This window comes from Trichosurus vulpecula, chromosome 7 (assembly GCF_011100635.1).
Source record: "Trichosurus vulpecula isolate mTriVul1 chromosome 7, mTriVul1.pri, whole genome shotgun sequence".
Lineage (NCBI taxonomy): Eukaryota > Metazoa > Chordata > Mammalia > Diprotodontia > Phalangeridae > Trichosurus > Trichosurus vulpecula.
Window position 1 is genome coordinate 261,590,078 of NC_050579.1, and position 111,257 is coordinate 261,701,334.

The 111,257-nt window shown below is 44.2% G+C and overlaps 7 protein-coding genes across 10 annotated transcripts; 4 read left to right on the forward strand and 3 right to left on the reverse strand.

Moving 5' to 3' along the window:
* Nucleotides 1-2,919: 2,919 nt before the first annotated feature.
* PELP1 (proline, glutamate and leucine rich protein 1) lies at nt 2,920-33,206 on the reverse strand. The gene is made up of 17 exons (XM_036769154.1): nt 32,929-33,206; nt 30,494-30,558; nt 29,914-30,019; nt 28,265-28,414; nt 28,023-28,094; nt 8,120-8,179; nt 7,526-7,676; nt 6,891-7,020; nt 6,527-6,614; nt 6,188-6,276; nt 5,989-6,105; nt 5,685-5,832; nt 5,361-5,520; nt 5,211-5,266; nt 4,811-5,017; nt 3,208-4,512; nt 2,920-3,078 (listed from the first exon to the last, which is right to left on the reverse strand). Exons 1-17 carry the CDS (start codon nt 33,166-33,168, stop codon nt 2,983-2,985), a joined length of 3,240 nt encoding a protein of 1,079 aa, XP_036625049.1. The 5' UTR covers nt 33,169-33,206; the 3' UTR covers nt 2,920-2,982.
* Nucleotides 33,207-35,177: 1,971 nt separating this feature from the next.
* Nucleotides 35,178-45,250, forward strand: ARRB2 (arrestin beta 2). The gene is made up of 15 exons (XM_036768952.1): nt 35,178-35,288; nt 38,623-38,653; nt 39,179-39,239; nt 39,417-39,461; nt 39,922-40,118; nt 40,824-40,883; nt 41,256-41,323; nt 41,718-41,853; nt 42,268-42,352; nt 42,748-42,820; nt 43,209-43,346; nt 43,982-44,065; nt 44,150-44,229; nt 44,363-44,417; nt 44,757-45,250. Exons 1-15 carry the CDS (start codon nt 35,266-35,268, stop codon nt 44,830-44,832), a joined length of 1,212 nt encoding a protein of 403 aa, XP_036624847.1. The 5' UTR covers nt 35,178-35,265; the 3' UTR covers nt 44,833-45,250.
* A 1,773-nt stretch (nt 45,251-47,023) lies between these two features.
* Nucleotides 47,024-49,605, forward strand: MED11 (mediator complex subunit 11). The gene is made up of 3 exons (XM_036766087.1): nt 47,024-47,257; nt 47,477-47,607; nt 48,462-49,605. The coding sequence occupies exons 1-3, from the start codon at nt 47,173-47,175 to the stop codon at nt 48,597-48,599; spliced, it is 354 nt and encodes a 117-aa protein (XP_036621982.1). The 5' UTR covers nt 47,024-47,172; the 3' UTR covers nt 48,600-49,605.
* On the reverse strand, nt 49,215-54,063 carry CXCL16 (C-X-C motif chemokine ligand 16). Its single transcript, XM_036766086.1, has 5 exons — nt 53,921-54,063; nt 53,275-53,407; nt 52,619-52,701; nt 50,488-50,874; nt 49,215-49,394 (listed from the first exon to the last, which is right to left on the reverse strand). Exons 1-5 carry the CDS (start codon nt 54,012-54,014, stop codon nt 49,342-49,344), a joined length of 750 nt encoding a protein of 249 aa, XP_036621981.1. The 5' UTR covers nt 54,015-54,063; the 3' UTR covers nt 49,215-49,341.
* Nucleotides 54,064-56,191: 2,128 nt separating this feature from the next.
* ZMYND15 (zinc finger MYND-type containing 15) lies at nt 56,192-63,738 on the forward strand. 3 transcript variants are annotated; one of them, XM_036766083.1, is made up of 13 exons: nt 56,192-56,765; nt 57,726-57,960; nt 58,196-58,351; nt 58,467-58,627; nt 58,921-59,073; nt 59,799-59,879; nt 60,088-60,204; nt 60,397-60,485; nt 60,841-60,939; nt 61,143-61,300; nt 62,547-62,625; nt 62,948-63,108; nt 63,442-63,738. In XM_036766083.1, exons 1-13 carry the CDS (start codon nt 56,192-56,194, stop codon nt 63,611-63,613), a joined length of 2,235 nt encoding a protein of 744 aa, XP_036621978.1. In that variant the 3' UTR covers nt 63,614-63,738. The 3 variants fall into 3 exon arrangements, with proteins under 3 accessions (XP_036621978.1, XP_036621979.1, XP_036621980.1); XM_036766084.1 differs by having other exon boundaries at nt 61,143-61,296; nt 62,567-62,625; XM_036766085.1 differs by lacking the exon at nt 60,088-60,204 and having other exon boundaries at nt 61,143-61,296; nt 62,567-62,625.
* A 15,784-nt stretch (nt 63,739-79,522) lies between these two features.
* On the forward strand, nt 79,523-88,717 carry TM4SF5 (transmembrane 4 L six family member 5). Of its 2 annotated transcripts, XM_036766089.1 has the most exons (6): nt 79,523-79,587; nt 79,671-79,864; nt 81,403-81,483; nt 87,912-88,054; nt 88,315-88,499; nt 88,586-88,717. In XM_036766089.1, the coding sequence occupies exons 2-6, from the start codon at nt 79,694-79,696 to the stop codon at nt 88,591-88,593; spliced, it is 588 nt and encodes a 195-aa protein (XP_036621984.1). In that variant the 5' UTR covers nt 79,523-79,587; nt 79,671-79,693; the 3' UTR covers nt 88,594-88,717. The 2 variants fall into 2 exon arrangements, with proteins under 2 accessions (XP_036621984.1, XP_036621983.1); XM_036766088.1 differs by having other exon boundaries at nt 79,541-79,864.
* An 899-nt stretch (nt 88,718-89,616) lies between these two features.
* VMO1 (vitelline membrane outer layer 1 homolog) lies at nt 89,617-91,098 on the reverse strand. The gene is made up of 3 exons (XM_036766093.1): nt 90,883-91,098; nt 90,588-90,703; nt 89,617-89,914 (listed from the first exon to the last, which is right to left on the reverse strand). The coding sequence occupies exons 1-3, from the start codon at nt 91,096-91,098 to the stop codon at nt 89,617-89,619; spliced, it is 630 nt and encodes a 209-aa protein (XP_036621988.1).
* Nucleotides 91,099-111,257: the final 20,159 nt, after the last annotated feature.

Genomic DNA, 111,257 nt, shown 5'->3' on the forward strand with positions numbered 1-111,257 from the left:
GGGACAAAGAAGGAACTGTTGCCTGGACTAACCTTTCTTCATTGCCACATTCATTAATTCAACCTCATCTCAGGTCATTTACTTCTGCCCCATCCCTCTCTTCTCTCCTCTCATGCTTCCAGTTGGCATGCTCATTCATTTTATGCCCCTATCTCAACTCCCTTGTCTGTTGACCTTCATCTGGGTTTGTGGAAGTCTCTTTCTCAAGGCCACTGGAATGCAAAAACAAACAATTGTCCAGTAGTTTTATAGAGGAGGCAAGATGGTAGAGAAGGAAAAAGCACCAGATTCTAGCCAAGAAACAGCTTTGTTCTGGGCAAAGAACTTCACTTTTCTGGGCCTTAATTTTCTCTTCCATAAAATATCGAGGCTGAACTAGATGGTCTATTTCTGAAGTCCCTTCCAACTCCACTCAGGGACTCAATGACATGAAAAGATAAGACACTGGGCCTATGCTGTAAGTGCCAACTCAAGGAACACAAGCAGGAAGTACCATAAGACCCAAGAAAAATGGATTGCTATGGACTGGAAGGAATAAGTGAGGTTACATGATACATGTGTGAACTGAGGTGGGTCTTGAGAGACACAGGATTGTGTAAGCAGAAGGGAGGGCATTCCCGGTGGAGTGAGCGCTAGGTTTGGAATCCGGTATGTTTGGGGGGCACCCACCCAAGTTCGGCTAAAGTCCACTAAGCAATCTCATCCTACCCAGCTGGGCAACATAGATACAAGGGCTGAATGACAGTCCAGACTCAGAGTAGTTATTTAATCTGTAAAATCTCTAGCAGAGTGTGCAAGGATCTAGTCTTCCTGTTTTGTTCAACATTTTTACACAAATGAAGAGATACATGGCTACTAATCAGATTTGTAGATGATGAAAGCTGGGAGGCATACTTAGCACATTAGATAAAGTAAAGTCAGGATTTTAAAAACTTGATCTAGCCAGAACAATGGAGCCAAATACAGTAAGATGAAATTTAATAGGGATAAATATAAAATTCTCCACTCAGGTCTGGAAAAGAAAACCATCAACTGCACCAAGACAACATAGAGGAAGTGTGGATGTAAGGGTTCACGTGAAAGACCTTTTCAGCAAATTCATGAGTCAACAGTGTGGCAAAATAAGTACACACAGACACACAACCATTACACAATCCAATACACAAGAGGTCCTGGCACTCTCTTACTTGGCCCAGGTGAAAGCACATACCCAGAGGATTTAGGTTCTTTTCTAGGCATCATATTTTATGGATGGATACTAACAAAATAAGAGTCAGTGACACTTGAGAATCAGTTGAAACAGAATATTTAGTCTAGAAATGGGAAGATTTAGGCAAGGACTGATAGGATCAGATTTCCTGTTTTACTATAGGACTGGAATGTTGCATTCAACCCAACAGAAGGAAATTTGAAATGAGTGATCCCAGGATTCCGGATCTGGAGCTAGAAGCCCTTCCCTCCACCCATCTCTGCACTCCCACCTTGGTCATTTAGTCTAGCTTTCTCATTTCACATATTAGTAAACTGAGGCCCAGGGAAATAAATTGATTTTGCCATGTACACAGTAATAGTTTTTGAAGCTAACTAGGATCTGACCTCGGTTTCTTCTTTGCAACACACCAAACTTCTTCTGAACAACTTGGGCAACCCACCTGACACCTAATTTCTATAGAACCAGAGATACAGACACATGAACACAAAGGGACAGACCCCAGAAGGTCTGGAAGAAGAGCAGATTTACTGCCGGGGCAAAGCTAGGAAGTGGGTGGGGAAGATCACTGAGTCACAGTTTATTAAATCCAAGTTAGGAGAGTTTGGAAATAATCTAGTCTAAGACTCTCACAAAGATGATGAGAACTAAAGTGCCTCACCCAAGGTTGTACAACTAGTGGAAGGAAGGGCTGGGACTAGAACCCAGGTCTCCAAATTCCTGGGCCACTGCTAGACTTTGCACCTGGAGAGGAAACCCAAAGTATCAAGAACTATCAGCAGCCTTGAGAAAATGAACAGCATTTGTCCAGCTGCAGAATAGCTGGAGCTGAGGTTACACCCATTCTTCAGAATACTTTCAAAGACTCCAAAATTCCATCATCTCTATCTCACTCATTCCTTTCATGCTTTAAAAACATCTATGGTCACTCCCTTTCAGCCTTACTTGCTCCAAATGAAGAGTCCTTACTTTAAGTCTATACTCTAAATGGAAATCCAGTTGGGGACATAATAACATATTGCCTGAAAAGAGTACTGGATTGAGAGTTGAGCACCTGGGTTCAAATCTTGGCTCTGCCACTTATTTGTGTAACTTTGGCTGAATCACCTTACTTCTCTTGAGCCTGCTTCCTAATAACCCTAGAGGACTGGACCACATCATGCCCAGGGGCTCCAACAACTATTACCAACAATTTTAGGTGAAATGTCACCTCCCCTAGCAGACCACACTAAGTGTAGAAGACTTGTCCTCTGGGGGTCTGCACCCTGACCCATCATCCCTCTTCACAACCAGGCACAGGTTTGTGGACCCTGGTATATGGTACATCCCTAGTTTTTCTGTGGGACCTTCTCTTCTGGGTCTCAGTTTTCATTCCTGTAAGATGGGAACAACGGTACTTGCCGCCTGGTTCCCCGAGGCAATCCTGTGGTCCTGTTATTATTGTTATGGGCGTTAAAATGATGATGCTATAAAAATACTAAGATGGTCAGTCAGAGCCCAGGACACCTACTGATGGGAAAGAAGAGATGAGGCTGCTGAGCTTTGGTCTCCACAGAGAAGGCTAGTGGGAGGAGAGAAGAGGGAGAGAGGTGGAAGGAGAGGTGAGTGCAGAGGGAAACAGAAGGCCAGTATCTCCTCCCACCAGGTCTGAGATGTCTTCTAAGAGAAAATGGGGCACAGCAGGCAAAAGTAGAAGCAGAGGCTTTGGCTGATATACAGATAATGACTTTATTTAAGTTGAAGACCTGGGAGGTGTAAGTGTGGAGGGGGTGCTAAGAGTCAGGCTCAGGTGGAGGTGTTGGCTTCTCTTCATCAGGGGGGCAGTCAATGAAATCGGCCAGCATAGCGGCTGTGTCATCCTGTTCCTTCTGGAGAGGTAGAAAGCCACAGACAAAAGGGAAGTATAGATAAGGTTGGAAGCTATAATTGGCCTAGGAAGCAGCCTCTTCCTCCTCCACCCACCACCAGCACCCCCCTCCTGTCCACATCCCTCTTACCTCCCCCATGGGTGCTGTTTCGGTCTCTGTTGCTGTCGCCTCAGCAGCCTTGGCTGGCGGAGGCTCTTGACTGCCCCTCCCATCAGTCCCCTCCCCACTTAAGGCAGGGGGCTCATTTCCGGCTGGCTCTTCGGCAGGAGGTGCTTCTGGTACAACTGTTCTAACTTCCTCCTCCCTGTCTCCTTGAGGGGATGAAGCCTCAAGGGCCAGAGGAGGGGCACCGCCACTCTCCTTTTCATCCTCAGCACTGGGTTCTTCTACTTCCATCAGGAGGCCAGGCTCTGGCTCTTCCTTGGGAGGCTCAGAGGGAGCGGGAGGGGGGGAAGAATCTGGCGGAGGGGCTCCCCTATCCTCTACCTCACCCTCTGCTGGTTCAAATTCTACCTCCTCTAGCTCTTCCTCTTCTTCCTCTTCCTCCTCCTCCTCTTCCTCTTCCTCAAGCTCTCCTTCCTCTTCTTCCTCAAACTCCTCTTCAAATTCTTCCTCCTCTTCTTCCTCTTCTTCAAAATATTCTTCCTCCTCATCCTCCTCATCCTCATCCTCTGGGAAGTCCTCTTCCTCTTCCTCCTCCTCCTCTTCCTCCTCCTCCTCTTCCTCATCGCTGCTGTTGATGTTGATAACTGTTAGGTCTTCTTCCAGTGGAGGGGGTCCCCCACCAGGTGTCCCTTCAGCCACCAGCTGGGGTGGTGGGAGGGCTCCAGGCCCTGGTGGAGGTGGGAGGGGTCCAGGGGCAGGGGGCAGCTCCTCAGGCTCTTCTTTGGGTGGCAGGGGTGGGGAGGCAGCAGTAGCAACAACAGGTGGTGCTGGAGGTGGTGTGCCACCCTGGGGTGGTGCAGGGGGCAGGGGCAGTAACCCCTCTGGCACAATCACCACACTGTCATCTGAGTCACTCTCCAGAGAGATCTCCACATCTGACGTCTCCTCCTTCTCATAATGAACAAATGCTGGTCGGGGAGGCCTCCCTCCAAAGGCCTCATCTGGGGGCTGGGAGGGTGGGGACGTCCCAGCAGGGGCTGGGGCAGAATCCTCACTAAGGGCTGCCCGATGGTTTTCAGGGCCAGGGAGAAGTCGAGGGGGCACAGACACCAAGCCTGGGACAGGGAGGCCCAAGTGGTTAGCTGTGGCAGAGATCGGGGGCCGAGGACCAGGGGGATGGAAAGGTGGGGCCCGGAAGGGGGAAGGGGGCTCAGGCTGAGTTGAGGGAGCAGTTGGGGGACTGGAGGGACCTGGGGACTGGAGAGGAGGGACTCGAGGGTGGGCCAAGGCAGCACAGGTCACTAGTGCCTCAGAGCAGAAGGAAGAGACCTGGAGGAGGGAGAAGAGAGAAAATTGGGACTATTAGCACCATGGGAGAGAAGAGAAGGGCAGGGAAGAATCTAAGAGGAGCCAAGTCAGACAAGGGATCAGAAAAGCCAGAAAAGGAGAAAAATAGAAGCTGAGCTCCAGGGCAAGGGAAGACCTGAGATGTGACACAGTAAAAAGGAAAAGAGCAAGGAGCATTCATAGATAGGCTGTTTCCCAAAGATGGGCAGAAAACCTGGGTCAAAGGCTAGAAGAGGAGGGAGTACCTCCCAGAGAAGTGAGGGCATTCAGAGGTAGGTACCTCAAGGTTCTCCTCACGCTGGCCAAGGGAGAAAGCTTGCAGGGCACAGGTGAGGGGGGGAGGGCATTGTGGTGCTGGTGCCAGCAACAGAGCAAGTAGCAGGCGGTAGAGCTCTCGGCGACATCGGGCACTGGTATAGGGAGAACCTCCAGGAATCTCACCCTGTTGGGTGCCCATCACCATGGGCAATGTCAACTCATGGAGTCGCTGAGGGAGTCAAAAAGAGAGGTCACACACTAAGCGACAGCCCCCCGCCCCCTCTCCTCCCTCAATTCTGCCACCAAACACTTATCGTAGGGGGAAAAGGAGAGAAAAGGCCAGTCACTCTCATCACCAACATGCCAGGCTTCACCCCTTCACCCTCCACCCCAAATCCAAGATCCCGATGCAGGAGACCAACTCTGTGAGTCTCTTCCTTGATGAGGGGCCCGCACATGAGGATGGTCCGGCTCAAACCTGGGAGGATGGGAAGGGGTTCATGTGAGTGAGGGAAACCGGGATGACTCCCCCAAATTAGAGAACATTTCTCAGTGCTGTCAAGGAGCCTCACCTCTCAGGGCAGTGGTACAGACATCGCTGTTGGCATTGCTATCTCCCTTCCTGTGCATGGGTGGGACCACAGCTTCCCCTGAGTCCAACTTTAGTTTCTTGGGGGCGCTAGGCTTCCCAGACTGCAATCCTCCATCTTGGGTGACCCGGGGACCCCGAAGCTTGGGGACGGAGGTGGGGGTTGGGGAGGGGGCAGGAAGAGTATTATTACTGGGTAAGTTAGAATGTACGATAAATGAAAAAGGAGAAAGGAAAGGAATAAAGGAGGTAGAGACAGGTTGGAAGAATGTTTGGGAGAAACTGAGATTGAAGACTCAGGCCTCACCTTGAGGGCTTCGGCAGGTGGGAAGATGTCACTAAGCAGGTGGGTGAGCAGAGCCTCAGACTGAGCTCCCCCCTGGAGTACCCCAGCCCCAGCCCCACAGGTCTGTACCCATAGTTCCAGCACTGAGTACACCTTCGCCCGAACTGCACTGGGAGACAAAGGGAGAGAGTTATGGGTGTGAAGGGGTCTTTTCTCTCCACTCCTCTCTTAGAACCCACCTCTCACACAATCCTCTCAGTTGACTTCTTCCTATACCCCATCTACTCTCCCCAACACTACTACAACACTCCTAAAGCTTCATTACCTATAAGGTCTCTCCTGGCCTGGGGGAAGGGGGTCTCGCCCAGCACTCCAGGTGTTAAGGACCTGGGGAAGCAGGCGGCAGATAAGTCCCCCAAATCGAACAAGTCGACTCCCACACCTGGAAGAGTGAGGGGAGAATGTGAACACTGAGATCACTTCCCAACTCCCTCAACAACTCCCCCCTCCCCAATCACACTCACGAAAGGATAAGGGCAGAGAGCAGATCCAGGGCCTCCAGGTGGAGAGAGGGCAACAGCAGTAGCCTTAAAGGACCATCCCCCAGCCAGCTCTGGTCAAGAGAAAAATTAGTATGTTCATGGTGAAAGGGCAGGCCGGGAGTAGGGTAGAGGGGTGGGAGGAAAGGAGGGTAAGGAAGCAATGAAGAAAGAAGATAAGGAAAAGTGAAAAGGTATAGGCATTTTTGGAGAGGGAGTCAGAGAGTATAAGGAACCCTGATTCTTAGGGAGTCAAGGGATCCTGGGGCAGATAAGGATAGCACAGGTGATCTATGGAGATACGATGAGTAGTTCCTCACTTACAATGTTCTTGCCACTAACACTGAGGGTCCGGCAGATAATGTCCAGTATGTCCTGCACTGGCACAGACACTGGTGCCCCAAATTCTGAGCTGCAAGTGGAGGCAGGGACAAGATGCTCTCAGGCCTGGGCCCTCCAAGTGACCAGCCCTTTTACTCTGGTCGTTTCATTGCTTCCCTGGGGCCCTGCCCAGTATCATTTCTTGCCCTCCTCACCCCTGAGAGCACCCCAGCCAGAGGTGAATCCTAATCCCTCCTGACTCCCATCTCTCACTCAGCCTCTTTCCAGGCCCTCCCCTCTTCAACCTTTATCATTCTTCCACCCCCCACCCCCACCTCCCCATACCATGTCATTCCCTTTCCCACACCTGAGCATGAGCCCCAGACATCGGGCCAGCCCTGAAAACCTTTGTCGAAGCTGGAGAAGACCATGAACATCATTATCTGCAGGGGGTGGCAGCAGCAGCTCCACTCCAGGACCTTCATATTGTATTGGGGCTGGATACATACATATACATATACATATACATACACATACACACACACACACACACACACACACACACACACACAGTGACAGCCAATAAACTCCCTACCTTTAGTCATCCCTTTGCCCAAAATTCAAATCCACGATATCTTCCCAGATTAACTCTACCCTGCTCAGGTTAAGTATCCTTACACTCATGCCTAAAACAGGCATGCTGTTCATCTCCACATGCCCTGTTCTGTTTCAACAAAATGAGAGCTTCTCAAGTTTTCCCAGATCCCACCTCTATACCTCTATCTTTGCCTTATTTAGCATAAGGGGTGTTTTTCCCACAGGAGGCAAGAGATAATCAATGAATGAATGACCCCTTGACAGTCATCCCCCAACCCACAACCATGCCATTCTGACAACAATCTCCCCTCCCACCCTTCTCATCATCACCTTCCCAAGGACTACAACAATCAAACCCTACCAACCCCACCATTCTCCCAGCCACTAATCCTGACCCAACCATACCAGTCTCTGCGCCCTCGTAGAGGGCCCCCAAAAGGCCATGTAGTGAGGCCAGTAGACAATGTAACTCCTGTTCCCAGCTCTCTGTGTGCTTCAGGCCCTGGGAGAAGCCAGCCCCCAGGGCAGGCAACCTCGCGTAACACTCACACGCCAACTATAGTTAGGAAGGAGAGTCAGGAACTGGGTCACCCAAGGGAATCACTCTGTGATCCTCCCCAAGTACTAGTGAGAAACATGGAATGGGGTTGGGGGATGGTGGTGGAAAAAAAGATTCTAAACCTGAGGGAAACAAAGGAAGAAAGGAAGACCAAGACACAATGAGCTCAGAAGAAGACAGACATAAACAGGTGAAGAGACAAGGAAGTAGGTAGAGGTGTCTATGTGGGTTGGGTAGGAGGGAAAGACAAATCTTAGACTAGAATATGCCAGAGGCGAGAGAAAAATTTAAGGGGGAGAACTGCATGGGCAAAGGTACAGAATCATCCCAATATGACTGACATAAAGTTAAAAGTAGGGATATCTAGCCTTTTCTGTATTCTTCCCCACCCTACCCTTTCCAGCCTCCATTATTATGTCCCCCCCACAACCCTTTTTTACCTGCTGGAGTTGAGGGCTCAAGGCTTCAACTCTGGATAGGAAAAAGGAGGCCAGTTTGCCCTGGAGGGAAAGGGAATTATTGAGAAAGATAAAGGAACTCCTTCCCCCACTCCCCCCAACAATACTTATAATCTTAATTAGCATTTACCAAAGACAGGAACTGAGGAACATTCAGAGGATCTCATACTGCCTGATGGCAACAAATGAACCCCTGACTTATATGCTGTGGATCACCAGGACAGCAGGCGCTTGTGAAAGTGGGAAATGCACAGGAAGCACCATTTCTATTCTTTCTCGAAAGCCAAATTTGCCTCCACTCATCCTCCTCTTCCCTCTCCTGACATTTTTCTAGACACAAGCCAGTCCCTTAACTAGGTTTTGAAGGATGGGTAGAATTTAGAATTTAGATGATATGGGTTGCGGAAGCAAAGATGGAAGCTCACACAAGGGACCAGCAAGTGGGAGGGCCAGTTGCTGTAACAATAATAGATGAGGGATGTTTTAGAAACTGTCTGGGCACCGGGAAAGACAATGAGAAAGGCAATGAATGCCCTGAGTATAGACTGTATTCTGGAAAATGCCCCAAACAAGACTATCTTCCTTCCTGAACCTGTCCCTGCCTCCAGAATTTCCTTATTTCTGTGAAGGGCATAGCCAGCCATGTTCAAAACAAACAATCCCTAGGCTTGGATGACCCAATTCTGCTTCGCTCTCCACCTGCATGGCTACCACTCTATCACCTCCTGCCCGAACTTAGGATAAATTTTTATCTCTCTTCTCTCCACACACCTGCAAAAAGAATTTTCTTAAGGCATAGATCTGAACATATCTCTCAGAGGCAGCTAGTAGGCCAGCGGATAGACTGCTGGGCCTGGAGTCCAGAAGACCCAAAGTCAAACAGACAATCACTAGCTTTATGACCCTGGGCAAGTTGCTTAAAGCCTGTTTACCTCAGTTTCCTCAACTGTAAAATGAGATAAGAACACCCACCTTGCATAACCTTTGTGAGGACCAAACGATATATTTGTAAAAAGCACCTTGCACAGTGCCTAGTACATAATAAGTGCTATATCCATGCTTATTCCCCCATTCTCTTTCCCCATTATCAAAACCCTTCCATGGCTCCCCACTGCCTCTAGGATACACTATAAACTTCTCAGTCTGGAAGCCTTTCTACGACCTGGCTCATCATTTGATTCCTCCCTTTTATGCATTCTGGGTTCTAGCCAAACTGGACTAAACGCCTCCAAACTCCACATCCCACCTCCTACTTCTGGGCACTTGTACAATCTCCCATGCCTACAACGTGCCCCTATCTTTAGGCCTCAGAATCCCCAACTCTCTTCAAGAGTCAGCTTAAGGTACAATTTCCTCCATGAAGCCATGCTGATCCTCCAGGGTTCTGATGCTCCCTCCCTCTTCAAATTACTTGAAGACTAATTACCTGTGTACATTTTGGACAGACCAGTCACCAGAATCCCCAAAACTGAAAGAACCTCAAATGACATTTATTCCAACCTAAGCCTGACCAGAAATCTCTTCTCCAACATCCCTGACAAGCTTCCACTCAAAGACTTCCAAATGAAGGGGTCTCTTGAACTCCCATTACAATTCTAGACAGTTACTTTTAGAAAACTTTTCCTAATGATAGTGTTCATATTTATTCTATGACAAAGAATGAACAATCTTAACATCTTTATTATCTAGACTGAAAAAGAACAGATAAGAAATAGAAAATAGATAGAAAACCCAGAAATCATTTTAGTTTTGATTCCAAAAGCATTTCTATGCTTCACATAGATGTCACTCAGGATTCATACCCAATAACAAATTAAAACTCTAGTTTTCCCAACAGTATCATTTTTCAGATAGCTGCTAAGGCCTGCACTAATCAACAAAGCTGGATTCCTGTGGCAAAGTTATGGTTTATCCAAATAGAGGAAGCAAGTAAGAGAAAGTAATTTGAGGAGCCTAGACCAAAAGCCAAAATAGCCTCCTCCCTATTTCTAAGGAACTGTTTTAACGTTTTAGCAAGAAAGAATGGGTGGGGTAAATAAACCAGAGGGATAGAATACACCCTACAAGGTTGGATAATCTTTCCTTCAGGGGAATCACTAGGGGCTGAAGTCTGCATGGCCCTGAGGTTTCTTTGGCCAATCATAGAGGAAAAGAGAGCTCTCATCTTTCATAGAAGCTCTCATGTTTCACAAAAAGTCCAAATACGCAAAAATTCTGAGAAATTCAAGCCCTTGGGGAAATTTCAAAAACAAACCCTCATCTTGGGTGTTGGCAATCAAGGGGCCAACTAGACACAGCAAGGAACAACCTAAAAACTCAGCTATTAGGAACTAGGAAGTTCCTCAAAACAATTAGCATTTTGTTGGAAAAAGAAGGCCATGACTTCCTTGAGTTAAGTGGTACAGATTGGCAAGTGAAGTGCCCCCCACTCCTCATCAGCACATTTCGTTAAAAGCTGACTTGTACAAAGCTCGTTAATCCAGATCACACGTGTAATCCCGTTCACAGTCTGCTTCAAAAAATAAAAAAGCAGGCTCACAGAATGTTAGACTAAAAGGGACCTTAAACATCAATCTCCCTCATTCAGAGATGAAGAAACTGCAATCCAAAAACAGGAAGATGATCTGAGCTGGTGACAGAGCTAAGCCAAGGGTCTAGACTCCAAGCCCACAGCACTTCGCTGCATCTTAATGGAAGACTTAGGGGTCAGGACATACCTAAATGGCAAATAAGCCAAAAGACTTTGACTCCTATGGATGCTAAGAGGAAAGTTTAGAAGCCTGAGGAAAAAAACTGTATTGCTCCAGCATGAAGCATATAAATTCAGTAAAGTCTGGCTGCTTTTCTTGACTTTGTTCCTCCACTCTAAGAGATCCAGGACAAGGACTATCCAGTCCAAGTGTGCCGGTTTACACTCCTAGGTCTCCCATTAAAGGGGCAGTACATAGTAGACTTGTAGATATGTGTGGTGGCTCCATAGTCCTAGACACAGAAAACAACTGGTTAAAACGGTTTTTGCAAATCTTTTTAGTTTCCTTCTGTGTGTAGTCCTCATTCCATTATGAATGCTCTTTGCTGTTCTTCAGTCATTTCACAGTTGAGTCTGACTCTTCCTAACCCCATTTGGGGTTTTCTTGGCAAAAATTTTAGAATGGTTTTCTATTTCCTTCTTTAGCTCATTTTACAGATGAAGCAAATGGGTAAGTGACTTGGCAGGATCATACAGCTAGTAAATATCTGAGACTGGATTTGAACTCGGGAAGAGGAATCTTTCTGACTCTATCTACTCTCTCTTAATGCTCTTAGGATGACTTTATGCTTGATTTTACCTTCCACTGCTTCTTTTTGCTTTATGAAATGATACTGATCATGAAGGAGTTTATAGACATCTTCTGACTAAGATGCTGAGTTTTTCTGGTCTCCTTATTGTGCCAATTAATTTACATTGGTTAAATTCCTGGATATAATTATTATAATCAGTGTTAATGTCATTTCTGATGTCCATTTCCAGCATTTTCAATCACTTAATAGTTCTGGGTTAAATTATTTAAACTATTTCTCATTCTTCTTAAAAAAAAACTGATTCTAGAATGCATAATAGCAACAGATTTGGGTGCCAAAGGCAACAACACCAAGTTAAATATAAGCTGATCTGTAAAATCTTATGAAGGATGATGAACAAGAGGAAGTAACCGAGGCAAAACCTGTTTAAAAAAAAACTTAGATAGATAGAACTTAGAGATAGAACTAAACAAAAAGCATTCCTAAGGAAAAAAATATCCTGAATTACATTTTATTTTTCAAGGAAAGGTATCATTTTAGTCTGAAATACCTGCTGTTGGAAGTGTTGCCTAGAGAAGTTCTGTCTTCTTTGCCTAATGAATATTTAAGACTCATTTGCCATTTGTTCTCTCCCCCAAAAAAGTTCATGGTGAAAACATCTCATTTCTTAAAATTTCCTTAAAGACCAAAACAGCTAATTTTTGTAACTTTTGCCGTAAGTTTAAAAGCTAACATTCTTAGGGAAGAAATGTTCTCAACCAAGTAAGTTATAACATTTACCAAATTAATTTGCCAAGAGATCTTTTCATCACTGTACCAATGGAAGCTTCAACCTACTCCTTGAGAAACAATTATCGGTAAATAAGCATTTATTAAGCATTTACTATATGCCAGGGAAGCACCCAAGGATACAAAGAATGGTCAAAAAAAAAAAACAACAAAAAAACCCCTACCAGCTTTCACAGAGCTCATATTCTAATGGAAGAGATACATGCATCATGCATTTAACTATAACACCGCCCCCCCCCCCCCCAGCCTGGTTACGAAGGGCCTTAAATGTCAAGTGTTTTTGTTTAGTCATGTCTGACTTTTCCTGACTCTGTGGACCATAGCACACCAATGCTGCCCATGGGATTTTCTTGGAATGGGTGGTTATTTCTTTCTCCAGTGGATGAAGGCAAACAGAAGTTAAGTGTTTTGCCCAGAATCACACAGGTAATAAGTGTCTGAGGCTAGATTTGAACTCGGATCTTCCTAAGTCTAGGCCCCTGAACCACCTAACCTCCTCCAAATGCCAAATAAAAAATTTTATTTTTGATCCTGGAGCTAACAAAGAGCCACTGAAGTTTACTGACATGGGGTGCAGGGAGGGTACAGGACAGCAGGAAGGACATGGTGTAGTTTCCTGCGTAATTGGATCACAATGTATGTTCTAGGATACATAGCTGATTAGATTATGTATCCTATAACACATGGGCAGAACTGTGCTTTAGGAAAATCACTTTGGTAGCTGAGTGAAAGTTATAGCAGAGTGGTGGAAGAGACCTGAATTGAACTGATCAATGGGTCACTATTACAGAAGGACAGAGAAGAAGTGATGAAAGCCTGTATTATGGTAATGGTTTTGAGTGAAGAAAAAAGGATGTATATACAAGATGCTGTGGAGATGAAAACAGCAAGATTTGACAAGAGACTGGATATGTGGGGTAAATGAGTATGATGATGAAACTGAGGTTTCAAGGCTGGGTGACTGGGAGGATGGCAGTAATAAGAAAGTTAGGAGCGGAGGATTTGGGGGGAAATACAATGAAGTATATGTTTTCGTCCAAAAAGCAGTTGATGATTCCCCCAGTTCTCCCCTCCTAACTAGAGGGAGTTAAGAAGTGAATGAAAAAGAGATGTGGAGGCATCTGATATCTCAGGAGGTTTAAACTGAGAAAGGAAGAAGAGATAAAAATCTGTATCTCTTCTAGCTTGCAGGGATGGTTAAATCAGGTGAGGTTAAGAATACATGGGTGAATAAAGAGAAGATGAAGACTAAAGGGGTGGGGGGGTGGGGAAATGATAACAGGGATGGATCTCCTGGAGGACGGAACTTTAAGAGTGCCTTTGCAAGGAGAAGGGTATGAAGGAGGAAATAGCAGGGGAAGAGGAACAATGGAAAGCCTTTGAATTAGGAGGGAGGCAGTGGAACGTTATGGAAAGAATACTGGATTTTGAATTATAGTACCTAGGTTCAAATCTAAGTTCTCAATCAAGTAATTAATAATGTTTACCAAAGTAATCTTCTAATCAGGTCTTACCGTATACTTTAACCTAGTCCCCAGAGGGCAGAGTGGTATAAACCACAGTAAGTCAACAAGCACTGGATATGTGCCAGGCAAGTGATTTACCCTTGAACAAGTCTCTTGAATTTTCTGGTTCTCAGTTTCCTCATTTGCTGTAAAATGAGGAATTGAGGATCTTAAGATCCTTCAAGCCTAATCATAAATCTATAATGATATGACATTTTTTTTAAATGGGGGGAGGGCACAGCAGCAGTGTTTTAGAACTCTCCCTAAAACTAGCTATAGGACCTTAGGCAAAGTAACTTCACTTTCTCTGGGTCTCAGTTTCCATTATCTATGAAAATATTCTGAAACAGGTAAGACCAGTCAATCAACACTTATTAAGCACCTACTATATGCCAGGTGCTACTTGCTGGAGATTTAAAAAAGAGGTACAAAGGCATTTCCTGTCCTCAAGAAGCTTATGATCTAGTGGGAGAGCTAACATGCAAACAAATATATACAAAGCAAGCTACAGGATAATTAGGAAATAATTAATAGAGGAAGGCACTGGAATTAAGAGAGGGTGGGGAAAGTCTTCCGATAGAAGTTAGGATTTTAGTTGGGACATAATGGAAGCCACGGACTAAGCTGACAGAATCATACCTTCCTCCTCTCAGTAAAGAGAGAGGTTAAGAATGTTACAGAAAAAAAGGGAAAAAAAGAATGTTCTAGAAGACTTATTACGAATTTTGGCTACTTTTGTTTTTCTGTTGTTGGGAAGAGTACGATGGAATGGGGAGGAAATCACTGTGGTAGAAAACTGACGACTTCCTCCAAATCCACTCTTACACCATTTACCCAGCCCAGCTCTGCCCCCTGGAGGTACAGAGTTTAACAACAACTAGCTCAGAGGTTTTCAAAGCACTTCACATATACCTGGTCCTGGACTCTGGGGGTAGACACTATTGTTATTCCCATCTTATGATGAGGAACCCGAGGCTAACAACATGAAGTAACTTGTCCAGGGTTTCCCGGCTAGTTCAGCGTCTGAGAAAGGAGCCCGGGCTGCCTCCCCCCCTCACCTCGTTTAGTTCCTTCAGCCAGCTCCCCAAACATCTGAACCCCATTTATACATCTCCTCCTTCCCAGACTGACAGTCCCATGGGCTCCTACATCATTTCTAACATGGCAGGGTTTTCAGACACTCCCAGACTACTCGCTCCTCTGGTTGTGCTTCCCTCTGTCAACAACCTTCCAACACAAGCAGTGTCCCAAACTGAACACAACAGAATCTGACCACAGCAGAATGCAATTTGTTATCCCTGAGTGAAGGCAGGTGCTTAACAAATGTTTACTAGACAGGAAAAACAAATCAACGGAACAGGCAAAACTAACCTAATTAGGTGGCCCAGTGGATAGAGCGCTAGGCTTGGAAACAGAAAGACTCATCCTGCTTGAGTTCAAATCCACCATCAGAAACACATCAGTGTGTGACCTTGAGCAAATTTCTTAATCTTGTTTTGCCTCAGTTCCTCAAATGTAAAAATGAGGTGGAAAAGGAATGGCAAACCAATGCAGTATCTCTGCCAAGAAAACCTTGAATAGGCTCTTAAAGAGCCGGATTTAACTGAACAACAACAAACCTAATTTCTGACAGAGGAATGTCATAAATATATCTGCATTTTTCCAAGTGACTTGGCAAAGTTTCAAAATATCCTTGCGGACCCAATCAAGTCCATGAATTAGGTCCATGAAATAGGTTAAAGTTGGTTAAGTGACTAGGCCTCCTCGGATTTCTATATGGTCTCTATGAATAAGTGGGAGAAATGAAGTTACAGATAGGAAGCTAACAAAAATGACAGCTAACATAAAACTAGGAGTGACAGCTAATATACCCAGACAACAGAAATGGGATCCAAGAATATCAATAGATGAGAAAAATAATAGGAAACACTATTCAAGTTATAAATCTGGATTTTAAAAAAAATCAACTACATAATGAAAGAGAGGGAGCACAGACAGACAAAAGTTTAACTGAAAAAAGTTGGGGAGTTCTAATGGGCTCCATGTGAGCATAATAACACCTGTACTAACTACCTGACAGATTATTGTGATGAAAGTGCTTTATAAACACAAAAAACATTATTTAAAGCACAAGTTATTATTATTACAACCAGTGCATTTAACACTCAAATTATTCACAGGCCCTTTGTCAGCCCTCACTGACACTGCATATAAATTCATACACTAGTTATAAATGGCGCATTAGTTATTCAAGAAATTTTGGCAGATTTGTCTCCATTTGTCCACAATTTGATAGCCATTTGTTTTGTTCTTCTACATCTGCTTGAAAATAACAGGATGGTCTTTTCTTTCATTAAGACAGGACTCCTTTTTCCTCATTGAACTAGTGAGGTACTGGGTTTTCTTCAAAGCAAGCAAGCTGATGAAGAGTTGTTTTAACAAAGGCCATTTTGCTTGCCGACACACTCCACCCCTTGTGTTCTAGGATACAAGAGTACAAGTACATGGAGGTAGGAAGTGTAAGGTGGTAAGTGGAAACCAAAAAATGGTGAGAACTTGTGATAAAAAGGGAGCACGAAACAAAGAGAAGAAAAATTATAAGAGAATAGGATAAATGGAAATGATCATAAACGTGACTAAGATAAGCTTACCTATAAAATGGAAGAGGATAGCAGAATGGATTAGAAAGAAGAATCCAAAGATACATTGTTTACAAGAAACATATTTAAAACTCACACAGAGTTAAGATGAGGAATTGGAACAATATCTATTATGGTTCAGCTGAACTCAAAAAAGTAGGGATAGTGACCATGATCTCAGGCAAAGCAACAGCAAAAACTCATTTGATTAAAAAAGATAAACAAGGAAAAATATTTTGCTGAAGAGTATGAGATAAACTAAATGAGTTATAGGAAGAAATAGATGGTAAACTAGTGGAGGACCTCAATGTACCACTCTCAGAGCTAGACAAACTTAACCAAAAAATAAACAAGAAGACATAAAGGAACTAAATAAAATTTTAGAAAACTTAGATATGAAAGAGCTTTGGTAATTACCGAAGAGGAGGAGTACATACATTTCTCAGCTGTGCATAGCATATCTACAAAAATCAGTCATGTAAACATCACAAATACAGAAAAGCAAAAATATTAGCCACATTCTTTACTAACCATGATGCAATAAAAGTTATATTAAATGAGGGACCACTGAAGAATGATTATAAATTAACTGTAAGGCAAACTACAGACCAACATCATTAATGAACACTGATTCAAAAATTTTAAGCACAATATTGTAAAATACATACAACAGCAATTCATCCAAGAAATCATCATGACCCAAGCTGAATTTATACAGGAATTCAAGTATGGTTCAACATTAGATAAACAATCCACACAATCAGCTAGGGAGCTAGGTAGTGCAGTGGATAGACTGGAGAGTCAAAATCAGAAAGACCTGAGTTCAAATCCAGCCTCAGACACAAGCTGTGTGATCCTTAGCAAGTCACTCTACCTCCCTTTGCCTCAGTTTTCTTATCTGTAAATTGGAAATAATAATAGCACCTACCTCCCAGGATTGTTGTGAGGATAAAAATGAGGTAATATTTGTAAAACACTTTGCAAATCTTAAATCACTATATAAATGTGAGCAATTATTATGTTTCTGAAAAATCAAGTGGAGACTAAATTCAATCCTAAAAAACTGGTGGGTCACAAAACAAATCATTAAAAAGTTAAGATCATTTCATTAAAGATAATGATAACAATGAGAAGCACTTGAAAAAATTTCTGGATGCAGTCAAAATAGGTCTTGGGGAAAATTTTCTATCTCTAAACACTTTCATCAACAAAAGAAAGATCAATTAATTGGGCATGCAACTAAAATAACTAGAAAACCAACAAATTAAGAAATACCAATCAAACACCAAAATAGAAATCATAGAAGAGTTTAACAAAATTGAAAACAAAAATTTTAAAAATCCACACTGAATTGATAAATAAAAGGAGCTGAGTCTTTGTTGGTTGTTTTTTTTTTTGGGGGGGGGCAGGAGAATAGATTAAACCATTACCTAAATTAATTAAAAAGAAAAACCAGTTTACCAGTATCAAAAACAAAAAGGGAAAATTCACAACAGAAGAAAGAATATTACTAGAAATCTTTACTCAATTAAATGCCAATAAAACTGACAACTTACAAAGAAAATGAGCAAGTATCTACAAAAAAAATGTGACATATCCAGACTAACAGAACAAAAATTAGAGAATTTAAACAAGTCAATCTCAGAAAAAGAATTTGAACAAGCCATCAATGAACTCCTAAAGTAAAAACCTCAGGACCAGATGAATATACAAATAAACTCTACCAAACATCGAAAGCACAATTAATTCCAGTATTACACCAACTATTTGCAAAAATAGCAAAATAAGGCATCCCACCAAATTCCTTTTATGATACAAATATGGTCTTAATCCTTAAACCACGGCAGGTCAAAACAATGAAGAAAACTACAGACCAACATCCCTAATGAATATCAATGCAAAAAAAAGTATGTATCTATGCACACATGCAGGGGCTCTCAAGTGCAGTTCTCACATGTTAGTGGATCATTCTGCAGATCTCTACGTAAAAGCCATTTTTACTTAACCTGAAGAAGTGGGGAAGGGAGGGAGGAAGGCTGGAAGGGGGCCTGTGGAGGGAAGGTGCCTGCCACATGGTTCAAGGACACATGAGGACCAGGACAAAGAAGACATGTGGGGGCTGGACAATGACACAGATAGAGGACGAGTGACAAGGGGTAAGGGGGGTGGGTGGGGGGCAGTGGGTCAGGTGTGTGTGCTTCCCCGACAGGGATGAACACTAGGGAGAAAGCTAAGGCAAAACAGACAAACCAGCAGACAGGGGCCGGTGGGTGGAGCAGGGCAAAGGTCTCTCTCAGTGCTGGAGGTCTCAAGCCAAGCACCCATTCTGGTGGTGGTAGTCTCTCCACATGCCCATTCTTCTGCTTTCACTTGGGAGGGCTTTTTAAAAAAAGTTTTTTTGGGGGGAAAGGGGTTGGGAGGCTGAGAACAGGAGCAGAATGAGAGCACAGTATTGTACAGTAAAGTTAACATTATTTTTTTAAATGCAGATTTATTTCATAACTATATAAAGTCAAATTTGCATACTGCAAATTTACATAAACTAAGAACTGACTATACATTGCATATGTAATATACGTGTATGTGTACGTGTACGTGTGTGTGTGTGTGTGTGTGTGTGTGTGCGCGCGTGTGTGTGTAAAACTGAATCTGATTTATGCCAGAAATGAAGGGTTGGAAAAATCAGGAAAATCTAGAAACATAATCGACCACATTAATAATAAGAACCCCCAAAAAATCATTATAGCAATATAGGTAAAAGTTTTGAAAGAAGAAAACAACTATTTCTGTCAAAAATGCTAGAAAGCAAACAAACGGGCCGTCCCCTATCATGATACATAGTACCTGAACAGCATCTCAAATAAAGAACCAGCATTATATGTAATGAGGATAAACTAAAATCCTTTTCAAAAAGATCAGAGTAAAGCAAGGATATCCTTTATCAGCCCTAATATTTATTTGATAATGTTAGAAATACTAGTCTAAAAATAGACCAAGAAGAAACAAAATTATCCCTTTTTTTGCAGAAAGTATGATGTGTACTTAGAAAAACCCAGAAGCAACTAAAAAATTAACATCAGTAAACAGTAACATCAGCAAAGTTGCAGGATATAAAATAAATCCACAAAAATTATAACCACTTTTGTACATTACCAACAAAGCCCAGACAGATGGGATAGAGAAATTCCATTTAAAATAACTAGAGAATGTATAAAATACTTAGGAGTCTATCTACTAACATATACACAAGATCTATATGACTATAACTACAAAACACTGTTTAAAGAAATAAAGGTAGGACCAAATAACTGCAGATACATAAATTGCTCATGGGCAAGCCAATATAATAAAAACTTCAATACGAACTAAAGTAATTCACTTATTCAGTGCCACCTCAATAAAAATAACAATGTAACACTTTAATAAATGAGAAAAATAAAGAAATTAAATGGTCAAAAATCCCAAGAGTAATAAATGAAAAAAAAAAAAAAAGGAAGTATCAGTACCAGATCTTGTACTGTACTACAAAGTAATCTTTAAAATGATTTAGTACTGGTAAAAAGAAAGGACAATCAACGGAACCAATTAGGTATATTATACACAGAAATAAAGAGTAGTGCAGTGCTGATAAATCTAAAGATCCCAGTTATTGGGGAAGGACTCACAATTTGACAAAAACTTGGAAAAACTTAATAGCAGTCTGGAAGAAATTAAGATTTAGATTAACACCTCACACCATATATATTGAGATAACAAATTACAGTAAAGAAGAAATTACCTCTCAGATCCATGGAAGGCAGCTTTCATGACTATATAAGCAACAGAAAGATTAACACAAGATAATATGGTCTATTTTGATAATATGAAATTAAAAAGGGGTCGCACAAGCAAATCTAATAGTTAAAGTTGGAAGGGAAACAGGCAAACGGGAAAAAAAACTCTCTGCAAGTTTTTCTGATAAAAATTTCCTATCCATGACAGATAAGGAATTCATTCAGTATTATTAAACTAAAAACCATTCTAATAGATATGTAGTCCAAGGATATGAACAGGCAGTTTTCAAAGAAAAAAGTAGAAGCTATCAATAATCATATGGGAAAAATATTTGAAATCACTAATAAAATTAAAGGCATTTTAAAGTTCTACCTCAAAACAATCAAACTGGCAAAAATGATATGTTGGAGGACTGCAGAAAGTCAGGTCACTGATGTACATTTTCTGGCACTGTGAAGTGGATCAATCATTCCTTTTTTTAAATTTTAAGACTCAAGCACCACCAGTCATTCTTAAAAGCAAATGTGTCCAAAAAGTTATTAAACTGTGCTTGCCCATTAACCCAGCGATGCTGGCCTATACCACAAAGAAATCAAAGAAAAAGGAAAAATATTTATAGAAGCTCTTTCTGTGGTGTCAAAAGAGCCAAAAAGGATGAGCATCCATTAATTGGGGAATTGCAGAAGAAATTTTCATGTATGAATATAACAGAACTCTACTATGCTATAAGAAATGAAGAAAGATACCATTTCAGGGAAACCTGGAGACTTGTGCAGTGTGATATCAAATGAAGTGAACAGAACTAGAAGAACAATTTATACAATAAGATTATCTAGATAATCAACTCTGAAAGATTTAAGAGCTCTGATCAACCTTGATTCCAGAGGACCAACATTTCCAGGAAGAGAAAAGTGATAGATTCAATGTGCAAATTGGGACCCAGATTTTTAAGACATAAAAATGTGGGAATCAGTTTTGACTATGCATATTTATTAAACTTTTTTTCCTACCCAATGTGTAGGGTGGTGGAAAGAGGGAAGAGAGAACTGAAGGAGTACCCATCAATTAGGGAATGGATAAACAAATTATGAATGTCATGGACTACTACTGTGCTGTAAGAAATGAAGATATAGTTTTAGAGAAACCTAGGAAAACTTGCATGCACTGATGCAGAGAAAAGTCAGGAAAATAACGTGTAACTTATGAGTTCTACAGCCACTTTTTCAGTCCCACAAGTTTGCCACCTCTGAAATATAACATCAACACTGCAAAAACAAACAATTTTGACAGACTTAAAGAAACTTGATCAACCATGATTCCAGTGGACTGATGAAGACTTCTACCCCTTTCCTGACAATGATATTCTGTATGTAAAATACGTAGAAACATTTTTGGATATGGCCAATACGGGAATTTGTTTTGCTTGCCTGCTTATTTGTTACAAGGGTTTTATCTTTCTTTCTTTCTTTTTTTCTTCCTAGTGGAAGTGTGAGGAAGGTAGGAGTGAAAAAATAAATGCTTGATAATTGAAAAAATTAAATTAAAAAAAATATTAACATGGGGAAGGCGAATGTTAGTAGGGGTTAGGTTAAAGTGCTTTTTGGAGGAAGAGAAGGTATTAATGGGAAGTGAAATATCCTACAAAGTTTCCTCAAAAAAAAGGAGATTATAGGAGTTCTGAGAACAAAGGGGGAGAGGAAAAGGGGAGGAAGGGAAAGAGCAGAAGAAGAGAACAGAACAAGTATACCTGAAAGTGGGAAGCAAAAAAAAAAAAAAAAAAAAGACAGAATTAGAGGCCTGGACATTAAAGGACCAAACCCCAAGCAGATAATTCTACATCCTTCAACCATGACTAACAAAATAGTACCTCCTTTTCTCCGCATCCATTGTATAGCTCCTACTATGTGACAGGCACTGTGTTAAGTGCTTTACAAATATCTCACTTAATCCTTACAACAATCCGGGAAGGTATACGCTATCGCTATTTCCATTTTGCAGATGAGAAAACTGAGGCAAACAGGTTCAGTGATTTCCCCAAGGCCTCACAGTTAGTGAGTGTCTGAGGGAGGATTTGAACCCAAGTCTTATCATCTTCAGGCCTAGCATTCTATCCATTGAACCACTTAGCTTCCTCTAATAGAGCATCAGGTTGTCCAGCTGAAAACTCTTCCAATGCTACCATTCCTACTATCCCGTCCCCCTCCAAATAAATCCCTCTCTATTTATATCAAACAAAGACTTGACATCTAAGACATACAGACAACTAACAAAATTATAAGAGGCCTATCTGGCCTCCAAGAAGACACCCCCCCCCCCCCACTGCTCTGCAGAGGTGGGGGATGATGGAACACTAGCAATGAGAGTTTTTCACAGGCTACAGTGAGTTGTGCTGAACTTTTTTTTCTTTTTTGGTTCTGGGAGTGGTAAAGTGGGTAGAGCAACAAGTAAACGAGGAAAATGGGAGTGATTTAAAAAGAAGATTCCCTATCACATTCCTCCCATTTACTTCACTTACTACAGTGTGTCTCCTCTTTACTCTGCTTCCTCCGTCTAGCCCAGCACCCGCCATGCCCCCCAGTACGTTACAGCAGGGAGGACAGGGCACCCTTCTTGGCCGCCACCACCGATTCTAGATTCTTCCTTTGTCCCCGGGGTCTGTATTATATGCATATTACTGATACCAATTCTGGATGAAGTGATAAGCCCCCCAGCTCATTCTCTCTATTTTCTCCAGGAGTTCAGCACCTGGCTCGGTCTTTCTCTACCCAAGTTCATGCTCTTATACAGAGAATCACAGATTTGGAGCTGGAAAGGACCTTTCAAGCCACCTAACCCTTACTTTACAGAAGAGGAAACTGAGACGCAGAGATTGTATTTTGCCCAAGGCCACATGGCTAACAAGTTCCTGCAGCAGGATGTAAAGCTAGGTGTTGCTGATGCCTAGTCCAGCACTCTGTCTACTAAAACATGTGGCCTGATAGAAGAGGTTCCAATATATATATTGCTATCCCTTCAAGTGGCCTAGACAGACACACAGACATAGACACACACAGCCAGCACCTCCACTTTCTTTCTTCTCATTCTTTTTTTTACCTCCTCCCTTAGGCCTCATTATTCCACTGAAACCACTCCTGCCAAAGCTACCAACATCTCTTGTCATTCCAATGGTCTTTTCGATCCTCATCCTTCTTGACCTCTCTACAGACTTTGACATCGTCCATCACTCTCTGATACCTGAATGATGGAGTCTTCTCAGTCTTCTTGGCGGGTTCTTGAAGCATGTTACAACTACTAACCTCTCTCTCTAGAAAAAGGTCCACCTCCTGTCATGCCTCACAATGTCCAGTATATTATACCAGGCAAGGAACAGACATCCTTCTTGCCTCTTACTGTCAACCCCAGAACCCCTTGGGTGTCCCCCAAGGTTCTGTCCTGGGCCCTATTCTTTTCTCCTTTGATAGTACTTTGCTCGATGATCTCATCAGATCCCAGATTCAATTATCTCCATGCGGATTTCCAAATCTGTTTGTCCATCTTTTCCTTTTTATACTAGCCTTTCTCCTGACCTTCAGTCGCCCATCTCCAGCTGCCTACTGGACATTGTGAACAATGTCCCACAGACATCTTAAATTTAGAATGACAAAAAGGCTTACATTCTATATAAGACAATGCATCCCTTCCTTCTTTCCTTCTATCCCTTGCTGGATTACTTCTCATGTCTCAGTCCCAAACCTTGGGTGTCCCTCAAGGCTCTATCCACAGACCCTTGACCCCACATTAAGAACTCTTGTTCTAAGTTCTTTTTACATATGTGACATCCTATGATTCTACACTTGGTTACATAAAAACAGTAACATCATGTATTGCCCAATTAGCAATAAAGTGAAATAAACAAAACATTCCAATTCCCTGAGCCTTCATTAGTCCAGCTCTCCTGTAGTGAACAATTTAAAGACAGAAGGGTCTTAGAAATAAAGCCTTGCCTTTTTGTATTAGAGATGAAGAATCTGAGGCTTAAGGAGTTAAATGGCTTGGCTAAGATCACTTAGTACAGAGGTGTCAAATTGATACCAATACTCCTTAGTTTGAATAGATCCAAATTAAAATGTAAACAGGAAATGTTTCACAAAATAAAAATGTAATATAAAATATTTAGTAAATAATATTAATTTCAATAAGTTAACAGAATTATTTCTAATTTATTAATATGTTGCGCATAGAGATTCATTTCTATTTCAATTTGACACCACTGTCTTTTAGTGCTTTAACACAGTAACCCAGGGCTCCTGACTATTCATCCATTCCTTAAACCCAAATCACTCTGGCACTACAGCTCTCACTGACTGGGCAACAATAGGTCCCAGGCCAAGTCCCACCTGGTGGTCACTGTTTGGGCTCTGATGGCTCAGAGTGAGTGTAAATAGCCAATTGTTTCTGTTTTGGCCAGAAACCCTGAAGGTCTTCCCTTCCCAGACTGACAGGTAGAAGGGGCCATTCTGTGCCTCATTTCTTTCCAAATGAGTGTTGCCTCAGTGAAACCGAGAACTGGGAAAGACATTAGCTTAAAAAGGCCAAGGTTCCCCACTGCACCCAAGGCCATCTCCAGTCATCCTGATCTACACCTTACCACTGGACCCGGATGGGTCAGGAAGAGAGTAAGGCTGGTGACTTTGTACAGCCCTCCCCTACTTAAATCCAATTCACTTGCAAGTCATGGCAACACATTCTTGATGTCATGGTCCTCTTTGAGAATGAAGGACAAACTACAGCATCCCAAACTACCTTTTCTCTAAACACCCACCCTCAATGTTCCCATAGGATCGATTATCCTATAGAGTTCAATGCCACTCCATAGACCTGTTCAATAAGTTCCAATGGCTTACTCCCTCTAGGATCAAATACAAACTCTATTCTGCATTTAAAAGCACTTCCAGCATGGCTCCAGCCTGCCGTTTTTTGGATTTTTACAAGATACTCTAATTCGCCTACTCTACAATCCAGACAAACTGGCCTTTTTTTGTTTTCTTTCAGAAACATTCCATTTCCTGTCTCTGTGATTGGCTGCTGCCTCATGCCTGTAAAGCATTCCTTCCTCACTACCTCTTAAATCCCTATTTTCCTTCAAAGTTTAACTCAAGCAATACCTCCCACATGAGGCCTTTCTCAACACCCCCAGCTGCTACTGCCTTCTGTTTCTCTAATTACCTTGTATTTTCTTTACATATATTTTCTACATTTGTATATATGCCCAGTTTCCCTCCAATATAATGTAAGCTCCTTAAAGCCAGGGACTATTTCAATTTTTGTTTTTTCATCCCGAGTGTGACAAAGTACTTAGCACCTAATAAAATGCTTAATAAGTTCTGTTAATGTGTTGATCTCTATGCAAATGATTCCAGATCTATACATCTAACTCTAATCTCTCTCTTGTGCTGTAATCCCTCACCACTAATTGTCTATTGGACAGACTGAATTTCCCAGATGGAGGTCCCACAGGTATCTACCTCAATCTTAACATGTCCAAAACAGAACTCAGTCTCTTTCCCTCAGACCTAGCCCTCTATCCTTACTGCCCTGTCTAATTAGAGCTGAAAGTACCAACATCCTTCTAGACACTCAGGGTCCCAACCTCAGCATCATTCTCAACTAGTCCCAAGCTCTCCCAAATCCAATTAATTTGTAAGAGTGAGTTGTGAACTGATCCAACCATTCTGGAGAGCAATTTGGAACTATTCCAGCAATACCACTACTAGGTCTACATCCCAAAGAGATCACAAAAGGAAAAGGACCCACATGTACAAAAATATTTATAGCAGCTCTTTTTGTGGTAGCCAAGAATTGGAAATTGAAGGGATGTCCATCTATTTGGCAATGGCTGAACAAGTTGTAGTATATAAATGTGATGGAATACTACCATGCTGTAATAAATGATGGGCAGACAGATTTCAGAAAAACCTGGAAAGACTTACATGAACTGATGATGAGTGAAGTGAAAAGAACCAGGAGAACATTGTACACAACAACAGTAACACTGTATAATGATTGACTATGACCGACTTAGCTATTCTCAGCCATACAATGATCCAAGATAACTCTGAAGGATTTATGATGAAAAATCTGAATACAGATTGAAGCAAACTTTTTTTACTTTTTTTTTGTCTACTTTTTTTTTTACAACAGGATCATTGTGAAAATGTTTTGCACGACTACACATATATAACGTATCTTGCATTGCTTGCCTTCTCAATGAGGCAGCTGGGGAGGGATGAAGGGAGAGAATGTGGAACTCAATGTTTTATTTTTTTTTCCTATTTTTTTCTTTAATTTAATATTTTTAGTTTTCAGCACTGATTTTCACAAGAGTTTGAATTACAAATTTTCTCCCCATTTCTACCCTCTCCCCCACTCCAAAACGGCATACATTCTGGTTGCCTGTCCCCCAGTCAGCCCTCCTTTCTATCACCCCACTCCCCTCCCCATCCCCCCGTCCCTTACTTTCTTGTAGGGCAAGATAAATTTCTATGCCCCATTGCCTGTATATCTTATTTCCTAGTTGCATGCAAAAACTTTTTTTTTTGAAGATGTTCTTAAAACTTTAGTTCAAAATTCTCTCCCCACTCACCCTCCCTAAGAAGGCAAGCAATTCAATATAGGCCACGTGCATATCATTATGTAAAACCCTTCCACAATACTCATGCTGTGAAAGACTTAACTATATTTTGCTCCTTCCTAACCTATCCCCCTTTACTGAATTTTCTCCCTTGACCCTGTCCCTTTTCGAAGGAACTCAATGTTTTATAAACAAATGTTAAAAACTGTTTTTATATGTAACTGGGGAAAAATAAAATACTAATTTCTTTAAAAAGAAAAAAAAGAAGATACTACTAAAAATAAATAAAATTAATTTTTAAAAAGTGATGTCTGGTCAAGTCTACCTCCATAACACCTCTACCATCCACCTTGACTATTGTATCAACCTCTTAACTGGTTACCCTGCTTTCAGCCTCTGCCCTCTCTAATCCACCTTCCACAGAACTGCCAAAATAAATAATCGTCCTAAAACAAATCTGACATCAGCTCCCATTCTCAGGGACCTCAAGTAACTCTCTATGGCTTCCAGGATAAAATACAAATTCTTTATTTTGTCATTTAAAACCCTTCATGGTCTGGCTCTAGCCTGTCTTTCCAAACTTACTCATATTACTCCCCCTCACATAGTCTAGGTTCCATTTAGACTGGCCTAATTGCTGTTTATAGTACTTTGTACTTATTAAGTACTTAATAAATGACTTTTTCATTCATTCGGAATCAAATAATCTTTCTCCAGACTCCTTCTTTCTGTATAGACTGTCCTCCATTCCTAGAATATACCTCTTTCTCATTTCTGACTCAGAATTCCTGGTTTTCTTCAAGGTTCAACTCATTGGCCTCCTCTGATAGGAAGTTCTTCCTGATCTGTGTAGTAGTTAGTGCTTTCTCCATCTTTAAATAATATTTTGGTTACATGCTGAATCTCTCCACCTCCTTCAGCAAGGAGATGTAAGCTAAATGAGAAAGGGATCATTCTCTGTTTTGTCATTGTATCCCCAGAGCCTACCCTGGTACCTTGGCTAAGTGTCAATGGGTTTGGTATAGAGAGATAATAAGAGCCACTGGCAAGTTTTGCAGAAGGGGATGACTGTAGCCATTGGTAACAAAGACCACTCTAGAGATCAACCGAGAGAAACTGAGGTTCTGGTCAAGAGAACTGGAGTCCAGAGAGTGGTGCTGAAATTCTCACGTACAACATCCTTGGGGAATCAGTGGATTACTTATGAAATTTACAGCATGAGAGGATAGAATCACAGAACTAGCATAACTGACTGGAGTGGTGGCAGAGTGGCCACAGTCACTTACTCTGAGGGAGCCACAGGCCCGGGGGAAGTAGGTCATGCAGGCCTTCATTCCCTCCAATGCTGACAGCTCACACTATGAGAAAATAAGAAGAAAAGTGAGGAAGAGCCTCTCCCACACCCTAGTGCTTTCAAATCCCCACCTGAACCCCAGTACCCTCTAAGTCTTCATCCCCATTCCCTGCTTCATCCATTCATCCTCCCCATTTCACCTGTGAGGCCTTACCCCGAGGGCATAAACCCTACCTCAGGTTTGAGGCCCAGCAAAGATGTCAGCAGGCCAGGCAAATGGTTTGTGGAGATGTCTCGAGAGAGCTCAGGGAGCTGGGCTGAGTATCGGAGCAGATCTCTCAGAATGGCCACAGCCAACTCCATAGTAGGGGCTGGGTCCTGGGACTGAAAAGCAAGAGATGGAAAAGAAAGATGAGGCCAGGGAAAACCCATGTTCTTACTTCCTAAAGGGAAAGGACAGCACAAGAGGTTTTAGGAAGAATACCAGGGTCAATCAGAAGAGGCAACAAAGTATAGTTAGAAAAGTTCAGAATTTAGAGATGGTTAGTCAGTCAACTATCACTTTATTAAGCATTTACCATGTGCCAAGTGATATCAATACAAATACAAACAGAAAGACAATCAGGACAGTCCCTGACCTCAAGGGGCTTACTTCTACTGGGAGAAGACAACATATTGAAAAAAGAGAAAGACTGAAAAGGAGAGCCAGGAGAGACAAAGGCATACATGGAATAGTAGAAAAGAATCAAACGTTTGTAAACTTTCATATCCTTTCCCAACACTGACAGAGCACTTTCTGGCTGCATCTGGGTTGGAGAAGCTGCAGGCTGCCTAGTTTCCCCTTCCCCAACCACATCTCAACTCTTTCTAGCAAGTTATTGCCTTCTGAAAATGACCAGCAACATCTCCCAGACTGAAGTCTGAGTCTTTGCATCTCTGTAGTGATATAAAGTTTGAAAAGGGCTTTTGTTGTTATTGTTCAGCCATGTCTGATTCTTCATGACCTCATTAGGGTTTTCTTGGCAAAGATACTAGAGGGGTTTTCTTCAGCTCATTTTACAGAGGAGGAAACTGAGACAATCAGGGTTAAGTGACTTGCCCAGGAGAACATAGCTAGTAAGAGTCCAAAATCAAATTCGAACTCAGGAAGTTAAGTCTTTCTGACTCTAGGCCCGGACTCTATCCACTTTGCCACCTAGCAGCCCATGTGATCCTCACAACAATTCTGGTGATGTATACTATTACCACCCCCACCACCCCTTCACAAATGAAAAAAACTGAGGTTGAGATTGACCCATCTAAGGTCATATAGCTTACAAGTGTCTGTGGCAGAATTTGAACTCCAGCCTTCCTAACTTCATGTTAACTACTCCTTTCACCATTCCACATTGCCTACAGACATAAAGCATCAGCTTCAACAGGACTCTTCTCCTTATTGCTAAGCTTGCTAGGTCACACCCTTCCTAAGACCAGGAAGGAAAAGAAGAGTTTAGATTTCAAAGTAAGTGGACATCTTAACTGTGGAAGAACAAAACTCAACCCTTTTCTCCATCAGGCTCCTACCAGTCTATAGGAGGATTAAAAAGTCAGCAGAGATAAGAATGTTAATAAAGGAAGCAAGCCAAGATGGAGATTAAAATGGGATGTGTTTTAAGGGAGTTCATTTTATATAGCCAGTAATAAAGGTCAAAGAAGTTAAGTAAATGCAATGGCTAAGTATGACAGCAAAGAGCTGAAAACAGCAATCTTGTCCCATGATCGCTTCCTGTCTACAATGGAATGGGTCTTATTCCTTTACCAGATTCTCTTCCCATAAGGAATCCACCATACCCAGGAAATAAGCGGGGTAGGGGGTGGGAAAGAGGGAAGGAGGACAAGCTTACCTGAAGGACATGCTGAATACTACGGAGCCAGGAAACACTGTGCTGCTGGAACGTCTCAGTGGGACTCTCCGCCACCAGCAGGGAAAGCAAACACAATCCCTCAAACCTGGCAAGAGGATGAGGAGGGGCAATGTCTGAGAGGATGGGCTAGATTCCAGAAAGTGATACTTCCCTCTCTTTATCTATCTCCTGGGACTTAAGTCCTAACTCCTAAAGGATGTGAGAATGGGGTTGGCAGAAATTGAGAAAGAGCTCCAGCCTGAGAAGCAAAAGTTAAAGAGATACTCCTGCTTCTTTTAAGAAGGCCCGAGTATTAATGTACAACTGGAAATGGGTAAGAAGGTAATATAATTAGATGCAAAATTTAACTTCCAGTCAAGGAAGTTGTAAAAACCAGGAAGGCGGCTTCCAGAAGAAGCCACTACATCCAAGATATGGAAGCAGGGAGATGGACAAAGTGATCTCATGAGGAATTAGGAGGTTCCTTCTTGAGCTCCAATGAAAATGAGAAGGATGGGGATGGATATGTGGTTGAGTTGCTGGACTTGAGGTGAAGGATAAAACTTGGTAAAGGACTCACCGAGTCTTGATGGAGCCAAGTCGGGCATTACTGAGACCCACTAGTGCTCCCACAGCTGAGAGGTTCTATGGAGAAAAAGAGAAATCAAGATTAAGCAGAGGAAAGGAAGTAGGAGAACCCACGTGGTATTACTTCTCTATCATATGAAAAGTCCCAACTATTCCAAAACTCAATATCCTAGCTCTCACCTATAAACCCAACTCAATTCTCCCAGAAGCCATCATATGAAGACTTCTATCCATTGATGTAGACAGGCCTTGGCCTCTTGCCTCAAACTGATAAAACTCTTTAGCTTCATGCCTCATTCAATTCAATATGTATTTACTAAGTGCCTACCATGCTTAGTGTCATGGGTTATATGAAAGAAGCATGCCACAGCCATGTTTTTCAAGGAGCTTGCCATATTGTTTGGAAGTGCAGTAGGGGGCCTTCAAGATAATTATATGAAAAACAATTTTTGAAAAAGACTCAAGAGCATATAACTAAGAATCCCCAAAGAATAGTAAAAGAATCTCTGAGAGATCAGAGGTCAGGTCACCTAATCATCATGGTAGGCTTTATCTAAGTTAGGCAGAAGGTTGAGGATTTACATAAATAATGTGGGGAAAAGGGGAAGTATTCCTGGTGAGGAGAAACAAAAGAAGCAGATGGAAGAATAAATTTGGTGTCCAGGCAGGTAGTGAGATTGGTTGGTGGTTGAAAAATGGAAACAAAGTGGAAGATAAACAAAGAGGGGACAAATTGCAAATGGTTCGGGATGCCAGGCAAAGGAGACTGTGCTATAAACATAACACTGTAACAGGGAGCTGTCAGAGGTTCTTGAAAAGGGGAAAGAAATGATGAAAATGGTATAAAAATGGTCTCTGGTCGTGGTGTAGTAGGTGATTCAAAGTGGACAGGATATAAGAGAGATGATGAGTTAATCAATGAATCAGTGAATACTTACTATTTGCTAGACAACACTGAACTAGACAGTATAGAAATACAAAAAAACAAGGCAAAAATCTCTGCCTTCAAGGAACACAAAATCTTAGCACAGGAAAAAACACATAAATATGAAGATTACCAATAACAATAAAACACAGTATATAATCAAGCGACAAATGAATTGTAAAACAAATGCCATAAGAATTTGCAGGAGGAAGAGAACAATGATAGTTGCTGCAGTCAAGTAAAAGGTAAGGTGAGCCACAGAGGTAGAATCTGAAGGGAGAGGTGAGGAGAAGGAGCAGAAAACAGCATTCCAGCCTAGGGGAACAATCAAGTGCAAAAACTCAGAGGTTTATATAAACTCTGAGTAACGCAACAACAGTGACTAGACGTGAACCACTTAAAAGCTGAAATTGAGAAATATAAGACAAAAAAAGGACACTGGCGCCAGGCTGGGAAAAATAATTCATTAAGGCCAATTTGGGCTTTGAGCAATGGACACTGAGTAACAGCTTATGAGCACTTAAGTGACAATAATGAATGCAATATTAAAAAAAGACATTAGATGGATTCTATAGATGTAGAGAAACTGGTGACAGTATGACAAGTTACAAGATTCTTGTATCACTTCAGATATAAGGTAACATGGGCCTAGCCCATGAGAGTGGGAATGCAAAGAAAATGGTGGCGATACAAAGAAAAAAGTAAATTCAAGAGCAAATAGTCTTCTAACTTGTCCTACTGCCTCTAGTTTCTCCCTCCTTCTGATCCACCCAGATTCATCTTCTTTAACACAAGACTTTGTGATAAATGGGATACGGATAACAATGGAGAAAAGAATCATACTTCCAAAATGACCGAGTAAGAGTCAAAGATGCTTCTAAAACATAGAGCCAGGGTAACTGAGAGTACAGTGGTATCAGAGAATCGGTGACTTTAGAGGGATTCACAGTAAGACAAGTAGCACTGAAAGGAAGGGGCCACTCATTTTATGAGGAAAACTAAGGCTAAGATATATAAAGAGGCTAGACACTATGGGGAGGTAGCAGAACTGTGTCCTGGGCTGTACCATGTTGGTTGAAAAGGAAGATACTAATTACAAGTCCTTTCAGTGTGAGATGATACTGAAAGATACTGTTGGAAAATATGGGAATGGAAGTCTGGGGAGGAACGGTCCCTATAGATGATAATCTGAGAATCAGTACAGAAAAGAGAAAAACCAATCAAGACTAGCTTTCCTCCCAGCTTCCGCAGGACAGGGTTCATCTCCCTATTCCTTACAACGAACCTATTATCTAGTAGGGATCCTCCCTACTTCTCTCTTTTACCTGGGCATCCTCCCGCCAGATTTCGCCCCCAAAGTCCCCCTCGGAAGCTCACTTGGGGGCTGACCCCACCTCTAGGGCTACCTCAACCCAGCACCACTCTCGAAAGCTCACCCTGCAGGGACCCCCTCCCCACACTTCCCCCCGAACCAGGACCCGCCCACCGGCGCTCGACTTCACCTGGGCCCCGCCCATCATCCCGTGCAGCCTCAGCAGACGCACGAGCCCCGGCACCAGCGGGGCTGTGGGGGGCGAGGGAGGGGCGGCAGGCCCGGCCCGAGGCTGCAACAACCCAGATACGCTCTCCAACAGCAGCATGCGGAGACGTGACCCAGGACCTGCGGCCGGGAGACCGCCTGCCCCGCCCGGACCCCCAGCCCCAGAACCTGTGGGGCTCCCGCTCAGCACGGCTGCCGCCATCTTCGCCTGCACTCTTGGCCGCTGCGCACTGTGATGATGTCAACACGCTGCGACTGTGCGGCGGGAGGAAGGGGGAGGAGGGGACTAAGGCATGCGTACTGAGGAGCAGAGGGGGGCCTGGCGCCACCGAGAAAGGAAGAGGCTGCGCGTGCGCGTTGAGGCTGGTGTGGGACAGAGCAAGGATGGAATGCGTGATTTAATTAATATTGATGAGTATTTTCTCGGAGGGAGGCGAAGGGAAACCGTGCGGGGGGGGGGGCTGAGGGGGGGGAGCCCTCCTTTCCCCCTCAGCATAGGATAAGTTTTGAGTGGGCCCATTCCTTAGCCCAACACCACCAGCTTTGTAGCCCTCTAAGCGTGCTGGCTTGGGATCAGGGTGGAGCCTGGAATTTAGCTGGAGGAATAAAATAATAAATTGTTTTATAATTTACAATTATAATATATTATATTTATATATAATTATAAGATAATAAATTATTTATTATAAAATAATTTAGAGTCTAAATCATCCTTCCTAAAGGAAATCAACAAAGTTGATACACAAAGTTCCCTTGCTTTACTATCTTTATACTCCCCCTAAGTCTATTAGACCGAAGGCTCCTCAAGAGTATTATGAATTTGCCTGGGTGTGTGTTCCTCCATAGTAGTCAAAGTACAACCTGAATTCAGAAGACAATCTTAGGAATGTATCAGGGAATTCGGGAGTAGAGGATCCTGAAGCAGAGCCTTGGAAAACAGGGTAGGCAGTGGGAGACACAAAGGATGTGATGTAGAAGAATCATAGACTGTTAGGCATCATAGAATTGCAAGCCATCTTAGAGGTAATTGCTTCCATTTGTAGCACAAAGGTTTGCAAAGTGCCTTATGTATGGTCTCATTTTTTCCTAATAGCAGCCCTTCAGGTAAAAACTGCCTACATTATCTCCACGTGGAAAACAAGGCACAGGTTTGAGAGAGTTTGAGACTTGTACTTGGTCATGGTGTTAGAGGCTGGTTTGGAATCCAGGTCTCCTCTGACCCAAAATGAAGCGCTGTTCCCACCATACTTTGCTGCCTTTCTAGGAAGAGACGTAGCATGGAGATCATTTGTAATTAAGTGCTAGATTGTGATAGTTGCAATTGCTGGAGTAATTCAGAAAAAACCCAGCCATTTTGTATAGTAATTCGGATTCGTATAGTGATTTAAGGTTTACAAAGCATTTTCTTATCGTGAATGAGGCAATGCAAATGTTAATTAGCTCTGTTTTATAGATGAGGTCATATGATCAGAAAGGTTAAGGATTTCCTTAACATAGAGATAATAAACGAATTGCAAACCGAAGGCTCCCGATTCTGGATTAAGAGGTCTTTCGCTGTCTGAAAGCTGGCTTTCCACCAGTTTGTTAAACAAATTTTCTATGATTCAATTAATGAATGAAGATGTGGTGGGGTGGATGAGTATGGAGGAGGCAGGTGGGAAGAGATATTGAGCCAAGGGGGGGAGGGGCAGAAAGTACCGAGACATTATATGGTAGGGTATGGTGAAGGCCCTCGGGGAAGATACTCGTTTTCAGCGGCTCGAATGCATGAGTGTTGAATGTACACCATATGTACATCCCTGGTCCTGCGATCACTCATATCCTGGGAACCAAAGAAGGGTTAGAGAAGGGAAGAATATCCATTCCACCAATGGGCGCGTGAGCCTGAACACGAAGAGCCAATCCCCGGGCTTGTGTGGCCGAGGCGGGGATGGGGAACGGGGCGATGCCTCCCTTTCAAATGGGGAACCACATAGCTGTCTGGAATTGCGGAGAGGCTGGGAGAGGGGAGGGGCACAGGGGCAGAGAGCGCTCCGGAGCAGTTGCTGAGGAAGCACCAATCAGCGCTTGGCAGGGAGGTGGGCTGCGCTTCACCGTCTAGTCACCTTGGAGAATTGGCGATTCGGCCGGGAGAGGGAGGGGCAGAATCCCCCGGCTGACGCGTCGGACCCGGGTTCTCTGGGATGGGGAGGGGAGAGAGGTGGTGAGGCGCTTGCGCAGTGCTGGCGGGGAGGAGCTGGGCCAAGCAGCGGGCGAGGAAAGCTGTGAGCTACTAGCCGGGAGGACTGCTGTGCGCACCATGGGGGAGAAAGCAGGGACCAGGTAAGTGGGATGAGGTCTGCAAAAGAGGTGCATTGCTCAGAGCCAGGGTTTGCAGAATGAGTGGCTGCGGGCTCCCTGGATGGAGAGCATGGGGAGGAGAGCGGGGACCGGGCGCCTGGGGAATAAGGATGGGAGTGGGGGCAGGGGCGCTGGAAGGACTGGGCTTGTGGGTCCATGGGGGATGTGAGGTGGACGGGAGCAGCATGCATGGCACACTAAAACGAGTGAGGACTCGGGGCCTGGAGTCTGCATTCCAAAGGGACGGGGGGGAGGGGGGGGCAGTAGACGCCTGAGCCGTCTGGTGGTGGCTGAGATGCTGGGACACCAAGAGGAGCAGCAGGTGGCCTGTTACCCCCGGGGATAGTGCATGGAGAGGGAAGCCTGAACCCGCTGGGGAGAGACAGCCCCCCTCCCTCCGTCTCGTACCAAACAAACAGGAAGTCGCCTGTACAGTAGTCCCCCGCCCTGGAAGAGTGCCCTCTACCTGCATCCTAGCCTGTGATACCCACATATTTTGTCTTCACCCCCCAAGGATTGCTAGAGGCAGCAGCTTTATGGAGGAGAAGAGTATATATGAGAGACTGAAAGCCGATGTTGCTGGCATCCCACCCTAACCTGCTTCTGTGTCTCTGGTCCCCAGCACCATTTGACTTTAGCATACCCTCTTCCTACATAATTTTAAGTCAAGGCCCCTTGCACCCTCTGTACCCCAACTTCTGTTTTTTGGACTCCAGTAGAATCCACTTCCTGTTGTGACCCAATACCCACTAGAGACCTAGAGCTGTTGGGGGTGGATGACTGTTTCTGGTAGGAAGGGGAAAAAAAGGTCCAAAAAAAAAAAAAACCCTAGAAGAGCTGAGAGTATATCCTAGCAGGCTGATCTGTCATATCTCTTGCAAATTGATAGAAAATGGGAGTCTACGTTCCTGACTCCAAAGCTGAATGTTTGGGTTAAGGGGAGGAACAGTTCACAAGGGCAGGCCATGGGATGTGGGTGTGTTAGAATCCCAAGAAAAAAAAAAGGGAAGTGGTTGATTTGAGACTATCCCCCTTTTTTGTTCTGTGGCGTGGGTTTTTTGGGGGGAGTGCACTAAGGAGGGGACTGCTGCTGACATGGCACAATTTATCACACATACCACCACTACCCCTTCTTTGAGCCACAGGAAATGGACAGAATAGCAGGAAATGGAGGGGGGGGGCACCTGCTTCTGCTGGCCCTCCCCTCTAGGCAACTCCCTTGATCTCCCCCAGTCATCTTCACCACTCTCCATACACGTGAACTCCTCCCAAGATTGGGGCAATTAACGACATTCAACAGCTCAACTGAACAAATGTTTATTAAGCTCCTATGTGCCATAAAACACTCGGCTCAGTCTTGATGGATAGGAAATCACAAATGAAAAATAAATAGTGCCTGCTCTCAAGGATGGATTGGAATCCTCTCTTGGGCAATGGCTTTTGCCCCAATAACCAGCATCCAGGTAAATACCATCCTGAGGCCTCTAAGATGACAGGCTCATAGAATTTAGAGCTGCAAGACTTAAGAGATAATCTAGACTCCCTCCCTTTGCAGAAAAGGAAACAAACACAGCAACTTACCCCAAATCCATATGCATATTAAGTAGCAGACCTAGGATTTAAAAACTAGTCCTTCGACACCAAATAAAATGTGCTTTTTAAAAACATGCCATGCTGCCCCTCCCTTGATTTAATTTGGAGGGGGGGGGCAGGGAGAGGGGCAGGCAAACAAAAAGTACAAAAGCATAGATACCCCTTGGGTCTTTGGGGGAACATCAGAACAGGGTTCTTTCCATGACAACCAGGGGAAAACAAAGGGTGGCTAGCATTTGTTCAGTTATATCCAACTCTTTGTGACCCCACTTGAGGTTTTCTTAGCAAAGATACTGGAGTGGTTTACCATTTCCCTTTTCCAGCAGCTCATTTTACAAATGGGGAGACTGAGGCAAACAGGTTCAAGTGACTTGCCCAGGGTCACACAACTAGTAAGTGTCTGAGGCTGGATTTGAACTCAGGTCTTCCTGACTCCAGGCCTGGCCCTCTATTCACTGTGCCACCTAATTGCTGGCTAGCATGTTGAAGTGTCATTCGACTTTTCTGGAGGGGCCAGTGTGGGAGAATGGGAGAAGGGTTGGTTCTCAAAGTTTTCACTTAATGGACTAAGGAAATCTGACCTTCGGGAAGTTGAGAAAGGAAATGGGGAAAAGCTTGAAGTGGTTATAATTCAACGTTGGCCATTTTAGGTTTATCCGAGAAGCATTTATGAGAAACAAGAGTGTCTGAGGGGTAGGTAGGAAGGTGTCTCATCCAGAGAAGAGGCAGACCCCCTTGGCAGTTGCTATGAAAAATAAATTCTAAACAATGCCATGTTGGGGCCCCAAAGACTTCCTATCCTTAATCCCAGGGTGAAGTCATAGCCTAAAAGACTGCCTTGGAAAACTGTTAGTGGAACAGGACCATACCTAGGTAGTTGGGTTCACATGGTGAAAACCTGTAGTAGTTAAAATGATGGACTTGGGAGTCAGAAAAACCTGGATTTGAATGCAGCTTTCAATACTGACTATACATCTGACTGTGGGAAAAATTACATCCCCCTCACTTTCAGCTTCCTGCTCTTTAAGCTGGGGACACCACCTCCCATGGTACCTACCTCATAGGGTTGTCACAGCAGTCTGATTTCAGCAACTGCTGTAGCAGACTACATCAAGGGGGAAAGCAGAGGAAAATGGCTGGGCAATAAATTGAAATGCCAGGTGGTCACTATTACAGCCCCTTATCGGTACCCTTGAGGGTGAGTCAGCCTCTAAAAAGAGGAGAGCGAATGTGGTTTGGATTTGGGGGGTGGTGGTTAGACCTAGATAATGATTTATGAAACCGATAGCTCTGCGCTTGGTGGAGTCTTCCCTCTCCTGCTCGGGCTGGTGAAGAACAAATGAAGGTAGGGTTGGGTAGGGAGAGGTGGCAGGGGCCTATCCAACTGCTCTGACAGTTATTTATAGCTGTCACATTAAAAGAACCCCCACCACCACCCTGCTGCCCAACTCCCATTCCTTCTCACTTAGGAAAGGACTCATGAGGAACAACTAAGTTAGAAAGGGACAAGGTGGGTCTGGATGGTGCCATAGTGATGACCTTCCAAATCCCATTAACTTCTGGTCCAAGGTTGGGGCCCCCTTGGGGAATCTGGGTTTCTTGGAGAGGTGAAGAGGACAAAGAATGAGGTATGGGTTTGGAATAAGGGGCAGTCTCCCAGGGTAAGGTAAGGGAGTCCTTTGGCTCTCCAAACATGATTGTGTTCTCCCCTTTGTTTTGGTAGGGTCTTCAAGAAGTCAAGTCCTAACTGCAAGGTGAGGCCCCTTGAGCCACAGCTCAAAGCTTCTTGCTCTTTCCCAATCTCCTTTCGATAGTCTCATCTTCCCACAAAGGTTCCCCAACCCCTCCCCCTACTCCCCACTTCCTGTCATATCTGAAAGCTGACTTCCCCTTCCTTCTTGCCACTATGACAACATGCATGCCTGTGTATGTCCTAGGGAAGCTGAGAGTAGGTGTTAGTAGGGGCAGGTGCCTTAGGCTCTGGGTCAAAGGGGAGAAGAGGAAAGCCTAGGCATCCAGGCTATGATCTGTGTACCCCATTCCAGGATCCCTAGTGGAGAGTGAGGACAGGCCTGGAGGTAGCATGTCCCTAAGGTCTTCTTTCCTGGGAAGGGTCTTGTTGGAGTCAGGGGTACTAGGCAACTGTAGGGGAACAGGGAGGGGATTTGAGGGCATCCATAAGAAATAGGGATTCAGGGAAGGTTGAAGACGGGAGGGGATTCCTTCTTGGTACCACTTGATTTTGATACCTTGCCTTACCCCCTTTGCTTTCCTGCCAGCTGACAGTGTACCTGGGCAAGAGGGACTTTGTGGATCACCTGGATCGAGTAGATCCTGTGGGTGAGTGGAAGAGCAAAAGCTCTGACTGGGCCTGGACACAGAGAAGAGGAAAGCTCCTGGGGCAGGGCTTGAGTCTACGTATTACGTTCCCTCTCACATCTTTAAGTGCCCAGATAAGGTACAAATTAAAGGGAGGGACCAGGCAAGGTCAGAGTAACCTGTGGGTCTCCTTTACAGATGGAGTGGTGCTAGTGGACCCAGAGTACCTGAAGGACCGAAAAGGTGAGAAACCTCAGGAACTGGAGGCTTTAACTAGATCAGGGGGGAGGGGATGGGGGTGGGGAACTGTGGCCCACCAGGTCCTTGAGTGTGGCCCTTTGACTGAATCCAAACTTCATAGAACAAATCTCCTTAATAAACAGATTTGTTCTGTAAAACTTGGACTCGGTCAGAAGGCCTAACCCAAGGACCTAGAAGGCCTGGAGGCCTGGGTTTCCCACTGCTGAATGCAGGAGGGAGTGGAAGGAGTGGGAACTCCTTAATAGAATTAGTAATGGAACAGACAGGGCAGGTGTATGACGTTTTTTAAGACTGTGTAACAGAATTTAAAAACGAACCTAGAAAGACAATGGCAGAGGGTCTTGCTAACTAAGAGAATCCAAAATGGGCTCTTTACAGGGAAGGGAAGATTTCTTTCTGACATCTTTTTCTCCTTCTCCTACTCCTCCCTACCCACCCATAGTATATGTGACATTGACTTGTGCCTTCCGATATGGTCGTGAGGATCTGGACGTTTTGGGCCTGTCATTCCGAAAGGACCTGTTTGCCGCCACATACCAAGCTTTTCCCCCTGTCCCTGACCCACCCCAACCCACCACTCGCCTTCAGGAACGACTGCTGAGGAAGCTGGGCCAGCATGCTCACCCCTTCTCCTTCACAGTGAGGATTTTTTTTCACCTCTAGCCCTTCAACACCTTCTTGCCTATCAGGATCAACCTGATTCCCTCTCTACAGCAAATCCCTTAGAACCCCTTCCTCAGGGTGGCATGGAGCCTGCCAGTATGTGTTTGGGAAGACTAGAATACCTCATTGTTAGCAGCCTTGGGATATAGACATAATAGGGATATCTGAGGTTATCTAGGGATAATAGAAGAACAGGTGCCCAAATATTGTCCAAGCCAACACTCTCCCTGCCAGCGTTCAGAGAGCCCTTCAATGGCTTTCCTCCTTACTTAATTACTCCAACGGGAAAGGCAGCTTGATATAGTACATAGAGGGCTGGCCTTGGAGGTAGGAAGACCTGGATTCAAGTCCTGCGCCTGAGGCAAACTGGTTTTCTGATGCCAGACAAGTCACTCTCTGTGCCTCAGGCAACTCTCTGAATGTAAGATGCAGAGCAGATGTTGGCTTGCATTAATAGAGTTGGTTTCCTTCCCAGGAATTCCCTACATTCATGAAGTCAAAAGTCCAGTCCAAATTCCCCCATCCAGATGGGGTTCTCCCAGCCCTTCCTCTTATCATTATCATAGTTTTTGTGTTTTTTCCAGAGAAGGAGTTATAGTCTCAGACACTTGGGGAAGGATTTTTTTCCTTGGGGGAGGGGAGGGTCAGGGGAAACTTGCCACCTTCCTCCCACTCTCCCAGATTCCACAGAACCTGCCCTGTTCTGTCACACTGCAACCTGGACCTGAGGACACAGGGAAGGTAATGGGAGCAAGTTGAAGGGTGGGGGTAGGGGTGGGTAGAAGGGCACTGACCGAGACCTGAAAGGCAGCATTAGGAAACAGACCATAAAATGAAGCAGGAAATGTTTTTTAAAGGGTATGGAATGGGAAAAAGGATAGTTAGGCCTGTTGACTAATGATCTGAGAGGGGGGTATGGGGTGGGGGGGTTAAGGGTAGCAAAGAAGCTAAATTACGATTGGAAGGTCTGGTAGGGAAGATACGGATAGAAGAATGGTAAGATGCTGACAGGTAACATCCCTCAACACAGACTTAGGAGGCAGGTGGGGGGAGGGCCAGTGATTGAGGTGCTGTGCAGAGAACTGACTCTAGCTTCTGCCTCTTCCCATTGAGGCCTGCGGTGTAGACTTTGAGATTCGAGCCTTCTGTGCCAAAACACTGGAAGAGAAAATCCACAAGAGGTGAGGGGATCGATACCACCCGCCTCCTGTCATTTCCCCGTCACTGTTACTGTTCCTTGTGAGGTGGGAGTCAGCATGGAGATATCGTGGATCTGTTGAATGCTTTCCCTCTGTTGGTTATTGCCAGTTTATCCTGTATATGGCTTGTTTGTACCTAGTTGTTTGCTTGTGGTCTCCTCAGACTGTGAGCTCCTTGAGAGCAGGGATGGTCATTTACTTTTCTTTCTATTCCCCAGCACTTGTAGCATAGCATCTGGCACATAGTAAGTGCTTAATAAATGTCTGTTGACTGACTTAGTGATCAGGTTGGGGAGAGATGGCATCTTGGAAAGTCAGGGGAATTCACTGACTACCAACACTACCACCTATCCCACCCCCTGATTTCCTGGCCTAGGAATTCTGTGCGGCTGGTGATCAGGAAGGTACAGTTTGCCCCAGAGACACCAGGACCCCAGCCCACTGCTGAAACTGCTCGAAACTTCCTCATGTCTGACCGATCCCTGCACCTTGAGGCCTCACTGGACAAAGAGGTGAGGAGAAGAGGAGAGATCGTAATCATAACGAAGGGACCTAACACTCCCAACAGGGAACTTTGTGGGATGGGGGACAGATGACAGGAAGGAAAAGAAGAAAATATTTCTAAAGCAATTAGCATAGTGCCTGGCACATAGTAGGCACTATATAGATGCTAGCTATTATAATAATATTTCAAGGACAAGGCCTGGATTGAAGGCCTGCCACAAATGGAGCTAGACTAATGGGGGAACATAGTATGATGTACATAGACTGAGAAAATATGGTGAAGGTCTTTTTCTATACCTTTGAAGAAGGGAGTTATCCATTTTTGATAAAATAGATCCCATCAAGGATAGTGCAGAGCATCTCTAGAGTTTGACAGATGATGAGATAAACTAACAGATTCCTCTCCTTGTCCTCTCTCCTAGCTGTATTACCATGGGGAACCACTTAGTGTTAACGTCCACGTCACCAACAACTCCACTAAGACCGTGAAGAAGATCAAAGTTTCTGGTATGAAGTGAAGAATGAAGGCCTATTGAATAGGAATTGAGGGAGGCTGGAACTGTAGAAGAGATATTTGGAAGGGGCCCTAACAAAGAATGTGAGGAAGACCCTGCCTGAGACAAACCAGGCAATGTTGAGACGAGAAGGGGATTTTGTGGGAGAACTTTAACAAAGGGCAGACCGGGCTGGGGACCCCCTTTATGAGGGTGGTGGATCAGAGAGGCAAGAAATTGGGGAGACGTGGCTAAAGTACAGATCCGGAATGGAGAGGGGTAGAGGGAGGGATTACGAGCTGTCTCCCCATCTTTTGGGGGTGCTGTGACCCAATTTCTTTTCCTGTTCCTCATTCTCATTCTTTTCCTGGTGCTTTCTGCTGGTGATTCACCTTTTCTCCACCACAGTGAGACAATATGCTGATATCTGCCTCTTCAGCACTGCTCAATATAAATGTCCAGTGGCTCTGATAGAACAAGAGTAAGTGATAGGGCCCTCCCCAGTGGCCCATTTCTTGGGGGAAAGGAGAGATGGCAAGACCAAGGATTCTCCAGGCTGGGTGGGAAAGGGAGGGACTAGTTTGTACCTAGAAAGGGGCAAGGAATAATAGAATCTTGAGTCATCCATCCAGCCTGTGCTTTGAATACTTTGAATGATGGGGAGCTCACAGGGTAATTGCTCTAATTTCTACAAAGTTCTTAGAATAAATACCTTCTTCCGTTGTAAGTACTACCCATTAAAGAGTGGTGACTAGTGTCAAATGAGTAAATTTTAGTGGCTGTTTGGAGCTCTGAGAGCTGGAATTGAGTTGTGCTCTCCTCTCCAGGCCCAACATTCCTTACTAAACAACCACTCTTTCTCTTTTCAGTGACCAGGTGGCTCCCAGTTCCACATTCTGTAAGGTGTATAATATAACCCCACTGCTCAGTGAAAATAGGGAGAAACGAGGACTTGCCTTGGATGGGAAGCTCAAACATGAAGATACCAATCTGGCCTCCAGTACTATGCAAGTGGGCAGGGGGAATCCTGTTTGTGTTATGCCTGTTCTATATTCTTAGCTAGTTCGTATTTTGTTTCTTCCTCCTCCTTATTTCCTTCCTCTTTCTCATTTTTCTTGCCTTCAGCCTGCTTGGGAACAGAGCTGAGGCTACATTTCCTATTAGCCTCTTGGTAGAAGCTGCTGCAATTCAGTGAAAAGTTTTTTAGAGTGAGAATTTGGACACCTGAGTTCTAATCCAAGCTTTGTCAATCTGGGGAAGTAATTTCATAAGTCAGAATTTATGGCTGGAAGGGACCTTAGAAATTTCAGCCCCTAGGAAGTGAAGCCAAGTGCCCAAGGTTGTAGATGAGTAAATTGAAGAACATAACTGACCTGTTGGCTCCCCATTTTCTCAGCCTTCATGCTCTGCCCTGTCACAGTAGATGGTTGAACTAGCTGGAAGATCCTTCCAGCTCCAGGTACTATGTGTGGTTAACTCAAGCCCCCAAATCCACTGGAAGCTTTCCTTGTAGTCTACATTAGGCCCTCCTGAGGCGTAGAGGACAGTTAGGGGTGTGAGAGGGGCAGGGGCAGGGGCCACTCCACCAAGTTGGTGTTCATCCATGTTCTTAGACCTAGACTAAACATCTTTCCCCTCGCAGAGTGAAGGAAGGCGCGAACAAGGAGGTGCTGGGCATCCTGGTGTCCTATAGGGTCAAAGTGAAGCTGGTTGTGTCTCGGGGAGGGTGAGTACTGCTCTTCTACTTTATTTCTTTTCCCTGGTGTCTGTAGCTACCTGTCTTTTTCCCTCATACTGTTTCTTTCTCTAGGGATGTTTCAGTGGAGCTCCCCTTTGTCCTAATGCACCCCAAGCCTCATGACCATCCCACCCACTCCAAACCTCAATCAGGTAAGATTCCTCCACCAGCTCAAGCCATTTCCAGGAAGTTGTTAAAGGAATAGAGTAGGAAAGGGCTATAAAGAGGAATTTATTCTTCTCTTGACCCACCAACTAACTGTTCATCCCCTTCTATTCCATTTAGCTGCCCCTGAGATAAATGACCCAGTGGACACCAATCTCATCGAATTTGAGACCAAGTAAGGAAGACCTCTGCCTTTACCCCTCCTCCCCCTACCTCCATGGAAAAGGAAGAGGACTCCTTTTTGCTTTAAGTCTACTTTCCTCTACCCTGCTACAGCATCAATTCCCTGCCCTCTCTAATAATGGGTGGGGGTAAAGGGAGAAGAAGATTCGGAGGGATGAGGCCTCAACAATACCTGGCTTAGTGAAGAGGCTGCCCAGCAGCTCAACCCTGTCACTGCTAAATCTCCGTGTCATCTGTAGCACCAGCACTCTCGCTTCTTTCTCTTTTGGTTGGGGTGGTGGGGAAATCTGGAGCCTCTCTATCTCATGCCCTCCCTCGCTTCCTTTCCCAGCTATGGCACAGATGATGACATTGTGTTTGAGGACTTCGCCAGGCTTCGGCTCAAAGGGATGAAGGATGAAGATTAAGATAACCAATTCTGCTAGGGAGGGAGAGTGGAAGAGGAGAAATGAGATGCTGGGGGGAATAAGAGCAAGACCATGCTTCCTATTCTAATTAGGGTTCCATATGTCCCCCCAGCATAAAAGCACTGTACACAATTTTTGGTTGAGGCTGGGCATTAATTTTAAGCTGCAGTGGCCCCCTATAGCAGCAGGCTGTGTTTGTATCTCTATTTGGGGTGGTTTTTTTGGGGGGGGGAGTGAGGAATAATTGAGAAGAGAGAGAACCCTCACCTTCCACACGTATACCTGTCACTGCCTCTATTGAACCCCTTCTGGATTGTAGGACCCCTTTATTGGTAGGGGGAGGAAAATGGTCCCCTTGGGAGGCAGGGGAATTGCTATGGATCTAAGCATAAAGGAGAATAATTTTTTAAACCTGAAAGTGTATGTATTTTCTTTGACCTGGAGGCTAGTAAAAAATTATGGGGGTGGGGAAGAGGTGGCAGTAATACTATTTTACTTTTGTCCTTGAGAAGACCACATGATCAGAATTTGAAAGCACAACAGCCCTGTGACGTAGGGAGAAGAGAAGAGGTGCACGGTTGAAGCCCCAAGGGTCACACAGGCAAACGAGTAGCAGACTCAATTCTTCTGAATCTGAGGGCAGTCCCAACATAGGGTGTGCTCATACCTTAGGATTGGGCATTCCGCTCACCAAGTTCAGAAACTCAATTTCATCACTTCCTCGGAAGGATATCCTTTATATAGCTAGAATATATTTGTCCTTTTCATCTCTGACGTTCCTATGGGCTCCCTGGCCCGTACTGGACTATCCCTGTTCTCTTTGTGTGCTAGTGACAAACCAACAAAGCTCTAATTTTACTTTTTCTAGTTTTCGTGCTGGGAAGAAAATGAATGTCTTACCACCGACTTCCAGGTGGGCAAAAAGACAATCTGTGTCCAGTGCCAGACCTGTGATACTCAGTGACGATGAGGGTTTTGAAAAGGGGAAATGTAGAACTATGTATGCAAGCTACCTTAACCAAAAAAGCCACACGCATCCTGAGAACCTACAGCTTGTTTTAAAGAGGTCTCAGTCAGTCCTAGAGCCCAGAGTTCATCCACTGTGAAACCAGGCTATCCTAGACTGTCCCCGACCTGCCTTGGGGAGGCACAGATCACAGGATGCTGGTTCGAAGGATCTAACCCCCTCATTTCTGAGATGAAGAGGTGACAGAGAGGGAAGTTCTCTTGCTTAATGTCACGGAGGTAGTGAGTGGCTGGGCAAGATTCCAGTCCAGGCATTAATAACAGCAAACATTCGTACGTGCAGCTAGGTCGCACAATGACTAGAGCGTCGGAAGACTCTTCTTGAATTTAAATTTGGCCTCAGATATTCACTAGCTGTGTGCCCCTGGGCAAGTCGCTTCGCCCTGTTTGCCTCAGTTTCCTCATCTGTCAAATATGCTGGAGAAGGAAATGGCAAATCACTTTGGCGTCTTTGCCCAGAAAATCCCAAATGGGGTCAGGAAGAGCGGGAGGCGACGGAACCACGACAAATATCCACATATGGCTTACTACGTGCTAAGCGCTTTACAATTTATTATCTCACGTTGGTCCTCACGACTCTGGGAGATAGGGGCTATGACTCCCGTCTGACACATGAGAAATCTGACTCATACAGCATTTAGGTGACTGGCCCAGAGTGACGCGGCTACAAATTGTCTGAGGCCGCATTTGAAGTCGGGTCTCCCGAACTCCGGGTCCAGCGGTCTATTCACTGCACCTAGCTGCTACCCAAGATCTAACCCCGGCTCGTTGCTCCCCGGGGACGCTAGAGGCTCAAGATCTCTCCAAACCACCCCCTCCTCTCGGCCATTCCAAAGCAAACAGACACCCGGCAAGCAATTACCGTGACGTCGAACCGGTCAGAAGCCTGGGGACTATGGAAGGGTTCCTAGGGAAGACGGGTTGGATTAACCCTACAGAATCCATAATTGGCCCCCCCCACCTTACCCAAATACTGCACTTCCGGTCTCGTGCAGCCCTAAGTAACTCGGGAGATGTAGTCCACCAGAGGCAGAGAAGCGTCAGCCTGCGCGGGGCTTCTTGGGAGCTGTAGTCTACCAAGAAGCAAGTTTGGGCCGGCCGGCCTCGGGGTGGAGGGGCGTGTCAGGCTGCGCGGTGTTTCCTGGGAGTGGTAGTCTACTGGGAGACATCCGGCCGCGCGCAGCTTCCTGGGAGTTGGAGTGCATCTACTGCCGGTAGGTCGGCTTCTGCCCGGCCGACGTGAGACAGGGTTGCGGGTTTCTCAAACCGGAGGTCTGCTGGGAAACAGTCGCGGCAAGGATTCCCGTTACACTCATGGCGACTTATAGCTTGGCAAACGAGCGGCTGAGGGCCTTGGAAGATATCGAACGGGAGATAGGGACCATCCTGCAGAGCGCCGGTGAGAGCCGAGTTTAAGCGCGAGGAGGCCTGGCTTGCCGCACATGCGCAGAACCACTTGGCAGCTTGTCCTTCCCTCATTCCCGGGTGGGGCGGGGTGGGGCGGAGACTCCTAGCCTAGGCGAGTAGTCGGAGGGCGGAGCTCCTAGCTCGGTGAGGGGGCGGGGTCATGTTGGGAGCTCCGCCCCACTGAGCGAAACTTGGGCTCTCTGCGGGGTAGGAAACGTGATCCTGGAGCTGTCCAAGGAGAAGGCAAACGAGCGGCTGCTGGACCGGCAGGCGGCAGCCTTCACCTCCTCTGTGCAGCACGTGGAGGCCGAATTGTCAGCCCAAATCCGATACCTGACCCAGGTAGGTCCCCCGGGAGAAGTCTGTGCTTGGGGAAGGGGGTGGGGGCGAGGCCTGGGAGTTAAAATCTGGGGCATGGATTTGGGTAGTTGGTCGGGGCGAGAGTAGGCGGTGTTTAAAACTTCAGCAGCCCAGGTGTTCCCTTCTTCGTCCTCATCATTTAGCATAGGAGAGACAGTCCTCTGTGCTGGGCGTTTCCCTCAAATAATCCAAAGCCCAACGGATGCCAAGAAACTGCCGGCTACATCCCAGAAACACGTGCACGTTCAAATTCCTTGATTTCAGCCCTAGGACTTTGTCTACTCCGAAGTCCAAAGTAGCTGGCCATTATGTGACAGTATGGACAGGGGGAAGTGCAGAATTAGGTAGCACGCTGAAAGTGGGAGGCGGGAAGACTTGTTGTCAAACACTGCCTCAAAGTTACTATTTGTGTAATTGGTCTGTACTTAATTTTCCTTAATTGTAAAATTAGGGGATTGGACTCAACAGCCTTCTAGCTGTTGACCCTTCTAGCTCTAAATCTATGATCCCAAGACCTCTGACCTCCTTCCCATCTCAAAATCAATAACCTTAAAACAAGCTGGGAAGCAACTGGAAAGAAAGATTTATTAAATCATAAGTTTAATAAAGATAGTGACTTATTTATTTTTGTATCACTCCCAGTATCTTGAACAGAGCGCTAAGCATCTGCTTAATAATTTTCTTTAATAAATTAGTGAAAGCAGCTGGATACCTGGGTCCTGAAGAATTATATTAGTGGGATTTGGATGGATGTCTGGATCCCTCAGGGGAATGAGGTGGTGGGTTGTGGAATGCAGTGAAGATAAGAACCAGCTCATGTGTGTGTTCATTCTTAGGTAGCAACTGGCCAGCCTCATGAGGGTTCCAGCTACTCATCAAGAAAGGACTGCCAGATGGCACTGAAACGAGTAGATTATGCTCGATTGAAACTTAGTGAGCTGGCACGGACCTGTGAACAGGTGCTGGAGACCTAAAGCAGGGCAGAGGCCCTTCTTTTCCCCTCTTCCATACCTCTGTTGTCTTGGACAAAGTAAGAGAAGTAATTCAGGCCATGATACTAAGTACGGAGAAGAGTGAAGAGAAGTAGGTGGTGTCCCACCAGACTTCACCACTAAGAAAATCCATGGGAAAGAGAAAAGATAACGACTTGCTTCACTCAAGAAATCTCCACAAATTACCTCTTAAGCCAGAAGTTGAAGATCCTAATATACAACTTCTTTCTTCCACCCTACATTTCCATTATCCCGTAATACTTTTGGGTTCTTCTTGCCACCTCCGTCTAGCTCAGACACACAAAATGGGCAAGAAGATCTGACTATTTTTAATAAGCCTATATTTTCCATGCATTATAAGATAAGAGAGGATAAGGGCATCTAATTAGAGTTCAAGGTCATATGAGGGGTGGAAAGCAGGGCAGTAGCTTGATACTGAGGTGGGAAGCAAGAAGAGTAAATTAGTTGACTTTGGTTAGGTACATTCTAGAGAGTAGAACAGTATAGGGGGAGATATTGATGGGATGTACTTGGGGGAAGACAAAATTGTCAAGCAGAAGAGGATTTCTGGGAGACATTGCAGAATAGACTTAGAAATTAGAAAACAATCACCTTTAATGAAACTAATGCCAAATCTTTACATTCAATGGGAGAAGCAAATATTATTGTAGAATAGTTGCCTTGGGAGAAAAGCCTTGCTGTTTCCGGATGGCTGAAGCATGACTTATATCAAGGAGTTGGGTTGATCTGTCTCACAAGGGATTATCAGCTGAAAACCTAAAAAGATGAGACAAAAGGGAGGCTAGACCCCTGAAGAGAACGGGAGCTGTGGGCAATGTGTAGTGAGAGTTATTCCTATAAGGGCTGTGGAAGTAGGCAACAAAACCATATACAATCTGGGCTCTGCCTCTCTCCAACTTTATTTCCTCTGCTTTAGCAAAACAGGCCTATTAATGGATCTTAGAATATATTTCTGTCTTTGTTCAAATAAGTCATCCAGCCTGGAATGTTTCTATGCCCACTCTCTGTTTATCCAAGTCCTGTGCCCTCTCAGAAGCCCTTCTCAGGTCATGTATGAAGCTGTTCACAACTGGCCCCATCTGTGTTACACTGACTATCTTTACCTCTTGGTACTTGGTTAATATGGTGTTGTTAAGTATCTTTTTTAGGGATATCTCCTCTTTGCTCAGTCAAGTAGTAAGCCTCTCAAAATCAAAGACTGTCTTATGGCTTCTTGGAATGCTCAGAGGCTCAAATAGTGCTCTGCATACAGTAGGCACTCAGCATGTGGTGATTGTAGTGCCACTCAAGATAAAGCCATAAATTCAAAGTCAGAAGACCACAGTCACAGACCTAACTCTGCCACTAACTAGCTTAGGTGCTCCTTAACTAGTAAAGATGATCTCAGTTGAGTCTTAGGAGCTCTGTTTCCTCTTCTGTAAAGTGATTGGATAGGAGGTGATGGTATAATGGACAGAGCACTGTAATCTGAGTCAGAAAACCTGGCTTCAGCTCCTGGTTCTGCCACTTACAGTATTTTAATTTGCAAGAGTCTTTAAATCCCTTGCTGTACAGATGAGAATGAAGCCCAGAAAGGGGAAATTATTTCATAGCGTTACATGAGCTAGAAAGGACCTTAAAGGTCATTCTAGTCCAAGGCCCTCATTTTATAGATGTCATATAATAGCAGAGCCAGAATTTGAACCCAGGTCCTCCAACTCTAAATTCAATGCTTTTTATGGTGTACTAGGTAGCCTCTGAGACAAAGGAGCAGGGGCTGGAAAGGGAGCTGAGTCTAAAAGGGCAGATTGCCTAGGTCCTTTATACAACCGGGATTTATGGGACCAGAACACCTGGATCCCATGTTTACCTTTGGAGCGCTGCTTTGGAGATTCTACAGCCACTCGCTTCCGACACAAGACATAAGCAAGAGCTCCAGTAAGCACAAAGACAATCCCAAGTAGGCACAGAATGGGTATGGTGGCAGAGGTGCCCAGCTGGTTCATTTGTCCCTTCTCGGCTTCCCGCTTCAGGTTTTCGATGCTGCTGTTCTCCAGAGGGGCACTGGTGATATCATTGAGGTACCTATTCCTCATTCTGCTGGACGGGGTTCTTGTTGACTGGTTGGTCTGGGAGAATGGATCAGTGGTGGTGAATGGGGATGATCGGTTTAGTCCTGGGCTCTGGATGGTGGTAGTGGGGTAATCATCCTGGGTGCCCTGATGTGCAGATTGGTATGTCCGGGCGAATCCACATTCTGGGAAGACAAGATGAGAGAAGTCTGGGGAACTGGAGAGAAACGTGAAGAAATAGGGAATCAAAGTGAATGATCTAGTAGAGATGGGGGGGAAGGTAAGAGAATTAAGTAGAAGATTTAAAAGAGGGGATAGATGTAAAGAATAGAACTTCTTAATCCAATCTTGTCAACAATCTCCTTTTCCTCCCCAATCAGCAAGCATTTATTAAGAATTTATTATGTAAGGGAACTGTACAAAGCTTGGAGATAGAAAAAAAAAAGCAAAAACTGTACCTGCCCTAAAGAAACTGACATTTCCCCCCCCCCTTTTTTTTAAGTAAATGTCATTCTTTTGTTTTTTACATTCTCAGAATTTCTCCCAGTATTTCCCCCCTCCCTCCCAGAGAGCCATTCCACATAAGAAAAAGGATAAAAAGAAAAAAAAATCAGCAAACCAAACAAGGCTAAAAAATAGATAAAATATTTTACATCTGCAAAGGAATAGGAGTGTGTCGTATCTTTTCTTTGGGGCCTGTTCTCTGTAATTTTCCAACACTCCTTTTTGATTTTTTGGTGGTTCTTTTCATTTGCATTGTCTTAATCGTTATGTATATTGCTTTTTGACTTTACTTCACTCTTCATCAAATCATGTAAGTCTTTCCATGTTGCCCACAATCTTTTAACTGCTAAATCCAAGGGCCTTTTTTTCAGTCCTTCTACTACCTGATCTATTCAACATTTGGCAGTGTTGCAATCACTGATAGGTACTCTCTCCTCCCTGGGTTTTTATGCTTTCCTGGTTCTCCTGTGACCAGGTGATTGTTCCTCATTTTCCTTTGCTGGATCATTATCTATGTCCCTTCTCCTTTGGCTAGATGTACACCTATGGCTCTGTCCTGTTCCCTCTTCTTTTCCTCTATTCCCCTTACTTAAACCTCAACAGCTACCATAGGTTCATCTATTATCTTTATCCAGATGATTTCCAAGTCTGTGAAGCCAGCCCTCACCTCTTTCCTGAACTCCAAACCTTTATTTCAGTCCTCAGTCAGTAGTTTTTTCAGTTGTGCCCAATTTTTCATGATCCCATTTGGGGTCTTCTTGGCACAAATACTGGAGTGGTTTGCTATTGCCATCTCCAGCTCCAGATGAAAAAAACTGAGGCAATCAGGGTGAAGTGACTTGCCCAGGGTCACACAACTAGTAAGTGTCTTGAGGTTGGATTTGAACTCAGGAAGAGGAGTCTTCCTGACTTCAGGCCTGGCACTCTACCTTCTGTGCCTCCTAGCTGCCTATATCTCAGCCTAACTTCCTTCAAAGCCCAGCTCAGTTGCCCCCTTTCCTGATCAGCCCAGTTGTTAGTGCCTTCTCCCCTAAAATTTCTTTGTATATTGAATGTTGTTTCCACCGTTTCATTTTTTGTCTCTGCAGCTTCACTCAATATCTAGCATAGTGCCTGGCACATGGTAGGATTTCAGTAAATGCTTGTTGAATTGCTTAGTATAAAATGTTTATTAAATTTAATTGAGGAGAGAATTGGAAGGAAAACAATAGCTTGGGAGGAGGCAGAAAGGAAGACACAGTTGACCTGGAAGCCAAAAGAAAGGCGAAGGTGAGGGAACAGAATTAACTGATGGGAAGAAGAGAAGGACCTGAGATCAAGGGATGATAGAACTCTGAAAACTGAATAAAGAGAAAGCTGAAGAGAAATAATGTTAATAATGGGGAAGGGTGGGAAGAAGTTGTTTAGAGCTATCTGGACTCTCACCGTGGTTGTCAAAGCAAGTCCTTAGCTTCTGGACCCAGCTGTTTTTGGAGCTTGAACACAGAGTTATTCTGGGCAGGCGGAACCTGGTTAGGAATTGGGGAAGGTGTACTGCCTCAGTTCCCTGTTCTGAAGTTTCACTTTTCCCCCCCTTTTACACAGCTAGAAGTCTAGCTCAGTTGGCCCTTCCTCATTCCTTTATTTTTTTTTTTAAGAAGACATTTTTATTTCCTGAAGTTACTGTGGAAACTTACAGTTTCGCCATGCTGCTAGTTTCAATAGAAATGAAAGCACAGGGGAAGAAATATCAACATGGCCCCAACCTGATTATTTTCTCATATCTTAAAAGTTGAACCGTATATACAATATGGCTCAATTTTTCCAAATCTGAAAAAATTGGTCTTTATTGTTTTCGTTTTTACATTCATTTTTTCACTTTCAGTTCCAAATTCCCTTCCTCATTCCTAAGCAATGAAACAGCTTGGGATTCCCCGGCTACTGGTCAAGGTAGAGTTTACCTGGAGCGGGGCAGGGCCGAGTCTAAGAGAGCCTGGGCCCTGGGTACTATGGATTCCTGGAGAAAACAGCCTGGAAAGATCTGGTGGAAGCAAGTGAGCAGTTGGGGGCGGGGAGGAAAAGGGGGATTGGGTGGGTACTACCTTATGTAGTTGTGGCAACTTTCATATCCCTGTAGATTAGTAATGAGTAATCGCCACTGTGCAGGATTCGGGGAATCGGACAGCTTCAAGTCACAAGGACAGCTTCCTACAATGCTGCCCTGGTTTCCAATGACTGAGGGAGAGAGGACATAGTAACGACCCAGGTGTGCCACAGTCACCTGCCCAATTCCTTCCCCGCAACTACATCCCAGCTTATCCAGCCGCAAGATTCAGGTGGTTTAACCAGTACTTCCTCTCCGGCCAATCAACACCATCAACCTGGAAGAAAACCTAAGCCGAGCATCTCCCCCCTCTCCGCGCCCTACCCTCCCAACACACACATTCACCCCAGCCCCCCATCCTGGCACAACTTTTTTTCCTCCGCACCGACCAGAATTCGAGCGTCTGACCGCCTCAGAGATACGCAAATTTTCTCTCCCTATACGTGTCCGGCAGGTCGCCCTTCCTGAGCCCTTCCCCTTGGACCCCAATGTGTGCGTGGGCCTCTTTGCCCTTTGGGCCCTCAGGGATATTAGTCGACCACAAATCAAAAGGACACTGCTATCTCCCCAGAACCCGCAGTCCCGTCATTCCCTCTCGCCTTCACTTTGTTTCTCAACCCGACCCATTCGCCATCCCCTCAAACCTATCTGAATCAGCGTCAGGAACAAGAACAGGGGTCTCCAGGATCCTCTCATGCTCCGGTGCCCTGGGACGGCTAACTCAGAGCTACCAGCCATAAACTGGATTCCCCAACTCCTGGGACGGCTGGCAGCCAGGGGCGTGGTCCCAATAACTTAGCTCCCACTGGTCCCCGCCTCCCGAGAGGTTGAGACCGGCTCTCCAGAGCAAAAGTTCAGAGGAAGAAAGCTCTGACTTAAAAGTCTCCTTTACTTCATTTAGGCTGGGGTGTTGGGTTATTTTTGGTTTCGGTAGAAGGTGAAAAAAAAAAGTGACGACATCTGCCTCCCCAACTGGAGAGAGGATGGCGTGGGAGGGCCGGGAGACCACAAGGCAGACACAGATTTTGGGAAGCAAAGGAAACAAACATGCTGGGACAGGCAAAGAAATGGAAATCGACTCCCGCGAGCAGAAACTTGGTGGTGCTGAGACCGGGAAATTCCCACTATTTTCCCCAAGTTCGTGACTGGAGTGCCTGGAAAGATGACTAGGGTAGGTAGGGAGTGGGGGCATCGAAAGGGTGCCACAAGAAGTCTGGGGTTCTTTGCAGACAGAGCTTGGTAACCCAAGGCACTTTCACTTCCCCTTTTCCCAGTGGTAGGCTCTAGTAAACGAGCGCTCTCAAGACTGGGGAGAAGAAATACAGATTCAGGATTCAGCTGCTTCCCTGAGAGGAGAGACAACTAAGGAAGGAACTTCGAAGTGTCCTCAACACTCCTCAGCTGGGCACAGGCAGCAAAAGATGGAAATAGTGTGAAAGGGGTTGCAAGAAGACTAGCTCACATATACTATACTGTAAATTAGTTGCTGGGTCTGGGAATTAATTTAGTCATTCTGGAAAACAATTTGGGACACATGAGAGAAGTCGCTGAACTGTGCATACCCTCTGACCCAGCGATTCCACTACTAGTCAAAGACAGAAAGATCTCATATGTGTCAATATACATAACAGCACCTTTGTGGTAGCAAAACCTTAGAAACAAAGTAGGTGTCCATTCATTAGGGGAATATTTTTAAAGGTGGTAATTGAATATAAAAGAATATTATGCCTTGAGTAATGATAAATATGAGAACCTCGGAAATTTGGGGAGACATGTTTGAACCCGCAGATAAAAGAAAGCAGATCCCAAAGAACAGTATACACAATGATCGATAATGTAAACGAAGACAACACTCAGATCAGATGTCACTATTACCAAAGGTCAATATCGCAGATAAGGGGATGATGGAATATTCTGCTTTCCTCTTGGTAGAGGATTGGAGGGTTTAAGTGCAAAAATGTTACAAGCTCTCAGTAAAGAATGAAAAAAGCCTTTGCTTAACTGTTGGGTTTTTGGTGGGGTTTTTTTTTTTTTTTTTTTGGTAATAGTGTGGTTAAGTATAGAATAGAAAATAGTGCGTTCATAAGACATTTTAAAAAATAAAAGAAACAAAAAGTACTTGAGTGTTGGCGCCCAAAGACTCCGCACTGGGTTGTAAAGGGAATCTAGCCTCCGGGTGGGGGTGGGGCGTTCTGCGCGAGGGTGCTAGGTCTAGGTTGGGGGGGGGGGCGTGATGTCACAACCCTCCCCCACGCCCCCACAGTATTTACCTTCGAACAGAGACGGCCGCTGCAGGTAGGGGAGACATAGTGGAGGAGAAATAGAAATAGAAAGATAGAGAGCCCCTCAAACATGTACATACACATCCAATCCAAATCTGACCTAGACAGATGGGCAACCTGGCCCTTTTCCTGCTACTTTCTGATTATAGGCCGTTATGAAATTCACTTTTCTTTCCTGATCATTTCTCAGTTTCCCTCGCACAAACCTAAAAACTCAGCCCTGAATGAAATTATTTCCATTCTAGATTCAGTTTCTGGTTTTGACTCAATCCCTGTTAACCTCTATCTCCAGCCCCTATTTCCTATTCTCAGCAACTATTATTCCCTTCTTTACAGCCTCCACTCTTAACCCTAAATAGTGACCCATTTACTCTAATGCCAAACCATAGCCCTCCTTCCCTCCCCCTTCTTCACTTCACTCTTCAGCCACTATCCCCAAGACTCCTATCCAGGGGCTTCTTCCCTATCCACTCTTTAGTTTTAACCCTAATGAGCCCAGCCCAGCCCTAAATCATAGTCCCTACTTCCCTATCTTCACTCCATCCTTTCTTACTCCAACTCCAGTTCCTCACATGAGTTCCCTGTGTTCCTTTTCTTTCTCTGTGACTCGACTCCTTTGCTCTCCTAGAAATCATGGAGTTTGTATCTGGTTATCGGGATGAGTTCCTCGACTTTGCTGCCCTTCTATTTGGCTGGTTCCGCAAGTTTGCCTCAGAGCGGGGAACTGGGGTGGGTGGGGGGAATGGCCCTGAGGGTCGATCAAGGTTGATGGAGGCCCAGGTAAGACGGTTGCCCCCAGACCCTGCCCTCTGGGTCCTTCACATCTTGCCCAACCGTAGTGTGGGGATCAGCTTGGGGCAAGGTGCTAAGCAGGGACCTGGACCAGGCCTGGGCGCTGCCCGTCTTTTGGGAGATGAGCCCCCTCTCTGTCTCAGAGACCTTAGCCCCTATGTCAGCTTTGTTAGCCTCGAAGATGGAGAGGAAGAAGAAGATGGGGAGGAGGAAGGTACGGGTGGAGAGGAAGGTGAACTGGAGGAGGAAGGAGAACAAGCCACCACTAGCCGGGAGCCCACCCAGGATGCTGAGACACCTGGGGAGCCAGAAGATACTGAGGAAGAGGCAGGAGAGGACAGCAGCGGAGGGGACACCAGAGAGGATGGAGGAGAGGAGGAAATGGGGCCAGAGAAGAGAAGGGGCAAGAGAGGTGGTGAGAGGCCCAAATACAACCTTACTCCCAGTTTTGACCCAACTACTCACTCTCCACCAAGAGTGCCTCTGTTCCTATCCTTGCTCTATTCTGCTTGGAGAAATATTCACATTGACACAGTCCTCTTATGCCCTTGGACATTTCTCTCCAATACAAGACATTTTGAAGTAACATTTATAGGAATACTGAATGAGGAGCATTTCACAATATAATAAAATGTGGTTAAATTTAAAATGGGTTGACATTTTATATCAACAAATAGAAAAATAGTCACTTAATCTTTCAGGAAAGTTCCTGGAGAATTGAAACAATCATTTTCCTCAAGATCTCCCCCCTCTGCTTGTCCCGGGTTACCCAAAGCAAACAAAAAAGATCCCTTTTGGGATAATGAGGACTAAGAGTGGTGTCCTTAAATAGGCCATTACTGTAATCCCTTCAGGGGATGGGGAGAAAGCAATGATCTCCACTGGGTCTGGGATATTTCTCCTAAAAATGGTTACCATCCTTAACCCATTTTCTGGGACCTTTAGCTTTCTTTCTCTACCCTTTTCGCATTTTCCTAAAAGAAAAAGATTAGGCTTAAGAGAAAGAGCAGAGAGGTTTTTAGTGGAGGTCTTAATTTCCTGAGAAGTAGTGATAAAAATTTTCTTCCTTGTGGTATATCTGAAAAGGACTAGCCTAGAGAAATATTTATTTCTTAATATTTTTAGTTGAATTAAAAGAGATTTTAATGTGCAAGATGTGTGGGGTAGGGGAAGAGGAGCATAGACAATCCTCCCAACTCTACTGAATTTACCCTATGTATGGGAATTCTTAATTATAGCTCTGCTTCTGCCTCTTCTCAGGCTCCCCCTCTTCCCTGAACCCCTAGCCCCAATCCACATAGTACATCAGCTCTACCTTTCCTCAAACCCCAATCCTCCTTCCCTTTCACCTGACTTCTCCCCTCTCTTTTCTCAGATGCTGCCCCCCTACACCTGGCCTGCCTACTTCTGGTGACTGATGAACATGGCACTATCCTGGGCATTGACCTCCTGATGGGTGGACCCCAAGGGAGTGGAGGCAGGGCCATTGGGGCTGAGGGCCTGGCCCAAAGAGCTTATACTCTCCTCTGCCACAGTATGGCCTGCCCTATGGGAGCTGGAGATCCTAGAAGACCCCGACAGCTCACAGTGGGAGACCCCCAGCTACATCGGTACAGAGCTGTGGGTCCCAAAAGGGTGTGGAAAATGGCACAGGAAGGAGAGAGGGGAAACATGGGGTCCTAAATGCATTGATTTCAGAAGGGTATGGAGGGTGTGTATGCCCATATCCCTGAGGAATATAGGGACTGGGGAGGGGAGCTTGGGACCTGGGTGTTCCATGTGCTAGCTTCTGATGGGGTAGAGGGCTGGATTCTCATGCTGAAATTCATCTTCCTATCTACCCAGGGAGCTGGAAAGCTTGGTCCCAAGGCTTGGGGTGAAGCTAGCCAAAGCCCCAATGAGGACATGGGGCCCCCGTCCTGGCTTCACTTTTGCCTCACTCCGTGCCCGTGCCTGCCATGTGTGTCACAGACACAGTTTTGAAGTGAAGTTGATGCCCTGGTGAGCATTTGTCATGAGTAGGAGTTAGACGCTGAAGGTGGAGAGGGACAGGTCTGTTAGGTTATGTGTCCTGTCCTTCCCCTTAACTATTCTACCTTTGGTCCATCTCCTCCAGCCCCCAGTGTGGTGCAGTCCTGTACTGTGGGGAGACCTGTGTCTGGGCTGACTGGAGACGCAGGCCAGATGATGTGAGCCATCGATTCTGGTGCCCAAGACTTGCAGCTTTCATGGGGCGGGCTGGGGAGCTGGCAGCCTTGCCCTTCACCTACACTGCTGGTACCAGGAATACCTGAGCCCCTGGGGGAATCTGGGGGGCCAAGAACTAGGCCTTTAGAGAGTATGTAACGGACCAAGGAACTTGGAAAGGAAAAGATACTGGACTCCTAAGATAAAATAATGCAGGGTTTGGTGGAGAAAGGAAGGGGATACTTTGAGGCTGGGGGCCAGAAGAGGGATGTCTTGTGTGGGCACTCGGGTACAAAATACTAGGGTCTAGGTTAGTGTGTCAAAACTCCTTGGTGCCAGGAAGATAGATATCTGGGCCCTCAATACCTTCTCTGCTCCTCCAGAGGTAACAAGCGAGATGTTTAATAAGGAGGCATTCCTGGCCTCCCGAGGCCTCACACGAGGCTACTGGACTCAACTCAGCATGCTCCTCCCAGGTCCTGTTGCCCCAGGATACCCCCCAGGCAATGGGCCTCCCCTCAGCCTCCTTCTCAGTGGTTCGTAGGGCATCCTGGGAGGCTTGGGGAGGGGTGGTGGTGCTGTGACCCATTCTTTCCTATCACCTCCTCCCAGCCTTGCTTGTAGTTATCCTGTTCCAAAGACCATAGGGGATGCAACTAGAGAAATATGGGAGGGTATTACAGGGAGGAGGTGGAGGGAGGGCCAGAGGATGTCCTAGGCAACAGGCAACAAGCATTTATTAAGTTCTTACTAAGTGCCAGGCACTGTACTAAGGCAGGGAATACAAACAAGAGCAAAAAGAAAGACCAGTCCCTACCCTCAAGGAGCTGACATTCTGATGGTGGTGGGGTAGACCACATATCAAAGGGAGCTGAGGTGGTGGGGGTTGGCAGGGGACAGGAGTTTCAGAGAAAATTTCCTAGCTCCCTCCAAATCCACTTGAAACACATACATGTACACAAACAAGGGCCACCTCAGGACCATTCTGTCCCCAGCACCTCTCCTAGCCCACTAATTCACAGAAAGAGGTTCTCCCCCTTAGTCACTCCTCCCCCATCCCCCATCCCCACCTCCCAGTTCCTATCCAAATGCCTCTTAAGTGTAATTTCAGATCAGCTCCTCCATGGTGATGATTAACCATAGTCCCTCTCCCTCCTCCCAGATCCAGAGACACCAGCCCAGGGTTCCCCTGCCTCCAGGGGATAAGGAGGGTTAAGCTAATGGGGATCCCTCCTCCACCCCTACCTATCTCTTCTCTCAGGAGATCCTTATCAGCTACTTCAAGGAGATGGCCCCCCCCTGATGCCTCCAGTGCCTCCTGACCCACCTCGAGGCCCTTTTGGTGAGGAGAATTAGACACCTTCATCACTGAAAGGAGGAGAGGAAGGTGGGGAAGACAGGAACCAGAGGCTAGAGGTCTTGCTCTCTGAGTCCCTAAGAACAATGAGTGATGTGATGGGGAGGAGTAAACAAGGCTGGAGACCTATATCTCACAATAAGACTTCATCTACCCATCCATTCACCCCTCCTCATCTCCCCACCACAACCAGGTTCCTGGCAAGATTACTATGCATGGCGTGGCTTGGGCCTGGACTCTCCCTTGGCTGTTCTCCTTACCTACCCACTGACTGTCTACTATGTTATTACCCACCTGGTGCCCCAGTCTTGTAAGAAAAGAACAGAGAAGATGGGTGGAGTTGGGAGGCACTAGAGATGGGGGAAACAGTGAAGGGGGTTGGGGTCAAACTGAAGTAAGAAGAGGTAGAGGGGTGGAGATAGAAGACAGAATGGGAAGGGTTGAAGGATTATTCATTTAATAAACTGTCCCTCCCTCTCTCCCCTTCCACATATACCCCTAGTCCCAGAGCTGAACATCCAAAACAAACAGTCCTTGAAAATCCATGTGGTTGAGGCTGGGAAGGAGTTTGATCTCATCATGGTGTTTTGGGTGAGACTCAAGAGGAAAATAGACGGGGTGGATGGGACTAGTTGATTTCTGACATGGAAGGTACTAAGGGAGGCAGATGGCTGAGTGCCTGAAGGTTCTGGGAAGCTGAAGTATAGGGGTCTTTGATGAGAGTGAGCTGAAAGAAAAAAAAACCCAGACACCTGGGTCTTAGAAGAGGGGGGTGGGAATAGTTGACCCTTGTCCCTTAGGGTCAAGTAGGGAAGTTAAAGAGGCAGATACCGAGGACATTCAGAAGGAACTGGACTGGATGGAGGTGGGGAGAGGACAAGAGTGTTGTGGTGGTTGGGGGAAGGGGTAGACAGTCAGGTGTAACATTCCCCATTCTTCTCCCTAGGAGCTCTCTGTTCTACTCCCTCATGTGGCCCTGGAGCTGCAATTTGTAGGTGGTGCTTTGCCTCCTGAAAATGATCAGCAACATTTTACCCTTCAGAGGGTAAGATGGTCCTGGGGAGAGAGAGTTACCCTGAACGGAGAGTATCAGATACAGTCCAGACACAGCTTCTGCCCCACCACAGCCACAGAAGAGTCTGTGTTCTTCTTTCCCATAACTCATCTTTTCTCTCACTTTCATTTCTTCCTCTCTTAATCCGTATCCAAAAGCCTTGCCTCAAGCTGTCTCTGATCTCCTTCCACCAGGATGGATCAGGAGTGTCTGTCCGTCCAGGCTCAGGTGTATCTGCTCGTCCAGGCTCAGGAGCTAAAGAGAAGGGAAGCCGTAGAGATCTTCAGATCAAGGTTTCTGCCCGGCCCTACCACCTACTTCAGGGACCCAAGCCTGACCTGGTCATTGGTGAGAGGCCCAAATGACTTTGTGGAGTGTGTGTGTGTGTGTGTGTGTGTGTGTGTGTGTGTGCACAAAGACCATTCTCTGATTTTTCTCTCAGGTCTGTCCAAAGGCAGTTCTCTGTTCCTGTTTCAAAATCTGTCATATGATATAATCTCCAGACATTCACCCTCCCATCACAGTCCTCCAGAGCTAGGCTTATCAACTCAAGCCCTCGCTCAGGCCATTCAACCCGCCCCCAAGCCTCAGCTTGTTCTCCTCCCACAGCCGCTGCTCCAGCCTGGATCCTTCCAAACGCTAGTGGGGTAGGGAGGGGGAAGGAGAGGTTATTTCCCAGGGCCCCTCCTTCGGGTCACTGCTACTTGCCTGTTCTCCTTCAGGCCTCTGTTGCTCCTGGGGCTCCATTGAACCATAGCCACCACAAGTACAAAGAGCAAGCCAATAACTGGGAAGCATTCAACCACCATCTCAGCACCCCAAAACTCCATACTTTCCTTTTAATCTTCAGATCCTGCACAACGATGCAATTTTGTAGCAACAGTCTTGCTAGCAGCTACTGTGGCTGTGTAAAACCAACAACCAGCACACAGAAGGCTGCTAACATAGATTCTTTTGACCTGCTTTACTGAGGAAAGCAACGTTAAGGGGTTAGCAATCTTACTTTAATCCAACATACAAATATTTCACTTAGTTCAGGAGGAAAAGCCAGCAACCTGAACTTCAAAGCAAATACAAACAGATTACAAACATACACAATATAAACAGTCCAGATCACAATTCGTAGTTACCAGGAAAGCATCAACATCTGGATTTACAAGCTGGGGGCTCTGAAAATGGCTGCCCACAGTCCCACACCACTCTTCCAGTAACTGAGAGCCCTCAAGGGAGAATGCCAACCTCTGGGTTTATATATCTTGTTCAAGGTCAAAGACAATGTTCGACTCAAACCCATGTGGCCTAAAAGCCTCTGGCATCACAAACATGTCACTCAAACCCATGTAAACCAGGCTTTCCCTTGAGACAAGGAGGTCATCAAAGACTCCTGATTTAATCAAAGAAACAAAGGCCAGACTCATCAAGCACTAGATGAAATAAGTGCTAAAAGAGAAAACGGTAAAAAAGTCCCACCTTAATTACCAATACAGTGCACATCTGCCTGTGTGTGTGTGTGTGTGTGTGTGTGTGTGTGTGTGTGTGTGTGTGTGTGTGTGTGTGTGTATGGGGAGAAGGGAGCTGGAGTACTCTCTTCACTTTCTCCCTTCTGCCTCTTCCTCAGGATTTAACTCTGGCTTTGGTCTCAAGGACACCTGGTTGAGTTCTCTGCCTCGATTACAGGTATAGAGAATGGAAAGGAAAGCGTGGACGGAGAGGGGAGAAGGGACTATGGTGGACACTATCCCCCTCTCCCTTCTTTCTGCTACTGACCACCCTTGCCCACCTTTTCACTCTTTGGGTGTCTTTAGGTATCTCTTGATCTTGCCCTTTATCTTAGATATTTCCCCCTCCTCTCTAGTTCTCCAGTGTGGACAAAGAGTGAAGTGCTTCTGTGTCCCTATCCTCTGATTTTTTTTCCTATGGCAAGAATCTCTGGGGGTGGAGATACTCCCCACATGGGGAGGCTTAAAAGGGGACTCTAATCCTGAACATTCTTCTCCAGTCTCTTCGAGTCCCTGCGTTTTTCACGGAGAGCAGTGAGTACAGCTGTGTCATGGATGAGCAGACCATGGCTGGGGCCACAGGAGGGGGGACCAGCCCCCCACAGCCCAACCCCTTTCGATCACCCTTCCGCCTCCGGGCCGCAGACAACTGCATGCCTTGGTGAGGGGTTCTACTGGTGCTTGAAGCCCTTCTCTCTCAGCAGGGGCACCCCCTCAATCCCTTGTCCTTTCCTTCCCCACTACTACTTTGCTCCCTAACACTCCCCTATTATCATCCTGAACCTTCCGTTCCTAGGCTCCTAGGCTTCTCATATATCTTCCTCCTTGATGACCCTTTTCATGGTGCCCATTTCTTCCACCCCCTTTAACACCCCACTCCATACACCCAGATTTGTAATCTCCTATCTGTAAAATTCCACTCAGAAACCTGACTACCTTCAGCCCTGCACCCTCTCATCCACATCCCTGGTCCTGATCTCACTTCTTCCCTTAGGTACTGTAATGCCTTCATCTTTCACTTGGTCTACAAGCCTCCTCAGGGGAGCGGGATCCGCCCTGCCCCTGGACCTGCCCCCCCTGTCCCAGCCCCAACAGTCCCTCTAGTCCCTGCCAGAAGGCGAAGAGGAGAGAAGAGGCCGAGTCGTGGAGGCCGAAGGAGGAGGTGAGAGTCAGAGATGGAATTATCACTTCCCACAAAACTGTTAAAAAGAAGAACCTTCAGGCAATGGGGAAGGGCTAGCTGGGGAAATGGGAAAGGTGAATAAAATTATTGGTTTGAGAGGCAAATGAAGCAATGTGAACTGACCCACTCTGTCCTCACTAGGCTGCTAAGGGGCACAGTGCATGAGAGTGCTGGGTCTGGGGTCAGGAAAACCTGAGTTCAAATCCAGCCTCAGACACTTCCTAGCTGTGTCACCCTGGGCAAATCCCTTCAATGCGGTGTGACTCCGTTTCCTCAGCTGTAAAACGAAGATAATACTAGGAGCCACCTACTTTCCAAATGAGGTAATGTTTGTAAACTGCTTAGGACAGCGATTGGCTCACCCTGACTTACTCTCACTACCCCTTTCTGTCCTCCTGCTCTTCAGCCCAAAACTTCTCTAAACCAGATTCTGTAGTCTTGACCTTTGCTTCAAGGAGAGCTGGTTCTTCTTCTTCTTTTTTTTTTTTTTTTTTGCAGGAGGGAAGGCAGGGCAATTGGGGTTAAGTGACTTGCCCAAGGTCACACAGCTAGTGAGTGTGTCAAGTGTCTGAGGTCACATTTGAACTCAGGTCCTCCTGACTCCAGGGCTACTCACTGCACCACCTTGCTGCCCCTAAGAGGTGGTTCTTCTTGATAAAACCAATCCTGATCTTGTGCCCTTGGTACCATCCCCTCCTCCCTTTTCCCCCAAAGGCTTGTCCTGTCTATTGTTCCTTTTCTTTTTCACCTACAATATGTTCGTATTTACTAGCTTGCTCCCTGATGCCTACAAACATGCTTTTGTCTTCTTTATCTTATATTAAAAAAAAAACCCTTTAGTTAGCCCCATAATTCCCTTAATCAACCCATCCTATATCTCTTCCTTTCATAGTCAAGTTCCTAATATAAGTCCTGTGGAGGGAAGGGAAGACATAAGAACAAGGTCCCAAGGAGTTTGTGTATTTACCAGAAATCCTCAAACAAAGCTTAGCCTAAGCTGCTTCAGAATAGAAGGCTCAAAAACTGTACCCAAACCCCACAACTGTGGGAATCAATCATTTTAAGGCTTCTTTGGTCATGTCTTTCTGAGTTCAAAAGGGAAAGCTCTTGGCTACAATCTGAACATAAAAATAGGCACTCTGGAAAATTATTATTAAAAGCAAATATTCTTTCTTTAATGACTCTGCCCCCGGCCAACCTGCCTTAAGAAAATCCTACAGTTCCTTTTGGGTTTAGCTATGCTGCTTTCAGTTCCATTCCACTTATGCATCGTCAAATTCTCTGTAAGTGAATAACCAACTGAGGTGTTTTTTTTTTAAATAGCAGTATTATATAGTATAGAAATGAAGTAAACAAATGAATAAAGCTTCCAAATGTCCACCATTTCAGTTGCAGCGGAGAGGGGACAAACACAGGGTGCCCCTAAAGTGTGGACACATAGGCAAAAATGCATATTTTGAAATATTTGGAATGTTAACAGACCTTGGCCCCCGTGACTTCTTTTTCTGGGGTATACTAAAGGAGAGGTTGTACTCAATGAAAATCACAGATGCAATACACTTGATTAATCGCATAAAGTGCTAAAATTGATGGCAATGTGGAGTTACTGCATCAAGTTCATGTGAATATTGCAAAGCGCATCAACTTTTGCATCACAAATGATGGAAATCATATTGAAGATGTTATTTGTTAATATTCCAATTAAATAAAATGTTGTTGAAAATTTCATTTTCATTTCTTGAAAATATGCATTTTTGCCAATGAGTCCAGACTTTAGGAACATCCTGTAGCTTTCTCTCTGCCAAAACACACACACACACACACACACACACACACACACACACACACACTGGTTTGGAGGAGAAACAAGTAATAAATGGTGAACACATAAGAAGATCAGCTCTCCTGCTCTTGCTCCAGAGATGGAAGGTGAAAAAAAAATGTAGTAGACTGAATTTGTTCATCTCACTAACCCAACAGCTGCCCAGTCTGTTCTCAGTTCCTTGTTCTAGCCTTTATCTGGATATTTCCCATGCTCCAACCTCCATTTCTACTATTCTCTACTGTCCTCTGCTCTCATTTGCCAAATGAACAATGGCTACCAGCCATGACTGTGCTCTGTGCTTTAATGGTCCTGAAGGGAGTACCAGAAGTTTCTCTACCCTGCCTCTCCATCATCCCCACACCGCTTCCATTTTGCTCCTTCACACGGTCTCCACTTAGCTGCGAAAGTCCCCTAGAGGTCAAAAGTCACAGGAACTTCGGGAACTTTTAGTCATGTCTTTCTACCTATGGGCATATGCTTCTAGAGGTCTTGTGGTACAGCGCAAAATATACCGAATCTGAGGTAAGAGGATGTGGCATCAAAATAAACACCTCTTAAAATGACAATGATTATTGGTCTGACACCAGTAGTGATCATGCCACTTATATCAAATATACATCACTACATTTAGCAGACATTGTTACTGTTCAATCATGTCCAGTTCTGTCCAATTCATGTCCACTTCTACAGAACACCGTGGGCATGATCACTGGGGTTTTCTTGGCAAAGATACTGGGGTGATTTGCCATTTCCTTCTCTAGCGTGTCCCCATTTTACAGATGATGAACTGAGACAAATACAGGTTAAGTGACTTGCCCAGAGTCGTACAACTAGTAAGTGTCTGAGGCTAGATTTGAACTCAGATCTTCTTGACTCTAGGCCTGGTGCTTCCCCTTAAGCAGAAGTAGCAAAATTCAAAGCATCATGCCTGTTACATGCAGGGCATTGTCAAAGAACAGTATGAATACTTTGTTTTAGGCACAAGTCTGCCCAAAAAATCTATATTAAATATCAATCTAATATGTAAGCATTTCTAGCTTAGAGAGAGAAATGTCCAAAGTTTCCTACGCCTTTCCATGCCCAAGTAATTTGAGGTGACATAGGGATCTTAAACAAGGAAAATACAGTTTTGGGTTAACATTCCAGAAAAATAATTTAACCTTCTACTACAATAACTCAGTTCCTTCCTTGATCATTCCCCTCAAAGAATGGAAAGGAATTTCCTCCCTGAGATCAATATTGATCGCCTGAGGTCAATATTGCAATCCTTTCTGAATAATAGTAGAGTGCATTTCGCTTGGTAGGTCCCTAGACAATTGCATCAAGGCATAGGCAAGGCATGGAACTAAGCAAGAGTTGGGATTGGTTCTCTTTCTTAATCAGTTTCCTTTAGAAGGGACTTACTTTTTGTTCTACTTGCTTTCCTAAAGGAAAAAGTCTAGAAATGGTTTTAAGTGAGAGAAAATATTATTTCTTAATATTAATTCTCAATATTTTCAGTTTTTATTATGCTTCCAAAATGTATTACATGTTGACATCATGAGAGTACATGCATGAATACAGTACAAAAGCAAAAAGTCATAAATATTTTTTTAAAAAGCACAGTTGTCAATAACACTATTAATAGGCCTAAATAGTAACAAGCATGCATAAATGTTGACATATAGGAAAATAAACAAAGACTGGAATTGCACAGCTATAGTAAATACATGATAGTAGCATATTAGCAAATAAACATAAACAGCAAAATAAAACAGAAGCATAACTGAGAAACATGAAATTATTAACATTTGCAACTATACATGCAATTATATGCAAGACACGTCACAAGGGCAAATGTTAGTATTGTTATCTCGATACCTTTTGGGTAACACGTCATTATGGTCAAAGATAGGGGGAGATTTAGCTCCCTTATGACCATGAAATTTTTCTGCCCCTAGTTGATGTGGCTGTGTAAGACCAACAACACCAGCACACAGAAGGGCTGCCATCACAAGTTCTTTGATCTGCTTTTCTAAGGAAAGCAGGGGTTAACAATCTCACTTTAATCAAACATATTTAGATCATTCACTTAGTTCAGGGGGAAAAGCCAGCACCCTGAATTTCAGAGGAAATACAAACAGAGACAATATAAACAGATCAACATTTCTGTCTAACCAAACCACAATATACATAGTCAACAGAGAAGCACCAACATCTGGGTTTTCCAAAGCCGGGTGGGGGTGGGGGGTGGTCTTAACAACAGCTGCCCAGAGTCTTGTCTAGTCAAATCACATGATATTCTTCCAGTGAGCGAGAGCTCCAAACGCTAACCTCTGAGTTTATATACTCTGTTCAGCGTCAAAAGGCGTCACAACCATGTGACTCAGACCTACATGAACTAGGCTTTCCCTTGATGTAAGCAGGTCATCAAGGACTCCCGATTTAATCAAAAAAACAGAACCCAGACTCATCAAAGGCACTTGATTACCTAAGTGCTCCAAAAGAGAAAACGGTAAAAAAGTCCCACCCTGCTTAACACTACAATTTACGTCAAAGACTTATCATCAGTTACCACCATCTATGTACTTACCTTCTTAAACCTGACCTTGGTTCACTCTGAGCATTTCTAGGCCCTGTAACCTAGGAGTCTCTAAAGCTGAAATTCTAGACAGGAAAGATGCTGCCTCTGGTTTCTCTAGGTCCTCCATCTCCAGGAAAAGTTTTTAGGGTTACAATATACAAAGTCTTTATCACTTGAAACATCACATTCAAATACTCTGTACAACTGGTGGGCCATTTCTTTTGCTAAGAGTCCACTAAGCTAATTGTCCATTAGTTATTCCTCCTGTCCATCACAGAGTCTGACTAACTCTCAGGCAACAGGAGCTTGTGATAAATTGTCTTTACAAGTTCTCCCCGCCCCCACCAACCAGGGCAATTATGTAAACATACCTGTTGCCCAGTGGAAGTGAGGAAAAGACAGGAATTTCACTTGTGTTACTCCAGGCTTACCCTATTACTGTACCTCAGAGTGTGACTTCTTCCTTCGGGGAGCACAGGGTGAGCCAGCTTTTACTACAAAGGAATTTTCTAGGTTATAAAAAAAAACTTTAAACAGCAACCTGATGAGTCGTCAGAGCAATGGCTCTCGAGAGCATTATTTAATAAAGCCAATTCAGAGATTCTGCCAATTTCATGGACTTGCAGGGTTCTCCAAGACCTTACAAGTTAGCTAAATCAATTAGATGCTCCAGACAGGGAGTGCCTTTTGTCCCTTTTTAGGTGGCTGAGATAGTAAGTTACTTGTATCTGGCTCTGTAAAGATGAGTCCTTTCGAAGCTGGCTTTCCAATAGTGATCTGCAGGGGAAGGGGTGAAGTTAAGGAAGGGAATGAGGTTTGATTGATTGGATTTATGCAGTTCCTCCATGGCCTGCCACACCCTATGTCTGACCTGCCTTGGGAGCAATTAAGTCTCACCTTCTGAGTGGAACCCCACCAGAATTAAGGCCAACGTTAGCTACAGGACTTAGTAGACATAACCATACAAGCCTGGGCACTTCAACTGATAATATTTGAATGAAAGATTGGGAGAGATCAGAGCAAACAGAGCTATGGATGCCAATAGGTGCTCTGAGGATAGTAGAAGAAGGTCCTATTTCAACCACCCTGCCAGACGGGCAGAGTAGCTCTCCTGCAAGGAGCTTTGGGTGTGGCTTCTGAAAAATGGTTGATAAGAAAACAGCTTATAAGAAAATAGCTTATGTGGAGGTGCTAGTGAAATTGTATCTGTAAATCCCAGGACAGAGACAGTAAGAGCCCTTTACCTCTCCTAAATTTAAGGTATCCCCTAAGGTTCCCAACCTTAGTGGCATTTGAGGGACTTTGGAGACGAATCTGCCTCAGGCCAAGGCCAGGGTTTCTCTGAGGCTAGGAAAGCCATAGTTGTAGGACCTCAAGAGATCTCAAGGCCATATGCCAGAGAGTGATGGGATGTCACATATATGAGGAGCTGCTGGACACCAGCAGCTAGGTTACTATAATACCAGAGGACACTAAACTAACATGTAAAAACACTCTAATTTCCATTAGGAGGTTTTGAGAGGCAGATCACTGAGGGGAGAGACATCCCTCCTCCGGTGGAAGACCCCCTATGTGGATCAATCAGAAGGAGTATAGTGTGGGAATGAACATAATGAGTTCTTGGAAGTCAGTAACCTTTTAGGACCTTTTGGCAAGTTCTATGTGGGTTATTGTGGGAAGAACCAAATGGCCACTCTTGGAGTTACCCAAACGATCCTATATAGCTAATATCAAACAATACTGGATCCTGAGAGAGGTGTAAAAGCTATTTCCTCTCTGGTGATGAAGACGAAGGAGGTTGGAGCACTTCATATACCCAAGGCAGATAGCACCTGGCAGCTCATAGTAGACTACGGGATGCTAAACAAAGTCATCATGCCCATTGCTACAGCTGTTCCTGATCTTGGCAATGTGGTAGCCAGGTAGCCCAGGCCTAGGGTGAGTGGTATTGGGATATCAGCCTTGCCAACGCCTTCTCTGTTCCTGAGATTAGTCAGGACCACTTTGCTTTCAGCTGGGAAAGAGTACTTTCATTGTCCTTCCCCAGGGCTATCTGTACTCGCTCTCATACTGCCATGGTCTGATGGGCAAAGACCTAAAAGAGACTTCCCTTCCTAAAGGTACTTATGGGAATAGCTGCATTGATGATAAAATGTTGATTGGGCCAGATGCGGCAATAATGGCTGAGACTCTGGATTGAACGGTGACCCATATGAGCGACAAGGAGTAGGAAATTAACCCAAGAGAATCCAGGATTCAGCCCACTCAGTGAAGTTCTTACCCAGATGATTCCAGATACAGTTCAGAAAGAGCTTCTGACACTGGCAAGGTGGATTTTGACAGACACCTAGGGGTGGCCAGACCAAATGGCCATAAGGTTTCTAGAGTCAAAAGCAGCTACCACTATAATCTTTTTGAAAAGCAATTGTTCTCCTAGTTGCTACTAAGCAGATGATACAAGGTCACGCTATCACCCTTCACCCAAAGTTGCCTGTTATGAGTTGGATAATGCAAGATGGTCTCTTTCAAACAAGGTGAGTAGGTCACAAGAGTTTTCTATTGTTGAATGGAAATGGTACATTCAAGGCCCCCTGGGCCCTTAACAAACAGGTGGTGACTATTACAGGTAATGACTACTACAGGTAGTGACTACCACAGGTGGTGACTACTACTACATATTGAAGGCTCCAGCCCAAGCCCTCAGCTCCTGCCTATATGGATCTTACTCCTGAACGCCATTTTGTCTGGTTTATTGATGTCTCTGCCTGAGATGAGAGGGTAACAAAACTAGGTTTCACCATTAAATCCCAAGAGGGGTGGGGCTCCTGGCAAGTGGTTCTTGGAGCTTGTTTTTGTTCGGTTGCATCTAACTTCTCATGACTTCATGGACCATAGTAGCCCAGGCTCTTTTATCCTCCACTATCTCTCAAAGTCTGCCCAAGTTCATGTTCGTTGTTTCCATGGCATTGTTTGTCCATCTCAATCCCCTGCCATCCCCTTTCCCTTTTGCCTTCAATCTTTCCCAGGTAAATTCCCTCCTTGTGGATGTACTGGTTTCCATCTTAGTCGCTGTGTCCACTAACTGGCTAAATTTTGTTAGCTTTTGGTGGCAGGACTGCAGATATAATTATCCTCCGTGTTTGTCCATGGCATCAACCTTCATCAGATGGCATTTCACGCATTCATCAATCTATACAGTGAATCTGAGAAAACAGAAATTAAAAATTAAAATAATAATAAATAAATTAAATTAAAAATTAAAAACATTTTAAATAATTGTACTTTTAACCTAGCATAGTTCCTAGCACTTAGTAGGTGCTTAACAAATGCCTCTTAATTGATTATTAATATATTAATTACTCAATGGGGACAGAAAAGGAAAGGAGATGGGGCAGCTAGAAGAAACCTTCAGTCATACCCAAGCCAAAGATAAATTTGGTAAATATACTGCCAAAGACATGACAAGTTGGCAGACCCTTAAAAAATCTAGGGACACTGATGAGATGGCTGAACTACACATTCTGCTTCAGAGGAAGAATGTTAGGGCAGTGAGTGGAGAAGGAAGCAAACTACAGTGCCAATGTTTTAATCCCACATACACGCTGAGTAAATAATAAGTTATCAGTGAAGATATTGAAACAATTGGATATTATCTCATTTTATAATCATAACAACTTTGGGAGGAAGGTGTTATCATTATCTCCATATTACAGAAGAGGAAACTGAGGCAGACCAGTTAAGTGACTTGCCCAGACACGGCTAATGTGCCTAAGGCTGGTTTAGAACTTAGGTCATCCTGACACCAGCACTCTACCTTCTGTACCACTTAGCTGCCTCTGGCATAAACTCAAGTGAAGAGGAACTAGATCAAATGGAGACATACACATCCAGACATCTCCTAAACCTTCTCCTTTTAGATCTCAGGGGGAAGTCAAATGCAATCCTACTGACATTCACTGCTGACTCATGGGAAAGTAATAAGGGAACAAGTCAACAAGTCAACAACAAGCACTTATTAAGCACTTACTGTGTGCCTGGCTCTGTGCTAAGTGCTGTGAATAAATAATAAAGTCTGCTGTTGGAGGTAGGACTCTCAATTCAGGTTCAACTTTGGGATGGAACGAGGTCTAGTAAGTCATTGAACATTGACGAAAGGAGGTTTACTTTGCCCTAACACATCAAAGATAGGCAGCGAGGACACAGTGACACACAACTTCTCTAAATCCAGCCCCTCTTATGTTCATCTGGAAATTCATCTGGTTAGTGGTGATCAGGGTATGGTGACTCACATGGGGTTTGGTGCTCATCAAGTCTGAAAGGCCCAGACTCTAGGCTGGGACTTTTTATGTCCGCAAATGAATGAGAAGCTATATCAGAGAAGCTGAGGCAGGTCCCAGGGACAGGTTTGTCTTCTGTAAAACCTATCCATATTATAGATGGAAGGCTAGAGAAATTGAGTCACAAAATAAAAACCTGGTCCTGTCACACCCTCAAGGAACTCACATTCCAACAGGGAAGACAACACATAAAAAAGAAGCCCAGAAAGGGGAAGAAAGGTACCCATGTAGGAACATGGTGGAGAAAGAATTCTGGAGAGTCAGGAGCAGAACCCAGAGAGGAATAAAGGAATGGCTAGCTTGGGCCTCTTCCTAAAATTCCAGGAGGAACTGACCAATCAGAGGAAGAGACCAAAGGAGGAGAGGAATTTTCCAGCACCAGAAAACTGCAAGGAAAGAGGAATCTTCCTGAATGAGAAGGCTACTGGGATGTAGTAGAGAAAGAGTCCAGAGAGGAACGAGGTTAATGGCTGACCTGGGCCAAGAAGCTTTCTAGACTGTACTTCAGGCTTGCTGAATTCTCAATCAGGCTCATACAAAAGTGTGTATTCTAGATGACAGTTAAGAAACAAGAGAAATTGGGGGAGATGGGGAGGAAAATCAGTTTTCCCCAGCTCACTAACCTATTGCCCAATAGCTGGCAGTCTTGTCAACTCTGGATCTTCTCTCCTTGCGGCTCCTGGCCCCTGTCTCGAGTCTAGGATCGGAGCCTCTGCTCATGGCATATATGACTTAACAGAAAAAAGAGGGACAGAAGGCAAGAGTTACAAAGCAGTAACAAGAAAACTGTTTAGAAGATGAAACTCAAAATAGACATTTTAGAAACTTGAACTGGAGCCACAAAAGGTGGGTGGGAGGGAGGGGTGGAAAAAGAACAAGCTTTTATTATGTGCCTACTAAGTGCCAGGCACTGTACCAAGAGCTTTATAGATATTATCCCCTTTGATTTAGAGACTAAAGGATTAAAATAAGTCATGAATCAAAGAATAAAAGTTTAGAGTAGACAAAATGTTGAAAAGAATGAAGGAAAGAAAACCTTTTTAGAAAAAGCCACAGGAAATTAAATACAAAAATTAACAAACAAAACGAAGAGGAGGAAAAGTGGGGATTTTCCTCGACTACTTAACTGAAAGGAAAAAAAGAGAAGATTTAGATAATTAAATAAAAGGAAGAAAGAAAACAGAGTAAGCTAAGCAAAACTAGGGAAAGGAGTGACAAAGGGGAGAGGGGACTAAGGAAGAGGGGAGGAATGTGGAAATAGGGTCGCCTTCAAATAGATTAAGCTAAAAAAACCTGAAGAGACAAAGTACCATACAGAAGACAGAAAAAAGGCCTACTTCATAGGCTTTTACCCTTTCTTCCCTTTCCTGCATTGTTTTGTTGAGGAGTGATCTCCTCTAATCTACCCTCAGTTCTATTAACCTCTCCTTTATTCCCTTTCCTTTCTATTTTCCCTGCCAAATAAAATGTATTTCTGCACCGAACTCTATGTGCATTCTTTTTTCTTTTGACCAGTTCATATGAAAGTGAAGTTTGTGTCTCCTAGTCCCCTCCTCCTTCCTTGTTTGTATAGTCTTTTAATAGTGCACCCCAGTGGAAGATACAGACTTCATAATAACCTGGAAAAACCTACACAATATAATGCTGAGTGAGCAGAGCAGAACTAGGAGAACATTATACACAGCCACAGATAGATGGATTCTGTGATGATTAACCTTGATAGCCTTAGCTCTTCTCAGCAACGCAAGGTTCAAAGGCAACTTCAAAGGACTCACGATGAAGAGAGCTATCGACATCCAGAGTCTGAATGCAGATTGAGGCACACTTTATGCTTGCCTTTTTTTTTCTCTTGGGTTTTTTTTTTTTTTGGTTTTGTTTCTTCTTTCTCATGATTCATTCCAGCGGTAATAATTCTTCTTTACAACTTGACTATTGTGTAAATAAGTTCCATGTGAAGTTATATGTAGAAGATCTAGCGGATTCCACACGGGGAGAGGGGGGGAGGAGGGGAAGAAAATCTGGAACTCAGGTTCATGCGGAACTGAGTGTTGTAAACTAAAAATAAAAAATCTTAATAAAAAAATAGTGCACCCCAGTTATGGGAGATAACCTGAGTCTAACTCTCCTCCACCACACAGATGTGAAAATGACCAAGAAAGGCCAAAACCCCAAGTCTGTTTCTCAGGGCCATGGCCTGGAGAGGGGGTGGGGAAGGGAGGTGGGCTTCATGCACTGCCCTGCTGAGGGAGAGAAGAGGACAGGAGAGGAGAAGAGAGGACAGGAGAGGAGAGGAGAGGGGAGGGGAGGAGAGGAGAAGGGAGGGGAGATACAGATAGACTGCCTCAATCAGATAATTTTAAAGACATATCACCATTCTGGCTACACAGCCGAGTCAAAGAGGCTGCTCCCAACCACATGATTGGCCAACCAGAATATCTACACATGTGCCAGTCCTCCTCTTCCAAGTACTCCCACACAGGTGATACCATTTTAGGTGATGAGGGCATGCACCAAACCCCTGTTATAGTTATGTTGTTCCAGGATCTCCAAGACAGCTCAAGCTGGAGATTCGTAAACTTTTAGTAATTCTGAAGGGAATCCAGAGCCAAGTCTGAGTTCTGTCTTCTTGGTATGAACTCTGTAATCTCCTCTCCTGGGTTTGGGTCTGGGTAAAGGACTTGTCCTGGTTGGAATTCAGTACCAGTCTAGTCTTCTGGAAAGCTCTGAAGGTTCAGAAGCATCAGTGAATAAATATTTATTAAGTCCTTACTTAATTCCTGGCACCTAGCTAAGACTGAGGGGTACAAAGAAAGGCAAGAGACAGTAGTGCCTTACCTGACAGAGCTTATATTCTAATGGGGGAAAACAGACCACCAAAGAAAGCTAACAGCAGGTGTGGGGGTGGGGGCGGGGGGGGGGGAGATAGAGAAAGGAGAGGCATGGTAGAGAAATCCAGAGCAGTACTCTGAAAGGAAGGAGAGGAATGAAAGTTCCCTTTTGTGCTAGAATTCCTGCCTCGGTTATTCTCCTGCAGGCTTCAGACTAGGTAGGAGGGGGCCTCTAAAACTGAGACCGTACTGAGCTCCCAGGGTCAGAGTCACATAACTGTTGACTAGACAATGGTTAGACAGCTGGGCCTGGAGTCAAGGAGACATGAGTTCAAATCTAACCTCAGATGCTTATTAGTTGTGTGACCCTGAGCAAGCCAACCTCTCTTTGCTTCTGTTTCCTCAACTGTGAAATAAATAAGGATAATAATAGCACATATCTCCTAGGGTTGTTTTCAAGGATCAAAGGAGATAATATTTGAAAAGCGCTTACTTGGCACAATGCGCATAGCAGGTTGTGTATAAATGTTTGTAGTAGTAGTTGTTACTCCATCAGTACACAGCCTAGGGCCAAGGACCACTCCTTGCCCTCAACTGCCAACCCTCAGCACAGGAACCCTTCTCAAGTCCCCCAGTGGAGCTGGGACCCAGCGATGGGGTAGTGAGTGATGGAGCTTCTAGTTGGTACCTGTGCAAAGTATTCATTTGCCTCCCGGCACAAAGCCAGGTCCCATCTTTATGAGTCTGGAACCTCCTCTGACCAACCTGGGCTCAAGCAAATCGCCATCTGGTGGACAATCCAGACATTGAATTCAATCAATAATTAAGACTGACGAGCTGTCTTTCTGCAGGTTTAACCCTTGACAAACATGAGCTGGTAGCTCAAGCAAAGTGCCATCTGGTGAGTGATTCAGATATTAAGCCCTTTCATTTGATAATTAAGAGGGACAAATTGTCTTTTTGTAGTTTAAGGAAGACACACTTGAGCCACAGCCAAACCCAAAGGGGCCAAGCTAGGAGATCGGGATGGCAAGTGTCACAACTTAAAAAGGTTTTATAAACCTTAATGTGTTGTGTCCTTCTGACAATATAGGTCTGGAACTTAGAAGAGTTATCAGGATTGAAGATATAGATTTGGGAGTATGTACACATAGCATTTAAGTTTAAATTAAAGTTAAATTAAGTTTCAAATGAGGTTACCAAGAGAGACAGTATAGTTCTTCTCTGAAGAGATGAGGGTCAGGGACTGAACTTTAGGTAACACCTACTTTAACAGGTTGGGAATTGGATGAGGAGGCAACAAAGGGGACAGAAAATAGACAGGTGGGGGGGAAAAGGTAACTGATGCCAGGAGAGTAGAAAATACTCAGTGATAGCAAGTGTGGAAGCATATTTGAAAGGTTTTTTAAAAAAATTTAATAGAATTTTATTTTTTCCAATTATATCTGAAGATAATTTTCAACATTCATTTTTTATAAGATTTTGAGCTCCAGATTTTTCTGCCTCCTCCTCCTCCCCCCTTCCAAGATAGCAATCTGATATAGGTTATACACGGTAATCATTGTCTTCTATTTTTTCATTCTTTTGGTTTTATTTTTTAATTTCTTGATTTCTCATAAAGTCATTAGTTTCCATTTGTTCCATTCTAATTTTTAAGGTAGTATTTTCTTCAGTGGTCTTTTAGACCTCCTTTTCCATTTGGCTAATTCTGCCTTTCAAGGCATTCTTCTCCTCATTGGCTTTTTGGACCTCTTTTGCTATTTGGGTTAGTCTTTAAGGTGTTATTTTCTTCAACATTTTTTTGGGTCTCCTTTAGCAAACTGTTGACTCATTTTTCATGATTTTCTTGCATCACTCTCATTTCTCTTCCCAATTTTTCCTCTACTTTTCTTACTTGATTTTCAAAATCCTTTTTGAGCTCTTCCACAGCCTGCGACCAATTAATATTTTTGGGGGGGTTTTGGATGTAGGAGTTTTGACTTTCTTGCCTTCTTCTGGTTGTACGTTTTGATCTTCGTTGTCACCAAAGCAAGATTCTATAATCTGATTTTTTGCCAATGTTTGCTTATTTTCTCAGTCAATTACTTAACTTTTTAGCTCTTTGTTAAGGTAGGTCTCTGCTTCCAGTGTGGAGGGTGTACTGTCCCAAGCTTCAAAGGTTTTGTGCAGCTATTTTCAGAAATGTTTCTGGAGACCTGTAAACAGTTCGGTTTTTCCAAGGTTGTATGATGAAAGAAAAGGTGTTTACTCCTCTTGTGGTCTGTGCTCTGGTCTGTGAGTGACCACAAGCACTCTTTTCTGCCTTAGAACTGTGAGGAGGATTCCCTCTCCACTGCAGCCACCAGCTCCACCATGCCAATGCTCCTCCTCACACCAAGACCTCCATCCAGGACTTCGACCCAGATCCAAGTATGGGCAAAGCAAGAGAATCCTGCCTTAGCACCACCAAAGAGATCCCTGTAATCCATCTCTGATCAGCTGCTAGATCCCCCCACCGTCTATGGGATGAGTGCTCCGGAAGCAGCTGCTACTGCTATCACTGGGGCTGTCCTGGGGCTGGGCCTCGGCTGGACCTTGCTCCTCTCTCACCCAGGTCCAACAGACCTTTCTTACTGACCTTCTAAGTTGTCTTTAGTGTTTGTGGGTTGAGAAATCAGGAAACCACCACAGCTACCAGTGATTCAGTCCCCTGAGCCTGCTCCAGCTCGTCTGTGCTGGTGCAGCCCATCCTGGACTGTGCTCTTTTCTCAGATTGCTGCAACAGACCTTTTCTATCAACCTTCCAAGTTGTCTTGGGCTGGCAATTTGTTTCACTCTGTCATTTTGTGGGTTCTGCTGCTCTAGAATTTGTTTAGAATCATTTTTACAGGTATTTGGAAGGGTTTGGGAGAGAGCTCAAGCAAATCCCTGCTTTTTCTCCACCATCTTGACTCCACCCCCAACAGTGCCAATTCTTAAGGAAGTCTGATTGGGGAGACAACACATGAAGAACTATGTACAAAAAAATATATACAGAATAAATGTGGTGTAAAATCATGGAATAATCCAGCAGAGGGAAAGCATTAGCACTAAGAGAGATCAGGAAGGGCTTTCTGTAGAATGTGGGATTTTAGCTGGAGGGAAGCTAGGGAAGCCAAGAGGTGGAGATGAGGAGAGCCATGGCAACATGGGGCACAGCCAGTGAAAACTTTCATAGTGGGGAGAGGGAGTGCCTTGTTTGAGAAACAGCAGGGAGGCCAATGTCACTAGATCAAAGAGTATTGGGGTGGGGGGGCCTGCAGAGTAAACTATAAGAATACTGGAAAGGTAGGGGTGGACCATCAGATTATGAAGGGTTTTAAACAGAGGATTTTGTATTTGATCCTAGAGGTGATAAGGAGCCACTGGAGTTTATTGACTGGGGTGGGGGTGACATGGTCAGACCTTCAATTTAGGAAGATCCCTTTGACAGATGAATGGAAGATGGACTCAGATGGGAAGAGAATTGTGGCAGGGACACCAGTCAATAGTCTCCTCTCTTGGAGTGAGAGAGAGGTGATAAAGGCCTGCACCAGTGTGGTGGCAGTGTCAGAAGGGAAGGAAATATGTGGGAGAGATGAAGCAAAGGTAAAAGCTGACAGGTCTTGGCAACAGATTAGATATGATGTGGGGGGTGAGAGTGAGAAGTTGTACATGACACTTAGAACGCCTGGGTGACAGAGAAGGTGGAGGTGCCCCCAACAGTAATAAGGAAGTTAGGAAAGGGGGAGGATTTGGGGGGAGAGATAATAAGTTCAGATTTGGACATGTTCAGTTTAAGATGTCTTAGACATCTAATTCAAGGGCTCTTTCTATAGCTTCTGCTGTGCTTAAGTCTCCGTCCCACATTATTCCTGCTCTAAGAGCAGGAGGAGGAATTGGTTGCTCACTGTGGTCGTCTGTCTCTGAAAGGGGAGTGTGACATTTTACCATGTGCCCCTTGGGGGATACACAGTCCATTCTGTCAGGAAACCTGATCCCTGAGCTCTATCCATGCTTTTCTGTCTTCTTTTTTTCTTTCCTCCTGGGATAGTTTTCCAATATCAAAGGTATTGCCCTGGTCTCAGGAAAATAGAGAAAAACTGGAAGAACTTGGAACTTCTCTGTGTGGAAAAGGTCTCCTGAAAACTTGTGGAAGGGTTCTGGAGCAATGAAAAGCAGGTGACTTCAGATATTGATCGTTGATAACCTCCTCTTCAAAGTTCAGCCTCCCCCTTCTCCCACATCCTCTCTCTCTTGCTCCACACACAGCCACAAACGTCATCACCCCTGTTTTTGTCTCTTTCCACTTGTGTGTCTCTCCCTTATCAATATTTCCTGGTTCCAGGTTTCTGCCACACCCCCCACCTGCCCTTTGTCCCTTTCACCAGGCTCCCTTTTCCTGAGGTACCACGATCACTTTCTCTCCCCTCAAACTCTCTCTGCTTTTCTATATTTCTTACTCTTCTCTCTCTTCACCTCCTCGTCAGGAGTTGCCACTTCTCCACTCATCATGTGTACAGGGAAGTGTGCCCGATGTATCGGACTTAGCCTCATCCCAATGTCCATCATCTGCATATTGGCCAATATCCTCCTCCTGGTGCCCAATGGTCAGACCAAGTGGACTGAACATCTCGGCCTGCACGTGCACCTCTCAGCAGGCTTTATTGGAGGGGGCATTATGGTAAGACATATGGTGGAAACAGGGATAGAGTTGGGGGTGGGGGTTGGGGGGAGAGGATTAGGTCCCTAAAGAGATGGTATTTGGGGTGGAATGATGACAATATTAGTACAGTAATGAAATTTCTGAGGGTGGGGAGCCCCATTTTTCTAGCCAGCTTCATCAACCCTATTATTTGGAGAGGTGGTGAAATCACCTGGCTACCTAGTCTGCATTGAGACAGGAAAAATAGCTGATGGGTTGGGGGTCATCAATGCACAATAACCAGCATTGGATGGGGCAGGAGCAAAGGAGAAGGAGAGATACAATGATACTGAACCAGTCACATCGGCTGAGGGTGTTTTTCTCTGTCCTACCTCGTGCCCAGTACCCTTTCTCTTCTCATGTTGATATTCTGGTGGTTGGGAGACTTGTGAGGATGGGCCTTCCTGGTTTTCCTCTTTGTCTTATCCACCCTTAATCCTATTTATTTTGAGGTTTAATTGGACAGGCAGAGAGACTGAGATACACAGGTATCAACCTTCAACCCTGTGATCTGGCCTGTTTTAATGACACAAAAATAGTATAGATAAGGCATCTCTGCTCACCCTGCTCCCCATCCCTGACCCTTGGTCCCAGGTATGCTTTCATTCACAAATAGGAAGTTCCTTCCAAGGTCTAACCCTCATCTCTTCTGCTGTACTCCTTCCCAGTTGCTCTCTGGTTCTAATGGAAAGATTGGGGAGGGGCAGGAATTTCCAAGACTCCAGTGAGGATTGTAAAGTAGGTAAATAACGGAAAGGCAGTCCATATGGTAGCAATAAAACTAATGGTTTAAAAAAAATGGGAAAGAACTTTGGCATTTTAAGTTTTACTATGTATGTTCCTCACAACATACAAGTATATATATACATATATATATATATATATATATATATGTGTGTGTGTGTGTGTGTGTATACTATATATATATACCCCATTTTATAGATAAGGAAACTGAAGCTGACAAAGAGGATAACCCAATCCAATCACAAGACCAGGTCCTCAACTGCTAACTTGATTTATAAGTAATGGGGCTAACCACTTGATCTCTGTACCCTGTTGTCCTCATCGGTAAAATAACGGGTGGACAAGGTGAACTGGATTATTTTTATAATCTCTTATAATTCTTTGACAACCTATGAATTTATAAATGTGGGTCTAGAGCAAGAGAAGTCCAGATTAGAGATGAAGGTTTGAGAATCATCCATAAATAAAGCAGTAGTGGAAGCTCCAGAGAATTGACAAAGGAGAGAGTAGGGAGAGAAAGGCAGAGACTCCAGGACTGATCCTCAGGGTATTCCAGAATCCGACGTGAGCCCTATAAACATGTGCATCCATCATATCTCAGATGCTGAGATCCAGGTTAGCCCTTTCCCTAAGTCAACACTTTCCCTTCCATCATTTTTAACCAAGCAAAAAATGGTGGGAATAGAAACTGGGAGCTAACAATCTGTCTGGCCATGCTTTCAGTCTTGGTGAGTGGAGGTCTGATAATCATTCCTCTCCCTTTTCTCCTATAGGTGCTATGTCCTGGAATATCTGCTGTTCGAGCAGGGGGTAAAGGGTGCTGTGGAGCTGGCTGCTGTGGAAATCGTTGTCGAGTAAGGCCCACACCCACACCCACACACTATCCACCATCAGGTGCTCTTTGCACACATTACTAATCTAAGTATCCCCACCCCTCGCCCCTCACCTCTCACACTAGGGGCCTGCTCTTTAATCCTGCTTCCCTCTCCACCACAGTCTTTAAAAATGCTTTATTACAAAATGTAAAATGGATAATTTTGATTATGTTAAATTGAAATGTTTTTGTATAAAAAAAGCCAACGCAACAAAGATTAGGAGGGAAGTAGAAAATCGGGAGAAAATCTTTACAACCAGTGTCTCTGATAAAGGCCTCATTTCTAAAACATACAGGGAACTGAGCCAAATATATAGGAATACAAGTCATTCCCCAATTGAGAAATGGTCAAAGGATATGAACAGGCAGTTTTCACAGAAAGAAATTAAAGATATCTATAGGCATATGAAAAAATACTTGAAATCACTACTGATTAGAGAAATGTAAATCAAAACAACTCTTAGGTACCACATCTCTCCTGTCGGATTGGCTAAAATGACAAAACAGAAAAATGATAAATGCTGGAGAAGATGTGGGAAAATTGGAACATTGTTACATTGCTAGTGGAGTTGTGAGCTTATCCAGCCATTCTGGAGAGCAATTTGGAACTATGCCCAAAGGGCTATAAAAATGTTCATACCCTTTGACCCAGCAATACCACTTCTAGGGTTGTATCCCAAAGAGATCACACAAGTGGGAAAAGGACCCATATGTACAAAAATTTTTATAGCGGCTCTTTTTGTAGCTAAGAACTGGAAATCAAGGGGATGCCCATTGATTGGGGAATGGCTGAACAAGCTGTGGTATATGAAGGTAATGGAATACTATTGTGCTATAAGAAATGGGGATGATACAGACTTCATAACAACCTGGAAAAACCTACATGACATAATACGAAGTGAGTGGAGCAGAGCCAGGAGAATATTATGCACAACCACAGATAAATGGATTCTGTGAGCACTAACCCTGACAGACTTTGCTCTTCTCAGCAACACAAGGTGCAAAGACAACTCCAAAGGACTCATGATGGAGAGAGCTATCTACATCCAGAGAAAGAACTATGAAGTATGAATGCAGATTGAGGCGCACTTTATGCTCGCTTTTTCCCCCCTTTTTTCTCTCTTTTGTTATTGTTTTTGGGTTTTCTTTTTTTGGTTCTGTTTCTTCCTTCTCATGATTCATTCCATTGGTCATAATTCCTCTCCACAGCTTGACTAGCGTATAAATTAATTCAATGCGAAGTTATACATGGTAGTTATATGAGATTCCATGCCGTCTTGGGGGCATTATGGTAAGACATATGGTGGAAACAGGGATAGAGTTGGGGGTGGGGGTTGGGGGGAGAGGATTAGGTCCCTAAAGAGATGGTATTTGGGGTGGAATGATGACAATATTAGTACAGTAATGAAATTTCTGAGGGAAATTTCTAGCCAGCTTCATCAACCCTATTATTTGGAGAGGTGGTGAAATCACCCAGCTACCTAGTCTGCATTGAGACAGGAAAAATAGCTGATGGGTTGGGGGTCATCAATGCACAATAACCAGCATTGGATGGAGGGAGGGAGGGAAGAAAATCCGGAACTCAAAATTATGTAGAACTGAGTTTTGTAAACTAAAAATTAAAAAAATAAAAACAAAACAAAAAAAATAAAAATGCTTTAGCCCAGGGCTAGGGAACCTGTGGGTCTCGTGGCCTTCTAGGTTCTCGGGTGCCGCCTTTTGACTGAGTCCAATTCTACAGAACAAATCCTTTTATTAAGGGGATTTGTTCTGCAAAGTTTGAATTCAGTCAAAGGGCCACATTTGAGGACCTAGAGGGCCACATGTGGCCTTGAGGCTGAAGGTTCCCCACCCCTGCTTTAACCTTTCCGGTGTAAATGGTGCTTTAAGGTTTTCAATCCAGTAATCCATTTTACAGCTGAGAAAATAGAGGCCCAGAGGAGATAAAATTTTTAAAAATTGTAAAGCCCTTTGCAAACCTTAATGTGCTATACAAATACTAGCCATTATTAATAATAATAATGTGAGAGATTAACTCAGTTTCTTTGCCTGTTAAACGAGGGGGATTGGGTTCATGGATTTCTCAGCCACCTACTGGTTCCCTCCTCTTCACTCACAATGCTCTCCCTTTTGTTGATCTCATCGGCCCCCAACATGACTCCCAAATATCCATATCTAGCCCACATTTCTCCAGTGTTGTATCACCACCTGCTCCCTTGGATCTCTTCATGTCTTCCTTCTCTTTCAGCTCCCCGTCCAATCAGTTGACAAGTCTTATAGATTCTACATCTAAAACATCAGTCAGTCCATCTCTCCGGTCAGTCCTCTTCTCTCTATTAAAAAGGCTACTATCCTCTAATTTGGGTCCTTATCACCTCTTACATAGCAGCCATTAGCAAACTACGACCAGAGGGCCAAATCTGCCTGCTGCCTGCTTGTATGACCAGAGAACTAAGAATGGTTTATACATTTTTTAATTAAATAGAAGTGTATTTAAATACAAAAACCATTCTTAGCTCTTAGGCTGTATAAAATGAGGCCACATGCTGGATTCCATAGTTTGTCAAGCCCTGGACAGCTATTAAATTAACCTTCCTGCCTCAAGTATTAAATTAACCTTCTCCAATTCATCTTCCCCACAGCTGCCAAAATCATCTTCCTAAAACACAGGTCTGACCATGTCAATTCTAGGATCAAAAATCTTCAGTGCCTTTTTATTACCTCTTGGCTAAAACACAAATTTCTCAGCCTGATGTTTAAAAGCCCTTCTCCATTCTCCTGTAGCTTTTCCTTCAGATTTATTTCACTTTTACACAATCTATGTTCAAGCCAATCAGTCTGACTGATTGGCTTTTCTCTTGGAACTCAGTATTCCATTTCCTGTTTCTGGACCCTTCGTGTGAGCTGCTTTTCTTCCTCGACCTTCTCCCCCAGCTATAGTTGGAATTAGCTCAGTCAGTTAATCAACAAGCATTTTTGTTGGTGTGTAGCAAGTTTTTTTTTTTACTTAATAGTATTTTATTTTTTTTCCATTTACACGTAAAGATGGTTTTCAACATTCAGTTTTATAAGACTTTGAATTCCAAATTTTTTTCTCCATCCCTCCATCCCCTCCTCAAGATGGCAAGCAATCTGATATAGGTTATACATGTACAATCATATTAAACATATTTCCGCATTAGTCATTCAACAGGCATTTATTAAGAACCCTCTGCTTCTTGGAATCCTGAGCACCCTTCCCGTCTCAGCCCATGTGCCAGCTCTTACACAAGGCCTTAGCTGACTCCCCACCTCAGTTTTGAATGCTCTCCTCCTCTTTCCAAATAACTTTGTAGATATTTGGCATTTACATATATGTACAATATTTCCTCCAGCAGAATATAAGCTCCTTGAGGACTCAATTTTGCTTTCTTCTGTTTTTGTGTTCCCAGTGCCTACCACAGTGCTTTGCTCAAAGCAAGAACTTTAAAAATACTTGCTGAATGGATTGTTGATAAATTGATTGAGTTCATTCCAGCCACTGGAATAGGGCTGAGAGGTAGAGCGATGGATGGATTGGAAACAGCTTGTGCTAAGACCCAGGAGCAGGAAATGAAATGGATTGGCTGGGATATAGATTGCATGAAAGTTGGTAATATGAAATAAACCTGGAAGAGAAAGCTGAACCCAAAAGTGAAGGATTTTTAAATGCCAGGCTGAGAAGTTTGTGTTTTATTCAAGAGGCAATAAAAAGCCACTGATGACTTTTGATTATAGAAATAACACGGTCAGACCTGTGCCTTAGGAAGATGATTTTGGTACTGTGCAGGGAGTACAATGGAGAGGGAAGACATTTAAGGCAGGGCCACCAATCAGAAGGCTAGTACAGTGATCCAGATAAAAGTAATGAGTCTGATCTAGAGTAGTGCTCTTGTCAGTGGTGAGAAGGTGACTGATGGAAGAGATGTTTTGGAGGTAAAATTGGCAGTCAACTGAGTATATAGGGTAAGAGAAAGTAAAGAGTCAAGGATGACTGGGATTTCGAATCTGGATAACTGGAAGGATGGTGATGAACCTAGACAAAAAAAAAAGGGTTTGAAGGTTGAAGTACGAGAAAGTTTGGTAATAAATATAGATATTTTGTAGATGTATTTGTTTTGGACATGTTGAGTTTGAGATGCCTATGGGATATACAGGTAGAGACTTCCAGCAGGCAGTTGGGGATAGATAATTGGAATTCAGGAGGGAGAATGTGAGCTAGAATTGTAGTTTTAGTGTATCTTTAGCATAGAAATGATCATTGAACCCAAACAGAATGTTTAAGAAGAAGATCAGGGAACAAATGATACAGAATCACTCTTAGAGGGTGGGACATAGTCCAACAAGGGAAACTGAGGGGAGCGGTAAGACAGAACAAGAAGATTGCAGTGTCACAAAAGAGGAGGAAACAGACATTAACAACAGTGTGAAAAGCTGCAGAGTGAGCAAGTATGAGTATTGAGAAAAGACCATTAGAGTTAGCAACTACAGCAATTGTTGGTGACCTTGAAGAAAGCAGTTTCAAAGTTCCATCCATACCCTTGGGCCTCTCTGCTCGACAAAGTAGAGTGGGAGATGTTTTCTCATATCTTTTCTTTGGGGCCAAGCTTGTTCTTTAAAATTTTACAAAATACATCAATTGTTTTGTGTCCATTTACAGTTGTATTCACAGTATATTTTCTTGACTGTGTTGAGAGAGCACATTTAATCAAAGGTTGAAGGCGTTGAAAAATGACTAGGAGGTAAGGAAATACAGCTCACACCCCCCACCCCAGCCCCCTTAAATAAAGATGTTTGGCTGTGAAAGAGAGGTAAGATATAGGACTACTATTTGAGGCAATGACAGGGTCCAGGGAAAGGTTTGTTTGTTTTTAAGCATGGGGGGATGGACCTGGGTATGTGTTTTGGTTGATGGGAAGTGGCCAGTGATAAGTAGGGATTGAAAATGACAGATGTGATGAGATAGAGGCAAGCTGCCAGAAGAGACGCTGGGAAATGAGGTGGAGGACACAATTACAGCGTTTGTTTTTGGCAAGAGGAATGACTGCTTTATCAGAACCTCGTTCAAAGGAGGAGAGAATGTGCATGCTAGTGGTTATACAGAGGTGTTTTAATAAAGAAGGGGAGGGCAGCTAGGTGGCCCAGTGAATAGAACACTGGCCCTGGAGTCAGGAGGACCCGAGTTCAAATTTGACCTCACCCACTTGACACTTACTAGCTGTGTGACCTTGGGCAAGTCACTTAACCCTAATTGCCTTCCCTTTCCCCCTCCCCCAAAAAAATAAAGAAGGGGTATCTCTTGACCTATTTTCTCAGTAAAGTAGGAGTGGCAGGCCTCCGCTAGGGGATACAGAGGGTGGGAGGGAGAAGTAATAATAGCTAGCATTTAAGAAGAAAAGAGAAGATCTATAATAGCTCTTCTAGGGAGGGAGAGCCTAGGGAAGGAGAGCGGTGAAGTCACTCAAAGAATAAATGGACTGCCATGCAGCGGTGAGGGCCCAGTTGAAATCTAACTATATATATTCGTAGTAGGTGCTGGTTGGCACAGTTGCATCACCAGTGTTTAGTAGCTAGATCAGTAAGTACCTGGTGATTGAGCACCCCTTCCTTTGCTTCACCCAGAGGCGGCTTGGAGATGCTGTTAGAAGACATCCCGGGTGGGGGATGTGCCCTTGGCACCTGGTTAGGCCTAGTGAATGACAAACTTTTAGATCCCTTCCTACAATCTGACTTGCCCAAGGGCACATAGCTAGTCAGACAGATGAAATCCAAAATGTCCTGAATCCCTTCCTATGTCAAGGATAGCATAGCTGCCTCCTTTTGCATACATGATCTCTGAAGTCATTGGAAAGCACACTGTCCTTGGGAATCAGAACATGTTTTAGTCCCCTTAACTCCCCATATATGACCCTGGACAAGTCATTTCTCCTCTTTGGGCCTCAGTTTCCTCTTCTGTAAAATGAAGGAATAGCACTAGTCTTCAAGGTCCCTTCTAGCTCCAAGAATCATAAGAGTACTACACCTCCCTGGAAACCTATAGGGATTAATTCTTAATTTTGTGACCTACAGGCGAGGGAGGTGTGTTTTTATTTTTAAATAGTCAGTGGAGGCTGTAGGGGTAGCAGTAATGCTGGGGCTACCCTGGGGCGGGGCAACGGATCACTGAGCCTCTCCATTTCCACATTGTGGAAAGAGTACTGGACTTGAAAGCAAAGGATATGAGTCTGAATGTGGGCTCTGTCACTTAATACCTGGATATGATCAGGGTCACTTGACCTCTCTACTCTCCTTCCCTCATTTGCAAAATGAAAACGATTGGACTAAAATTTAGTCACTAAACGGACTCCTAAGGTCCCCTCCAGTTTCAAATCTCTGTGTCCTGCTTTCCAGATGCTGAACTCCGTCTTTTCTTCGATCATCGGGGGTATCGGGGCCATTTACTGCCTCTCGGTGTCCGGTTCGGCGCTTGAGGAGGGCCCCAAATGTCTAACGGGGCTACCTGACAAGTGGGGCTACCCCTTCCAAAACAGCAAGTAAGGCCAGACCTGACTCCCAATACCTCAGCCGAGCCTCCCCGCCCAACACCTCAGAAAACCTCCCGGTTACAACAGAAAAAGCCCAGGCTTGCCGAAACACAGGCAAGACCCAGGGCGCGCTCCTCCACCAAGCCAAAGGGAAGCCCCGCCCCCTCCCACCGGGTGTGCCCCTGGTAGAGACCCTTATCCTTCCTCGCGGGAGGAGTTTCTCGACTGACCCTTTGGCTAGTCTTCTATCTTGGCCACTTCCTCCGTAGTGGGAATTACCTGCGCAACAGTACGCTGTGGGACCTGTGCCTGGACCCTCCCATAGTGGTACCCTGGCATGTGACTCTGTTCGCGCTGCTGGCGGCGGTGTCAGCTCTGGAGCTAGTGTTGTGCGGCATACAGCTAGTGAACGGGGTCCTAGGAGTTTTCTGCGGGGATTGCAGGAAAAGAGGAGGTAAGGGTCCCTAGAGCTGCGGCGGAGCGGGAGCGCTTGGGCTTGCAGACACCTGGGAGTGGTCTCTTCTCTTCTTCCTCCTCCAGGACCTTGAGCACGGAAGCTGCGGGGCACACGTTCCTGCCAGAGCGCTGTTTCCAAGGAGCTGGGGGACGAGAGTGGGCGGTCCCCACTCCTTTTTCCCCGTCAGCTGAAATAAAGCACTTTGATTCACACTACCTTTAGCTCTGCCTCTGTCTCATCTGAGAACCCGATGGATTCCTAGTCCCCTCCTATCCTACCCAGGTGGACCAGGAGAAACCTTTGGGTGTCCTTTGCCCGTCCTCAACATGGTTTTCCACTGAGGGCTGCACAGAGTCAAGGTCCAACAGTCACCTCCCAGCTAGGGAGAGTCTTGACTCAGCTAGAGTCTTGACTGGTTTTGAGTCCGTGAAGTGTAATAATAACTAAAATAAGCCTTTAAAGTTAAAATGTACCTTACCTCATTTGAGCTTCCCAGGAACGCTGTGACTTGAGATCTCCTGGGAGTGAGAAGAGAGGTTGAAAACCATGGGTAATACTAGGTTTTTTAGAGTGAAGTTTCAAGCCCAGGTGAGTAGGAGGATGGTGACTTCAACTTTCTTGTCTATAAAATGGGAATAACCACCGCCCTGCTTCGCAGAATTGTTGTGAAGGAAATAATTGCTCTTATGGAGCAGAAAACAATTGTACAGAAGGGGAGAGAGATTTTTTTCTCCCCAAGATCACAGAGCTAGCACTTACCAATGTTCAGGACACAGTGAGGGGAGGAGTGAAGGGTACAAAGAACAAAACCCGGTCCCTGCCCTCCTTGGCAGTTTACAATTTAAGTGGAGGAAATACATATGAAGGTGCAGGAGGGATTCAGCTGACACCTAAGTTCCTCAGTAACACACAAGACGAAAGATTGGGATAGAAGGAGATTTAATATGGATGAATAAAAGAGAAGGTTGGGGAGGTTGGAGTATATGTGGGGAGGACAAATCTGGGCAACATCAGATTCCCTTAAGGAGTAAACTGCCTTTTGAGCACTTCGTGAGAGATTTGGGGGAAGAGAAGTTTGAGGGGAGAGAAACCGATAAGCAATTTGTGGTGGATCTCAGCTGGTGCAACAGAAAAGACGAAGGTCGTTGACTGCTGTATCATCCCTGAGCCCACGGGGAGGCTCCAGCTTGGTTTGGAGGCCACAAACACCCTTGGGGCAACTGTCACTCCAGGATCCAAACTCGCCCCACTCCAGACCGGGCCCTTCTAGCTCTTCGGCCCCCGAGCAGCGGAAGCGCACGTTGTTAGCTGCAGTGTTGTCTCCTGGTGTCCTGGAATCTTCCACACGTAGTGAGAAGGAGGTGAGGAAGCCGCCATCTGGACACCACAGTGGCTCAGACCATGCTCCCCACCTTTGAGTAGAGCAGACAGGGTTGACGCACTGGGGTGTGGAACTCTCCATTTTACAGTGTCCCCACCAGAATTCCAGTTCCCAAGTTCTCCAAATCCTAAGATCTTCCCCAAATAGCCTAATTCTATGTTGCACAAGGGGAGGTTCTTTTAGCTCCCCTACGCAAGGGAGAGGTAAGCAAGGGTGCTGGGATGTATGGCCTGTTCACCTTCCCCTACTGCGGTTAAAGCATTTGCAGCTTCTATCTACATTCGGTACACCTAGAGAACTCCCAATCAGTCCCGAGAAAGAGAAAACTCAGTAGTATTGGTGTGTCTGCACACACACACACTCGCTCTCTCTCTCTCTCTCTCTCTCTCTCTCTCTCTCTCTCTTTCTCATTCACACGCACGCACTCACTCACTCACTCTATCCCACTACCCTGTCCTTGAGCTTTTCTCTCCTAACCACCTTACCCGGTAGGTTTCTAGTTACAGAAGAGACTGAGTTCCTGTCCCCAGAGGATTCAAATTAGGACCTTCCTTTGGGCACAGGTCAAACTGGAAGCGCCTAAGAAAATTTCAGGAAATACTGTCCCAGTTCTCCTCAAGGCCTTACCCTGCCCCTCTTAGTTTCCTAGGGGAGGGGGTAAAGGATTCTGTCTCTAGGGTCGCTGGAGAAGAGGCTTCAAATACCTTCCCGACTGAGACTCCACCACGTGAGTGTTGCGCTCAGCGTTGCCTCGGGCGCAGTGAAGCCGGACCCCATTCAGGGCCGTGTCATCTCCAGGGATGCCTTGGGGGCGTTCGACCTTAAGGAGTGAAGGAAACGAAGAATGAGAGTCCTGGTTTCCCAATCCAGGCAATAGGAGGAGACCGAGGGAAGGACGCCTCCAAGCCCCTCTGGCCACCAGTCAGGGACCCAGGCATCTAACTCCTGTCCCCACTGCCCACTTGAATTCCCCAGAGACCCAGACGTAGGGCCCCCAACCTTGAGGGAAAAGCCACTGGCGAAGAATCCATCCGGACACATCTCGGGCCACGCCCAATCTCCCCAGGGTCCTCCGTTGGGCACCTCGATAACAGCTGTGTAGGGGCGCCCCTCACGCTCACTGGAGTCGCTGTCCACCGCAGAACCTGGCCTGAGACATGATCCCAGAAGAAGCAGAAGCAGCACAGGAAGTGGCGCCATGGTTCCCGAAACCATCCTACCTTTCTGTCAGGTCTAACACTGTACTCACGGTTCTTATAGTTACAACTCCCAAAGGCTCCAATTGGAAGGGATAGAGGCAGAGATTAAGGGACACCCGACACTAATCCAAGGACTATGGGGTAGAGAAGGGGGAGCAAGAACTGGTCAGGCTGCTTTTGAGCTGAAGAGTTTGGGAAACAGTTTAGAGTAGAAGGGGACAGTAGTAGAGGGAGAAGGTCCATTTTTCACTAGTTTCTTTCATTATCAATCAATTTACTAAGGGTTAAAGGCTTGCTAATGAACCAGACACTATACTAGGTTCTGGGGTTACAGACAAAAATGTAATATTTTTTACACTTAAGGAACTTACATAGTAGTGGGGGAGGGGGGAGTGAGGAAAGGAAGCAGCTCTTATTCAGAAAAGCATCCACAAAATACAAACAAGAAAGTATGAGATATTTGAGAGATTAGGTACCAGCAGCGGGATTCCCCCATCAGGAAAAGTCTCATTCAAGGGGTATCATCGAGCTAACTTTGAAGGATGGAGAGATTCTAAGGCACTTTCCATTGGGGGGGGGGCGGGGAGAGTGTGGATCAGCCTGTGGGAAAAGAAATGGAATGTTGAATATGTGGAACAGCAACAAGACCAGTTTGGCCATGCCAAGGAAGCCTGAGCCAAGAAGTTCCCTGAAAACTTCCGGGGATTTGGTGGTGACCTAGAACCGAAACGGCTTGTGCTTTAAGTATGACCTAGAACCGAAACGGCTTGTGCTTTAAGTATGACCTAGAAAATCCTCAGCGGTCTGTCGGCCCTCTCCCAGTCATGTGACAATGACAGTGGGCCAAAATGCTGTTTCACTTAAAAAGAGAAGCCCTTCATCTTCCAGCTGGGCATCCTATAACTTGATACTTCCATTGAAGGGTGGGGGGAATTTCAATCACTCTCACATGGCAACTTAGGGTAGGGGGAATTCCACTAGGCAGGCTTGCCCTTGGGCCCATGAATGCCTTTTCTGCTTTTTTTCTGAGTAGATAACCAAGCATAAACCTTCGGGTGGACATGTCCAGGCTTTTAGTTCTGTTCTAATCTGTATAACTTCTCCAACTTCTGTTTGCTCTCTGCCTGGATAAGTGTGTTTGTACACCATTCGATATTTATGATAGCCTTGTATAACTTAAGTGTGGCCTGAAGGAAGTCAAGTCTTCCAATACAGCTTGAACTACTCTTTCTGTATTAAGGTAAAGCAAGGAAGAAAAGAGCCTTAAACCTAATGATAATAATAATTAATAATAATAACTTCCCCTAGGCTCCCAATTTTTAGGAGATATGATTCTGGCCTGTTAGTTGCTCTGAGAAGAGTAGGCTAGGCCAGCATCATGGCCCCAATGCCTTGCTTCCCCCTAGGCAGGAATCAAAGTCTCCTTTCTGTCCATACCTCCTTTTGAGCTATATTTAGAAAAACCTATATGCATATACACATAGTCTAAATAGGTAATACACACACACACATCCTTTACATTTGGAAGGAAGTAAAAGGAGGTTAGTGAAAGGGTAGTGACCTAAGAAGAATCCTGAAGGATGTAAGAGTTAGAGGTCCTAGGGAGAACAAATAGGTTTATAAGGAATAAGGCATAGAGAGGTAGAATGTTAGGAGATTGTTTCAATATCTCAGGCCAAGAACAAGCTAGCCACAAAAGCAGGATTATGATTTGGAGAGACTGAATCAAGGTGACAAGTTTAAAAAAACAAAAAAATCCCCAAATCCCTAATCTCTTTTACTGAATTCTAACAAACATTCAGCAAAGATTGACAACATGTGCAACTCCCCCATTCCCCACCCAGATTAGCCAGTGTGGAGCACGTGTGTGTGTGTGTGTGTGTGTGTGTGTGTGTGTGTGTATTTGTCTGTGTTGGGGGGGAATCGAGGGGAGGTGTCAGATTCTCAGAATGCACAGCAATGGATATTTTTGAAAGAACTTCTGAGGCTGTACTTGTGTGTATAGGACTGTGATTGGTTCCTGGAGATTTCTGGCTAGGAGAAAGAAGATAAGGGAGAGAGAGGGTTGGAATTTGAATGGTAGATGGACTTTCCTCTTCCAAACCTTACCCCCTACAGGTTTCCCAAGCCTACATCCAGAGGGACTGTAAGAAACAATTGCAAAAAAGCTCCTGTTAGTTGAGACAACCCCTCATCACAGAAGTTATCCCTTCCTCCTCCTCCCACCTCCTGCCCAAGGTACTTATTATCTGCTTTCTCCAGATATGGAGCAGGAAGCTCTCTTACTCCTTGCAGTCGGAAAACTTGATCTCATATATTTCAGTGTCTGTGTTTATCAGCTCCCTTTCTTCCCTTGTCCTTCCATGATTGTCCATATTTGCTCTGTCTATATATGTATATAACATTGATTTAAGCACAATAAATACCAAACAGCTTATCTAACTTATGAGCAAAATAGCTGAAGTAGAGAGGCCAGGTGGTTCTGGAAATAATACATTCAACCAGGGCTTAGCTTGGGAGCCCTGGAGGGAAAGCTGTTGGGAACATAATGAGCCATCTCCACAATAGAACCAGCCCTGGGTGAAGCTGGAGAAATACAGCTTGTGCCAAAGTCTTAATGCAATTTTAAGTACCCCCTAAGTATCCCTGATAAAAGACCAGAACTGTATAAATAAAGATCAGAGACAATTACTTTGTATCTTACCCATAAACCCTTAAACACAAGTCAAGCCCAATATTTAAAGTACAGAAGGAAAAGGGGGGGAGGGATCAAAGTGCTTTGCCAAATCCAACTGGATTCTTTGCTTCCCTTCCCCTCTATCCATGGCCATTCGAACCCTGGTCTTCAATCTAAAGATAGATTCCCTGCTGCCCTGCCTATGCCTCTGCTTCCTGTGGGAAGCTGCAACCTCTGAGCTCCTTACATTTTGTGAAGAAGGCAAGGAACCCCAGCATAAATCACTGAGACCAAACCTAATCATCCTTATCCTTCACCATAAATGAACCACCAGGACCAGCCAAGAAGACAGGGCAGGGGGAAGCAGTACAGACTAGCTCCTTCTCACAATTACTTCACAAAGAAAACTCACCAGACCAAGACTTCATTAGGAAACCCAAGAAAAAATCACAAGTCATTTTTTTCCTGGTTCATTTCTACATAAGGAAACAAACAGAGATCTGCAAACACTGAGAATGAAGGACCTATGGCTGTGCCAGAAGAAGGCAAGAAGTATTAAATCCAGCACAGAGTGGTCCGATGCAGGGAATGGGAAGAGATGCCAACTAGAATCAATGCTGCTTATATCTGAGAGCTGGGTACTATATGCAGATTGGAATTAGGAAGGGACCTGAGACTTGGATCCAGGGCAAGGAATTGTTGTGGACCAGAGGGAAGGATCACTGGGAAAGGATCAGGAACAGAAGCAAAAAACAATTGTGTTGCTCTGACCCAGAGAACAGGACCAGTCTGAAGTCTGCAGCAAAATAACCAGGATAGGCAGCTCAATCCAAAGAGGATCCTGCAGTTGTGGCCCTCTGAAACTGCAGAGATTTTTCAGCTGAAAGTAGCTATGTCCACAGTGTTAAACCTGAAAATTTGGTTGAAGGAAACAACAGAGCTAGGTGATAGAAAAATCCATGTTGTTTATTATTTTCCCTTAAAGCATAGCGGAGCTAGCTTACTTGTACGTACAAGGAGTCAGAGCAGAAGCTCTGGCTGCCTGAACAAAGCAATGAGAAAACTTATATACGTTATTTTAGCAGAGCTAGCAAGCCTGTATGACCTCATTTTTATGACCCCCATGTATGTTTAACCATGATACAAGAAGAGGATTTTCCTTAATGGAATAGAGTTGTAAAGGATGTTGACAAAAGTCAGTTGAAACTACAGCCCAGCGTCTCTGTGTCTCATTACATTCCACAACATAGTATATACCTGTAGAATATTAAGCAAGGTAATCTCTTTTGGGGTTAGGGTAATGTCCTTAATCTGACCTTGTTGACAGAGGTAAGGGTAAAGGAAAGAAGTAATAAGAACTTGTGATTGGGCTCTGAGTAAGGGAAAGAGAAGAGGGGCAGGAGAACAAAAACAGATTGTATTAATATCAGAATACTAGTGCTGAGCCCACTCCTCCTCCCTCATTCCCCTCTTCTTCTTTATAAAAAGGGAGCAGGAAACAAAGAGAAAGAAAAGTATAACAGAACTGAATGAGGATGCAGGGATAACAAATAGCAATTATAATTGAATATGAATGAGAAGAATGTACCCACATATTGGTAATTAAGGAGGGCTTTTAGCACTTACTCTGTCAAGTGCCCTTGAAGAGTTTGGCCTTTGTTTCCTTGATTAAATTAGGAGTCCTTGATGACCTCCCTGCCTCAAGGGAAAGCCTAGTTTACATGGGTTTGAGGGCCATGTTTGTGACATCAGAGGCTTTTAGACCATGTGGGTTTAAGTTGCATTTTGTGATGCTTTTAGGTCACCTGGGTGAGTCTCGTGTGACTCACCTTTGACCCTGAACAAGATATATAAACCCAGAGGGTTGGGAGAAAAGAATCTGCCTCTCTAGGGAGGGGGACTGGGCACTCAAGCAGAGTTTTATTAGCTCTTTATTGCATTAATTTACATTTTTGTGGTCATTGTAGGCTGTGATCTTTTGGCTCTGATTACTTCTGTCTGAACCACTTCATACGAGTCTTCCCATATTTCTCTGAATTTTTCATGATGTCATTCATTACAGTACATTAATAATCAAGCATATTCATATATCAAAATTTGTGCAGCCATTCCCCATGAGTTGGGTATATATTTTGTTTCCAGATCTTATCATAAGACTCCTTAGAACATTTTGTACATATGACCTTTCCTTGCTGTCAGTAACCTCCTTTAGGATACAGGTCTAGCAGAAGAATCTCTGGGTCAAAGGATCTAAACAATGTAGTAAATTATCTTGTGTAATTCCAAATTGATTTCCAGAAGGGCTGAACAAATATCTTTACAGGCAGTAATCTAGGATGCTTATATTCCCGTAGTCTCTATAACAACTAGTTTCCCTATGATTTGGTATTTATTTCTAGTTTGAAGGTGCCTAAAACCCTTCTTGAAAGATTGAAGGGACTGGAACCCTTCCATAAGGGGAGCTAACCAAGGGAGCCCATTCAACTTTTGGATATCTTTAGTTATTTGGAAGGTTGGCTGAAGTATAAATATTCCTTCTTGTTTTCAAAGGAAGAAATCCAAGCAATCAACAACCATATAAACATGCTCCAAATCACTAATGCTTAGAGAGATGCAAATTAAAACAATGCTGAGGTTCCATCTCACACCCATCAAATTAGCAAAGATGCCAAAAAAAAAAAAAAGAAACTGACAATTGTTGCAACGCTGTGGGAAAATAGGCACACTAATGACTATTAGAGATGTGAAATGGTCCAGCCATTCTGGAAAGTAATTTGGGACTATTCTTCATAAGTCACTAACCTGTATATACCTTTTGACCCAGGGATACTCGAAGATGTGTGTGCAAGAGTATGATATGTATGTCCACAAAGGCTGGCTAAATGCAGCTTGTGGGCAAATGTATACATATATGTATGTATATATATAAAGTATAGAATCTTGCAGTCTCAGATATCTCTGCAACTTCTGCCTCAAGGGGATCAGGAGAAAGGCTATGGCTGGAGACTTGCTCCTTCTCCTACTTATCTCTAAGAAGCTTAAAGAACTAGAATAATTTCTGTTTCTCTCTCCTCTTCCCCTCCATCAATATTGATGGTTTACAGTTATGATTTTTAGAGGTTCTAAACAAAAGACATTTCCCTGCCCCTACCCCTTAGATTAAATGGGGAAGGTAGTACCAAGTTTATACCCGTCAGCTTGACCCCTTCTTATCAAATGCTAGTTACACAAAAGACGAATAATGAAGGAGTAAATATATTTATTCCAACAAACAGAAATCAGAGGAGTTGTGTAGATTAGATCAGAAAAAGTAGGAAATGGGGGGAAAGTTATAACTAATATGTTTTTCATTACTTCATATGTATAATGAGTATCCTATTTCTTGCCTTCTCAATGAGTAGGGAAGCAGTAAAAGAATTTGGATCTAAAAATTAAATTTTTAAAATAGATCAAAAAATATGCAAGAGTGAATGAGTTATTTGCTGGGAGCAAGATGAGATCTCAGCTGAAACCAAGCAAGATACCCCAATCTGTAGCCAGAATGGACTTTGTTTTCTTTGAATGACTCAGCTTGCCTCGTTGAGCTTCCCTGGACGCTGGGGCTTGCTCTTCCGGGGCAGGACCAGAGCTTCCTGTGTGATGAGTCGTGGGGCTGGCTGAGGCGAAGTGTGTTAACGTGGTCTACGCTAGGGGGAAGTGCCAAGTCAAGAACCAATTGGCCCTGGTCGTTCAGGCAGCGCTTGATGATGTCAAAAACTCTATAAGAGGGGAGAGGACAGCTTGAAGATCCTCCTTTCCTTTTCCGGTTGGAGCCAGAGACACCTACAGCCGAAGCTGAGCTGCCGGTAGCAGAGGCTAGTGGGTAATCTTCTTACCATAGAGGGGAAGCATGTATACGATTTTGCCTTATACCATCTCGCTTCTCTGTGGCCTCCTGGTAACAACTGTGAGGCGGACTTATTGGGCCTGGAAGCTTTTGATGAAAATATCAAAATGGGGACGCTGGTTTGTGGGATTGTTACTGTGGAGTGTAAATACATGCTTTAGTTCTCCTGCCTTCTGCCTAGAGAATTCCTTATATCCTGCGGTTCCGGACCTTTTAGGCACATATGAGATTCTCTTTGAAATCATAAATTCTGCCTTCCTAATATATTTGGCGACGAGGATGGGATCGCTAGGTATAAGATCTCTATTCAGAAGCAGAAGAACTTCAGAGGAAGAGATGAATATCCCAGGGTGGGAGGATCCATTTTATTCCTCCTTAGCAAAGGAATTGGCTAAAAAAGCCGGACCCTGTGAAAACTGGGAACCAAGGCTACAGAGAGGAGATCCTAAGGATTTGAAAAGGTGTTTACAAGAGGTTGGGATTCAGTCAGGGGCATCACTATCTAGGCAAAGCTGGATAGTATTATCAGCCTACCGGCTAGTATATGAAATATTGAGATTAAGTGAAAGAGATGGGGGCACTCCTACCCCACAGCAAGAAGGGGAATCTCAGATAGCAGGAGAACAAATTGCTGCTCAAGAACCCACTGACTCAGATGAGAACTTTTCTATTAATGTGGCTAGGAGCAACAGGAGGCCAAATAAGCCAAGAGTGCATCCCAACTCAGCCCATACCAAGCCTGACTGCCTGCTTTGTCCTTGCCATGGTGGCAGGGGAAGCGAGTGGGGGGAAAATGAGACAATGTTAGGGGCTGAGAGAGAAAATGCTACTAGGGTTCAGGACATCCCTCGCACAGAGAATGGGAGATGGTTAAATACTCAGACAAGCGTTCGTCCCGTAGAGAGGAGGAGGACAGAAACCCGAGGTGGCAATTTAGTTACGAGGGAATTTCAGGAAGATTTCTCACCACAAGAGGTCACAGATATTTTGAGTAGATTCAGCCAAAGAGTAGGAGAATCATTAATATCTTGGATGGTAAGGCTCAGTGATCAAGGGGCCGGTGGAATATTAGTAGATAAGAGGGACTGTATGAGATTCATAGGTATCAGCCACGATCCTCTAGTTCAGCAAGCTTTTAGGGAACATCATCAGCAAGGAGATGATGCTAGCAGGACTACTCTGTTGGCATTAGCTGCTGCGGGATGCAATAAGAGATATACTAATGATTCTATGTGGCCCACTGAGCACAGACCCTGGTATTCACTTAAAGACTGTATCATGAGACTAAAGGAGGAGGTAATGAAGACTGCTATTATGACAGGAACTGCAGACAAATATTACAATGATCCCATAGGAATCCCTCATAGGAATTTAATAATTAGGACAGCTCCCCCTGCTTATAAACAACTAATTTTGAATCTGTTACTTGGGGAAGTAGGGAGCCACCTTACAGAGGTGATAAATAAGATTTTACAGTTACATGACTTAGGAGACTGGGGAAGGGATAGATCTCGAGAGAGAAGGGTGAACAGCCAGCAAACTTGGTGCCAAAATGGAGTGACAAGAAAAGAAATGTTTACTGCTCTATTGAGAGCAGGGGTAGGTTTTGAAATGATAGATGGCATTCCAACCAATGAATTGTACAGGATGTACCGAGATAAAGGACTCGATAACAGGAGAGACAGGGAAATAAGAACTGCTCCTGCAAATGCTACAGATGTTGAACCTTCATACTCAAGTGAATCACATGCTAGGGAATACTAGGAAACAGGCCAGGCCCCAGCCCAAATTAAGGAAATACGTAAGCTGGATTGCAGACCTCACATTAACTTGACCATATATTGGAAAAATGGGTCAAGTACAGTAACTAGGGCATTAATAGACACTGGGGCCGAGGCCACCCTTATCTATGGGAATCCAGACAAATTCAGCCATGGAACTCCTATTACCATCACAGGACTAGGAGGGACTGAAATATCAGCCAGACAAGTTAAATTGATGATGAAAATTGGACAGTTGCCCAAGAAAGAATATAGTGTGGTTATTGTGCCTATTCCTGAATACATCATTGGAATAGACATTTTGAAGGGTATGACCTTAAATTTACCTGAAGGGAAATACCAATTTGCTGTGAGGAAAATAGGCATTAATGCAGTCTTAGTGGGGAAAATCAAGATGGATCCAATCACTTTGCCCGAACCTTCTGAAGTAATTACTTTGAGGCGATATCGTGTGCCAGGTGGGCAAGATGAAATTGCCAACACTATAAGAGAATGTGTTGAGGCAGGAGTGTTAGTCCCTACAACTACTCAATGGAACAACCCTGTCTGGCCAGTCCGAAAGTCAGATGGGACATGGAGGATGACAGTAGATTATAGACAGCTGAACAAAGTGAATCCTCCCTTGTATGCTGCTGTTCCAGACATGGTTACTTTAATAGAGAGAATACAAAAACATGAAGGGACTTGGTATGCAGTTATTGATTTGGCCAATGCCTTCTTTACGATCCCAATAGACCCCAAGCAATGGAACCAGTTTGCTTTTACTTGGCAAGGCCGACAGTATACATTTACACGCCTGCCACAAGGATATATTCATAGCCCAACTATTTGCCACAGGATTGTAGCTGAGCATTTCGATGAATTAAAGCTACCTGGTGTACAGCTTACACATTACATAGATGACATCATGATACAGGGAAAGAATATAAAAGAAGTGGAGGAGAGTTTAGCATTATTAATTGACCATATGAAAAGCAAAGGATGGGAAATCAACTCCGCAAAGGTTCAAGGGCCAGCTCAAACTGTAAAATTCTTGGGGATACAGTGGAATAGAGGACTGCGAGAAATTCTCCCACAAGCTCGACAAAAAATTCAGGATTTTCCCACCCCTACTAATAAGAAAGAGGCCCAAAAGTTCATAGGGCTATTTGGTTATTGGAGACACCACATCCCACATTTGGGACAGATTTTAAAACCCTTGTATAAAGTCACCAGAAAGAAATATGAATTCGACTGGGGCCTTGAACAAAGTAGAGCTTTTGAGGAAGCAAAGGCTGCTATACAATTAGCTCTGGACTTATGGCCTATGCAAAATGGGCCAGTGGAGTTACAAGTGACTGTACAAGATGACTATGCAAATTGGAGTCTGTGGCAAAAACAACAGAGCCAAAGTGTACCTTTAGGCTTTTGGTCAAGGAAACTGCCCTCATCTGGAGTGCAGTATACACCTTTTGAGAAGCAGCTGTTAGCTGCATATTGGGCTTTAGTAGAAACTGAGCAACTAACCCTGGGTCATGAAGTGATATTAAGGCCTGGAATTCCAATTATGACTTGGGTAATGAGTACCCCAGCTTCTCACAGAATTGGACATGCACAAGAGGCGAGCATAATCAAATGGAAGTGGTATATTCAGAATAGGTCCAGAGCAGGCAAAAGTGGAGTTTCTGCTTTACATGAATCGGTGGCGAACATTGGCACTGAGAGAAATGAAAAACCCATTGAATCTAAGCAACAGATGGTGCCATCCTTAGTGAAATGGAATAATGGGTATGATGGACTAAGTGTAGAACAGAAGAAACACGCTTGGTTTACTGATGGGACAGCAAAATATTTAGGACAGAAGAGACATTGGAAAGCAGTAGCCTATAACCCCTGTACTAGGCGAACTCTGGAAAGTTCTGGGATAGAGGGAAGTAGCCAATATGCTGAACTGATGGCAGTACATCAGGCCATCAGAATGGAGAAGGGAGGACAGTGTCATATATTTACTGATTCATGGGCGGTAGCTAATGGATTAGCTACTTGGATGCCTATATGGAGGAATCAGAATTGGGAGATTCATGGCAAACAAGTTTGGGGTAAAGAGTTATGGGAAAATATATGGGACATGTCTTTGGTTACGGATTTGTCAGTTTTTCATGTTGATGCTCACGCGACCCTGACCACACCAGAGCGTGAGTACAATGCACACGCGGATCGACTAGCAAAGATTGCCACTGAATGTATTGTCCCTACTCCAACTCCAACTGATGACTCAGCCTTAGCAAGATGGGTCCACCAGACCGCCGGCCATTTAGGGGTCCAGGCCACCCATCGATGGGCACAGGATCGGGGTATCAGTATCTCTCATGCGTTGTTAAAACAAATAACAGAGGGGTGTTGTATATGTTAATTAGAAAAAGAACGAACTCTTCCTAGGATAGTAACTGGAGAAATAGCAAGGGGAAAAGTTCCAGCCCAAATTTGGCAGATAGATTATATTGGCCCACTACCCCAGGATAAAGGATGTAAATATGTATGTACGTGTGTTGACACCTATTCAGGTGTACTAGTGGCTTGTCCTTATAAGGACGCAACTCAGAAAAACACCTCTAAAACCCTAGATATTGTAAGTTTATACTATGGAACCCCAATGCAGATTCAAAGTGACAATGGGTCACATTTCAAGGGCAAAGAAGTGAAAAGATATTGTGTGTTGAACAATATAGAATGGATATATCATATTCCATATTACCCACAAGCATCTGGGCTGATTGAAAGAATGAATGGATTGTTGAAAGAAGAGCTGAGAAAATTAAGCTCTAATAATTCATATCGACATTGGAAGGATAATTTGTCTATTGCCTTACGTAATTTGAATAATAGGCCCTTAGGGGGGAGTACACCTCTAGCCAGAATGATGACCCCAAATTTGCAGATTACAGAACAGCAAACACGTGAGATCCAAAATATTGAATTTTGGACTGTGAGGGAAGATGTCCCCCTACCATGTCCAGGAACACCTGGTTCGGCAGGATATGATTTACATTGTATAGAGAATTTTAGGTTGAATAGGAAAGAGATAAGAAAAACCCCTACTGGAGTATGTATGAGAATCCCCAAGAATCATTTTGGACGGATATTACCTAAACCAGGATTAGCAGCTCAAGGAGTACATGTATTGGCTGGAGTGATAGATTCTAATTATCAAAAAGAAATTGTTGTGACACTCCAGAATTTGGGTGAAAAACCTGTACAGTTTGGTAGGAATGATAGGATTATTATCCCCTGTGAAAAAATACCCTTTGTGAAAACTGACCCTCCTCCCAAAATAACTACTAGAGGGGCAAAAGGGGCTTGCTCCATTGATAGAATAAAGTTGGGAGCTAAGGTATGGGTAAAACGGAAGCCAGATGATATTCCAAAGGCTGCAGAAGTCATAGCCCATGGGAAGAACAACACTGTAACAGTTGTCTATTCAGGGGAAGATAATTACCAAATCATGCCCCTGAACCATATATTTTACCGTGAATAGGGCTATAATATTAGATTCACGGACCCCACAGGTATGGCTGATGCTGGTAATTGACACAAGCCACTCAGAGGGAAGGTGACTTTGTGTGATTAACGGATGAAAGCTTGTACATCTGGGGAAAGTCTGGGAGGACAATCCTAGTCTATCTAGGATGGGATCCTCCTGGTTTCCCTTGTACATCTGGGGAAAGGCTGGGAGGACAATCCTGGTCTCCATCTAGGGTGGGATCTTCTTGGCTTAGTTTCCTCATTGTGTTCCGTTTAAAAAGAAACATTTCCCATCTGAGTTTGGCTCTGATATTGGATCTCTGCATAACTGAAATTTCAACTAAACTGGAGATGATTTTATTTAAAGGATAATAGCCCATACTTGCCTACTCTTTTTGTTCTCTGTTTTAGTTAACCTTGTCGCTAGTTCTGTCTCCTGCAGGTTTAAGCACCCTGCAGTTTCCGGTGACTGCCTAAGCACGTAGCATTCTTGGAATTCCTGCCAGCTCGCTAAAGAACTGAACTCTGGAATGGGACTCTTTGGGGCAGGGACACCTCTACATCCAATTTCAGCAAGAAGAAGCTATGGAAAATGAGACCTTCACCCATTACCCCAAGATTTTGAGCTCCAATTGTTTGAGGGGGGGAATGATGATAGTGTTCTGTGTACTTATTTTGTGTTATCCTTGCTATATTGTTTTATTGTTATGATATTATTGATCCTATGTAATGGATACGAAGACCTAGGGGTGGACATTTGAATTATTAATAATTATTTTGGGATGATTGATTGAAGAGATTATCTGGCTGGGATCTAGGGGTGGATCACATTTGAATCGTAAACCAATATTTGGGAATGTCACTGAATGATATGTTTTGCTTTATTGTGAATGATGTTTTAGTTTCCTGCATAATTGGATCACAATGTTCTAGGATATATAATTTAATTTGAATTATGATTGGATTGTGCATCCTAGAACATTGTGAGGGGTGGAGTGTAGCCAGAATGGACTTTGTTTTCTTTGAATGACTCAGCTTGCCTCGTTGAGCTTCCCTGGACGCTGGGGCTTGCTCTTCCGGGGCAGGACCAGAGCTTCCTGTGTGATGAGTCGTGGGGCTGGCTGAGGCGAAGTGTGTTAACGTGGTCTACGCTAGGGGGAAGTGCCAAGTCAAGAACCAATTGGCCCTGGTCATTCAGGCAGGCACTTGATGATGTTAAAAACTCTATAAGAGGGGAGAGGACAGCTTGAAGATCCTCCTTTCCTTTTCCGGTTGGAGCCAGAGACACCTACAGCCGAAGCTGAGCTGCCGGTAGCAGAGGCTAGTGGGTAATCTTCTTACCATAGAGGGGAAGCATGTATACGATTTTGCCTTATACCATCTCGCTTCTCTGTGGCCTCCTGGTAACAACTGTGAGGCGGACTTATTGGGCCTGGAAGCTTTTGATGAAAATATCAAAATGGGGACGCTGGTTTGTGGGATTGTTACTGTGGAGTGTAAATACATGCTTTAGTTCTCCTGCCTTCTGCCTAGAGAATTCCTTATATCCTGCGGTTCCAGACCTTTTAGGCACATATGAGATTCTCTTTGAAATCATAAATTCTGCCTTCCTAATATATCTCACCCAAGGGGAAATTCCCTGAAGTCACTAGGGAGGCAAGCTGGAAATAGAGACATGTTGAAGAATGGCCTTACATGTCTACAGCTTACAAAAGCCTTTATCCTTGCCTCTGCCAAAGAGCATGTGAAATCGCATGTTTTTCCTCACAAGAAAGTCTTGTACCAAATCCAGGCGTTACCTAAGTATGCAGCCTTCCTTCAGCGTCCTCTCTACCAATTAGGAGTAATGTCAGTGGCAGAGGATACCCCAGGCTTGGCTGGTAACCTAAGTTGTAATAACAGCAGCGATAATGGCTAGCCTTTATAGAACACTTATGGGATGCCAGGCGCTGTGCTAAGCATTGCACAATTGTTATCTCATTTTGATCCTCACCACAACCCTGGGAGATAGGTGCTATTATTATCCCCGTTGCACAGATGCAGAAACTGAAGCAAACAGAGGTGACATGACTGGCTCAGACTCACACAGCTAACAAGTATCTGAATCCAGATTTGAACTCAGGTCTTCTTGGCCCTGCACTCTATCCACTGCACCACCTAGATATGCTTTGAGGCTTATGCTCCAAAGAGATCAAAGAAAGAGTGAAAGTATTTGTATGTAAATATATATATCCCACCACTGCATGGTGAAGAAAACAAAAGGCACTAACAGGCCAAAGTGCCAGAACTGGGTAAGGGAGCCTACCTGTTTACCAGGTGGCTCCAAAGCCGCATAGTACCTATGTCGCTTTTGTCTTTGTCGTATCTGTAGTTTCTGGTTCTTAAGTGAAGGAATAGTGTACTCAGAATGACCTTGCAATATTTGAAATGTCAAAGAAGCCACTTCCCCCGGTCACCCCAGGTAGGGAGCCATCATGCCCCAAATCAGGAGAGTAATGTTATCAATTTCAACCAGCTTAGTTTCTCTCCCAGTGGACCTTATTACACTAACAATAATCATAGAGGTTGAGTAAATATATTTATCAAAGCAAATAGTAAAAGAGTAACCAGGTTATACAGATGAAATCGGACAACAGAATCCACAAGAGTCCAGGGGCTCTACAGCTTGGGGTCAAAATGAAATCTCAGTTCAACCCAGGAGAAAATCATTCCCCCTGCAAAATCCCCTCAGTCTCTGGGGGTGCAAACATCGGAAATCAAAGGACGTGGTACAGTATTGACTACGCCCCTCCCATGCATAGGCTCTGGAAAGATCTCCCATCTGCTATTCAAAGTCCATATTTTGCTTCTTGTCCTCCATCTCCTATCCGCTCCACACATATGCATCATTATGGGCTCAGAGGTCTTTTAACCAAACAAGAGTCACATCTCTGTATGACACAGTATCATAGCGCTGTCCTTCAGGAAACTGCCGCCATCCTGCTTGAGTATTACATTCTTAGGCATAATCAAGGAAAGTAGCTTCTCTGACTTCTTGAATCTCACAAGTTAGTTCTATCGCCAATACTCCTTCACCTAAGAGAGATAAAAAATAGACATAGCAGGGCCAGATGCCATGTGGCTTTGAAGAATCATGGGAACAAGGTGAGGGAGGGGCTCCTCCTCCCAAAGGGGCATTTCTTACTCTTCACTTGAACTTCTGGGCTGAAAGCGAGGCTGTTTGGTGAGAGGGAGAGTGTTTGGTCAGTTAGTGCCTTTTACGTGCACGTTCACTTCTGGCTTAGCGGCCTAATTAAAAAGATTTTCTTCACCACAGAGAGAGCAGGCAGGAAACACAGCTGAATCAGGGCAGGGCCATTCCAGCAAAAAAGACAGCTTCAGAGAAAACTGGGAAGATCTGTATGAACTGATAGAGTTAAGTGAGTGAGTAGAACCCAGAGGACCATTTATTGAATAACGAAAACTTCATAAGGAAAAAACAACTTTGAAAGACAATGCTAATTCTAGTGGGCCAGTAATGAAGCATGCTACCCAACTCCTGACAAAGAGGTAAGTAATGAACTAAAAACAAACAGAAAGCCACACATTTTCAGAAATAATTTTTGAAAATTTGTTTGGCTTGACTATGTAAGATTTGTTACAAGTGTTTTCTTTTTTCTTTTTTTGTATTTTTTTATTATTTTACACTTAAATACAAAACGAGAAAAGGAAAAAGAAATCGTCACGTACAAGCAGACCATAAGGGAAGATTCAATATAAAATGATAAATTTCCATTTCGAGAAAACCTGCATAATAAATACTATACATTGTTTTCAAAGCTGCCCAGCTTTTCTTGGCTTCCTTGTTGGTATTCTTTTGTTTTCCGCTGTGCACTTTTTACTTCATTTTCCCCCCTTTTTCTACCCCCTACCCTAAAGAAGGCTGCAATTAAGTATGGATATATATGTATATACATATACATAAATATCTATAAACACACACATATACACATATACATAAGACCGTAATATACTTATTTCCTCCTATCCTCTGTTTCTCTGAAGGTGGACAGCATCTGCCCTCAAATGTCCAAGTCTTTCTTTGTTTTTCTAAATTAACCAGCTCACCATTTCCTACACCACAGCAATATTCCTTTCTGGATTCAAACAGCATCTTCCCTCATGGGATCCTTGAGGTTAATTTGGGTATTTATAATAGAATGACTTGGTTGCTTACAGTTGTTCTCAAAACAATACTACTGTTGTTATTGTTAAACCTGAAAATTTGGTTGAAGGAAACAACAGAGCTAGGTGATAGAAAAATCCATGTTGTTTATTATTTTCCCTTAAAGCATAGCGGAGCTAGCTTACTTGTACGTACAAGGAGTCAGAGCATAAGCTCTGGCTGTCTGAACAAAGCAATGAGAAAACTTATATACTTATTTTAGCCGACTTAGCAAGCCTGTGTTACCTCATGTTTATGGCCCCCATGTATGTTTAACCATGATACAAGAAGAGGATTTTCCTTAATGGAAAGAATGTTGACAAAGGTCAGTTAATATTAAGCGAGGTAGTCTCTCTTGGGGTTAGGGTCTCATCCTTTAATGACTAACAGGGGTAAGCTTTGTTGACAGTGGTAAGGGTATTTCCTGAGCAAATTTTTAGAGAGAACAAAGAAGCCCAGGTCCTGGATTTTCATCCAGTTACTCATTAATTCAGGCTCTGGGTCTGGTTGAAATTAAAAATGATATAAAATAGTATAATATTTTCCACACTATGTACAATGTTCTCTTGGTTCTGTCCATTTTGCTCTTCATTCTCCTGTGGAGATCTCTCACGCTTTTCTAAAATCATTGACCTCAAAATTTCTTATAGCAGAGTATTATTCCATCATGAACGTACATCACAACTTGTCAGCTATTCCCCAATTGATGGGCATTCCCACAATTTCCGGTTCTTTGCCACCATAAGCAGAGCTGCTAGAAATATTTTAGAAAATGTAGGTTCTTTTCCATTTTCCCTAATCCTCTCGGGATACAGATCTAATAGCGGCATTTCTGGGTCAAAGGGTATAGATAGTTTAATGACTCTTCGGACATAATTCCGAATCTCTCTCCAAAATGGTTGGATCAGCGCACAGATCCACCAACAATGAATTAAGGTCCCTATTTTTTCACATCCTCTCCAACATTTGTCACTTGCCTCTTATACATTTTAGACAATTCGATAGGTATAAAATGATATCTCAAGGTTGTTTTAATTTCTCTAGTCAATAAAGATTTAGAGCATTTTTTCGTATGACTATAAATTGTTTTGATTTCTTCAGCAGAAAACTGCCTATTCATATTTTTTGACCATTAATCAATTGGGGAATGACATGTATTCTTATAGATTTGACAAGGTTCTTTAGATGTGTGATGTACGAGACCTTTATCCGAGGAACAATCTACAAAAGTTTTTCCCAGTTTTCTGCTTTCTTTCTGAACTTGGCTGGAATTGGTTCCTCAACCTATTTACTTTTTACTCCTCCACCCCACCTTAGTCACACAAGGATACCCTTGATCTTGCCTATGAATATCCCACTTCTGTATTCAAGAATTCTGAACTCTCCTTGTCCAGCCATAATCTACTGGCTTTTCACCTCTCCATCATCCCTTATAAAACCTTACTTTTTGTCTATGTTCTCTCCTCTTTTCCCCATCTTGATCCCTTGGTAAACAAATTCAACTCTATACTGCCTTCCTTTCTTGAATCTCTAGCCCCCTACCACATCATTGATTATACCCAAGCCAAGCCTCAGCCTTGGATCGCTCCCACCATTTGTCACTTTTGCTCCTACAGATGTGCTGCTGAACTGAACGTGGAGAAAATCATACAACCATCATGACTGGGTCCACTACAGCTTTATGTTACACAGCTTCAACTGTGCCCTCATTGATGTTAGGCGATCCTACTACACCTCCCTCATCACTATCTCACCTTCCACATGGGTTTTTTCAAACCTTCCATGGCTCATCCTCCCCTCACTCTCTCAGCTGAAAACCTTATCTCATATTTTACAGAAGAAATTGAGGTCATTCACCATGAGCTCTCTCTTTTCTCCTTTTCCTCATCTCCCGTCACTCAGGTGCCTTCTGCCACTAACTCCTCCTTACTCCTTACCAAGTTTAACCCTTCTACTTGTTCAAATGATCCCATTCTGTCTCATCTCCTCCAACAGATTGCTCCTCTTGTCCTCCCTAATCTTTCATTTATTTTCAACCTCTCTCTGTTTTCTGGCTCATTCCCTACTGCCTACAAACATGCCCATGTCTCTCCTATCCTAAAAAAAAAATCTCACTTTATCCTTCCATCCCCACTGTCATACTATATCTCTTCTGCCCTTTGTAGCTAAATTCCTAGAGAAGGCCATCTGTAATAGGCGTCTTCCCTCTCATTCTCTTCTTAATCCCTTACAATCCAGATTCCCACCAAAACTGTGCCTTCTGAAGTTACTAATGATCTTTTAGTTGCCCAGTCCAATGGTCTCAATCCTCATCCTCCTTGACTTCTCTGCAACCATTGACACTGCTGATCACTCACTTCTTCAAACTCTCTCCTCTCTACATTTTCAGGACATCATTCTCTCCCGGTTCTCTTCCTACCTATCTAGCCACTCCTTCTCTGCCTTCTTGGCTGGATCCTCCTCCAGATTACACCCTCTAATTGTTTTCAGGGTCCTGGGACCTCTTCTCTTCTCCCTCTGTCCTACACTTGGTGATCTCATCGGCTCTCGCAGATTTAATTATCATCTCTGTACTGATGACTTTTAAGTCTGCCTATCCTGCCCCAAATTCTCTGCTGACCTCCAATCCTGGATTTCTGCATGCCTTTCAGACATCTTAAACTGGATGTCCAGTAGGATGTCTAATAGATTTTTTAAACTTAATATGTCCAAAACAGAACTCATTGTCTTTCCCCCTAAACCCTCCCTCCCATCCTACCTTCCCTATTACTGTAGAGGGCATTGCCATCTTCCCTCAGGCTGGCAACCTAGAAGTCATGCTGGCCTCCTCACTATCTCTCATCTCCCATGTCTAATCTGTTGCCAGGGCCTGGTGATGTCACCTTTTCAATATCTCTCCATATGCCTCCTTTTCTACTCTGATGCTACTACTAGTCTAGCGCATCACCTCGCACCCTAACTGTTATAATAGCGTGCTAGTGCATCTGTCTGCATCAAATGTCTCCCCACTCCAATCCGCCCTCCATTTGGCCACAAAAGAGATTTTCCTAAATTGAAGATCTGACTATGTTACCATCCTACTCAATAAACTCCAGTGGCTCCCTATTACCTCCAGCATCAAATACAAAATGCTCTGTTTGGAATTGAAGTCCATCATAATCTAGTCCCCTCCTATCTTTCCAGTCTTACGGTTTACTCCCCAGCATGTACTTCTCAATCCAGTGAAACTGACCTCCTGGCTGCTTTACAAACAAGATATACTATCTCTTGAGCCCAGGCATTTTCTCTGGCTTTTTTTCCCATGCTTGGAATGTTCTTGCTGCTATGTTCCTATTATTGACATCTCTGTCTGCTTCTGAGTCTCCACTAAAACCCCATCTTGTACAGGAAGCTTTTCCCAAATCCTCTTACTTCTAGTGCCTTTCCTCTGTTAATTATTTTCTATATGTCCTGTTTATGAATTTTTCCTATTTATAGCTTACTTTGTAGATATTTGTTTGCATGTTGTCTCCCCCACTAAATTGTCGGTTTCTTGAGGGTAGAGGCTCTTTTGCTTCTTTCTGTATCCCCAATACTTACCTGGAATGTTGTAGGTGTTTAATAAATGTTTATTGATTGACTAGCCAATAAATGCAGAAGGCCTTTATAACAAACAAATTTTAAATCACAGGAAGGAAGGCTTATGACTGACATGTGAACAAAGGAAGTATATAACCAGTGTGGTCATCGACAATTCAGACATAGATGACATTTCTGAAACCCATAAAGGACTGACCCACCCAGGTCAGTTAATATTTATAACAGGTACATGATGGTTTTCAGGCCCCAATAGGAGGATCATCAGTCACATAGTGAGCTTCCTCCTTGGGCCTTAATACCTCCAATTTTGCCGGCTCTCTGGTCATGCCTTGTCATTAGTGTGAGAAGCAGCTAGGTTGATGTCTCCTCCTCACTTTACTCACTAGGGCAGCAGGCTGACCTTGAACTGGGGTCCTTCACACACTAGAACAGCCCTCCTTCTCTCCAAGAACCCACCTCCCTGGCTTCCATTATGTCTCCACTAAAATCCCACCTTCTACAGGAAGCCTTTCCCAACCCTTCTTAATTCGAAGGCCTTCCCTTTGTT

Bases quoted from the DNA above. Each gene is read 5' to 3' on its own strand.
- PELP1 (XM_036769154.1), bottom strand. From the start codon at position 33,168: ATGGCGGCAGCCGTGCTGAGCGGGAGCCCCACAGGTTCTGGGGCTGGG. The intron at 28,095-28,264 runs GTAGGGTTTATG...ATTTTCTCATAG, and splicing joins TGCTGGGCCTCAAACCTGAG to TGTGAGCTGTCAGCATTGGA. The intron at 7,677-8,119 runs GTAAAAAAGGGT...TCCTAACTATAG, and splicing joins TGAGCCCTCAACTCCAGCAG to TTGGCGTGTGAGTGTTACGC.
- ARRB2 (XM_036768952.1), top strand. From the start codon at position 35,266: ATGGGGGAGAAAGCAGGGACCAG. The intron at 41,324-41,717 runs GTGAGGGGATCG...TTCCTGGCCTAG, and splicing joins GAAGAGAAAATCCACAAGAG to GAATTCTGTGCGGCTGGTGA. The intron at 42,353-42,747 runs GTATGAAGTGAA...TCTCCACCACAG, and splicing joins GAAGAAGATCAAAGTTTCTG to TGAGACAATATGCTGATATC.
- MED11 (XM_036766087.1), top strand. From the start codon at position 47,173: ATGGCGACTTATAGCTTGGCAAACGAGCGGCTGAGGGCCTTGGAAGAT. The intron at 47,258-47,476 runs GTGAGAGCCGAG...TCTGCGGGGTAG, and splicing joins GACCATCCTGCAGAGCGCCG to GAAACGTGATCCTGGAGCTG. The intron at 47,608-48,461 runs GTAGGTCCCCCG...GTTCATTCTTAG, and splicing joins AAATCCGATACCTGACCCAG to GTAGCAACTGGCCAGCCTCA.
- CXCL16 (XM_036766086.1), bottom strand. From the start codon at position 54,014: ATGGCTGGTAGCTCTGAGTTAGCCGTCCCAGGGCACCGGAGCATGAGA. The intron at 53,408-53,920 runs GTTTGAGGGGAT...TCTCTCCCTCAG, and splicing joins CCTGACGCTGATTCAGATAG to TCATTGGAAACCAGGGCAGC. The intron at 49,395-50,487 runs GTAAACATGGGA...TCATCTTTTTAG, and splicing joins TCCAAAGCAGCGCTCCAAAG to GTTTTCAGCTGATAATCCCT.
- ZMYND15 (XM_036766083.1), top strand. From the start codon at position 56,192: ATGGAGTTTGTATCTGGTTATCGGGATGAGTTCCTCGACTTTGCTGCC. The intron at 60,486-60,840 runs GTGAGACTCAAG...TCTTCTCCCTAG, and splicing joins ATCTCATCATGGTGTTTTGG to GAGCTCTCTGTTCTACTCCC. The intron at 61,301-62,546 runs GAGGCCCAAATG...TCTTCACTTTCT, and splicing joins CCTGACCTGGTCATTGGTGA to CCCTTCTGCCTCTTCCTCAG.
- TM4SF5 (XM_036766089.1), top strand. From the start codon at position 79,694: ATGTGTACAGGGAAGTGTGCCCGATGTATCGGACTTAGCCTCATCCCA. The intron at 79,865-81,402 runs GTAAGACATATG...TTTCTCCTATAG, and splicing joins TTATTGGAGGGGGCATTATG to GTGCTATGTCCTGGAATATC. The intron at 81,484-87,911 runs GTAAGGCCCACA...CCTGCTTTCCAG, and splicing joins GCTGTGGAAATCGTTGTCGA to ATGCTGAACTCCGTCTTTTC.
- VMO1 (XM_036766093.1), bottom strand. From the start codon at position 91,098: ATGGTTTCGGGAACCATGGCGCCACTTCCTGTGCTGCTTCTGCTTCTT. The intron at 90,704-90,882 runs GTTGGGGGCCCT...TCACTCCTTAAG, and splicing joins CCAGTGGCTTTTCCCTCAAG to GTCGAACGCCCCCAAGGCAT. The intron at 89,915-90,587 runs GTATTTGAAGCC...CTCTACTCAAAG, and splicing joins GTGGAGTCTCAGTCGGGAAG to GTGGGGAGCATGGTCTGAGC.